The sequence below is a fragment of the Euleptes europaea genome, chromosome 13, assembly GCF_029931775.1.
Source record: "Euleptes europaea isolate rEulEur1 chromosome 13, rEulEur1.hap1, whole genome shotgun sequence".
Lineage (NCBI taxonomy): Eukaryota > Metazoa > Chordata > Lepidosauria > Squamata > Sphaerodactylidae > Euleptes > Euleptes europaea.
This window is the reverse complement of record NC_079324.1, coordinates 47,582,336-47,726,514: the sequence shown is the minus strand read 5'-3', so window position 1 is coordinate 47,726,514 and position 144,179 is coordinate 47,582,336. Positions and strand designations below refer to the sequence as shown.

Here is a 144,179-nt window from a genome sequence, read left to right as displayed (position 1 = left end):
TAAGATTGTACATCGCATGTGTATAAGTTTGTATGTGTATATTGAATGTGAAAGTTTTGCCTATGTTAGAGGCTTTGTGTTTTTAACTTGACTGTGCACCTTATTAAAATTTATATATTTGTAATTTTAGTATTTCTCAGCTCAACTTCTTCAGTTTGGAATCAGCATTTGGTTGAGCTCCATTTGGTGTTTCCCCCCCTTTTTTGTTGTTTTTCCTTAGTCTGATCTAGCATGGCTATTCTTATGTTCTTATTTCCTAAAACCTTACTGTAAAGAATGACATTCTTTACTTTTATAGACATTTTTTTTTTACTTTACTGTTTACTACATATTGTTCTACTGAGCATTTAGTGCTAAGAGTACCAAGAACAGGAACTGGAAATAAATGCTATCACCGGAATTTGAATGGATCCATCTGCACATTGATTGACTGCACAGGCAGGTACAACAAACACGAGCGCAGTGGCACATCTGCACAATGGCTGAATTGTCTGTACGGTGCAAACTCGAGGAAGAAGGGAACATGCATGCTCTCCCTGTCTGCGATCAGCCGTGCTGCTTTCCAAACATTGTTGATCACAGGGAGAGAGCACACACCTGGGCCTTTCCCCTGTGCAGATGACTGGTCAATTGCATGGAGGTGTGGGGGGGATGGGGGACCAGCATGTTCATGCCTGCTCTCTCTCCCCATATGGTCAGTCAATGTGTTCATGGGTTCATTTGAACTATGCTCAGAACTTAACAGTGCAGTGTGACCAGTGGCTACAATGAAGCTGCACAACCCCTTCTCATGAAGATTTGCCAAATTTTGAATGTCCTTACTGTATGTACCCCAATCTTCTTTGAGAAACCTCCGGCGTGGCGTAGTGGTTAAGAGCAGTGGTTTGGAGCGGTGGAATCTGATCTGGAGAACCGGGTTTGATCGACACAGGCAGGATGGTGCTGCTGCACTCGTCTTGTTAGTGGCTTCCTAGAGGCACCTGGTTGGCCACTGTGTGGACAGACTGCTGGACTTGATGGGCCTTGGTCTGGTCCAGCAGGGCCTTTCTTATGTTCTTATGATTCCCCACTCCTACACATGAGCGGTGGAGGTTAATCTGGTGAACTGGACTTGTTTCCCCCACTCCTCCACACGAAGCCAGCTGGGTGACCTTGGGCAAGTTACAGCTATGTTAGAGCTCTCTCAGCCCGTCCTACCTCGCAGGGTGTTTGTTGTGGGGAGGAGAAGGGAAGGTGATTGAGTCTCCCTTAAGTGGTAGAGAAAGTCGGCATATAAAAACCAACTCTTCTTCTAGATCAGGGATGGGGAACCTTTTTTCTGCCAAGGTCCATTTGGATATTTAGAACATCATTCACGGGCCATACAAAATTATCAACTTAAAAAGTAGCCTGCTATATTTGGTCAAACATTTAGCCAAAAGGCACAACTGGAAATGGCTCTGAGTGTCTGCCACATAGAGCGACTCGCTTTTGAGCTCTGCTGGGCCCAAGAGATTCAGGCAGGGCAGCATCCTTCTGAGCTAGAGATTTGCCAGGACCCATGAAGGGCCATACCAAATGATTTCGCAGGCCTTATACGGCCCCCGGGCCTGACGTTCCCCACCCCTGTTCTAGATCATCCATGGGTTTTTAGGCATCCTTAGCTCTAGAACATGCCTCCAGACCATTATTTCAGCCCTTCACAGTGGGGTTGCCCGCACTTGGGGAAGCCCGTGGTGGGTCTGAGCGAGGATCTGCTGCCGTTTTGTGTACGAGGAGGACCCCTAGTGTTAGCAAGTAGGAAGCGCATGTGGTGGAAATAGCCTTGTGTTTCAAGCTGGAAGCCTCTCCGCAAGCAGCAATGTGCGAAATCTTGTAGGTCTCTACCACAGCGACTAAGTTTCCTAGAGGGCAATTCTGAGAAGTGGGAGAGAGGAATTTGCCCAACACCCCAGCATCTTTCCCCCCAAGGCCAAGCTGACTGAGGTCCTAAACATGTCCCAGGGCTATACCACTTAGGGTTGCCAAACTGCTGGAGGGCCCTGGAGTTCTCCCACAGTTACAACTAGGGTTGCCAGATCCAAGCTAAGAAATACCTGGAGATTTGGGAGGGGGGGTTGAGCCTGAGGAGGGCGGGGTTTGGGGAGGGGAGGGACTACATTGGGTATAATGTCACAATGTACTCCTTCCAAAGCAGCCATTTTCTCCAGGTGAACTGATTTCTGTCGCCTGGAGATCAGTTGTGATAGTGGGAGATCTCCAGCCACCACCTATAGGTTTGGAAATTAGCACGGGTAAAAGGTACACAAATGCACAGAGCCAAGTAGCAAAAATGCAAATGTTAATAAGTGCAAAACATCAAAGACAGCAGTGTGAGACAAATAGACCTAACAGCAGTGACTACACAATGTACACTAACAGCAGTGACTACACAATGTACAATATATACATGGATTATAGAACAACCAGGCAAAAAAGTCCTCTTCTTAAGTCTATCAAAGTTGGTTGGTTCCAATTGTATAATATGTTCATCTGGTATGAATCCAGTGAATATAAATCCAAAGATGGGGGACGGCTGTTTCACCTTGGTTTCTTCAGCCCCATATTATCTCATCCATGTAATGGTAATTCCAGAATATAACAAAGTCCACAAAGGTACACTATTAAGCCACAGCAATGTCCACAGGTTCCCAAGTGGGATACTAGCTTAGTAAAAACCTTCTTTTTACTAAGCTAGTATCCCACTTGGGAACCTGTGGACATTGCTGTGGCTTAATAGTGTACCTTTGTGGACTTTAATCAAAATAAAAAAGAAGAAGAAGCTGTTTTTTATATGCCGACTTTCTCTACCACTTAAGTAAGAATCAAACCAGCTTACAATCGCCTTCCCTCCCCACAACAGACACCCTGTGAGGTAGGTGGGGCTGAGAGAGCTCTAAGAGAGCTGTGACTAGCCCAAGGTCACCCAGCTGGCTTTGTGTGTAGGCGTGGGGAAACAAATCCAGTTCATCAGATTAGCCTCCGCCACTCATGTGGAGGAGTGGGGAATGAAACCCGGTTCTCCAGATCAGAGTCCACTGCTCCAAACCACCGCTCTTAACCACTATACCAAGTGGTGGAGCACACCAGAATCTGGAGGGCTTAAAAGATCCCAGTTCTGGTTAATTGAGGTTGCATACAGATGTCCTTTTAAACAGGACTTATTGGCCTTTTATACAGGGATTTTCCTCCATGGTCACTCCCACCGACTGCTTTGGGGCTTCCTTTTCATTATGCAAGCCTTTTCCATCTGTCAGAGGTCGCCTCGCTCTCCCCACACATTTTGTCTGCATTTTCCAGATTCTGGCTAAAGCAGCAACCAGAAAACATGGGCAAAACATGCGGCAAGGACGAGGTGATTTCTGACAGGTAGAAAAGGCTTGCATAATCAAAAGGAAGCCCCGAAGCAGTTGGCGGGGGTGACCACGGGGAAACGTCCCTGCATAAAAGGCTTTTTTTTCCAGGGTTTTTTTTTTTTTCCAGCCATGGAGTGAGCCGGGCTCCTTTCACTATGCACTCAACAGATATACCCAATGGAAATTTGAAGACTGATCTCACTGTTCTGTCTTGCCCCTGCGCTAATCTTTTGGGTGGGTCAAACGTTTTAAAAAATTAAAAGGAGCATTCATTTGGACGTTTTGTTATAATAAAATAATAGAATCATAGAGTTGGAAGGAGCCTCTAAGGCCATCTAGTCCAACCTCCCTGCACAATGCAAGAAATTCACAACTACCTCCCCTCCACACCCCCAATGACCCATGTGTGGGGTAGCGGTTAAGAGTGGTGGTTTGGAGTGGTGGACTCTGATCTGGAGAACCGGGTTTGATTCCCCACTCCTCCACATGAGCGGTGGAGGCTAATATGGTGAACTGGATTTCCCCCCCCCCCATTCCTCCACATGAAGCCAGCTGGGTGACCTTGGGCTAGTCACACACTCTCAGCCCCACCTACCTCACAGGGTGTCTGTTGTGGGGAGGGGAAGGGAAGGGGATTGTAAGCCAGTTTTATGCTTCCTTATGTGATAGAGAAAATTGGCATATAAAACCCAACTCTTCTTCTCCAGGCCCAGAAGATGGCAAAGAAACCTCCAGGATCCCTGGCCAAACTGGCCTAGAGGAAAATTGCTTCCATCATGACTCCAAAGTGGAGATTAGCATTTCCCTGGGCATGTAAGAAGTGGCCATGAGAGCCACGCATTCTGCCCCCATGACTATGTTTATTTGCTAAAAGGGGAATCTGTTTAAAAGAGCCACAAAAGTGCTTTGAGAATGGTGTGGAGCTAGGTTTGTGCAGCAGAAATGGACTTTGGAGCCAACCCTGACGATATGCGGAGTGTTACCAAGTAACCACAACTAGTCTCCATATATCTGGGATCAAAGGTAGGAGCTTCCAGGCCAAAGAAAACTGCAAAGACGCTTCTGGCACCTTATGAACAAACACATTTATTGTGAGAAAAGATTTTGGGACCCCCAAGGCTACTTCATGCCGCCATCTTCTAGAAATTAACCACTGGGGCGTTACCAAGGTGGGGGGGGTATATGAGCTCGCTGTATTCTCAGTCTGTACCAAAGTTTGGCTGCCAACTTGTGAAATAACTTTAGAATGACAGCAAAACTATTTACCAGGCACAAACTGCTCTCCAGATGCCAAAACTCTCTCCCCACGCACACACCAAAGTTTCTAGGACTAACAGGGAAAGTTGCTGCTTTCCCGCCATTCTCGGGAGGGGGGGAAGAGAGGGTGATGGGCAAATGTTCTCTTGGCACCTTCCCAGACTCATCCCAAGCATCATATGAAAACAAACCACCTAACTAAGTTCAATAATGGCACGTTTGCCTCCTTGAATGAGAGCCAACTCATCACTGTCGAGTCGACACAACCACCTTCTCCTCTATGAACCTACACACTGTCTGAGGTTATCTTGGAGAGCTCTGCTCCACATGGCTGGATTTAGGGGCAGGCAACCCAGGTGACCACCTGGGACTCTGGCCTGGTATTCCCCCCACCCCATCATGAGCTAGCAACTGAACCAGCCACTCAACAGATGATACAAATAGTGAAAACTGCCTTCACTGGTGAGACCCCCTGGAACTCTGGTCCACACAATGCTGGTGCACAGCTCCATTTCTAGTTGTTGTTGGCCCCAATCACCATCTCTTAAAGTTCAGAAGGAGACTTTAAGCAGGAAGCAGGAAGAAACTTGCCTGTGGTCCTTTATGTATGGGTACTTTCACTCATGTTTGCCCCCGGTCTGTCTCGGTTGTTCCTTGGAGTTATGCAGTCGTCTCGTTGGTGGGCTTCCTAGAGGCACCTGGTTGGCCACTGTGTGAACAGACTGCTGGACTTGATGGGCCTTAGTCTGATCCAGCATGACCTTTCTCATGTTCTTCTGAGGTGGGTTTCAACCAGAGACATCTTGTTCAGTGTTGGACCTCACCGGTGGAATGCTTGCCTGGCACCTGTTTCCTACTCTCTTTTATGCCCCAAGCCAAGACATTTCTTTTTACTTAGGTAAGGGATTGATCTTTGAAAATGGTTTTTCGGGCTGCTTCTAGCCTAAGACTCTTTAAAAGCTGCTGTATGCTGTTTTTAAGTCCTTTCTTGGTTTTTAACACAGGGGCTTTGTTAATAACTTTTATTTTTTTATGTTTCACTTTGTAAGCCATCGTGACTACACTATCTAGAGAGGCAGCATAGAAATATTCTAAGTATATAAATAAAAGAGTTCCTAAAGGTAGAAAGACCAGAGCCGTGTGGCGCAGAGTGGTAAGCTGCAGTACTGCAGTCAAAAGCTCTGCTGACGATATGTGTTCGAACCCCACAGAAGTCGGTTTCAGGTAGCCGGCTCAAGGTTGACTCAGCCTTCCATCCTTTCGAGGTTGGTAAAATGAGCTTGCTGGGGTTAAAGTGAAGATGACTGGGGAAGGCACTGGCAAACCACCCCGTAAACATAGTCTGCCTAGAAAACGTCGGGATGTGACGTCACCCCATGGGTCAGGAATGACCCGGTGCTTGCACAGAGGACTACCTTTACCTTTAAAGGTAGAAAGCTAAGAAAACCAGTGCTGTAGTCTGGGTCTTACAAAATCACAACTTTTGGAAGAAATCCTCCCTTGGCTGTAGCGTCCCCCGGGATGTGGAAGGCCCCCAAAGTTGTTTGCCTGGCCCCTTCTCTATTAAGCATTAGGTGCCAGGTGAAGACCTTTGGATCGGTACAAGCAACTGGTTCCTTTCTGTGTCCTCACTTTCTGGTGGAGGTGCAAGGTGCTGTCGAGTCGCAGCTGACTTACAGAAACCCCAAGGCCAGAGATGTTCAGAGGTGGCTTGCGATTGCCTGCCTCTGTATATTGATCCTGGCCTTTCTTGGTGGTCTCCCAAGCAGTAGAAGAAGAAGAGTTGGTTTTTATATGCCAGTTTTCTCTACCTTTTAAGGAGAATCAAACTAGCTTACAATCTCCTTCTCTTTCTCTCCCCACAACAGACACCTTGTGAGGTAGATGAGGCTGAAGGAGCTCGAAGAGAACTGGGACTAGCCCAAGGTCATCCAGCTGGCTAAGGGCTGCCAGGATTTTGGGGCGGAGCCTGAGGAGGATGGGGTTTGGGGAGGGGAGGAACTTCAATGCCATAGAGTCCAATTGCCAAAGCGGCCATTTTCTCCAGGTGAACTGATCTCTATCGGAGGGAGATCAGTTGTAATAGCAGGAGATCTCCAGCTACTACCTGGAGGTTGGCAACCCTTAGCTGGCTTCATGTGTAGGAGTAGGGAAACCAACCCGGTTCACCAGATTAGAATCTGCCACTCATGTGGAGGAGTAGGGAATCAAATCCAGTTCTTCAGATTAGAGTCCACCGCTCTTAACCACTACACCACACTGGCTGACCCTGCTTAGCTTCCAGGATCTGATGAGAACAGGCTAGCCGGGCCATCTAGGCCAGGACTTTGTAGCTATGTTTCTAAAAAGTAATTTGCATCTTACTGAACTTTTTAAAAACCACAACTTAATTTTTGCACTTTTGTTTATGCTGCTTCAGATTTTATTCTACTGTTTTAGATTTTAGTGATGTAACGCAGATTTATGTTTTCATCCTCAGTTTGGTGAGCTGACCCAAACATCTGTTTTTGAGAATGCCACAAAAATATTCTAAACAACAAAGTAAATGCTCAGAAACAAACTACTCAAACTCTGTTCCTTTGGCTACAAATTCCTGCTTAAACTACAGCCTCCATCTGTCCTCCCATTGGTCCTATCCACTGGGTCTCTATAAAACCCAGCACTGATGTAATGGGATACGGAGCAAGGCATTGCATTTCTAACAGATTACGGCATGTGTCGCGAAGAATCCAGCCGAAGGCCCTAATCCAGTGAAAAGGCAAAGCCCCGTGGGTGTTTCATTACTCAGCTGAAGATTTACCAAGGAAAACAAATGAACCAAAAATTTTTTAAAAACAACGCTGGCTTCAGAAACTCACCTTTTTGTTACATAGGTGATGTCACTGAAAAACGACTGGAACTTCCAACCCTGCTATAAATGGCAAGCGCATGCTCAGATCACAAGCGTTAACAGAATCCAGGAAAACTAACCCTGCAAAACTACCGGCAATAGTAGTTTTGCAAGGCTCTCTTTGCACAGTGCAATTGCCGAGAACAGTTAAACTTAAGAGCCTAAATGGTATAGGTAGGGTTGCCAGGTCCCTCTTCACCACCAGCGGCAGGTTTTGGGGGCAGAGCATGAGGAGGGCAGGGTTTGAGGAGGGGAGGGATTTCAATGCCATAGAGTCCAATTGCCAAAGCGGCCATTTTCTCCAGGTGAACTGATCTCTATCGTTTGGAAATCAGTCGTATTAGCAGGAGATCTCCTGCTACTACCTGGAGGTTGGCAACCCTACCCGAATGGTATAAGAGTTAATGTCACACTACGATCTGGGAGATCCAGGCTCCTGTCCCCACTCTGCTGGGTGATCTCGGGTAAGTCACAATCAGCCTAACCGACTTCTCACTCAGGGAGAAATTCTATGTAGCTGTACTCAGAAGTAAGTTCCACAATTAAAAGCATGTGGGTAGGGGTCAATACATTTTTATCAAGTGCGTCGAGTATTTTTGTTGAAACCATCTGGCAACCCTAGTGTCAAGTACCTGGTAGAGACCAATCGTTGGCTAGCAAACTGTGGGCAGAAATGCATGGGAGGTTTTGCCTGGGATTTGCCACTCTCTAGATGCACATTTTCCCCATCTGAATTCTCAAAACTCTGCATGGGGGCTTAATTTTGAATTTTGAGAATTTGGCTGAGGGAAATGTGCATTTAGAGAGCAGCAAATCCAAGGAAAAACCTCCCATGCGTTTTCGCCCTGTGTTCGGTTTGGTGGCTCCCAAGTGATACATGTTTAGAAATGGGTCACTGTTCTGTCCGAACGTTTCCTGGGGTGCCCGTAACTTTTTTGCAACCCCACTCCAGCTCTAGATTCACATGCTTAGCTGGTCTTCTTCAAAGTGAAAGGAGGAAGGCATTAGCCTCTCTTAATGAGAAGTGACAGTGGCTCCAGCTTTTCAGAAGGGAATTAGCCCAGGAGGAGTCAGCCTGGAGCCTGTCTCTGCAGAATCTGAGCCACAGGCCCTCTGCCCAGGGTTGCTTCGGGGGTTAAAAGGCCTCATACCTGCTGCCAAACACACACTTCTCCAACCCCTTGCCCTCCTCCCTTTCTGCTCCTTCAACAAGAGGCTGGGGGGGGGGGGAGCAGGAACCTACGTAGTGCAAATATTTGTGGGTTTGTTGCATTTAAATCCCACATTTTCTCCGCCACAGGACTCTAGGTGATTTATATTGGGCTTCCAGAGATCTGCTCTCCAGGCACAGACCAGTTCCAGATCAGGGTAGCTGCAGCAAGGCTACTAGACCCCTTGTCGTCCAACCCCAGTTTTGAGTTGCAGGACATCATGGGCTCTGTAGTTTACTATTGACTATGTAGTTGAGTAGTTTACTATTGACTCTGTAGTTGAGTTGCAGTACATCATGGGCTCTGTAGTTTACTATTGACTCTATAGTTTGCGATCCATTATTTCATTACTTTTTTTACACCTGCTTTTATACCTGTTTATATTTTTGTCACTGGTTTTGCTTCTCCATGTCACATTACTGGATCTCGAGATTGGTTTGCACCCTATACATAAATCCTCCAACCAAAAGAGTCATGTGTGACCACTGTAGGCCTGCCTCTTTCTTCCCACCTCTGCTTGCCTTGTCTCTCCTCTGCCTCCCCTGTTTCTCCCAGATTCTCTAGTTACCTCTGCCTTCTGATGCCCTTTGGTCCTCTGAGGGGTTTTCTTTATGGTTTTAACTAGCTATTCACCAGTCCTACATTACTTCTGGTATACCGATGTTTACATCTGGATGCACGTTCAGAGGTGTAGAGCGCATCCCTGGGACCCTAAATTAGAAGAAGCCACAAATGGCATGTGAGAAAGCCACATTTGGCTTATGAGCCATCTAGTGATAGGGTTGCCAGGTCCCTCTTCGCCACTGGCAGGAGGTTTTGGGGCGGAGCCTGAGGAGGGCAGGGTTTAGGGAGGGGAGGGTCTTCAATGCCATAGAGTCCAATTACCAAAGCGGCCATTTTCTTCAGGTGAACTGATCTCTATTGGCTGGAGATCAGTTGTAATAGTGGGAGATCTAGCTGGAGGTTGGCAACCCTAAGTAAAACTCCCATGCATAAATGACCTATATCACCACCTTTCTCTCCAGTGGGGACCCAAACTGGCTTACGTTGTTCTCTTCTTCCTTTTACTCTCACCACAGCCCTATCTGGTAGATTAAGCTTGAGAGTATTTGACTGGCCCGAGGTCCCTTTAAATGCTTCCATAGCAGACATGGGATTCAGGCCTCCAAAATCCTTGTCCAACACTCTAACCACTATACAATACTGTTTCTCTCTCTGTGTGTGTATAAAGTGCTGTCAAGTTGCAGCAGACTTCTGGGGACCTCAGCAAGGGGCCTTCAAGGCAAGTGAGAAGCAGAGGTGGTTTGCCATTACCTTCCTCTCCTGTGCAGGGTCTTCCTTGGTGGTCTCCCTTCCAAGGTCTGACCTTGCTTAGCTTCTGAGGTGTGATGCGATCAGGCAGTGGTAGAATTTGGGCTTCAGATTGGGCTGAGAAGATGTTGGAGGCAGCCTTTAATATGGCAAACCTCCTCCTGACAAACATGTGCCATTTCAGCCAACCAAGAAGATGCTCTAAAGTAAACAGGCAAGGTAGCATTCTGCCTGCCCCCAGTTCTCTGTCTTACTGTGTGTTTATGTGTCTAGCATGAAAGCAAAGGAAGTGAACACCCCTTGGCAAGCAATCTCCATTGCACTCTAGCTGTAAATGCAAGCAATGGAAAAGGGTTCGTAGCCGGAAGAAAGCATTTCCATAACCCTAACCTTAGGCATTTTCCTGGAGGAAAAAAACACAGTGGGAAAGAAGAGCAAAAGTGACCCAACGTCCTCCCTGTCTAACTGATTTCCTGAGACAGGCTCCTGTTTTACCGTTTGCTGTGTCTTGAGTGTACCTGCTCCAGTGTGCTGGAGTGTTTCTGCTCCCAGGGGCTTTTGCTCCTTTCCCCTTCCAGACTTCAGCCGGGATGATGGACTTATTTGCTTCCATTCCCCCTGTCAACAGCCCCTGCCTCTGATGGAGATGGATTGGCAATAGAGCAGGCAATCAGGTACACTTCATTAATAGTGCCTTTTCTCCCCTGTTAGCAAGTGGCTGCATACAGAGGTGGGGGTTTGGCAGGAGGAACGACGGGCAGGCCAGACAATTCGCTCCACTGGTTTAGGGCTCAGTAATCTGGGGAGGGTGGCAGGGACTGGAAGGAGGTCTTGCACCTGTCAGGACTGAGCTCTCCTCTTCTCTGTGGCCATTTATGCTTGGTAACTAGCAGCAAGTTCCAGGCTGAATTGCCCCACATATTTTTTTGAGTTTTTCACGGTTAACCGTCGTTCAGGAAGTGACTGCGAAGCCGGCGCAGACCTGCTTCGCATTACTTAAGAGCCCCTTTAATGCGACCTTTTGTGTTTGCTCCGCCCCCGCCACGAAGAATCCCCTCAAGGAAACGTGCGAAATCACACCTGCGAGTTAGCTTTGCTAATGGCTATGCAAACAAGGAGCAGGCAAGTTGCAGTGTGTGTGTGTGGAATTTTTCCTTTTGCATTGGGGCTATGAATAGTCATTTTAAAGGTCGCATTTAAAAAAAAGAGCTTTGAGCGAGTTTCAATATTGACCCTGCATAAATGGCCTGTGCCTTCTAAGAATCTGCAGCTCCAAGAACAGAAATGAATTTTCAAGTCTTTCAGCCAGCATTGCTAGAAAACTGCAAATTTTGTATATCGGTCCACCCTTCCTCCGCAAATAACAGGGCTCTCCCTTCCTCCATTGTATCCTTGCAACAACCCTGTGAGGTAGGTTCAGGTGATAGAGAGAGTGACTGACCCAAGGATGTGTCATGGCAGATTACAGATTTGAATCCTTTTTCCAAAAAGCTTAGGGCAGCAGCACTGGCAACCAGTGGGAGTTTTTGGGATGGGGAGATGCTAAATCTAATGCTGCAACATCACTCTCAGCACAAACTCTGAAGCGATGTCATCACATTAGAGCCATGCTCTAGGATTCCCCAAAATTCTGTGGTTTCACCCAGTCATCGCCCTGGCCCAAGGACGTGTCTTCTGGGCTTGTGACGGAAGTGATGCTGTGGCTGATTTTTCCTGCCATTTGCCCCTTCTCACAGCAGCAGGGAACAGAGGCTGCTGGGCAGGAGATCTCCTGCTCTAGCTGGTTGCCCTCCCATCCTCCCTTTTACCCTTACAACGACCCTGTGAGATAGGTTAAGCTGAGAAAGAGGGTCTGGCCCGAGGTCACTTGGTGATGCTTCATCGCTGAAAGTAGGGTTGCCAGGTCCCTCTTCGCCACTGGCAGGAGGTTTTTGGGGTGGAGCCTGAGGAGGGCAGGGTTTGGGGAGGGGAGCAACTTCAATGCCATAGAATCCAATTGCCAAAGCGGCCATTTCCTCCAGGTGAACTGATCTCTGTCCACTGGAGATCAGTTGTAATAGCAGCTAGTACCTGGTGGTTGGCAACCCTAGCTGAAAAGGGAGTTTGAAGTAGGAGTTTCCCCATTCTTTAGTCTGATAATGTAAAGACTACACCCTGCTGGCATAGAGGAGCCAATGGTTTTCCTCCTTGCCTCAACAGCATGAAGGGGGAGGGGGCTAGCAACGTTATGTCAAGCATCATCCACAAGACAAACCAGCTGGCCCCGTCAAGCTGCAGGCAGAGGTGTGGGGAGCTCACTGGGGGATTAGGCCATTTTTACCATCCATCCTCACTTGTGAAAATACAACCTACTAGGGCTCGGGTAGATGATGCAGGGCCAAATGGCTTTTGTTTGCTTTTCCGCCAGGCTCTAAATCACTCTGTCAGTCCACCACCTTCTCCCCCCTTCCCTCCCCACCAAAATACTCCCCTGCATCTCCAGCTCAGCTTCCCAAATTATTCCTGGAGAGCCTGTGATATCTTTTCCAGTGTCTTTTATTTATAGGGTTTTACTTTCCTCCACCCGGGGAGCCTCATGGTGGAGGGAAGTGCAGATGTTAGGGCTCGGGAGAAAACCAGGCCATTGGAAACCAGTTTAATTGCCCCCAAAGAATCTCTCCCCCTCCACCCCCATTTCTCTCCTAGTGCTGATTGATATGCCAACCATAAAACAGCCTGGTAGGAGCAGAGATCCAAAATGTGCAAAATGAAAGTCAGATCAGATCCCTTATGCTGTCAACGGAGAAGAGATTGTGGGATGAACGAGTAGTTTCCAGCTAGACTGGCAGCAGCAGGCTGGCTTTGTCTAAGCCAGGTGTGGGGAACCTTTTTTCCGCCAAGGGCCATTTGAATATTTATAGCATCATTCGCGGGCCATACAAAATTATCAACTTAAAAATTAGCCGACCAAGCCCCAAGCAGGAAGCTGCCCCAGATGACCCCCTATGCGGGCAAGCAGGCAGGCATCCAACCAGTGGTGCACTCGCCCACCTGGTGGCACAGGATGGTCTGTTGCACTAGCCGGGTGTAGCTGTCCAGCCGCACACCAGAGTTGCACCTGCTCTGCATGGTTGGGGCCGGATTCTACAGCCGGCTTCTGCTACCTCCGCCTGCAGGGATGAAATGAGGACACACTGGCTAAGAACTCCCCCTCCCCCCTGCACATTCTGGCCCTGCCTCCTTTAACCCTTCCACTGTTGACACTACCGCCCACAGCCCTCTTTTAGTACAGAGGGAATACGTTTCTCCATGGCCCAGGTGGGAAAGGGTTAACATAGTTTCTTGGGCAGTCCTAGCAGCTCCATAGCTAATGACTCTTCTGCAAGGGGGGGAAAAGGTTCCTTTTCTCGGCAAAACAAACTCACATCTGCCTTGAATAGAGGCTATTCCTGTCCGCGGGAGGGGGCGGATCACCATTCTCAGATCCTTCTGAGCTAGAGATCTGCCAGGACCCACGAAGGGCCAGATCAAATGATTTTGTGGGCTTTAAAGCCCTCCCCAGGCCTGATGTTCCCCACCCCTGGTCTAAGCTGTCATTGGTGGTCGAGGGAAAGCTTTATTGGGAGGCCTATTAATCTTTATACTCCTCACAGATCCACAACTCCTGGCTGATTTGCTTTTAAAGAGAGCTATGGCCCCGCCCACATTGAGGAAGGCAGGGCAAGTGGGTGTGGCTATAGAGCTTATTACATCCCTGTTGGCTTCAGGTTCATCTGCAGCTCCCCTAAGGAGGAGGACATGGGGGCTACCCTCAAAAAAGGGGGGGAACTGTTAATAGTGCTGATTCCAGGTGTTGGGAGCACTATCCAGAGGGTTTCCCGTCTTTGTCCTCTTCCCATTATAAGGGTCAGAAGCAGGCCCTTTAGCACCTTGGCACCGTGCCAACCCCTATGAGGAAAAGCAAAAGAGCCTGGGGATTTTCTGTTTAGAAAGAAGATGACTAAAAGGGACACATGACAGAGGTTTATAAAATTTCAAGTGGGGTACCACCTGTGTGCGTGAGTTTTAAGTGCCGTTCAGTTGCTTTCAACTAGGGTTGTGCATATCAATATACCCAAACTGAAAATAAACCCGAAATCAGCTGTTTTGGCAATATTTAGGTTTTGGTTTTACCGAATACCAAAACCTGGGAATCTGCCTGGAGCCAAATAGGCGATTCCCGAAAAAGCTGAATAGGTAAGAGAGCCAGCGTGGTGTAGTTGTTAAGAGCAGTGGTTTGGAGCAGTGGAGTCTGATCTGGAGAACGGGGTTTGATTCCCCACTCCTCCACATGAGCAGCGGAGGCTAAGCTGGTGAACTGGATTTGTTTCCCCACTCCTACACATGAAGCCCTCTAGGTGACCTTGGGCTAGTCACTCTCTCTCAGCCTCACCTACCTCACAGGGTGTCTGTTGTGGGGAGGGGAAGGGAAGGTGATTGTAAGCTGGTTTGATTCTGCCTTAAGTGGTAGAGAAAGTCGGCATATAAAAACCAACTCTTCTTCTTCTTCTTCCCCGGGCTTTTCCCTAAGGGAATTTTTTTAATGAACTCTGGGGGAGGAATTTTTGGAGGCTGAGTTCCCAAATTTTCAGGGTAGCTTCAAGGGAGTCTCCTTGCACGAACCCCTAAGTTTGGTGAAGATTGGGTCGGGGTCCAATTTTATGGGGTCTGGAAGGGGTAACCCCCCTCCATAGAAATGCATGGTTACCAAGCATCTTGCAGGGCTGCTGGGTCTCAAGTAGTTGCTGATTTTGAGTTCCCATCTACTTTTCAACTGACTGATTCAGTTTAAACACATTTGTATTTTGCCTGAACCTCAACATGAAAGCACATTTCTGAGATATCAAGGGGAATGTAAGACCAATTATAGCTGAATAAATAATAGCGATTCCTCTTTCTTATACATACACACAGAGGGAGAGATCATCCCTGGAAGGGGAAATAGAAAAACACCATCTCTTTTCCTATCTTTTTTCTTTCCCAATTTAACAACAACATGTAGGGATTGGTTTTGGTCAATGAAACTATGCTTGGGGTAAAGGTTCGGCCCATTCTTTCTCCCCCCCCCACACACACACACAGCCACCCACTCTAATAGCTGATATTATCATTGAAAAATTCTTGCAAGATCAGCTGTGATGACATTGCATTGCATCTACTGTAGTCCTTACTTCGAAGTAAGCATGGAAAGGATCTCCGGGCCAGCTACAAAGGTCTCATGAGGTCACACATGATGCTTCTAGGCTGCCCATGATGTGACTTTCGGACTCAGTGTAAGACATGCAAAACTGAGCTGTGCTATATATTTGTGTAGTCCAGAGCATTTAACTCAGAACAACCCTCATCCATCCCCCCCACCCCTGGCCATAGGCTTTCTCTTGTCAAGACAACAGCTGCTGGCCATGTTTTGCCCACCCCAGGAAGAAAAGACACATGTTCGCAATTGAGAAGGGCTTGATTTGTCCTTTCCTTTCTTCAACTGGCACACTGCAATATGGCTCACAGAACCAGCCTCCCCATCTCATGCACCCTCTGATGTGTCACACTGCTAGAGTTCAGGGCATGGTCTTTGCTGTCTCTGGCTGATGTGAGCAGGTGTCAGACGGGACTCATTGGGTACTGGTTCTATGCGCTAGCACAGAAGGGGACTGCCAGTATGGGAAAACTGGTGCAACAGGCAAGGACCTTTCTGGTCCAGGGGATTTAAGAGGGGTGCCACAGTTCAGCAACAGAGCATGTGCAGAAGGCTCCTTCCCACTGAACCAAAACCTGAATATTGCCGAAATAGCTAATTTGGGGTTTATTTTCAGGTTTACTAATATACACAACCCTACCGGTAACCCTAACCACAGCAGTTACCGTTTACCTTTTAAAAGCTTACCAAACTCCTCCAGTGGCATGGCAGGGAAAACGACAACATTAAGGATTGGACAGAAGGAAAATGGTTCTGATGTTGTAGTGGGATTTTGGAAAATGTACATCTTCCCATCCAGATGGAGTGATAATGCTCCTGGACTGGGCTGTCCCAAAAAAGACTGGAGAAGAGTAGACCATACCAAGGATTGGGGGGGGGGGTAACAATTAGAGCATGATGACAAGAGGACACCATGCAGATGCTCAAAAAAAAAGAGAGCACTCTGGTTTCAAAGTGAAAGTGGAGAAAAACCTCTCTATGGAAGGAACCTAAGCAGCCAACCTGCTCTTGCCTCCAGTGTACGAACTAATAAGAGCAATGGCATTGAATTGATTGACAGGCACTTTGCACATACATATTAATTTAGTTATATTTCTTCTTTGACAATATTTTGTTGACAGAATGCATACTGAAGTGGCTCTACAACTTTTAGGATGTTGTCATCTGCACATTAGTAAACCATGTCCCCTAAATACAGCACCAATTCAAACAGAATAAAATTGCCTCTGAAAAAACTATAGATTTTTGCCAAAAAAAAATTGTCTCAGCCAGTGTAATATATCAAGCAACCCAGGAAAGCAAGGAAGCAAAGTGTTAGAGTTGCTGGCAGGTTTATTTTTTTGTGTATTTACATTATTTGTATTCCACCTTTCTTACTGGGACTCAAGGTGGACTACAGTCAATATAATCAACAGAATGGGACATTCAATAAACAGTGCAATCAGATTAAGGAAGAAGAAGAAGAAGAAGAGTTGGTTTTTATACCCCAATTTTCTCTACCTTAAGGAGTCTCAAATCACAATTCCTTCCTCTCCCCACAACAGACACCTTGTGAGGCAGGTGGGACTGAGAGAGCTCTAAGAGAACTGTGACTAGCCCAAGGTCACCCAAAGGCTTCATGTGGAGGAGTGGGGAATCAAACTCAGTTCTCATGATTAGAGTCCACCACTCATAACCACTACAGCACACTGCCCCCAAACAGACAATTATATGCTAAGAGTAAAAAAAAAAAAAAAAAAACCACAAAATATCAGCAACATTAGTAATTAATAATGACAGATGCTTTCCTTCAATGTTTATGTTGGCTTCCTAATATCTTGGGCTCACAATGTTGGCATTGTGGGATACTTATTACAGTTGGAATTTGGAACCAGGCATGGAGTAAGGAATACATCCCAAATATAATTTTTGCCATTTTTGACACCTTTCTAAAAAGTGATTACATTTCCTTTAGAAGAAGAAGAAGAAGAAGAGTTGGTTTTTATATGCTGACTTTCTCTACCACTTAAAGAAGAATCAAACCGGCTTACAATCTCCTTCCCTTCCCCTCCCCACAACAGATACCCTGTGAGGTAGGTGGGGCTGAGAGAGCTCTAAGAAAACTGTGACTAGCCCAAGGTCACCCAGCTGGCTTCATATGTAGGAGTGGGGAAACCAACCCGGTTCACCAGATTAGTGTCCACCGCTCATGTGGAGGAGTGGGGAATCAAACCTGGTTCTCCAGATTAGAGTCCACTGCTCCAAACCACCGCTCCTAACCACTGCACCACACTGGCTCTCTTTCAAAGCCAATAAATATCTGCAGAAAAATGGAATGATATTCTTGCAAGTGGACCTATCGTTTCTCCATGTGTAAATTTTAAAGAGAACCACTATAAAACCTTACGGTATCTAACACTGGATAAGATTGCAGAGATTGCTAAACATCAAAGGGAAATTACTGGAGATGTAATTGTAGTGAAGCTAATTTTATACACATATGGTGGGAGTGTCCCAAAAATAAAACATTTATGAGGAAGAAAGCACGACATTAATCAAAGAAATAACTGGTTGTAATCTTTCATTAAATCTTGAAATAATACTGCATAGAAATATTAGACAATATGTACAAAAGGCCAATCAACACCTAATAAGAAACATGCTTTTAGCAGCAGGAATATTAATTGCAGCTAAATGGAAATCAGAGGGGGAAAACACGATTCTTCCCATGGCAGAACAACATAACAAATTATGGCACAGGATTGAATTAATTACAAATTTGTACAAAACGGATACAATCCCTCAAGAACAAAACGTGTCATTATTTGCTTGTTTAGATTATTTATTAGTGCCATTCTCCATAAAAAAAATATGCCTGAAGCAATGTACGGCAAGGTCACATCAAACATGAATACACCATAAAACCATTAAAGTAAACATTCTGCTCATAAAATCAGTGCAATCTATAAAACAGGAGAATACGATAGCAGCATAAAAGGCACAGTGAGGATCTTCAGAGTGGGGGCAAGTAGCAGTCACAATAAAAATGATACAGCAGGGGCAGTCCAAAAGGAGATACCAATAAGCACGGTATGGAGAGAGCTGACGTTCTGGTATCTCTCGTAATACCAGAACGTGGGGTCATCTGCTGAAGCTGGAGGGTGAAAGAGTCAAAACAGATAAAAGGAAGGAAGGATTTCTTCACACAACACATAGCTAAAATTGTGGAACTCCCTGCCCCAGGATGTGGTAATGGCTGCCAACTTGGAAGGCTTTAAGAGGGGAGTGGACATGTTCACGGAGGAGAGGGCTATTCATGGCTATTAGTAAAAATGGATGCTAGTCGTGATGCATACATGTTCTCTCCAGGATCAGAGGAGTATGCCTATTATATTAGGTGCATTGGAACACAGGCAGGATAATGCTGCTGCAGTCTTGCTTGTGGGTTTCCTACAGACGCTTGGCTGTCCACTGTGTGAACAAACTGCTGGACTTGATGGGCCTTGGTCTGATCCAGCATGGCCTTTCTTATGTTCTAACATTGGAATGGCTGCTGTGGCAGTGTAGTGTAGTTGTTGGAGGGGCAGTGGCAACTAGCAGAATGCCTACTTTATATACAGAAGGTGCAAGTTTCAGTCCCCAGCATCTCTTGTTCTGGATCTCAGTCAGCAGGAAGGAGCTGAGGAGGAACTTCCTTTTCAGGAAAACCACTGCCAGTCAGAGTAAGCGATCCTCTATGTTTCAGATATTGACATTGTACAATCACCCAGTTGCTTCCTGAACAAAAGGTATTCATCTTTCCTTCCAATTTTCTACACCAAAGTGGACTGGAAAAGCTTGACCTAGTGAAGGGAAGGGCCAGGAGGGCACCTGCCCGGGCCTTCCGCTGGTCAGGGATGGCTAGGCTGATGGCTGGGAGAAAAGTTGGCTTCCCTTCCAGCCACGTATGTTGACCTGCCTGGCCTTGCTGAACACATTAGACATTTTGTCTGATGAAAAGGCTGTAAATCAAGTGAAATCTCAGACAGAGGGGATGTCGGTATGTCTTATGATGGAATTAGAGTAATGAATGAGGAACTGGGTGTTTATGTTAGCTTTGGCTCTGGGGCTGAAGAGAAGGTTGCCTGCTGAACTTTGTGATAAACTGCCAGAAGGAGAAGGAGAAGGAGAAGAAGAAGGAGAAGGAGAAGAAGAAGAAGAAGAAGAAGAAGAAGAGTTGGTTTTTATATGCCAACTTTCCCACTTAAGGAAGAATCAAACTTACTTACAACCACCTCCCCTTCCCCTCCCCACAACAGACATCCTGTGAGGTAGGTGGGGCTGAGAGAGCTGTGACTAGTCCAAGGTCACCCAGCTGGCTTCATGTGTAGGAGTGGGGAAACTATCCAAGTTCACCAGATTAGCATCCGCCACTCATGTGGAGGAGTGGAGAATCAACCCCGGTACTCCAGATCAGCGTCCACCGCTCCAAACCACTGCTCTTAACCACTACACCACGCTGGCTCTCAAAAGGGGGCTTCATGCTACATTATGGCTGAATATTTCTCTCCAACCTCTTGGGAAGTGTCCCATCTCTGTTATTCTGGGGAGCTGCCACCACTCTAGATGGACCAACAGTACGACTCAATACAAGGCAACTTTATATGTTCAAAAAAGGAGAGCTGAAATTTCATGTTGCAGTGTGTTCATTATTGTGCTGTCACATGGGGCAAAAATGTCCACTAAAGCCAGATCATTCTTTTGTTTCTAAGATTAAAAAAGAGAGAGAGATCAACCACAAAGAAAGGGTGTCACACGACAAGAAGCTGAGCCTGCCACAAAGCCACTCCTGACTCTGGGCAGCCTCTTTGATGCTAGAGTTTCCTCTTCTTCCCCTCCTTTTTAGCATCTGAGCCCGGTCAAGCACAGTTCAAGTTTCATCCAAGGCTCCCTTCCCCAAGGGCGGCAGGAGTCACCTTTTGAGATGCCCTTCCAAGTCTCCGGAGCAAAGACTGCCGCCTGCTGGAATGGCTTTCTCTTGGCACAGCTGCCCTTCCTTTATCTCTTTGAAGATTAGGGGGCTTAAAGATGTCTTTAAAGTGAAGCCCCCCTCTTCGAATTTTATTCCCATAATTAATGACCAGCAACCCCCCTTGCTTTTCCTTTATCTTTTAAATATGTTTCTCTCCCCTTTAGAAATGCAATATTTCTTTTAACTGGGAATATGGATGAGTCTGTGCCTAGCAGGGCAGCCTGCGCGCCATCTGTCAACTTGATCGCGCAAAGCCTCTGTTTGCGGCTGGCATCCTGCACGGATTTCAAAGCTGTGAGTCACCCGCTCCGCCGGCAATTTCACAAGGGGCAAGGGATGGACCGAGAGAAAGAGAGAACACCGCTCTCCACTGCAGTATGCACCATGACTTACACTTTCCACTATACCTGTGAGGAAAAAGGAGGGAGGAATGTATATATATTCCAGGCATAATCCATCTGGAAATTCTGTTGTGCAAGCCCTACTGAACTGCATAGGATCCACAAAATACCATTTCTGGCATAGCACCGAATTGGGGAGTGTCTTGGAGCTAGCTACTTACTGCAGCCCCCCCAACCCTGGCCATTCTTGGCATGCAATAACCACCCTATGATCCTTATACTATGATAACCTTAGCATACAATTAAACACGCTGAGACAGTAGCTGGAATGAAAATATCATTCTTGTGCATGTTATCTGCACAATGTGGGAAAGTTTGAACACATGAAGCTGCCTTCTACTGAATCAAACCCTTGGTCCATCAAAGTAAGTATTGTCTACTCAGACCGGCAGCCGCTCTCCAGGGTCTCAGGCAGAGGTCTTAAACATCAGCTACTTGCCTAGTCCCTAACTGGAGATGCTGGGGGTTGAACCTGGGACCTTCTGCATGCCAAGCAGACGCTCTACTAACTGAGCCATAGCCCCTCCCAAGTTTGGATTACATAAAGCAGGAATCCCTTCACTAGGGTTGCCAGGTCCCTCTTCGCCACCGGCGGGAGATTTTGGGGGCGGAGCCTGAAGAGGGCAGGGTTTGGGGAGGGACTTCAATGCCATAGAGCTCAATTGCCAAAGCGGCCATTTTTCTCCAGGTGATCTGATCTCTTATCGGCTGGAGATCAGTTGAATTAGCAGGAGATCTCCTGCTACTACCTGGCAGTTGGCAACCCTACCCTTCACCCTGGAACATGCACTCACTGCATTGCTATCACATGTATGATCTTCTTTTGATTATTGAGCAGAAGGGAAATACGTTCTGCCGGTGTGAAGCAGGAGCTATGCGGAGTGGTGACTGGCTGGCCCACAGGGGCGTCACAAAGCACACCCTCCTCCCTCCCCCAGTAGTTTTTCTGCTTAAAAAACATTCTTTAAAATCAGGCGCTGTATGATTGCTTAAATGTGTGACCTCCTCTTGAGGACTGTGCTCGAGGGAAACCCATTCCACCAACGTGAAGAGGTGCTGTGCAGAGTGCTGATTGGCTGGGGTCCTTCCACGACAAAGCATCCTCGTCCCCCCCCCCCTTTTTTTTTTTGCTTTTTTTTACTGTAACCTACCAAGTTTTGTGGACTTTAGCCCTGAGCATTTATATAGTGCTTTCTATGTTCAAAATGCTACACATATTGTCAGCCCCATAACAGCCCAGTAAGGTAGGCCTCTGCTGTAACTAGCTAAAACAAATAAGAAGGAAAAGCCTCTCTTCTTTTGGGACAGAGATCCACAAACAGGCCAAGCTTCTCAAAACATTTCTGGGAATCATCGGCGTTCTCCTTTTCGCTTTTATCCCCAAACTGACTGATATTAATAGAGGCTTCATGGACCATGCATACATCTCTGGTATCATCCTGCATAAACACTGCTGAAGTCAGAGATCAAAAAGTCTTTTAGGACCAACCTGCCGGTGTGATGGAATGAACCTGTCATTTTGGGGATGGGAAATGCAGAGAAGCATAGACTGTCTGGAGACGTAGGAGCGTGTAGGATCTGGGGGGCCTCCGAGAGGGGGGAAAGTTCCCTAGTAGCAGGAAAAATAAATAATTCTGTTATCTCTGATGAATTTCTGCCTTTGATCTAGGTTTTTCTCCATCGTTCTGGCTCGGGACCTTTCCATCACCCTCCCAGTCCCCTTCCCCATTTCTACCCCAGCCCTCTTGCTATGCTTGTAATTGGATTTATCCACAGAGACAATCCCAAGTCCTCTGTTGTGCTATGGGCTGTCAGGGACTCAACCAGGGCCATAGTCATCCTCCTTCAGCAGAGTTGTCAAGTTTCCTGGAGGGGTTTACCTAAATGAAGAATCAGTCAAGGGGCCCCTCATAACCACTGGGAACGTCTATAACCTAGTCGCCAAGCATATGTGTCTATGTTCATTTTAGTGCCTGGACCTTTGCTTTTAAATTTACTTCATTTATACTCCACGTTTCCCTCCAACAAGGACCCAAAGTGGTACACAACTTTCTCCCCTTCCCCATTTTATCCTCACAACAACCCTGTGAGGTAGGTTAGGTTAAGAGGGTGTGACTAGTCCCCCAGCAAGCTTCTGTGGCAGAGCGGGGATTCTGTCCTGGGTCTCCTAATCCAAAACTCCAGCTACTTCATGGTGATGCTGAATTATTTACATCAGATGTATCAATTGCAGAAGATCGATGTTTTGCACTTTCCAAAATGTTTATGTATTTACAACGAACACTTTCTTTAAATAAGAAACTCCTTAACAGTGTGATTCTAAGAAAGGTTTCCTGAGAGTAAGCCCCCATTGAATAGACCAGAGTAGAAGCCTGAGTAGGCCTACTTAGGAGGGTCCTGTAATACTTCTTTGCTCCTCTAGCCCTAACAATGCTCACAATCTTAATAGGTTAAAGGAGGAATTGTATGGGATAATTTAAGTGTGATAACAATTAACATGCCCCCTCCAGGGGGCGGGAATATTGGATCTGAGCAAAATAAGTGGATGGAACGCTGCGGTTTTGGAGATCAGCCGTTTCCTAAATATCCTTTCTTAGCCAGAACGTTTCTTCCTCTGAAAACAAGCTCTCTTGATCTTTTAAATGCAGACACACACACGTTTTCAAAAGATTCCCAGGTGAGGTGGAGGTGATCGTGAACACTTCAGGACACAGTGGAGATTTGAACTCAGGTCTTTCCTTATTCCAACCACTACATCACACCGGCTCTTTCACTCCTGTTCTATTTAACTGCCTTGCCAACGCCACCTTCATTCCAGCAGCATGCCTCGATCTGACCCCTCCTTTCCCCCTCCTCTGAATTGTTGCCTCTTTTCTGGCTGATGGGTCTTGACTTCTCATCCCCCAGAGAAGTCTCCGGAATGGCATTCTTTCCTTCCAGGCTCTTTGTCCCAGCTTGAACTTCCACAGTTCCCAGCATGCTCCGGGATGGAGAAGTAGTAAATACCCATAGGGAGGCTTCATCTTCGTAATTCTGCCTGAACCGTTATATGAGCTTCGTGCTGCTTTCTCAGAGAGTGGCATTATCCCAGAAATTAGTCTCCAGCATTCTCCCCTCTCTTCTCTTGTATCTTTTACTTTTTCTTTTTTTTTTGGTCTCTGAATAACTTTTTTTTTGTACATTGACAAAATAAGGCTTTATATGTCATGGTGGTTTTTGCTGCAGGCTTGGGGAAAACGGTGAATCCCTCCGTTATAGCTGATTAACATATTGCCAGTTTACGATCCAGCCTGAAGGTGTAGCTTCCTTGTGTAAACAGCTCTAAGGATCAGAAAGGCATTCATTCCCAGTTCTGATTAATGGGACATAAAAAGGGGATGGGGGTGCCAATCAAAATGGGTGGGTGGGTGGGAGGGGGGAGAGGGATTTTCCTTTGAAGAAAGTGACCTTTCCGGATAGGACAACACTTACCCTTTTGCTGGCATATAGCTCTGAGGTTCAACTATTCTCTGCATCTTTTTAATTACAGAGGTGCATCACCTCTAGGATTGTGCAAAAAATAAAATTCGGTAAAGTTTGAGTTCAGGTTTATTAGGCCCAATTTTTTCCGGTAAACCCAGAATAAGCCGAATACCCATACTGGTAAATTTCTATTTCGGCTTTATTTCCAGGTTTACCGAAAAATTCGGGTCCATTACAGTCTATGGGTTTTTTCTGAAACACCTGTGGGGGAATTTTTGGTGACAGAGTCCTTATATTTGCAGCATAGCTGCAAGGGACTTTCCTTAGATGGACACCGAAGTTGGTGAACATTGGGACAGGTGGTCCAATTTTATGGGCCTGCAAAGGGGTCACCCCCATCTTCCAGGCATTTGCGAGCTGAGCTGTCCATAGGTTTTCAGGTTCAGAAGTTCAGTGTTGCCGAGGACTAGTGAAAAGAGCCAATTGGCAGGCTGGCACCTCAAAGTCTGGGGTTTGTATCTGGGGCACGTAGCATGATGTCCATGCAAATTAGCTTCCAAACTGAGGGAAAAGGCTTAAATGCAAGAAAAATAAGGCATGGAAAACATTTCTTTTGGCGGCAAATGATATCCTGTGAACAGTCCTTTATTGTTATCATCAAAAATCTGGTCACAGTGCGGGGAAACAAAATCTGTACTTGGTGCAACCTTCATTTTTAGAGCAGGTTTTCAGGGGTAGTGGTGGTGATATCGGAGCCAGCCGAAGTCATGACCAAGGCAGCACTAGTGTAGGAGATTGTTCATCCGCGCGGGTGAGGAGTCTTCTTCAAAAAGACAATGAGTAGCTGTGGAAGTGGTGGTTTTTTAGTTGGAGGGTATATACCTCCAGATGGGACTGGTGAGTCCCATCTTTTAAACATCCCTTATGCTTTATCCAAATTAACCCACTGTATGGTGGTGGTCAGATGGTTGTGTAGTTGAATGGTTGGTCAGACAAAGTTGGCTCTGATTACATGATCCCTACCTCAAATGGGCCCCACCTATGTGGGCCTAACAAAACCAGTCAAAGGTAGAAAAACTGGAGAAAATACAGAGCTGTGCTTCTGAGCAAAGGTGAATAGCCAAACCCAAAAAAAGCCAAATAATTATTTTTTGGGAATTGCCTATTCGGCTTCGGGCAGATCCCCATGTTTTGGCGTTCTGTAAACCCAAAACCCGAAAATTACTGAAATGGCTAATTTCAGGTTTATTTTTGGTTCGGGTATATCAATATGCACAATCCTAATCACCTCCCATTCAGAACTTCTATACAGTTTTGCAAACCAAAAGCAAGCTCCTCATACTTTTACAGCTTTCTGTACAGGTGGGCATCGTCTTCCCCTTAAAAGAAGAAGAGTTGGTTTTTATACCCCACTTTTCTCTACCTTTAAGGAGTCTCAAAGTGGATTACAATCACCTTTTTTTTCCCCACCACAGGCACCTTGTGAGGTTGGTGGGGCTGAGAGAATTTGGACAGAACTGTGACTAGCCCTAGGTCACCCAGCAGGCTTCATGTGGAGGAATGGGGAATCAAACCCAGTTCTCCAGATTAGAGTCTGCTGCTCTTAACCACTATACCATGCTGGCTCTCTGATCACAGCAAGCAGGGCAATTTCAATCAACAAAACCATGTGGGGATGGAAGAATTACACCTGCCCTCTCCTCTCCCATGATCTCTATGGCATTTCATTGGACTCCCAAATGAAGAGGAGGTGACGTGGAATTGGAAGGATTGGGTTTACCTTTAAGAAATGCAGGTATCCTGAGCTGACTACATTTGTATACATATTTAACTTTTAAAAGCCTATATTTAAAGAACCAAGAAATTCAGGGTGATGTACCTGTTTCTTTTTCGCAACAACCAACCCTAGAAGGAATGCTAGGCTGAGAACCGGTGGCCTAGGATCACCCAGTGTGCTCCTTAGCTAAATGAAAGTTTCACCCCAGCCTCACTGGTTCCATTTCAGCACCACACTGGCCCTTTGTAGGGTTGCCACCTGAATGGAGGGGGGGGGGACGACACCACTCTATACTTTTAATTGAGGAATGTCATTTATCTCCAGGCCATGAAAAACTTCTGCTGTCCTTTTATACACTTTAAAAGGGACAGGATCGTTTTCTCCAGGCCTGTTGTCATCCCCGGGTCCTTGAGTTCATCTTCACCACCACTGATTAGGGCACAGAATAGCATTTAATTCCTGATTAACTGACCGATCTAGCCGGGTATGCTGAATCGAGAATATTAGCAGTACTTGTTTATTAGAATGCCTTATTCCAAATGCGGCCAGCTTATTCTTGCAACAGTCGACAAAAAAGGTGGAAAAGAGAAATGGGACAACAGTGAGGCTACGTAATGCAGAATGATAGGAGGAGGGTGGACTCTATGGGATTATGCCGCAAGGAGGCCCCTTCTTGAAACTCCCCAGGTTCCACCCCAAATCTCCAGGAATTTCCCATCCTAGAGTTGACAATAGCATAGTTGGCATAGCATAGTTCTTCTATGCAGAACTGACACAAACCTGTGCTTAGAGCGTCTATAGACTGCCACTGTTTTTAATCATCATACCTATTGCTTTTTTAAACTGCTGGTTTGTTGATATTCTCACAGATATTTATGCTGCCTGAATGTTGTTTTTTAAAAAAAATAGTTTATATGTTGTTTTTATTGACATTGTCAACTGCCTGAGGAATGCTTAACTGGGAATGTGGGATATAACTTTTGAAAATTCATAAATGATATAACACAGCCTTATCTTTCCTACATGCACCAGAGGCCCCAACTATGCTCTTGTTGTAAGATAGCCTTCTACCTTCTCACTTTTAAAAAAGCGAGACCCACATTTGAAATAGTATCTCTGTCCGGAAAGTGGTCGCTTCATTTGACAAATGCCAGCGTTGATAGCTGGACAGTACTTTACAGACTCTGTTGCTAGCCTCCCCCAACCTTTTTCTCTCTTGGCTGCTGGACAGAATCCAGGCAGAAAGAGAGAAGAGATCACAGAAGTCTGGCTGGATTCATCTTCCTTATCAAGGAATGCCTGTGTTGTTCCCATCAACCCCCGAGGAGTGTGAAAAAGAGCATGCCCCCGCCCATCGCAAATGTGCAAATGTGTACCAAGCATGGAGTGTGCGTGCTGGCGCAAACTTTCATCTCCATGTCGATGCACATATTGTAATTTGTTAGTTTGCTTTTGTTGACTAGACCATGGCAAGCCTGCAAGAATAGACCCAATGTGGTGTAAAAGGTAAAGGGTCACTCATGGGGTTACATCACATCCCAACATTTACTAGGCAGACTATGTTTACGGGGTAGTTTGCCATTGCCTTCCCCAGTCATCTACACTTTACCCCTAGCAAGCTGGGTATTCATTTTACCGACCTTGGAAGGATGGAAGGCTGAGTCAACCTTGTCGGAGCTGGCTACCTGAAACCTATTTCCGTTGGCATCAAACTCAAGTTGTGAGCAGAGCTTGGACTGCCGTACTGCAGCTTATCACACAGTGTGGTGTAGTGGCCACCATATCAGACAAGGTCTGAGAAAACCTGGGCTCGAAGCCCCATTCAGCCCTGAATTCGAGTGGATGATCTTGCGCCATTCAGCCTAAGCAACACTGCATGGTTGTTATGAGGATTAAAAGGGGGGGGGATTGCCCTGAACGGGCTGGAAGAAGGATAGAACAAAATTCAAAATAGGTAAATAGAAGTGGAGCTAATGTTTTCAATGCTGCAGTTTTCACTGAATGGAATGGATGTGTGGCTTGCTCTGTTTGATGGACTCAGGACAGATACTTTACAGCAGGATACTTTACAGGATGGGAAGAAGATAGACAGGTGGACCACCTTGCACCTGCTGATTGCTAGGAAGCTTACATAGCCTGCTGGACCTTGGTCTTGCTCAGCAAGTCAGATTTTTTTTTCTTTAAGTATGGTCCTCAAGGGGATCACTTAAACATAAATTAGTTATACCTTAATGAGATGCTGAGTACACACACTTGTTTCATAAATCTAAAACACATCAGTAGACCACGTGGATTCTAATTTTTTTTAAAGCATGCAAGACTGAAATCAACCTCCCCATTCTTTACAGCCAATAAACATCATTTTTTTAAAAAAAAACTCTTTGGGCCTCTGAAGAATCATCACCTAACACAAATCCCCACCTGCTCTTTAACCATTTTCTGTTCTCATGTAGCCGGCTCCACTGTCCTGAAGATAAAGCTTCACAGTCAGCAGAATCAAATAGCACAACCTACTTGGGACTTTTGGAGATTGTGTGCATATTTGTATACTCTTCACATTAAAAAAGAAGGGGGGAAATCCTTTTCGTACATAGAAAATTAGAATGCCACGGAGAAGGGTTTTAGCCTAACCTTTCCCATGATATGCTAGTTTTCTGTAATCCAGGTCAGATGGATAAGCTCGTGTTGACCCCTGTATTTATTAACAATAACCATGTTTAATTCTTGATGATGGGTAGCCGTGTTAGTCTGTCTGTAGCAGCAGAAAAGAGAAAGAGTCCAGTAAGCACCTTTAAGACGGAACAAAATTTCTGGCAGGTTATGAGCTTTTGTGAGCCACAGCACACTTCTTCAGATACGATTTTTAACTCTGCTTTTGTGACTGATACAGTGTACAAGGTGCTTTTCAGAGTTCCATAATCAAAGCAGAGTTTCCAACCGTCAAAGAGCTTAAAATCAGAAATCAAGAGTGGAAGAAGCAACACAGAGGGAGATGTAAGGAAAGTGAGTAAATACATTGAGATCCAGTGTGGTGTTGTGGTTGCAGTGTTGGGCCAGGATCTGAAAGACCTGGGTTCAAATCCCCTCTCTGCCATGGAAGCTCACTGGATGAACTTGGGCCAGACGCTTTCTCTCAGCCTGACCTACTTCTTTGGTTTGTTGAGAGGAAAAACTGAGGAAGGGGGAACCTCTGAGCTGCTCCGAGCTGCGAGAAAGAAAGGTGGGATAACAATCACTTACTAGGTAGGTAGATGTATTTAAAAGAACCCCATACTCTGATAGATTCTTAAGTGTAAGGATGTGTCACTGGCAACCAAAATCAAGTTAATTCATTCCATAGTATTCCCTATTGCTACGTATGGGTGTGAAAACTGGACATTGAAGAAAGCTGATTGGAAGAAAGTAGATTCCTTTGAAATGTGGTGTTGGAGGAGAGTGTTGCGGATACCCTGGACTGCCCAAAAAACTCATCAGTGGGTTCTAGATCAAATCAAGCCTGAACTGACCCTAGAAGCTAAAATGACTAAACTGAGGCTGACGTACTTTGGTCACATTTATTTTTTATTTTATTTAGTGATTTATAACCCGCCCTCCCCGGCTGAAGCTGGCTCAGAGCAGGTAACGTCATATAAAAACATCACTACGCCAACAATAAGAATCTAAATTTAAAACATTAAAATCCCAATGAGATTCACCGGAAAAGACAATCAAACTAAGAAAAATTGAAGGCAGCAGGAAAAGAGGAAGACCCAACAAGAGATGGATTGACTCTATAAAGGAAGCCACTGCCCTCAATTTGCAAGCCCTGAGCAAGGCTGTCAAAGACAGGATGTTTTGGAGGACATAGGGTTGCCATGAGTCAGAAGCGACTTGACAGCACTTAACACACGCACATATTTTGATAGACTTTGTGACTGTGCTTCTGGACAGATAGAAACTTTGAAGCACTGCTTACTAGGATGCGATACCTTTTGCAGTATTAGAGCTTTGTGGATCACTCCTATTTTCTGTGATAGGGAGGGGCTGTTACCATCAGATAAGGTTAAGAGACTCTTGGCAGGTGTGGATTTAGGAGTTACATTAGCTGTAGCCTAATGTTTGGCTCATGTGATTAAATTTAAAGGACCTCAAGCACGGTAACTGGTTGGCTATTTAAATTACTTTTTTTTATTATCTAGTGTGACATTGTGCAAGGCCTATAGGCCAAATGAGCAGTATCATTAAAGTAAGGTAGATATATTTAGGGTTGCCTCAGCGGTTTGTACTCAGTGGGGCTGCAACATTTCCAGGTAGGGCCGGACCTTCCGCAGACAATTTGTGAAGGTGAGTGGCGGGAGGGGGGGGGGAGGAAGAGAACAGTGACACCATGATTGGAGTTGCACCATGGGTTGGCTAGAGAAAACCCAGCCTCCGAGCTGAAAGATGTTACCAATCCTTGTTTTAAATTACAACTTTCCCTCTTTAAGCAGCATGCTGAACTCACAGCTGCAGAAGCTCAAGAGGGATTTAAAAAAAGAAAGAAAGAAAGAAATGCTTCTGAAAACAAGCTCCCATTATTTGAATAGAAATGTCATATCATAAGTTGAAAACCTGTTTTTTTTAAAAAAAATCTTGGGGGAGGGGGGCAAAGCAGTGCTCCAAGCACAGGAGATGCCATCCTGAATATAGCCCTGTTAGGCTTGCCAGCTCTGGGTTGGGAAATATCTGGAGATTTTTGGGGCGGAGCCTGAGGAGGGCGGGGTTTGGGGAGGGGAGGGACTTCAACGCCATGGAGTCCAGTTGCCAAAGCAGCCATTTTCTCCAGGTAAACTGATCTGTATTGGCTGGAGATCAGTTGTAATAGCAGGAGATCTCCAGCTACTATCTGGAGGTTGAGGAGAAAATAGACACCACTGTACAATTATCCAAGGATTTAGAAGCTAGTACAGGAGCGAAACACTACATCAACAAAGTGCAAATAGATTTATAAATAGCTACGTGCAATTACATACAATATGAGACATTATATACACAAAAAGACCTACAAGAAGTCATTCATAAATATTCATATTTTTTAAATGTCCAAACATTCTTCTTCCACAAGCTAATCTCATGTAGTCCAATGGATGCCAATAGTATTGGAGGATACGGCCATTTCAAATTCTTGGCAATTTAACAATTCTTCTTCAGTCCTTCCTGCAAACAACGTCGGTAACCTGCCTTCCCATAAAGACATCCATTGCAAGAGAGAAACGGGTACTGGCGGCAATGCTCCCATTGGTAGGCACTCCCTGTGAAGCGGGTTCAACCATGAGGAGAAGCTGGGGCAGGCACTGTAGTTATTTCAGTAGTCCTTAGGAGCATAAATTCGGTAGCAAGTTGCTAATGAAAGGACCTTACTATGTACTAGTATCTAGCCAAGGCAAGGTATCTAGCTCCTGTACTATCTGGAGGTTGGCAGCTAGGGTTGCCAGGTGCCTCTTCACCATTGGTGGGAGGTTTTGGGGACGGAGCCTGAGGAGGGCAGGGTTTGGAGAGGGGAGGGACTTCAATGCCATAGAATCCAATTGCCAAAGCGGCCATTTTCTCCAGGCGAACTGATCTCTGTCGGCTGGAGATCAGTTGTAATAGCAGGAGATCACCAGCTAGTACCTGGAGGTTGACATCCCTATTGGCAACCCTAATCCAGAACTGTTAAATGAACTGGGCACTGTCTTGTGCACTACCAGCTGCTGCACTGGCTGTGAATAAAATGCCCTGTTTTTTCACCACTCCCCTTTGAGAGCAAGGTTGGGAACAATCCTAAACTGATCTAGGCCTTTTATGCATGGCTGTTTCCCTCGCTGTCACCCCTCCAATGACTTCGGGTCTTTGTTTTGATTCTGCATGCTGTTTCTGACCGTCAGAGGTCGCCCTCGCTCTCCCCCTTCCTTTCCCCGCATTTTGCCCGTGTTTTCAGAGACCTGTTTTACCTCAATTTTGAAAACACGGGCAAAACACGGGAAAACACAGGGGGAGAGCGAGGCGACCTCTGATGGTCAGAAGCGGCATGCAGAATCAACACAAAGGCCTTTAAGTTGTTGGAGGGGTGACCGTGAGGTAAACAGCCATGCATAAAAGGCCCTACTCAGAATTTAGTCTTACGTTATTCAGTGGGGCTTACTCCCAGGAAAGTGTTCTTAGAATTACAGCCTCTGTGATTTGCAGCTTGCAAAGGTTGGCAGGGATGTGGGGACTTTGAGCTAATGGAGGGATGAGCTAGTCTTTGGGTGGGGAAGTGAATTGGCCTCAGTGGTCTCTTTACCCCCCCCCCCAGGATCATTCTACAACAACCCCCCTTTCCATTTTAAACTGCTCTGCCTCAAGGACAAATTATGATGTGTAACTTGGACAGGCATGGGACACCCTGCTTAGCTCGAGCCTGGATTTCAATTTCCTGGATAATAAAAAAACACACGTTTCCTTTGGGCCCAGGGTTGCTCCAGGCCACACCAGTGAATCCCCCAGCAATTCTATGACACAGCTACAAGGTGGGTTTTCTTTTTTTTCTAAATAGCTCCATATGTCAGAGGCACATGGAAAAACTAACAAGAGAACTCCCCTGATGAAGGAGCAAAAAGCCACTCGGTTTACAGGGTGCCGAGAATGATGGGAGGCAACGTGAATGTTTTAAGACTGACCTGGCTGCCAATTTTGAGTGCATTGTTTTTAAAGCTGGAAAACAGGCCAAGGGGTAGTTGTTAATAGACTAATGATTTGCTTGCCTTCTGAACACAGGGCAGCCATGAACATTGGCTGCTCCTCCAAATACAGTCTGGGGCTTTAAAAAAAAAATCCAGCCAATAAAATAACCTCTACGATCAGTACTTGTAGAGTGATTCTCCTTCCAGGCAGGGGTTTTTACAAGACTGTAACCAGCCCGCGGAGAGGGCTGTTGTGCTAACAGAGGCTCACTCACTAACCTGCTACACTGCTGCTTTTTAAAAGACGTTGTGGGGGTCACAACGGAGCTGTATTCTAGAAGTCAGCCCATTACAATGTGTGATTTGAGCTGGACAACAAGAGGTTGGGGGGTGGAAGGAGATGGAAGAGCTGCAGGAGAAGGAAGACGGGAGCCATCGTGAAAGCGAGTGGGGGGGGCCCACAGAGGCAGGCCATTGTTTCAAATAAAGACGAAACCGGTTTAAGAGAGGTTTTTCGTAGGCTGCGGGGGATCGCCGATATTTCTCTATCCCACTGTCATGTTCTGGCCAAACGGATTTTTGAAACAGTGCAAAACCCTGCCAAATCTGTTTACCAGAGGCAAACATGGGACGAGGATAGACACAACACAAGCAGCACTGGCTCTTGCCCAACTTCCATTCATTTCCAATGGGGCAGATACAGGAGAACCTGCTGGAATGTGACCATTGTAAACAAGATTTGGAAGCCGAATCTTCTTTTCCGTGCCTGAGTTTTGAGGACAGAAGAGGACGAACAAAAGCCAGATGGGTAGGGTTGCCAAGTGCCCAGTGGTGGCAAGTAAAATCCCACCAATCCACCAAGCTACCCACCGGCCAGCTGATGGCCAGCAGGCACTGCGTGCATGCGTCACTGGCAATCTCAGATAAAATTCTATAAAACTACATAGAGTTTTGGCCGAGATCGCTAGAGTGACCGCGTCGCTTCCGGGTAAACCCGGAAGTGACGTAGGCATGTCGCGCGGGGTGCGCGCTCGCATTGCGCCAGGCACATGCATGCATTGTGCACCACAGCCACAGCCCCGGAAAGCTCCTGCCGGTGGAGCTACGGGGCCTGGCAAGCCTACAGATGAGGTTTCATAGCTCAACTATCCATTCCTTTGTCTGCGCAGAATCTTGCACTCATTTGAGAGGCTCATCGGTGCTGATAAATGTGTCAGGTCTGGCAACTCTGGAAGATCTGATGCCCACATAAATACCTTTCTCCCTGGTGTGCCTGTTTTCTATGTGCAAGGAATTTAGGGGGAGTGCAGTTTGGGAGAATCACTAGAAAAGTCAATAAAGCTGGGAAACGTTGAAGGCAGCAGGAAAGGAGGAAGACCCAACGTGAGATGGATTGACTCAACCAAGGAAACCACGGCCTTCAGTTGGCAAGACCTGAGCAAGGCTGGTAAGGATAGGATGTTTTGGAGGTCATTAATTCATGGGGTCACCATAAGTTGAAAGGGACAGCATATAACACACATGGAAGAGGCTACAGATCGACCACCTCAATAAGCAACTAACTACACATTAAACTGTTTCCAGGGCCACCGCAGGTCCTGTCAAACCTGATGTGTAGGGAGTTCCACAATGGGGAAACAGGGCTACACCTATGTTTTCCCAACAAGGCAATTAGCAGTCCCGTGGGGACATTTTGGGACAAAAAAAATGGAGCAGGGGGAAGGCTGAAAATTAAATTCCAGCACAGAATTCCCAGTAGGGCTGTTGAAAAAAAAATTCGGTAAAGTTCGGCTTCGGCAAAATTTGGCCCTTTTTAATTCGGGATGTGCCGAAGTCCGAACTCCCCCGCTTCGGATCTGCGAAATTCGGCGTGAGATCCGGAGTTCGGGGGGAAATTCGGCCGGGTCTTTGAAGTGCTGGGCACCGCCTGCCCAGGCGGTGCCCACTACTTCAAACCGAGAGTCGGGAAGGGGGCGGGGGTATTTAAAGCCCCCCCCGCATGCCTTCAGGGGGCTTCCATGAAGGCGTGTGGGGGGAAACAGATCTGCGCCTCCCAGCTGGAAGGCACAGATATGTTTAAAGCGCCCCCCGCGCGCCTTCAGGGAAGCCCCATGAAGGCGCGTGCGGGGGGGGGAACAGATGAGATCTGTTTAAAGCGCCCCCCGCCCGGCTTCAGGGAAGCCCCGTGAAGGTGCACGGGGAGGGGGAACAGATCTGCGCCTCCCAGCTGGAAGGCGCAGATCTGTTTAAAGTGCCTTGCTGGAAGGCAAGAGTCCCTGGAGCCTAAGTGGGGAGTTTAAAGACCCCCTCGCCCGGTTTCCCGGGAGTCCCGGGAAAGTGGGTGGTGGGTCTTTAAAGGCGGGAAAAGGCAGGTTCGGGAATGCCGAACCTGCCGAATTTATTCGGCGATCACCCCGAATTTGCTGAATTTGGGGCGTCCTTTTCCCGCCTTTTTTCAGTTCGGTTCCATCTGAACTGAAAACCCCCGAATTGCGGAAAATTCGGCTGTTTTTCCGGTTCGGACGAACCAAATCAACAGTCCTAATTCCCAGCACAGATCTGTTTTTACAGGATGTGGGGTGGACCCAGAAACATTGTAGGCCTTGAAAACGAGCCCTGAGATGTTTTCTCTAGCAAACACACACACACACACAAGTTCTCCAAGTATCTTCTCCACCGATCAGAAGTTTCCTTTGGATCTGCATCGTTCAGGCTCCCCAACATGTTCCCTTCACTGTCTCTGACATTATGAGTGACGGGGGATTATTTCCTTGGGCAAGCTGTATTGACTTTGTGGCTATGAGTGCCAAGGGTGTCCTTGATGGTGCGGTGTTAGGGCTTGAGGGAGACATGTCAAATCCTGGAGACTGTTCCTTCTTTTGTGTTTGTGACATGGGAGTCATCGAGGCCTGGACTCCATACAAACAAGGACAAAAATGGTAGTGGTGGGGGTAGTATATCATAGTTAATGTGGAGGGAAATGGTAGACTGGATTGCTGAAGCCTAGGTAGGGTTGCCAGTAGGGTTGCCAGGTCCTTCTTCGCCACCAGCGGGAGGTTTTGGGGCGAAGCCAGAGGAAAGTGAGGTTTGTAGAGGGGAGGGATTTCAATGCCATAGAGTCCAATTGCCAAAGCGGCCATTTTCTCCAGGTGAACTGATTTCTATCAATTGAAATAGTTGAAATAGCAGGTGATATCCAGCTAGTACCTGGAGGTTGGCAACCCTAGTTGCCAGGTTGCTTGGATTGGCAGGCAATTGCCTGCCAATCCATTGCCCAGCTCAGGAGCGGGGATCGTGTGTGCACGGGGCCACTCCAACGCAATCGCGTCACTTCCGGTTAACACCCGAAAGTACCACATTGCGACAGGCCTTTTACCACTCAAACTCCCAGGGTTTGTGTGGTAAAAGGCCTGTTGTGATGCGGCGCTTCCAGTTGTAAACCAGAAGTGACATGATCGCAGCCGCATGCACACACAATTCCTGCCCCAGCTCCACTCCAAAAACCTCCCACCGGAGGAGCAGAGGGACCTGGCAACCCTAAGCGTTGGGTTACCAGCTCCAGGTTGCAAAATACCTGGAGATTTTTGGGGCAGAATCTGAGGAGGATGGGGTATCAAAAATCTCCAGGTATTTGCCAACCTGGAGTTGGCAACCCTACAGCAGGTGAAAAGGTGGCAGCCTTGGTTGTACGCTCTTCACTCCTTTGTGCTTTTCATCTTTTGCAAAGTTCTTTCCTTCACCTTTTCCTACACCTTTCTTTTCATAGTTCCCTTCACTCTCTCCTCCTCTAGGCTGAGGCGAAGCAGACATGAAACTTTGTGGAACTCCTGACTATATCTGTCTTCTGCTCTTAGGGCCACCCCGTTTTGTTCCTGGCCTTGCTCCTGTGACCATTCCCTCACCACCACCCTCAGTGCCAGAATCTCAATGTCTGCATGGCAAGCCGCAGTGAAAGGTTGAGGAGCAGAGCCGGCGGGGAAAAGTTGGTAGTGCTCTCTTGCTTTCTGTTGGGATTCCTGGACAGATGTTGCCTCTTCCCGCAGATGATGCTTTTATCACAAGGAGTTAATCGGCTGAGAAAGCTTTGGATTTCCATCTAGTGAATCTAAAGGTTAATTCTGCCGAGGCTCAGTCACCATTTTTCTGGCTGGGTGAGCAGAAATCCTAAAATGGCACTTTGTAGGTCTGGAGGGAGGGAGGAAGGGAATGGAAAGCTTTTACTTCCAAAAATAACTCTGGAACAAAACAGGGAGGTCAGGAGAAAAGAAAGTACTTCACCCAGAGGCTCAGCTTCCAATACTATTTCTTGTCTCCGCGTACCTGGAGATCACCTCTCTTATACTGAATGACAGGCACGGATATACAAACGTGCCGTTTTTGTATGTATTCGCTGTGAGCACTTGCATCCCGCCTTTCTCTCCTATTTTTCTCACTTTGTTTGTTGCTTGAATGCTATTTTTGATGCCTTTTATTTATTACAGGATAATTTTTCATCATTTCTACATAGGAAACTGGCATCAGTTTTAATGGCAATTCCATTAAATTCCATGGTGCGCTATCTGAACAGAAGTCCAGTGGCACCTTTAAAACCAACACAATTTATTCCAGTAGAAGCTTTTGTGACTCAGAGCTCACTTCTTCATATGCTTTGGAGTGTACATCCATTAGGTGAATGGGGGATAGAACTGCGCCCTGTGGGACCCCACAAGATAGGTCCCACACCCATGACAACTGGTTTTCAATAACAATCCTATGGCCATTTTTGCATGGTCAATTTTGATGCTCGCGCACAGCCGTTTTTTTAAAATGCAACTTTAAAAATGCCTTTTCACGGTCCCGACGCAAAAGTAGTTCCACCCCCCCACTTGCCTCCTCCTTTGTTCCTGTTCGCATAGCCATTAGCATGCGCATAGCTAACACACCTCTGTTGTTTTGCATTGTTCCTTGAGAGGGATTCTTCGTGGCAAACACCAAAGATCGCGTTAAATGGGCTCTTAAGTAATGCGAAGCAGGTATGCGCCGGCTTCGCAGTCCCTTCCGGAATGATGGTTCTGCGTGCAAAATCCAAAAAAATATGTGGGGCAATTCAGCCTGGAACGCACTGCTAATGACCATGCAAAAATGGCCTTTAAGTCCGATCCATGAGGAATTACTGGAAACAGTTCAACACACGTCTCCCGGTACCTACTTCTGCCTCCAGGCGCCTCAACAAGATGGCCTGATCTACTGTATTGAGGGCTGAAGATAAATCTAATAAGAGCAAAAGAAAGGCCGGGCCTTTGTCTACACTCAGACAGAGGTCATCTACTAAAGCTAGCACAACTGTCTCTGTCCCATAGCCTGGCCTGAAGCCAGACTGAAAAGGGTCTAGGGCAGATGAGTTATCCAAGAAGACTTGAAGTTGGTTCACTACTGCTCTCTCAACACATTGCTCAGAAAGGGTAGGTTAGTGATCAGGCAATAATTGACCACAGGATTCACAGGTTTGATTCACAGAAGGCAGAAGTAAAATCAGAATATGGATTTATTTTGAGTTAAAACAACAGAGATGAGAAATATTAAACCATCTAGGCCAGAGGTCCCCATCCTTGTTGAGCTTGTGGATTTTTGAGTTGCAAACAGGTCAGGGATGCCACCTCAAAAAGGCTGCCACGGCAGCTGGGGTCAACCAATCACAAGTCCATGGGTGTCACATTGGGGATTACCAATTTTCTTGACCTCAGTGCCTGTACAAATGGGCATGCGTGAATAGGGCTGCCAGTCTGCAAGTGGTGGCTGGAGATCTCCCGCTATTACATTTCCAGGCAGGAGACAGAGATCAGTTCCCCTGGAGAAAATGGCTGCTTTGAAAGGTGGACGCTATGGCATTATACCCCACTGAAGTCCCTCCCCTCCTCAAAGCCCTCCTCCTCAGGCTGCTCCTCCAAAACCTTCAGGTATTTCCCAACCCGGAGCTGGCAACCCTATGCGTGAACACAAAGTCACCACACAGTTCACAGCTTTCAATGACGATCAGGCAGCCATCTTTGGCATGGGAATAGGGGACAGTCCAAGCACGGGAAAGAGTGCTTGGCGTTCCATGTGTGAAACGGTGGAAGGTATTTGAGACTAGACGTGCTTGCGCTTGTCAGCTGAGCACTCCAAGCTAAGACAGGATCCTTCCCACTGCTGCCAACCCAACTTTCCCTTTCTTCTTGGGAGACAGGAGGAAGAATTGCTTTGACAAAGTCAGGATTCCTGGGGATTCAAAAGACCCCCTCCCCGCAACTGAGCTAGGGCTGAGATCCTGCTGTAACCTTCGATCTCTAGGTCAGCCGGCAAAGCTGCCTGTGAACTGAGCTAGCTCTATGTGGGTGCCCCCCTGAGCCTCTGTCATGGCCAAGGTCAGAGCCTGCCTGTCTTCCTGAGCTGCCTTCAAGCTATGGAACAGGCTGGCATCTGCTGACAGGTGCTGCCAATTCCTTTCCTCTGCCACTCTTCCCTTTCTCAGGGTGACATCTTCAGACTGTTAGGGGTCGTCCTCCCGTGTCAGGCCTGTGTTCCTCCCCATCTCTCACGTCTTCTGGACACCCTGGCTTGGCTCCATGCTTATATCCCTAGATGACCAATGTTATGTCCTCTCACACATTTGGCCTTTGTCCTCCAGTGGAGAATAAATGCATAAATCAAAGAAAGGCCCTGCTGAATTGTAACAGTGGTCTATCAAGTCCAGCATCGCATTTCCTGCAGCAGCCAACCTGATGCCCCCACTAGTCTCATGATAACAAGGACACAGAGGCCAAAGCCTGGGCCCTGCCGCTGTTTCTGCCACCCAGCAAATGGTGTTCACATATTTACTGCATGGAGGTATTGTTTTGCCATCATGGGTATGAGTAGGGTTGCCAACCTCCAGGTACTAGCTGGAGATCTCCTGCTATTTACAACTGATCTCCAGCCAATAGAGATCAGTTCACCTGGAGAAAATGGTGAAGACATACCTATCTGGTAGGTGTTGCAAGACCTACCTATCTGGCTTTGCTTCTAAAGGTCAAACCAGCAAGATCCCAGATAGGGTTGCCAACCTCCAGGTACTAGCTGGAGATCTCCTGTTATTACAACTGATCTCCAGCCGATAGAGATCAGTTCCCCTGGAGAAAACGGCCGCTTTGGCAATTGGACTCTATGGCATTGAAGTCCCTCCCCTCCCCAAACCCCTCCCTCCTCAGGCTCCACCCCCAAAACCTCCCGCCGGTGGCGAAGAAGGACCTGGCAACCCTATTGGTGGAGGTACTGAAAATGGTAGTGCTGTATAAGATATTTCAGCAGGTGTGACCTCACATGACAAGCCAGAAAAAAAATTGTAATAAGGAGAGCTTTTTGTTTTGAGGTTTCTCTGCGAAAGCTTGTAAATTGTGAGCCAATTCTAAATTGAGTTGAGAGAAGAGATTCACCCATCGTTAGGGGGAATGCCCGATGCCCCACCCAGGCCTTCCAGATGAGGTTTCTTTAACCTGTCAATATAATAAAGTAACTAAAGACGTGAACTCATCTCCCGCAAACTGGCATAGTCAACCCACTCCTAGTCCGAATCACCCTTTTGCTGTGTTCCTTTCACTTGTTTGGCTGTCAAAGTATAACAAGATGCAAGAGCGGGAAGAGGACCTGAACAGGATGACTTATGCTATGAGTTGGCCAAGTTCAGTGGGCCATGAGGATGGGTAAAACCAAGTGGGGAAAGGGACCGCTTAAATGAGCCCGGGGTCTTGCAGATCTGCAAAAAGATGAGAGCCGAATCTCTCTCTGCACTCTCAGCAGCTATGGAATAAGCAGACCCCAAGGCAGCGAGGGAGGGGGTGGAGCCGGCTTGTATGAATCGGCCACCCCCAGCCCCCCTATTAACACAGAGCTCAGCTGTCAGAGGGGTCCCACCTTTGATCACTGCTCAGCATTCCTGCTGTGCTGGCTCTCCCAGATGTGGGGCTGATCAAAGGCAGCTGTTGCCCGGACCCTCCCCAGAGCCCATTTAGACACAAGCAGAGAAGGAAACCAGGAGGAGGAGAAGGAGATGATGGATGGAGAAGTGGTGGGACAATGGGAAGGGTCAGTGGGCATCCCCTTCCAAGCCCCTCCAGTAGAGAAACCGAAGCACACACACCATTCTGCCCAGATTTTCACCGTGTCACTCAAAAGTGCCGCGTACACAACCAGACACCTGCATATCTGAACACCACCTATTTTATTTGCATTTCTATTTGTGTTTAACTCAGGAGTAAGAAGAAGAAGGAGGATTAGTTTTTATATGCCGACTTTCTCTACCACTTAAGGAAGAATCAAACTGGCTTACAATCACCTTCCCTTCCCCTCCCCACAACAGGCACCCTGTGAGGTGGGGCTGAGAGAGCTCTAACAGAGTTGTGACTAGCCCAAGGTCACCCAGCTGGCTTCATGCGTAGGAGCGGGGAAACCAACTCGGTTCACCAGATTAGCATCCGCCGCTCATGTGGAGGAGTGGGGAATCAAACCCGGTTCTCCAGATTAGAGTCCACTGCTCCAAATCACTGCTCTTAACCACTACACCACGCTGGCTTTCAAGTCCACCTATCTTAAGTGGAGCTTGCTCATAACGAGACAGTCAATGGCAAACCACCTCAATGTTTCTTGCCTTGAAAACTCCACTAGGGGTTGCCATAAGTCAGATGTGACTTAACAGCAAAAAAAAAAAAAAAAAAGTATTGTAGACAACATTTCTTTGATTGTGAACAACCAAGTTGACTTCATACTGGACAAAGACAATCAGTCCATCTACCTGGATGCTTTTAGGTAAGGGGCATTCTCAGTCTGCTGCCTGAACTCCTTTTAGCAGGAGATGCCATGGAGTAAAGTAGGGTCCTTTGCATGCAAAGCATGTGATCTACCTCTGCACTATGACTCCTCCTCCTCAGACCGCAAAGATGAAGGTTTCCTACCATCCTGGATACTAGGAAGTCCCTCTAAGTGAGAGGCCACCAGAGGACTTCTGCCCTTGAATAAAGATCCCAGCGTCCCAATCATGCATAAAGATCCAGCGTCCCAACCTTGGGGGTGGGGATATGAAGGAGACCTTGACTGGAGATGTGAGGGATCCAGTTGAAGAAGAAGAGTAAGTTTTTATACCACTTTTCTCTACCTTAAGGAGCCTCAAAGTGGCTTACAATCACAATCAGTTCCTCTGCCCACAACAGGCACCTTGAGGTAGGTGGGGCTGAGAGAGTTCTGAGAGAACTGTGACTGGCCCAAGGTCACCCAGCAAGCTTCATGTGGAGGAGTGGGGAAATCAAACCCGGTTCTCCAGATCAGAGTCTGTCGCTCTTAACCACCACACCACGCTGGCTCTTGTTCTTATGAAGTTATATACAGTTGTTATGAAGGTTCCATCGACTTGAGACCCAGTGTGGAACAAAGCAGGGGAAGAACCAGAAAGTGGGCAATTAGTAGATGTGTCTGGATGCTCCAATACCCCTCACCTCCCCCCCCACCCGCAATCCTGCTCCAGTTCAGATGCTGAACCAGAGCACAACCTCCATGTGGAAGCAACCTTGCTCAGGTCCTCCAAACCCACTCCCCAGTGAGAGCAGGAAGAATCTCTGAACAGACTGCAGTTTTTGGTCAAGCGAGATGGACTCTCTCCAGCTATCTACTCATCCTGACTGATGTCCAGCCCCCTTCTTCTGCCTGTCTCCCCCTGCATGGCTGCTTGCCAAATGACAGGAGACAACCATCTGTCCTCTCTCCAATCCTCCCCCCCACCCAAGAAAATGTGGCTGACCCCTCTCACTCCTCCTCTGCTATTTGTCCCTATCCATCAAGACCCTGTGCTCTTGTCTGTGCTTTGGAGACTTCAGTCACAGGGCCGCAGGCATCCCATAATATTATTTCATAGCAAGGTGACCCCTGCTCCTTTGCGCTGTGCCATTCCATGTCCGGCTCCTTGGATGAGCTGGGCGCCTAATTCCTTGTGACAGGCTGACTTGGATGTATTGAAAGATCATCTTGTTAGCCACAGCATGCCTGCCTCCCCTCCCCCCTCCCAGTTCCATTACGGACAAATCTGCCACCTTTCCGGATGGGAAAGCCAAACACGGGGAACCAAGGAAGGGCAGCTCAGACTTCATGGGCCCGTAGAATCAAGAAGAGTGCAAGATTTTTATTTATTTATTTGACTTTTATGCCCCCCTTTCCCAACAAGTCAGGCTCGGAGCGGCTTACGACAACACAATTAAAATCCCAACAATTTACAATTTAAAACCACAATACCTCTTAGAAATTCCAAGGGCATCTTAACCCATATGACAATATAACAACAGCGGGAAACCAATCCAGAGGGGAAGAATACAACCAGAGGGGAAGGACAACCAATAAAACACTCTCAGTAAAGGACCTAAAGTACACAGGATATAGATAAATCCTAAAGTAGATAGGATATAGTAGTAGGATATAAATAAATAACAAAGTAGATGTGTGTGTTAAGTGCTGTCAAGTCGCTTCCAACTCATGGCGACCCTATGAATGAAAGTCCTCCAAAATGTCCTATCTTTGACAGCCTTACTCAGATCTTGCAAACTGAAGGCTGTGGCTTCCTTTATTGAGTCAATCCATCTCTTGTTGGGTCTTCCTCTTTTCCTGCTGCCCTCAACTTTTCCTAGCATGACTATCTTTTCTAGTGACTCTTGTCGTCTCATGATGTCACCAAATTACGATAGCTTCAGTTTAGTCATTTTAGCTTCTAGGGTCAGTTCAGGCTTGATTTGATCTAGAACCCACTAATTAGTTTTTTTGGCAGTCCACGGTATCCCTAACACTCTCCTCCATCACCACATTTCAAAGGAATCTATTTTCTTCCTATCAGCTTTCTTCACTGTCCAGCTTTCACACCCATACATAGTAATAGGGAATGATGGCATGAATTAATAAAGTAGATAGGATATAGATAAATAATAAAAGGGAAGGGAGAGGGGCCAGCATGATGGAGACCGCCACTGTCCTGACTTTTGAAACACGATCTTGAGGGATATGGAAAACAACAATATAAATCTTAACGTTTGAATTTTAGATCAAATTTGCTTAATTATTGCTGTGGGACGGTGAAGCAATCTTTGAAAGCACCCAGCTCAAATGTTACACCTACTACGAACTCACTAGCAGTGCAGACCTAAGCAGAGTTAGACCCATCTAAGTCCATTGCAGCCAGTGGGCTTAAATGGGTGTCACTCCGCTTAGGACTGCACTTTAGAAACCGTTCGGTCTCTCTCAGTTTAGCTGCAACAGTGGGGGAAATGATACTAGCCTACCTTTCAGGGTTGTTGTAAGGCTTATGAGAAGACCTCTGTATGTGAAGAGCTTGGAACCATTACAAGCTAAATATGGCTGGTTTTCTTCCCTTAAAACTTCCCCTCTAACTTCCTAAATTTAACTCTAATAATAAACATTTGAGGGAATCAAATTAACAAGATACCCAATGTAAAGACTGCAAGCAAATCTGAGCTAGGAACATTTAGGAGAGGGGCTGTGGCTCAGTGGTAGAGCCTCTGCTTGGCATGCAGAAGGTCCCAGGTTCAATCCCCAGCATCTCCAGTTAAAGGGTCTAGGCAAGCAGGTGATGTGAAAGACCTATGGAGAGCCACTGCCGGTCTGAGTAGACAATACTGACTTTGATGGACCAAGGGTCTGATTCAGTAGAAGGCAGCTTCATGTGTTCAACGTTTGCTTGAGTTCTTTTTCTGAAGATAATGTATTATTTGCCCCCCCCCCAAATTCTCAATGGCTCATCCTTTAAACTTGAGCTTGCAGTATCCAGTATGATGATTTGAGAGGCCTGTAATGCAATCCTAAGCAGAGATACTACCTTCTAAGTCCAGTTAAATGAATGGACTTACAAAGGTGCAACTCTGCTTAACATTGCAATGTTAAGCACCTATTGGTGGACAGCCAGGTGACTGTGGCTTAGTTTTCTATGAGGCAATCCATGTCTTCCTGTGCTGTCTCATTTCAGTTTTCAGGTTGAAGGATCACATGACTGAATGTTCATCTGTAGGGTTTTCAAGGCAAAAGACGTTCAGAGGTGGATTGCATGGGCTCAGAGAGTTCTGAGAGAACTGTGACTGGCCCAAGGTCATCCAGCAGGCTTCATGTGGAGGAGCGGGGAATCGAACCCGGTTCTCCAAATTAGAGTTCACCGCTCTTAACCACTACACCACGCTGGCTCTTGGGCTTCAGTAGTAGGGGACGTGAAAGATCTCTCTCTGAGACCCTGAATAGCCACTGCCGGTCACAGCAAACTTTGGTAGACTAACTCAACCTGGAGGTTGTGATAAATGACACAAACTCCCATTACCATCCTATGATTTAAAAAAAAAACTCTAGTATTTGTGCATTTCCCAGCCACAATGCTGCTTCTTTTCTTTTCTTTTTTAATGGGCTGGTGTGTGCTTTGGATCTAGTTTGTTTGATTTTCGGGATCCACGGATTTCTTTTGCACGGATAAGACATAATCAAGCCAAGCACTCCCCCTATTGACCACAAACAGAATTGTTCAACAAAGCTCTCAAGAGCTCGTTCTCCATCCTTCTAGTTTGGAAGCTGACTCAGGCGAAAGGGACTCCAAAAAAGCCACCAGGGCAGTAACTTGTGGCTGCATTTGAAAGAGTGATCCTTACACTCATCTATACCCCACTTCCTCACTGAAATATTCCCAGGGAGGCTCTACAACATTCGATTAACACAACATCGTAAAAAGACCAAGTACACTGAAGCAACAGTATATAGTCAAAGCATTTTAAGAAATGATCAAAGAGCAGATAAAAACCTAAACTTTTTTGTTAAAGTTAGCAGCATTCTACAGAAAATTATCAGTATGGGTACATCTTTATTCTGACCTTTGTACAATAAATTTAGGGTGGGGGTCAACAGCTTTCATAGCTTGAATTGTATCCTCACAACAACCCTGCAGGGTAGGTGTAAGATTCCATGATCACTGAGGAATATGCTGAGGGTCTTCTTAAATAAACAACATATAATTTTACTCAGGAGAAACAAAGAAAAGAACAAAAGTCCTCACAGCAACTTGCCCAGCAAATTTACCCTGAGCCCATAGTAAAACCTGGTATGAAAGTACTTGGGATTCTGGTACCCTGGAACTATAATAAAACATGACTTCTAACTATTTCAGTAGACAGAGCTAAGAGAGAGTGACTAGCCCAAGAGAGCCAGCCTGGTGTAGTGGTTAAGCCAGCTGGGTGACCTTGGGCTAGTCACAGTTCTCTTTGAACTCTCTCAGCTCCACCTGCCTGCCAAGGTGTCTGTTTTGGGGAGAGGAAGGGAAGGAGATTGTAAGCCGTTTTGATTCTCCTTAAAAGGTAGAGAAAATCGGCATATAAAAACCAACTCCTCTTCTTCAAAATCACCTAGTAACCTTCCTGGATGAGTGGGATTTGAACGGGGATCTCTCCAATCAAAGCTTAAAACTCATGACAACCACACAGTAGCATCCTGATAACAGACTGGGGATTTATGGCAATTTTGTCCCAGAATAACCCACGTGAACCTGCCCAGGCAGAAGCTTCGCCAAACAGCAGAAATTGTGTTAGAGAAGATCAGGAGCCTTCTTCTCCTTCCAGTATGCTACTCGCAGAGGTTAACGCATCCCTGACGCCAAAGGAATCCAGCTTCTATGTAGTTTTTGCATTATGCCCTAGGACTTGTACAGCGCTTGTGCCCACAGAAAACTTATCTATTCCACCTGCTCTCTTCCGCCATCTGCTGCCCACCCGCGGTATTTTTCTTTAGTTATCTGAGCACAGAGATGAGAAAATGACAAAGTTATGTGTAGCTCAACACTTCTGGTTTCCTCGTGAACAATCCCCACATGTGGGGGTAGAAGTGCTATGCTTTTCATCTTTAAAAAAAAAACCAAGGCTTAGAGAGAGGTCTGCTAGGAAAGGTGGAGGGCAGCAGGAAAAGAGGAAGACCCAACAAGAGATGGATTGACTCAATAAAGGAAGCCACAACCTTCAATTTGCAGGATCTGAGCAAGGCTGTCAAAGATAGGACATTTTGGAGGACTTTCATTCATAGGGTCGCCAAGAGTCAGAAGTGACTTGACGGCACTTACACACACACAGAGATCACTTCTCGCTCATAGAGAATTATGGCTAGTGTGTGTGTGTGTGTTAAGTGCCGTCAAGTCGCTTCCGACTCATGGCAACCCTATGAATGAATGTTAAATCTGTTGCAGATTTAAGAGTAGCAGTTCTCTTACAAAGGAATTTCAAAGGGAGATTGGAAAGAGAAACTGCTGAATTACAGTTGATATTCAAACTAAAATCAATGCATTTACCTGGGCTGAATAAAGACCTTGCACTCATGGCTCATTACCAATGCTGCTTTCTCCACACCCATCTCTCCCCTGGACATCACAGACTCTTCTGCATGCCACACCTAATCCCATCACGCCTGCTATTCACATTGACATACTGTTAACATTTACATGCTAATGCTTGTCTGAATTCACTCTCCTCTACTTAAAGACAGATGGATTCACATTCTAGCTGTATCTGAAGAAGTGAGCTGTGGCTCATGAAAGCTCATACCCTGCCAGAAAATATTTTGGTTAGTCTTTAAGGTGCTACTGGACTCTTGCCCTTTTCTACTACATATGAATGAATGAAAGTCCTCCAAAATGTCCTATCTTTGACAGCCTTGCTCAGATCTTGCAAATTGAAGGCTGTGGCTTCCTCTATTGAGTCAGTCCTTCCAGTCCTCCAAAATGTCCTGTCTTTGACAGCCTTGCTCAGATCTTGCAAATTGAAGGCTGTGGCTTCCTTTATTGAGTCAGTCCTTCCAGTCCTCCAAAATGTCCTGTCTTTGACAGCCTTGCTCAGATCTTGCAAATTGAAGGCTGTGGCCTCCTTTATTGGGTCAGTCCTTCCAGTCCTCCAAAATGTCCTGTCTTTGACAGCCTTGCTCAGATCCTGCAAATTGGCTGTGGCTTCCTTTATTGAGTCAGTCCTTCCAGTCCTCCAAAATGTCCTGTCTTTGACAGCCTTGCTCAGATCTTGCAAATTGAAGGCTGTGGCCTCCTTTATTGGGTCAGTCCTTCCAGTCCTCCAAAATGTCCTGTCTTTGACAGCCTTGCTCAGATCTTGCAAATTGAAGGCTGTGGCTTCCTTTATTGAGTCAGTCCTTCCAGTCCTCCAAAATGTTCTGTCTTTGACAGCCTTGCTCAGATCTTGCAAATTGAAGGCTGTGGCTTCCTTTATTGAGTCAGTCCTTCCAGTCCTCCAAAATGTCCTATCTTTGACAGCCTTGCTCAGATCCTGCAAATTGAAGGCTGTGGCTTCCTCTATTGAGTCAGTCCATCTCTTGTTGGGTCTTCCTCTTTTCCTATAGCCCTCCACTTTTCCTCGCATGACTGTCTTTTCCAGTGACCAACCCTACTCACACTCACTGTAACCCACCCCCACCCACCCGACTCAGAACTAATCCAGTGATGGCTACTAGCAGCTGTCAATGTACGCCCATGACTTCTGCCTGTCATTCAATTAAAATGGAAATTTAGGCGGAAAGCCAATGGAAATTACAATGTAAATACAGATCTATCTATCTATCTATCGATATATAGATAGATAGATAGATGTATATGTATATGTGTGTGTGTGTGTGTGTGTGTGTGTGTGTGTGTGTGTGTGTGTATATATATATATATATATATATATATATATATATATATATATACACACACACACATATAGATACACACACACACATATATATATATATTTCCTCCCAGTTTTATGAGAGCACATTTCCCCCCTTCTTTCCCCCTTCCCCCCTTCTCCCCCTTCTTTCCCCCATCGGTTGCCCCGCGCATGCGCTTGACGACCGGAAATGTGGAGCTCTTGGGTCTCTTTGAGAGGCGCCCAGCAGAGCCTCTTCATCCCATCCCGGACTCCTCGGCGGTGGGACTGACGTAGCCTGTAAGCGCGCATGCGCTCTGTCAACCGACCTCGCGCTGGGTCACGTGACTGCGCGGAGGCCGCAACATGGCGGCGCCCAGTGAGCAGCGTGACAGGCGGCGGAGTTTGGTTTGAAGCGCCTGGTTCGCTTTGGTTACAGCGAGCAGAGTGGCAGCATGTCGCGGCTCATTGTGAAAAACCTGCCCAGTGGGGTAAGAGGGTTTGAAGGGGGTGGTGGTGGGGTTTATATGGGGTACAGGCGGGGACGGCCAGCCGTTCAGTCACCGGGCTCCCGAGGCGATTCTCGAGAATCACAATCAAGTAGGAATATCAGTGTTCAGTACAAAGTATTGTCGAAGGCTTTCACGGTCAGAGTTCATTGGTTCTTGTAGGTTATCCGGGCTGTGTGACCGTGGTCTTGGTATTTTCTTCCTGATGTTTCGCCAGCAGCTGTGGTAGGCATCTTCAGAGGAGTAACACTGAAGGACAGTGTCTCTCAGTGTCAAGTGTGTAGGAAGAGATCTTCCTACACACTTGACACTGAGAAACAGTGTCCTTCAGTGTTACTCCTCTGAAGATGCCTGCCACAGCTGCTGGCGAAACGTCAGGAAAGAAAATACCAAGACCTTCAGTACAAACTGTTCCGTAGGAATGGATCCTTCTGTTGGAATTAGATGCAGCCACGATGGTAGGGTACCTAGTCTCTTTTTTTTCCATTTCTGGTTGACCCTTTCCTTAAGAGGAACTGGAGGAAGGAGGTTCCCTCCTTGCCGGTTGAGCTCTTAAGGTTATTCGTGTTAGAAGATTTATTACCCTTCAAAATGCTTATTGCAGTTTTAACATTGTCTGAATGAATCCACGTTTTCTGCCACTCCCAGATGAAAGAAGACCGCTTCCGGAATCTCTTTGCTGCTTTTGGAACACTGACGGATTGCAGTTTGAAATTTACAAAGGATGGCAAGTTCCGCAAATTTGGTTTTATTGGGTTCAGATCTGAAGATGAGGCCAAAGCAGCACTCACCCATTTCCATAAAAGCTTCATTGACACTGCCAGAGTCACGGTGAGATGCACTACAATATCTTTATATACGTTTGAGGAAAGTGGATGTTTTAGACTCCTTTGACAGGTGAAGGATTGATTAGTTCTGAGTCAGGTGGGTGGGTTACTGTGAGTATGAGTAGGGTTGCCAACTCTGGGGTGAGAAATTCCTGGTGATTTGGGGGTAGCTTTGGAGTGTGGGCAGGAGGTGGTGTTGAGGGGGGATTTTATGTTGAAGAGTCCACCCTCTAAAGCAGCCATTTCCTCCTGATTCTTCACAGGTTGAATTCTGTACGTCTTTTGGGGACCCACTGAAGCCTAGAGCTTGGAGCAAACACTCCCCAAAGTCTCCAGGGTTGAAAGAAACTCCCAAGAATCTCACAAAGACTTCAGGTCATACAGAAGCAAATCAAGTAAGTATAACATTGTTTTTCCTTCTGTGTATCAAGTACCCCCTCATGTTCTATTTTTTAAAGTTGCTCTTTCCCTTATTTTCTTGAGATCTCAATATGGTGTTAATCATCAATAATCTCACATCTTACAGCAAGTTTTTTTTCCCTTCCTTTTTTTAGGGTAAAAAGAAAAAGAAGACAACAGGACACCTAGAAGAGGCAAGTCTGGACCTTTTTCATGGAGGGTAAAAATTGTCCAAAAGAGGACAAGAGTGTCTGATTTGAAAGAGTGCAATGCCAAAGCGATGTACTCATTAGTATCCTTTGATTAGTATCCTTTGTAATGGTTCAACCAGGGATTTAGGATTATTGAAAATGTGTGACCTTCCTATGGTTCCCTTCTCTCTCATGTGAGTTTTCTGAATTGCTCCAAGGGGGAACATCCAGCGCTGTACTCACAGGGCCTTAAATATCCAAGAGAGGTTAGCTGGTTGCCTCCAGCTTGCTGACTCTCCCAAACTTGGCAAAGTGCATCAAAGACCTCCTTGGAAAATGTTTTCCCACTATGAAGATGAGAAATCATAGTCTGTGGCTTGAAAACCAATTCACTGATTGTGATTTGTTCATGGATAAGCAGCTTGCCTAGATTTGAATGCCAGTTACTTATTGAAACTAATGAGAGCCTCTGGACATGCTCAGAGCCGTTGAATAATGGCAACCAACCCCTAAATGTTGGGAAGAGGTTCTAGGTGGAGGGTATCCTTCAGGATCTTTCTCAGCCTTCTACCTGAGACCTTGTTTTGATTAGAAATGCCGAGGATTAAACATGAGTTTTTCTGCATGCAGAACATATGCTTTTCTAGTGAGCAGCCATTCAGATAAGTTTGTGATGTGTCTTGATGCTCTCTCTCTCCCCCTCTTTCCCTTATAGCTGGAAGGAGAAGAGGAATTTCAAGATTTTGTTGCAGTGCATCGGAAACGGACCCAGGTGGCCACTTGGTCCAATGACACAAAAAAGGAGGAGCCTAAGAAAGGCAAAGTGAAGCCGACGGATGATTATTTGAACTTTGATTCAGATGAGTCTGAAAGCCTTAGTGAAGAGGAAGCTGAATTTGGACAGGAGGAACAAGATGGTGAAGCTACCCAAAGTAAGTGGCATATTTCCTGATATGGCAAGTACTTTTATTGTTGGAGGAAAAAGGAAGATTAGTATCCCAATGGAGTGACCCGGAAAGGGGGGGATGTGTGTCTCTATTTGTGGTCTCTGCCCCAGGGACCTTACAAAAATAAAAATAACCTGTGCTGAAAGATAACGAAACGCAAATCAAATGACCAGCACTATGGCCAAAACAAATTAATATATTAGAAGCAATGTAATATGCAAACAAGCCAAATCAAAACAATAAGAACTTCAAGCCAATAGGAATTCTTGAGCACTTCAAGCCAATAGGAATTCTTGAGTTCCCCTGATGTTGCCTCCTTGCATGGGGATTCAGAGATTGACTGCCTTTGGATGTGGAGGTTCCCTTTAGTCACTATGGCTAGTAAGTAAATAAATATGTATTTGAAGGTAGCCAAAGGCCTTTACAAAGTAAATTAGTACAATTGGGGTTGTCCTCCCCCCGCTTCCTGTGAGAGCTGAAACCTTGTTTGGTTTCAAGTACGTTTTTGGGTTAGCTGCTAGCCCCAACGGAACTGGAGATTCTCCATTCTTTTCCCAACATGCAGAGAGAAGAAACTCCAGAGGAAACACAGCCGTTTGCAAAGAGCTCTCAGACATGGATTACCTGAAGTCTAAAGTGGTGAAGGATGAAGACACCGTGCCTTCATCTGGAGAGGAGAGTAAGACTGAGGACACAGATGGTGAGGAGCCTGCAGTGGGAAGGAAGCAGCAGGAGGAGGAGATACTTAGTCACAAGAAAGCTTCTGATTCTGGTCTTGCAGCAAAGGGTATCCTGGATGAAAAGCTCAAGGGCCAGGAAGTGGAGAAGAAAAAATTAAAACCCACAGCCCAGGTATGTTGCAACCTAAACCTGGACAGAGTCCCGCAGAGTCTAAGACTGGACACTTCTGGGGATTTTTGGTGACCAACTGCATCTTTCTGCAGGACAAAACCCCAGTCAGTGCAAACGGACCAACCACACCATACACGGTGAAGCTGCGGGGTGCCCCATTCAACGTCACGGAGGTAAGTGGCCTTAGAATAATAGAGTTGGAAGGGACCACCAGGGTCATCTAGTCCAACCCCCTGCAAAATGCAGGAATTTCACAACTACCTCCACCCCCAGTGACCCCTACTCCATGCCCAGAAGATGCCCAAGATGCCCTCCCTCTCGTGATCTGCCTAAGGCAGGGGTGGGGAACGTCAGGCCCGGGGGCCGTTTAAGGCCCGCGAAATCATTTGGTCTGGCTCTTCGTGGGTCCTGGCAGATCTCTAGCTCAGAAGGATCTAAGACTGGTGATCTGCCCCCTCCCACGGACAGGAATAGCCTCTATTCAAGGCGGATGTGAGTTTGTTTTGCCGAGAAACAGAACCTTTTTCCCCCTTGCAAAAGAGTCATTAGCTACGGAGCTGCTAGGACCACCCAAGAAACTGTGTTAACCCTTTCCCACCCGGGCCGTGGAGAAACTTATTGGTCGGCTAATTTTTAAGTTGATAATTTTGTATGGCCCGCGAATGATGTTATAAATATCCAGATGGCCCTTGGCGGAAAAAAGGTCCCTACCCCTGGCCTAAGGTCATAGAATCACAACAAAACAACAAGAAATACCTATGCTGAAAAATATTCACATTTAAACCAAATAATCAGCACAATGGCCAATCATGCTGGTTATTTGGTTTTAAGATCATAGAATCAGCATTGCTGACAAATGGCCATCTAGCCTCTGCTTAAAAACCTCCAGGGAAGGAGAGCTCACCACCTCCCAAGGAAGCCTATTCCACTGAGGAACTGCTCTGTTAGAAAGCTCCATTCTTTTGTCTGAGGAACCTCTGCCTTCTCAAAGCACTACGAATAGGGCAGATGGTGCACTAAATGCATTCCAAGGCCAGCAGCTCTACTAGAGAGGTGAAAATTGACTGGGAAAAGGTAGTCTCTGTGTGAAAGGGATTGGGTGAAGTTGGCTATGTTGTACCTGGAATTTTACTTTTTGCTTCTGTAATACCAGAAGACTGTATTGGGGTAGACCAGAAGATGGACTCTCTAACACCTCTCAGGGTAACCATCTTGATGTTCTGTTGTTCACAGCAAAACGTGAGGGAGTTTCTCTTGCCTCTTCGGCCGGTGGCGATTAGGATTGCGAGAAATGCCCACGGGAACAAGACAGGTAAATAGTGTTGCACTAGGAGAGGTGTTTAGATGCGCTCTGTTATTGGATGTCTGCTTCCTCAGAAGTCTTGGCTACTTAGTAGGGATTTTGGCCTGTATATAGCTGCATTCTGCCTTGGGTTGCCAGTAGGGTTGCCAGCCTCCAGGTGGTGTCTGGAGATCTCCCGCTATAACAACTGATCTCCAGGTGACAGTGATAAGTTCCCCTGGAGAAAATGGCCACTTTGGCAATTGAACTCTATGGGATTGAAGTCCCTCCCCAAACCCCACCCTCCTCAGGCTCCACCCCCAAAATCTCCAGGTATTTCCCAACCCGGAGCTCACAACACTAATTGCCAGCTATGGGTTGGGAAATTCCTGGAGATTTGAAGGTGGTCCCTGGAGATGGTGGCGTTTGGGGAGGGGAAGGGTCTTCAGCAGGTTATAACTGCATAGAGTAGACCCTCCATAGCAGCCATTTTCTCCTGGGAAACTGATCTCTGTAGTCTGGAGGCCAGTTCCAGGAGGTCTCCAGGCCCCACCTGGAGCTTGGCAATCCTAATTATGCCCCAGCACTTCCTGTTTTAATGCCTTGTCTTCACTGCAAAGTTGTCATGTTCCTACTTTGACTGAAAGGAATGGAGTGGTGGCAGGGGGAAAATGGCATGACACACTCCTGGATGCTTCTTGCAGAATCAGATTGGATTACAAGTTCATTTTGCCCAGTCTGCAGCTGTGAGGCAGGAATTCAAGACCCCCAACGGTGTGCAAATCATCCCACACATAGACAAGAGGAGGGGCAAAGGCTGGCCTACCTGAGATACTGAAGCAGGACACAGAGGCCGAAGCCTTCCCCTGTTATGACCTCCAGCAGACCACATTTAGAATCATAGGATTATAGACTCATAGAATCATAGAGTTGGAAGAGACCACCAGGGTCATCTAGTCCAACCCCCTGCACAATGCATAAAATTGACAACTACCTCCCCCCCACACCTCCAGTGACCCCTACTCCATGCCCAGAAGATGGCCAAGATGCCCTCCCTCTCATGATCTGCCTAAGGTCATAGAATCAGCATTCCTGGCAGCATGGCCATTTTACCTCTTCTTAAAAACCTCCAGGGAAGGAGAGCTCATCACCTCCCGAGGAAGCCTGTTCCATTGAGGAACTGTTCTAACTGTTAGAAAGTTCTTCCTAATGTCTACATGAATGTAGAGGTTTCATTTAGCCATCGTGGCTAATACTCCTGTGTGGACTCTCCTCTCTTCAATGCGAATATTCTTCTATGGTTTTGTCTTTTAAATTTATCCTGAATTTGTGGCCTTTGCTACATCTGGTGGCAGTGAGTTCCCCAAGACAAATTCTACATTGTAGAAAGATGCATTTTCTTATGCGTGTCCTGAATCTACTGCACATCCATTATAATACATTTTAGTATTATAGGGGGGATAAAGAAAAGTTCTGCCTCTCCACTTTCTCCAAAAGATCCATAATTTTGTAAACTTCTATTTCATACTCCCCTGCCCCTGGTCATCTTATTGACAAATCCCTTTATAAAGGTGCTCAGTATCAATAGAAATTGTTTCCATCATTAGGTTGTTCATAAATGTATGTCTTATTTGCTGTTTTGATGCCTGCCTGGATCTTAGTGTGGAGTTCCTCACTTTCTTTCAGGTTATGTCTTTGTTGACTTCAGCAGTGATGAAGAAGTACAGAAAGCCTTGAAGCGAAATCATGAATACATGGGTAAGTCTCTGTATTGAAAGGGGACAGCAGGAGAGTAAATCTTTGAAACTCTCCCTGCTTAATTGCTTTGGGGGAGGGATTGTTTATTTAAGATGTTCAGGTGCACACCTGACCATGTACATTATGAGTGAAGAAGAGTTGGTTTTTATACCCTGCTTTTCTCTACCAAAAGGATTCTCAAACAGATTACAATCACCTTCCCTCCCCCCCCAACAGGCACCTTGTGAAGTAGATGGGGCTGAGAGAGTTCTGAGAGAACTGACTAGCCCAAGGTCACCCAGCAGGCCGCATGTGGAGGAGCGGGGAATCAAACCCGGTTCTCCAGATTAGAGTCCACTGCCCAAGCGGAGGATCAGGGAATCAAATCCAGTTCTTCAGATTAGAGTCAGTCGCAGGAAATGCCTTGTAAACACGCATGCCATCCAGCGATGCCTCTCAGGAGTCTGGGATTGACTGCAGCTTCTTGCGGAGTGTGTGTTTAGGTAGTAGACCCAATTTCACTGCTGCATAATGTGTAAAACAGCTTTTTGATTCTTTCATGTTGCATTAACCCTTTCTTCCCTTTTTAATATGAGCACCCTTTCTTCCCTTTTTAATATGACTTTAAAATATGTAAACAGAGAATGTGGAACTCAGTCCTGGAAATGGCTGTTTTTAATTGAAAATTGGTTTTTAATTTGTTGTGGGTGTTTACATAGATCGAACTGGTATTTATATGGTCTTGTGAGAGTAAACAGACATTTTTAAAGATGCCTCTTGCCAGTTATTATTTTGGAATTTGCTTTTTGTGGGTTTTTTGTTTTGTTTTTTGTTTTGGCCAAAGAGAAACATTCCATCTGTCCTCTTGGGGAGGGTGAGGCCCCTCCTGTGACAAAGAATGGTAAGAATAGTGTGCTGTAGTGGTTAAGAACGTGGTGTAGTGGTGGTTTGGAGCGGTGGACTCTAATCTCTAGAACAGAGTTTGAGTCCCCACTTCTCCACATGAGCAGTGGATGCTAATCCGGTGAACTGGATTTGTTTCGCCACTCCTACACATGAATCCAGCTGGGTGACCTTGGGTAAGTCACAGCTCTCTCAGCCCCACCTACCTCATAGGGTGTCTATTGTGGGGAGGGAAAGAGAAGGTGATTGTAAGCCAGTTTGATTCTTCCTTAAGTGGTAGAGAAAGTCAGCATACAAAAACCAAATCTTTGACTTCTTCTATTTTGGAAATCACAATGGCATTTAACGTTTAGACATCCATAATGTGAGGGGGAATTGGTTTACTTTTCTCTTCTAAGTGGGCCTCTGAATTTGTGACTCAAGAGAGAGGATTGGGGTGGGGGTGCATGGTGGACATCACACTCATCCACCGCAGCTCAAGGTTTCGCCACTATTTGTGGCAAATGTTGAGCAGGTTTGAAAGGCCTAGCCTATGTGGTATAGTAGTTAGAGTGTTAAACTAGGACTGGAGAGACTTAGGGCCAGATCCCTCCTTAAATATGAAACTCCACAGGTGAGGTAGCTTTAAGACAGTTAGTCTCCTCCTCTGCATAATCCTACCTCACAAGCTTTATTTTTATTTTATTCCGTTTATATCCAGGCCGGGCTCAGAGCAACTAACAATCATTATTGGAACAGTCCATAAAATTCACTCCAACACAATACAACCATCCAACATAACCTGTTAAAACCTAGCTACACCAATTGGCGGACAATAATAGCCCTTTGATTTAACCCCTGGAAATAAATAACAGCAGACTGTTGGCGCTCTGTTTTCTTCCCTCTGCGCTCTCTCGGACAGGCGGACGGTACATTGAGGTGTTTCCTGAACAGAGTGGTACCAAGTTGAAAGTGTCCTCGAAGGGCCAGGGCCAAGTGTGGCAAAGGACAAAGAAGGACAACGAGGAGGAAGAGGATCTGTCCGAATCAGGAAGGCTGTTTGTGAGAAACCTTCCCTACACTAGCTCCGAGGAAGACTTGGAAGGAATATTTTCCAAATATGGTATGCCGTTGACCTAACTTTACTCTGTTTTCCTCCTGTGAAAGGGTTAATCATTTCTGCAGTGAAGTGGGTATGGATTCTGGGAGCAAAGAAGAGCTTTGGCCCTCATGGAAGCCCCCGGTGGGCCTCTGTGACAAGCGCAGGCAGCATAGTGGTGGGCTCCTGGCTTAGAAAAATCCTATGAACGCGCCCACCTTCCAACCTCCAGTTTGCGCATGTACACTCACTGACAGTTTCTGATATAAGATACTAAACGACCTTGAACGTGTGAGTGAAAGCCAGTTTTGGTTGCTTAGATTGGCAGTCATCTACATCATAATCCTATGAAGGAGAAGAGTTGGTTTTTATACCCTGCTTTTCTCTACCTTTAAGGAATATCAAAGCGGCTCACGATAGCCTTCCCTTCCTCTCCCCACAACAGGCACCTTGTGAGGTAGGTGGGGCTGAGAGAGTTTGGAAAGAACTGTGACTAGCCTGAGGTCACCCAGACGGCTTCATGTGGAGGAGTGGGGAATCAAACCCGGTTCTCCAGATTAGAGTCCACCGCTCTTAACCACTACCCTAGGCTGGCTCTCTATGACTTTTGTGATGTCAGTTTGGCATGTTTGTTCAACAAATTCATGGATATGGTGATCAGTTCGCCTCAGTAGATCAATGAAACCTCCATGGTCAGTGGCCGTTATACCAGTTAATATGAGATGCTAGGGAGAAACAGTGGGCTCTGGTGCTGCTGCTGTGGGCTTTTCAGGGGTATCTGACTTGCCACTGGATTGGCCCATGCAGGGCTGTTCTCAATGCATTTTCTCAGCCATAACCTTATAACCTTCTAGGCTGCCCTGTGTCTTTGTGTCCTGTACCTGCAGGCTTTTCCCATAAGATAAACATGTTTCTCTGCAGGGCCTCTCTCTGAGATCCACTTCCCCATCGATAGTCTGACCAAGAAGCCAAAAGGATTTGCCTTTGTCACCTACATGTTCCCCGAGCATGCTGTGAAAGCCTTTGCAGAAGTGGACGGACAGGTGTTCCAGGTAAAGCTGATCATCTAACATGTGAAAATTCATACTGTTGATAGGATGAAAAACAATCTGCAACACAACTTAGTCATGCAAACTGAGCAATTTGCATATTTTCTCTTCACATAATTCTGCATTTTCACTTTTTTCATACTTAATGGATTTTCTACTCGGCAGTAGGGGTGCAGAACTATACCCTGAAACTCCTTATCTTCTCTCCTAATCATTAGAAAGCTTAGTACCCCCTACCCCACTTTTGAAATTAATACAAACATCACTCAGATTTTCAGTAATGTCTTTCTCCATCAAATGGGCTAGAAACTTGTTCTTCTTTCCATTTTTTAAAAAAAGAAAAGAAAAAGGAGGAGGTCTTCGGAGTTAAAATAAGTCGAAGTAGGGGCTGAGTTCAAAGGATTAGTTGAGGGGCTAATATTAATTGCTATTTTAATCTTGCTTTTCAGACAAAATTTGGTCTACTAAAGCAGCTCCTGCCAAGCTAACATTCAAAACACTGTTATTGCACCAGGTGCTGTACTTAAATCAAAAGGACCCAGGCTCTGTCCTCAGGCTTATAAGGTAGAAGGCAAAAACAGACAATGAGAGGAGAGTGGGAAGGAAGGAGAAGGAAGGGAGATTAGTTTGACAAATTTGAGAAAAATGTGTTAGCAGGCATTTTTGTCCACATGAACACATGAAGCTGCCTTATACTGAATCAGACCCTTGGTCCATCAAAGTCAGTATTGTCTATTCAGACTGACAGCGGCTCTCCAGGGTCTTGGGCAGAGGTCTTTCATATCACTTACTTGCCTAGTCCCTTTAACCGGAGATGCCGGGGATTGAACCTGGGACCTTCTGCATGCCAAGCAGAGGCTCTACCACTGAGCCGCAGTCAGGATGATCTTTTCTTGCCTGGGTGAAAACCCTGCAACTTTTCAGTGGCTCCTGTGAATGGTGACAGGCTAGACTGCCTTTCCACTTGCCTCCTCGCTCATAAGGAAACAAGTATGCTCAAGCACAGTCTTCTACATTATTTTCCAGACCTATTTCCTTCAGTGGTGAATTTGTGGTTCTTCTCGTCTCTTAGGGCCGAATGTTGCATGTCTTGCCCTCTACAATTAAGAAGGATGAAGGGGACGCTCCCGATGCCGTAGGTTCCTCTTCATACAAGAAGCAAAAGGAGTCCAAAGACAAAGCCAACAGTTCCAGGTTTGTATAGGGAGAGTGGAAAGGTATTTATTGCCCTCTCCCCTTCCCCAGAAAAGCTGATATGCATTTAGAACGGTGTAGATCAGGAGCCCCGTGGCGCAGAGTGGTAAGCTGCAGTACTGCAGTCCAAGCTCTGCTCACCTGAGTTCGATCCCAGCAGAAGTCAGTTTCAGGTAGCCGGCTCAAGGCTGACTCAGCCTTCCATCCTTCTGAGGTTGAACAGAGACTGGAGAAAATTATGTTAATGTGTTTTGTTAAGTCTCTGTTTTCATTTTTTAAATGATTTTCTTATTTTTTCTCTCTTTAGTATTAATATTATATTATTATTGCTTATTGAAATGTATTAAATAAGGGGAAAGTATAATATTAAAATAATAACTTATAAGGATTAGAAAATATAAATACAAAGGAGATACCAGATATTTGTAGGGAGGGAGGAAGTCGGTGGGGAAGTCAATTATAATTAATTATATTTAATACTGAAGACATACACCTAATAATTTTTTAATTTTTTATCGACTCAAAGATTGGTATATAGGATTGTCAAATGAGTATGTATTGCAATTATAGAAAAATAATAAAAAAATATATTAAACGCATCCTTCCAAGGTCGGTAAAATGAGTACCCAGCTTGCTGGGGGTAAAGTGTATGCGACTGGGGAATGGAAAACCACCCCATAAATATAGTCTGCCTAGGAAATGTCGGGATGTGACATCACCCATGGGTCAGTAATGACTCGGGGCTTGCACAGGGGACTACCTTGACCTTTAGATCAAGAACACTCTCGGAATTGTTTTGTTTTTTCCCCTTGGGGTTCCCTGAGTAACCAGTAGAAAAATTTTTGAACCATTATTCCAGGCTTATGATTCAGAACCAGGCAGAAGGAAAACGTGCTGCCCCCCCACCACCAGGTTTCAGATTCCCAGGTAGATGTGTAGACTGTAGGTAGCAACTGTGAGATTTCCCCTATGAACTTGATGGTTAACTTCCATGAGATACTGCAAATGTGCAGTTGTTCCTTGTTTGCATCATAAGCAAGACCCCGCTGCATCAGCTCAAGGGTTCATCTGGTTTCCCACAGTGGCTAGCTACATATTCTGAACAGTCCACTGCAGGGGCACAGAAAGCAAACCTCTGTTGTCTTCCCTCCTTTCCCATCAATTGGTGTTCAGAAGGAGAGCAGTTCTGAACATGAAAGATAGAATCACATTTTAGCAGTATCTGAAGAAGTCATGGAAGCTCATACCCTGCCAGAAATTCATTAGTCTTTTAAGATGCTACTGGACTGTTGCTCTTTTCTAGTTCTGAACATGGAACTTCTATATCATTTGTCTAGAGCAGGGGTCCCCAACTATTTTGTGCCTGTGGCACCTTTGGAATTCTGACAAAGGGCGGTGGGCAGAATCACAAGGAGGTGGGGCCAATCATGAAATTGAGATTCTATACAACTCTAATAGTAACTCTTCGACATTTCAGGCAGAAGCTCTGTTTAACAAGATACTTTTTAATCTGCACAGCCAATCAGAAGCCCTGCTGGGAAAAAGTCCCACCTAGCCCTGCCCTCTTTCTAAAAGTACTTGGTGGGTGCCAAGAAATGTGTCGGTGGGTGCCATGATGCCCACAGGCATCATGTTGGGGACCCCTAGTCTAGGGTTTCATTTGGCAGATGTTGAAAAAAATCTGAGGGGTGGGGAGAGAGAATTACAGGAGGAGGCATTTCCAGCTATATTCCTTGCAGTGCCTGTCTAAGTCGAGATAAAGCACAGTACATAATGTTCTAATGTCTTTTGGGGAACAATTTATTTATTAAGATGACCTCCCTAGGGAGATGTAAACAGCTGCTTGGGATTGGAAGATGCAGGGGAGACAAACCTTTTCCTGAATCCTTTGTGAGAGGGAGGTTTGATGGGACCAAACACAAAAGTGCCAGATTGCCCCCTCCCAATTAGCAGTTGAATTCTGACTTTTGAAGTGATTAAGGTTAATGTGGATCATGGTGATAATGGTAACTTGTGATTTATGTCGCTTTTTAAAAAAAAACAGAGCGACTCTGTAATGCAGGTCAGTGTTATTAACCCCTTTGTTGTGGATTGAATGCTGTGTCTGAGCTTTATTAGTTTGCCTGCAGCTATCTAGCCAGAGTAGGGCAGAGGTGAGATTTGAACTGGGGACTTTCCATCTCTCATGATACTCCCAGGTCAATGGAGATTTTTTTTTCACCTCCTCCTCCCTAGTTCTCACAATTGGAACACGCTCTTCATGGGGACGAATGCTGTGGCAGATGCTGTTGCAACAAAATACAACTCCACCAAGAGCCAAGTATTGGATCACGTGAGTTGGTGTGAAGTTTTACAACACTTTTAGAAATGGAAAGGCTGCTCCTCCTTCATGGGATGTAAAGATTTTTACAATGGGGGAATAGACAAATGGGAGGGGCCAGGGATTTGCTGTTCTCCTCCAGGACACTATGGTAGGCTGCTTAGAGCTACAGGCCTTCAGTTGGCCAGCTATAATGCCATTCTTCCATTGGCTATCTGTAGTTCCTCCCATCCTTTTAACTCTTTACTTGCCAGACTAATTCCATAGGCCTTATTTTTCCTGTGATGAAAGGGTTTTCCTAACCACAGGAAACCCAAGGCTATCCCCCCCCCCCGCCCCGATGCCCAACACTTTGGTGGTTCAAGGTTAAGGTGTCAGTCCCTGCTGAGACATGCCACGGTATGTTTCCTTGGCGGCCTGGTAAAGTTTGGCATCACGTGTCTCTCTTCTTTGCCCTAGGGTGGTAGAACTTGTTCAGCCAAGTAAAGTTCTCAACTGGGGCCATGTACCTGCAGTGCCAAAACCCTAAGCTCTGCTGTTTGCAAAACTGGGAAGTTGAAGCCAGTTAACTGTTTACTTACTTATTTTACTTATGGCTTATGCAAAGTAAGGCCACAGGTCCATCTAGCTCAGTTTTGAATGCCTTAGAAGAAATAATAATAAAAGATTTAGGCAGAAAAAACTCTTTCCCAGCTCTGCTAAGATCTTTTCAACTGGAGATGCTGGGCACCTAACCGGGGAACTTGTGCATGCAAACTTTTTGAGGCCATGGCCCTCCAAGTTCAGATGTTTCATTTCCCCAGCATCCAACTGGACTTCAGGTACTAGGAAGCACAGAACAACTGGAGTAGCTCTTAATTATCTCTTCTTCTCCCCTAACAGGAGGGCAAGGGCAGCGTGGCGGTGAGGGTGGCTCTAGGAGAAACAGAGCTGGTCCGGAACGTCCGCCTGTTCCTGCTAGACAATGGAGTCAGTCTGGACTCTTTCAGTCAGGTGAGTTTGAGTTTCGTTGCTGTCCGTACAGCTGAGGCTGCACTTTGATCAAGGCGAAGCTGTAGGGAAAGACAAGGAAGTTGGATGTTAGCACACATTTTGTTTCTGCTAAACTTCTTTTGGGGTAAGTTAGGGACAATGCATAGAACATTTTGGGGGTGTTACAGCCTTTGTGGATGGGGTGGAGTTCAACAGGAGACTTCCAACAAGGAGTTATTAAGCCTTCTCTCTTGTTAATAATAACTGGATTTCAGTTTTGGAAGCAAGAACAGACCAGCACATAACTGTGTAAAGCTAAGGGTGATATAGCCCCTGCATTGATGGCTTTACCATATCACATCTGATAAAGCACATATGATGATTCATCTTCTAATGAATACATTTTATTTGTTCATAATTTGAGTGATAGTTTCAGGATGGATTCTCCTCAACCATGCCAGATTGGTTAGTGCAGGATTGGGTTTCAGTCTTGTGTGGTCTGTTTTGTTTCGGTTTCCCTGCGTTTCATCAATGTGTCCAAAAGTTCTTTTTTTTCCTTTTTTTAATCTGTATGTTACTAATCAAAAAAGCTTTAGTCGATTGACTGGTCAAATAATGTTAACTACTGAATAAGTCTATTTTAAAACATAAACTTTGTTATAATAACAGGCTACACTTCATTAATCAACAGTTTTGATCCTAGTGTTAATTACAAAAACAAATCAATTAACTGTTGCTGTGAAAGAATTCATTTTTAAAACATGCAATGTGTTATATCGCCGCATTATACGGTGAGAGCCATCATGGTGTAGTGGTTAAGAGCTGGGGTTTGGAGCGGTGGATTCTGATCTGGTGAACTGGATTTATTTCCCCGCTCCTACACACGAAGCCAGCTGGATGACCTTGGCCAAGTCACAGTTCTCTTAGAGCTCTCTCAGCCCCACCTACCTCACAGGGTGTCTGTTGTGGGGAGGGGGAAGGGAAGGTGATTGTAAGCTGGTTTGAGTCTCCCTTAAGTGGTAGAGAAGTCGACATATAAAAACCAACTCTTCTTAAGAATTTTATAAATGTAATTCACTGAGTGGTTCTAGTCTTAGAATGCAGGGGCAGCCTACATTTTTGGTAAACCAATCAAACATTTCTGTCCTAAGCCTCAGGAACCTTAGTGTGACCCACACAAAAATTCTCAGACCACGTCTAAATATTTTCTTTCTCTTTTCCCCACCCCATTCTGTTAGGCTGCTGGTGAACGCAGTAAAACCGTGATTCTGGTGAAGAACCTGCCTGCTGGAACAAAGGAGGCGGAATTAGAGGAGTCCTTTGGGGCTTACGGGAGCCTTGGACGGGTGCTGCTCCCTAAAGGAGGGGTGACTGCCATAGTGGAATTCCTGGAGCCCACGGAAGCCAAGCGGGCTTTCACAAAGCTGGCCTATTCCAAGGTAAAGATAGTGACCGTGTTGTTGAGCAGATGGACCAAGCAAGCAAGGACCTGTGGCTATTTCTCAAGCACCGGTTGTGTATTCAGAAGCCCCGAAGTTCAGTCCCTAGCATATCCAGTTGAAAAGATGTTAAGAAAGAAGAAAAGAAGGAGAGCTGGTTTTTATACTCTGCTTTTCTTTACTTTTAAGAAGTCTCAAAGTGGCTTACAATCTGCTTCCCTTCCCCACAACAGAGCTCCAAAACAACAGCAGCCAATTATATAAAATCGCCTTTGGTGATAGAAAGTCACCGCTGCCTTATGGCAACTACAGCTGCCTTATGGCAACCTGGTAGGGTTTTCAAGGCAAGAGATGTCCGGAGGTGGTTTGCCATTGCCTGCCTCCACATGGGCTGAGAGAGTTCTGAGCGAACTGTGACTGGCTGAAGGTCACCCAGCAGGCTTCATGTGGAGGAGTGGGGAATGGAACCCAGTTCTCCAGATTAGAGTCTGCCACTCTTAACCGCTACACCATACTGGCTTTTAGATTGCCTTTAGTCATGCTGATTCTTTGCCACTGTTGCACTGCAGTGAAACTCTCCCTGTTTCAGTTCCGGCATGTTCCCCTCTACCTGGAATGGGCACCTATGGGAGTATTTTCTGGTCCTGGGAAGAACCAACCTGAGACTTCAGGAGGCAAGAAGGAAGGCGAAACACAGCTGGGAACTGGTATGCATCTGAAATTCGAGTTACATGCGGTACATCTACGACTCTCATTCATTTTGTTGATTCAGGCAGTCTATGTGCCATCTCTCTCTGCTCAAAGAGCCCTCGAGCTGGCTTACAGTAAAAATAGGTACTGAAATACAGCAAAACAATTGAAAACACATAAATATTAACAGCAGTACACATGTAATAAAAAAATGCTCAAAAGCAGTTGAGTAAAATGCTCTGAAAAGCTGTGCACAGTAAAATAACTGGCACAGCAGTCAGCTGAAGCCACTGTTTTTCCAGCCACCTGAACCCTTGTACCAAATAAAACAAATAACCTTCCTGTGATTCCAGTGCATGCATCAGTTATTTTCACTGGCCCATTGGAAAATAATAACAATATTATAATAATATTTTATTTACATGCTGCCCTCCCCCAGCCAAGCAGGGCTCAGGGCAGTTTACGACTAGGTAAAAACATAGTTTTTATCAGGGGGCTGTGGCTCAGTGGTAGAGCATCTGCTTGGCATGCAGAAGGTCCCAGGTTCAATCCCCGGCATCTCCAATGAAAGAAAACAGGCAAGTAGGTGATGTGAAAGACCTCTGCCTGAGACCCTGGAGAACTGCTGCCGGTCTGAGTGGACAATACTGACTTTGATGGACTGAGTGTCTGATTCAGTATAAGGCAGCTTCATGTGTTCAATATAAAGCATAAGACACAAACATTAATATATTAAAATAAAATTAAAATTTACAACATTTAGAATGTGGCACTCACTAAACAGTCACCTCCTGGGGGAGAAGGGGGGGAGAGAAGAGTAACCATGCACTTCCAAAGACAAGAAATTTCATGACCCAGGGTCCGCTGGTCAAAAGGCCACATCACACTCGTCTCACTTCTGACAACGCAGGCTGCCATAGCAGGACACCACTGACATGCGACCAGAGGTGTATCTTTGGGCCAAAACCATTGATACCTCTTTGTAGCAAACAGACCATTGTCCACCCTGGGGAACTCTGAGAGACTGGCAAAGATGGGCATCTTCCCTGGCTTTCCCCAAAGAATACAAGGTTATTTTTAAAAGTCTTTGCTGATGTCCCAGGATAGTGAATGCCCTTGACCAAAACATGAAGGGAAGCTAGCATGTTTCCTGACCTTCCTGTTTGGTTTCTGGAAACTGGTTGTGAGCTTGGAGAGATTAAAACTGGTTGAGTCTGTGGTTTGATGAGTTCAAGGCTTGGAAGGGGTGGGGCTAGAGTGGGGATGTAAGAGGGCAGTGGGGCTTAGCTTCATGAAAAGGTGAAGTGGAAGAACCTTGCTTTTTTGAGAGAGACAGTGGCTCAGTGGCAGAGCATCTTTTTTGCACGCATAAGGTTCAGTTAGACAGAGTAGCATGTGAAGTGAAAGACTTCTGCCCAATCCCCGGTCGGATTATTGACTTGATAGACCAATCATCTGACTTGGTAAAAGGTATCTTCATGCGAGTTCTCCTTCGGAACTCATTGCCATGTGATTTTGCAAGAAGCTAACTAGATTTCCATATTCATGGAAAAGAATTGAGGGGGGCAGCTCAGTGGCTCATAGTGCAGGGACAGAGCTTTGTACAGCAGAAGTCCCAAAGCTCAATTATGTTCCTCTTCTGTTCAAAGGAATCTCAGGTACCAGGGCTTAGAAAGACCTCTGCCTGGGCACTTGTTGGCCAGCTGTGTGTGTGTTGATGTGTCTGTCTTTTAATGTCAAGTCGGACTGCTGATTCCCACAGCTCTTGTTTTAGTGATGTGACCTTCTTTGTTTTGTGTTCTCACCTTGGGTTTTTCTTTCCTTTTCAAAAATAAATCTCCTGTCCATTTGGCTCCTGAAGGAAAGCGGGAGGGGGAGAGAGAAGGGAAGGGACGAGCAAATGAACTCGGCAATCCTTTCCACATGCTGTTGCCAGCGAGCAATTTTCTTTTTCCTGCACCCCGGACCTTCACCTCCAGATAAAGGGCTTTAAGCGCTACAGTGCCTAGAAATCTGCTTGCGGCCGATAAGGGTCTCTGCTGCCAGCCTCCAGCACCCAGGGGAAGCAGCAGTAAATTCTTATGTCTGATTACAAAAGAGCTCCATGCAGCTGACTTTTATTGTGCAAACTGCAGGTGGAGGGGGGAGGGCACCCTTTCCTGTTCCTTCCCTTTCCTGTTGCTCTGATCTGTTTTTTTTATACCCCTTCTTGAGACTCAACGGAGTCTTGTGAATATAGTGCTAATTTTTTCTTGCTGTGAAACTTTTTGTGCCACTCCTGAAGTGTAGTTTTGTAGAAAGTAATAGTCTATAATATCAAATGTATCCTGGTTAAAGAGAAACACATAATTGCAGACCAAAATTTGTGCTATTCACAGCTCAGATCCCCAATCGTGGTCTGAGATTCCAAATATACAGGCAAACCCATTTAAATCTGTATGTCTTCTTTCATTTTCTTTCTCTTCATTCTACCCCCACCCCCGTCCCATGGCTCAGTTACCTTCTGAGACAAAGCCACCACTGCAAATGTTGTTTATCTGCTTAAATGTTTCATCAAAGCTATAGTTAGCACAGACCGTGGTTTGCAGCCGCACTTCAAACCAAATTTTCTGGTTTCAGATCTCTGCTTTGCTAAGCCAATTGCAAACTAGGGTTTGCTGATGTGGACATCATGCTAAACCATTCTTATACTTCCTTGACCATGGTCTGATTCACTGTCAGGAATGAACCAGAGAGACACTATGTAGTAGGAAAATGACCACATGCTGTAAATTTTCTAACAGAGCTGTTCCTCGGTGGAACAGGCTTCCTCGGGAGGTGGTAAGCACTCCTTCCCTGGAGGTTTTTAAGCAGAGGTTAGATGGCCATCTGTCAGCAATGCTGATTCTATGACCTTAGGCAGATGATGAGAGGGAGGGCATCTTGGCCATCTTCTGGGCATGGAGTAGGGGTCTCTGGGGAGGAGGTAGTTGTGAATTTCCTGCATTGTGCAGGGAGTTGGACTAGATGACCCTGGTGGTCCCTTCCAACTCTATGATTCTATTAACCCTTAACTATCTAACCTTGGGCTACTGTGACGTCTGCTTTCCAAACCGGAAGCATGGTTTATCAGATGCATGAAGTGGGTTGAAAAAAATTATGTGCTCCATGTGTGCATCTTTTACCCACCTCATGTGTCCAAAATGGCAGAAAACATGCCATCCTACACATGTGAGAGTTATTGTTCCACTTGCATTCTCTCTCTTTCTCTCTCTCTCAATAGCTATAGTTAGCAGTTGAGGTGAAAGGGCAACTTGGAGAGAGATGTGAAGATTTTCCATCCCTTTGTGAGGGGAAAATAGCAAGAGAGAGAGAGAGACGTTCCGCTAAAAGGACAAGATTATCACTGTTTCCGTTTTTACCAGAGCATTAAAGGGCTGTTAACGATGGAGCCCTTGAAGACTTAATTGGAAGGCTTGATAGATTTTATTTGGGCCGCACGGAAGATGGGGAAGATTTGTGTAACTGAAAATGGGAAGGGAGGGGGATTAGAACTCAGTGGTGGAGCACATGCGTTGCGTACGGAAGGTCCCAAGTTCAGTACCCGATCCTTTCAGTTTAAGGATTTCATATATCAGGAAAGACCCTTCTCTGTCTAAAATTTTGGAGAGCCGCTGTTAGAGTAAACAGTACTGAGATAGTTGGGCGGAGGGTTCCTTTCACTGCTGCTGTTGACAGTCTGAAATTTTACCTCTAGAATTTTATTTGGTCGACTTCAGCTGGTGCCTCCTGCCTCTCCTCCATTTTGAGGCCCTGTGGAGGTGCTCTTTGCATTGGTGCTCTTGGCAGATTCCCTGGAGGGCCCCCTTATCCAACCCCTTCTGAGGGACTGGTTGTGTGTTTCTCCCTTGCTTTGCAGACAACCATGAAGATGAAGAAACTGAAACGAAGGCAGAGGAAATCGGAATGGTGGAAGAAGAAGATGACAACGAGGATGAAGAAGAAAGCATTCCCGGCTGTACTCTCTTCATAAAGAACCTCAACTTCAGCACCACGGAAGAAACCCTAAAGGAGGTGTGTCGGGATTTCCTGTGGTCACTTGGCTGCTTCCCTTCTCATTGGCCAGCAACAGTCTTAGTGATTCTGGGGCTTTGGACAAAAGAATCAGTGCCATCCCTCCATCGTGGCACAAGGGATGGCATACCCCCATCCAAATTGGGGTGATGAGTGCCGCTGCTGTCACACCATCAGAGGCCAAAGCGCTGGTGTGAGTGGGCCCATGCATAGGGTTGCCACCTCTGGATTGAGAAATACCTGGATATTTGGAGGGGGGGTGGAGCCTGAGGAGGGCGGGGTTTGGGGAGGGACTTCAATGCCATAGAGTCCAATTGCCAAAGCGGCCACTTTCTCCAGGGGAACTGATCTCTATTGGCTGGAGATCAGTTGTAATAGCAAGAGAACCCCAACTAGTACCTGGAGGTTGGCAACCCTACATGCAGCAGATGCCAAATTGTTGGCTGCTGCCCAAGCCCCAGAGGGAGCATTCATAGTACACCCACCTTCTCCAGCTTAAAATGATCTCAAGCATCAGAACTGAGAAAGAGAGGTTCACCAGACTGGGTTGGAGAATACCATTCCAAAGACTAGCATGTGATTTTTTTTTCTTTTCAGGTTTTTTCTAAAGCTGGAGCTGTGAAGAGCTGCACTATCTCAAAGAAGAAAGATAAAGCTGGTATCTATCTCTGTTTCAATATTCTGTCACACTTTCAAGAGACAAAGAGATAGAATTCAAAAGGGGCTGGGGTAGGCAAAAAGGAGCAAGCTTGATTTTTAATGGCTGAAGGCACCAGGAGCTAGATACACATTTAGCCCCTGCCCTAATATTGCCCTGGAGTGCATCTGTTTACTTTCTCTTACATAAGATTGAATAGTTGCCATTCATCCCTATGGAGCAGAGTAAAGCACAACACTTAAGAGGTGAAGAGTGAAAGAATGCTAGGATGGTGGAGGAAATTGGGGAGATGTTGGAGAGTAAGGGGTGGAAAGGAGGAGCCAGTGGGAGAGACAGAGACAAATAAAAGGGGAATATTGGGGGCACAGAAAAGAAGAACTAGAGGATATTTCCAAGAGAGGGGGGATGACAGAGCTGGAATGGTGGATTGAAGGAATGGATGGGGTGGTACAAGAGGCCAGAGCCTTCTTTCCCCTCTAGTCTTGCCCATGCCATATTCATTGTGTTCCCTACTCCTGGAAGAAGAAGAGTTGTTTTTTATATTCCAACTTTCTCTACCACTTAAGGAAGAATCAAACCGGCTTACAATCACCTTCCCTTCCCCTCCCTACAACAGACCCCCAGTGAGGTAGGTGGAGCTGAGAGAGCTCTAACAGAGCTGTGACTGGCTCAAGGTCACACAGCTGGCTTCATGTGGAGGAACGGGGAAACCAACCCGGGTTCACCAGATTAGCCTCTGCCACTCATGTGGAGGAGTGGGGAATCAAACCCAGTTCTCCAGATCAGAGTCCACCACTCCAAAGACCTGCTTTTAACCACTACACCACGCTGGCTCCCAGTTGGAAGTTGCTAGGCATCCCCCTAAGATGGCATTTGTTCAAGCAATGCCCTGAAAGCAACATGTTCAAACTTCCCCCCACTTTCCAAGCTTAGCTTGCTAAGATTCTGCTTATGAGAGTTACTGAGTAGGCTGCGACAGGAGAATCTTGCTGCCCTTGGTGCATTCAGATCTGGTCTCGGTATCATCTGTGATTGCAGTTTTCCTCCAGTGCTTCTTACTGAAGTGGTTTCCATGTCTCTGGAAATATTTTCTAGGCGTGCTGCTTTCCATGGGGTTTGGGTTTGTGGAGTACAAGAAACCAGAACATGCTCAGAAGGCCCTCAAGCAATTGCAGGTAACAGTGAATACCTTTCTGCATGCTGGTATATATTTAATGTCTGTCTTCATTTATATCTTTCATCATGGTTGGACAGGGCAGCTAAAAGCGGTAGGATGCAGGTCTGGTGCCCTAAAAAATTTCTCCTAGGGAATGGTTTCTTCGTGCCTTCTCTTCCTTCCATTCTACTCCCTCAAAGCTTCAGCTCATCTTGGTTTTTAGGCGTATACCCATAATTATTTTTGTTTTCAGTCTACACTTCTAAAAAGTAATGTGTGAATGAGACAATTGGGTGTATTGAAAATGCATGTATCACACGGCTGTATTTTTCAGAGAGTTGGCTATCGAGTTGTAGAGTACAAATCAGGAACACCTGAGTTTGCAGTATATGTGTGGAAAAGTCTGAATTTATTACTTTTTTTTCGCTGTCAAGTCACATCTGACTTACAGCGAACCCGTAGGGTTTTAAAGGCAAGAGACATTCAAAGGTGGTTTGCCATTGCCTGCCTCCATGTTATGACCCCAGTATTCCTTGGAGGTCTCTCATCCAAATACTCGCCAGGATTAGGGCTGAGAGTGTGTGACTGGCCCAAGGTCACCCAGCAAGCTTCCATGGCACGAGTGGGGATTCAAACCTGAGTTTCCCAGGTCCTAGTCCGACACCTTAACTACTGCACCACACTGGCTCTGATTGCATGTCATTGCAAAACATTTATCTTGGAAGTAATAGGCAAATACAAGCTTATGCAGATGAAGCTGCCATAGCAGATGATGTCATTGGTCCATTTAGCTCAGTACTGTCTGCTCTGGCTAGCAGTAGTTCTCTAGCATCTCGGGCAGGGAAAGGCCTTTCCCCATGCTTGCTGCCTGAAATCCTTCAATTTGAGATATTGGGGGCTGAATCTGGACACTGTACAGTGGTGTAGTGGTTAAGAGTGGTTGTTTGGAGCGGACTCTGATCTGGAGAACCAGGTTTGATTCCCCACTCCTCCACATGAGCGGCGGAGGCTAATCTGGTGAACTGGATTTGTTTTCCCACTCCTCTACATGAAGTCAGCAGGGTGACCTTGGGCTAGTCACAGTTCTCTCCGAACTCTTCCACTTACCTCACAGGGTGTCTGTTGTGGGGAGGGGAAGAGGATTGTAAGCCGGTTTGATTCTGCCTTAAGTGGGAGAGAAAGCCGGCATATAAAAACCAACTCTTCTTCTACGTGCAAAGTGTGTCTTTTGTCGGTGAGCCATGGTCCTTCCCACTACTAAATCCCCAGCTATATCCTTGTTCAGGTTTCTGTACAACTATAAACTAATTAATCCATTACAAAAATGTTGCAGAGTTATATTCATCTATAGACAAATGTAACTTTTCTCTCAAAAAAATCATAGAACAGCTTCCTGCGTTCAGAAAAATAAGCCCAATTTGGTCATCCCTCCCTAAGCCAAACAAAGTCAGTCACTTTCAGTAATCTTGCTATTTCCCATACTTTGTTTATCCAAGATTCACATGTTTTGTACTCTTCCAGCTGTGTGCAACTTACATTCTTGAAGCAACAAAGGAATCCAGTGCCTACATCAATGAACTTTACGAATATGTTTTGTTTTGCTTTGCTTTCCAGGGTTGCTCCGTGGATGACCATCAGCTGGAAGTGAAGATCTCTGAAAGGGCCATCGAGTAAGGGTCTCCGCTACCTGTTTTCTTCCCAGCTGAAATTGGAACAGCAACTGTTCCTATCTTGCTTGCTCTGCAGTCCTGTTTTGATAGGCATGTGGAGTGGGGTAATTCTTGCTGACTCAAGCGGGAAAGATTGCTGTTCTGCCTGGAGCAATCTTGCTCTGAGCAAACACATATCCCTGTGCCTGGAATAAAAAATTAGTAGTGCAAAAACGCTGATGGACATTTCTGCTAACTGGGGAGCCGATGGATCGCAAGGGGTAAAAGAGCCCAGGGTATGGCCTGAAGAAACGTGACTGGAGCATCCCCTTACTAGGCAGTCTTTGTTTACGGGGTGGTTTGCCAGTGCCTTCCCCAGTCGTCTTCCCTTTACCCCCAGCAAGCTGGGTACTCATTTTCGGGCCTTGGAAGGATGGAAGGCTGAGTCAACCTTGAGCTGGCTACCTGAAACCAGCTTCCATCGGGATTGAACTCAGGTTGTGAGCAGAGCTTGGAGTGCAGTACTGCAGCTTACCACTATGCGCCCCCCATTATTACCACCCATTTTTTTCAGATATATCCAGCTTTGCCATGACTCTCCCAAATAGCGGCCTTGTTTGTGAAATGTAATATTTTCCCGATTGCATAAAGTGATGTTTTGTGATGGGGATGAAAGAGAGGAAAATGCATCCATGGTGAACTACAGACGCCCCCTCATGGTCCATCCAGCTCCATGGCAGATGGGATTCTCCTAAAGCAAAAAAGACTGAATGCAAATTTATCTTGGAAGGCACCTATACCCTTTGATCAGTTTAGCTGCTGTGTTTCTCTGTGGCCAAGTTCACCTGTCTTTCTGTTGTGTGTGTGTCTTTAAAACAGGTCAGGAGTGACTTCCACCCGCAAGAAGCAAACCAGCAAGAAGCAAAGGAGTTCCAAGATCTTAGTGCGCAACATTCCCTTCCAGGCGACTGTGAGAGAGATCCGAGAGCTTTTCAGGTAAGAAAAGGACCTTCTTTTGTCTGCGTTTAGCTTTCCCAGGATTTGCTCATGATCTCAAGCCAACCAAGGCAATGCTGGGAGTGTGGATTGGCTAATAGTGGGATGGGAGGGAGGTTTGCTTTGCATGGTTTGTGCTTCTTTTCTGGCAACGCTAACGGCAGGTGAATCGGGATGGAAAGCATTTATGCGGTTGCCTTTCTATCTTGGAGGGCTTTGCACGAGACTCTGTATAGTTGGGGCTGAAAATATTGGGTTCTTAAGAGTAAATTTTGCCATCAGTAAATGTTCTGCACATTAAGCAAATGTGTATGTGTCTCATTGCAAAACATACTCTGTTTATGATTGGGTTAGACAGAGACAAGGACCTGTGTAGAGTGCAGAAGCCCTTCCTAATTGCCACTGCATAATCCTAGTGAGCCACTCTCTGTTTCTGGAGCTCTTAGCAGTCATTGCCTGCAGATTATCTTCATTGTCATAGGGACTAGAAACTTGCTTTTTAAGAAATGTGATTTGTAAAAGCTCACATTCCCAGGATGCTTTGTTGGCCAGTGTCACATTTTGTGTGTTGATGCATGTACGTGGAATGAATTGTGGCGTGACACTGAGTTATAATGAATCTTGGGTAGCTTTGGTCTATATCCTTCCCAGAAAAGCTACATAAAAGGACCACCAAAATGATGCAGGGGGTCAGTGTACTTCCCATGGGAGGAAAGTAGATATCTTAGTGGAGAAGAGAATATGAACAAATTATAAATGATAGGGGGAAAACATTTCTCTCCTTTTCGTAACACCAGAACTCGGGGTCGCCAGTGATGTTGACTGGCGGCAGGCCTAGGAAAGACAAAAGACAGCCCTTCTCCACACAGTGCATCATAAGAATATGGAATTGGTTGCCAAAAGATATGGTGATAGCCCCTAGATTAGACTGGCTTTAGACAAAGGTCCTTGTCCCCAGGGCCTGCTTGTGGGCTTCCCATAGGTTGAACTGTGTTGGAAACAGGATACTAGACTAGACAGACCCTTGGCAGGTCGACCTTTCATTCTTATTTGATGGCCCATCCACCTGAATCTCTGCTTGGTTCTAACAAAGTGCAGCTTTCAATCTGGCAATGACGCCCCTTAGTGTGTTTTCCAAAGTGTTGAGATGGGATTTCCATTAAGATCTCTCCAGAAGGGTTCAAGTCATTATCGCCTCTGTGAACAAAGTTAGCACGACTGTGAAATATATAGTTGTAAAACTTGTGATGTGATTCCATGAATGCACTGTGTTTCTCTTGTGCTGTATGTTCTAGGAAATATTTTTTACTGCTCTTGGATTGAGTGCATATTTAAAAAAAGAAAAAAGCCTTGAGGTATAGATTGTGAATCTTTAGAGCTCAGTGCAGACATAACACTGTCCCAACTGTGGATCTTGGGCTCCTGATCCTGTCTCACAAGGGCACGTCCTCCTCGCTTTTTGGAACTAACTGTGAACACAGCATCTGCCTTATACCAGTGAAATGATTGGCCCATTTTGCATCTTTAACTGTTACTTGGAACATAATATTGTTGTACTATAAAACACAATATTTTGCAGAATTGTGTGTGTGGCTGTTTAAAAGTCTTCTGTATTTGATGATTTGCAGTTAAGACCTTTTGGATTTATTTATTTTTTAGTAGTGGAACAAGTGTGTTAGTACTCCACTCAAAACTAACACACCTCCACTCCAGAGAGCCAGCGTGATGTAGTGGATAAGAGCGGTGGTAGGGGATGGTGGTCTCTAATCTGGAGAACCATGTTTGATTCCCCAGACCTCCACATGAGCGACCAGGTTAGAAACGGTGACAGGAGGCAGGGCCAAAGTCCTGAATCTAGCATGCTTCAAAAATGTGTTGATTCTGCAAAGTTCGGGGCGGGGGGCGGTACAGCGGGAAGCCTTCTGAATTGGTTTCCCATCTGGTAAACTGCAAACCCATCAATGCATTTTCTGTATTTGATTTTGGAGAGAACAATCAGGTGTTCTAAGGATATAGCCATAAAGCAACTGTGTCCAGGGAGGCAAACATTGAAGACAAGAGCGGTTTCAAAGTTTATAGAGTGCTTTTTCTTAAGAGCAACTTTGTGGATATAGAAGTGAACATTACTTGAGAGTAGGCAGCCTCTCTTGATTTTAGGGTTGCCGCTTTGCTACTGGCGGGAGGTTTGGGGGCGGAGCCTGAGGAGGGTTGGGTTTGGGGAGGGACTTCAATGCTATAGAGTCCAATTGACGAAGCGGTCATTTTCTCCGGGTGAACTGATCTTTGTCAGCTGGAGATCAATTTGTAATAGCAGGAGATCTCCAGCTAGTACCTGGAAGTTGGCAACCCTGCTTGATTTCCAAGTCCTGATAGCTTTGTAGCAGTCTCATGGATGCTGATACAAGTGTTGCTTGGGTTGCTTGCTCTTCTTCAGTCAGGCCTGCAGGGGGCAGTGTTAGCCTTCGCTGGAGACGGGAGCCAAGCGGGAGTTGCTGCTGAACCAGCTTCCTAGAATGTCTTTGCTTGGCATTGGTTCCTGGGCTGCCCATAGAGGTTATAAGGCTGGTTTGGGGTGGGAAGCAGAGTTGGTGGAACTCTGTTGATTCATGCCATCCGAAGCCACTTCTGAGAAACTCGGTTTCTGTTGCCTTAACCTGGTTCCTCAGAAATTACTGCCTGTCTGGGTCAGCAAAGCACATGTTCTGTACAGAGAGATGGTCCTACACACACACATTTCTCTCTTTTATTTTTGGCTAAGGAAATGCACTTTTCATTATCAGCAATGCACGCTTGAAATTTAGGAGAAGAGGTTGAGACAGCAGAAAACACAAAGCATATAGGAATTTTCTTCTGGGTTCAAAGGAAAGGGCTTGCATCCTTGTCTCTGGGGGGGAAATACAAAGGCCAGGAGCACAGCTGAAAGCCATTGCCGTGGACAGAACAGTTCATGTGCTGTATTCCCCCCACCCCTAGCAAAATCCCCTGAATTCTTCTGTGCTGATAGGCTGATGACTTTTTCCTTTTAAGGATGATTGATTCTTTATTAGGGCTGCAACAGTCTGTCTTAAAAAAAAATGGTTAGATTAATCAGTTAAATTGTTTCACTAAAAAAGGTGCATTGCCTGAAGAGAATTCCCGGCTTCTCTGAGAAATAGGAGGGAATACCTCTTCTAAGATCATAATCTGTGCAATGCACTTATGCATTGTATAAAAGCAAGGTATGGGGTGTTGTTGTTTTTTTGATTTGTTTTTTTGCTTCTTGAGTTACTTTTTAACCAGCCTCAATAGCAGCCCTGTTGTTTGTTAAGCCGTTTAGAGCTCTAGCCGATGCCCAAAGGAAACAAAGGCCTTGCCTGAGGATCTGCTGGATGTGAAACCTAAGGGGAAAGGCGAGAGGGAGAATGAGATTGCAGAACTGCTTCAATATCTTTCTCAGATCCTCTGGGTGGCAGCTCACTTTTCATCAAAGGGCACATGTTGAGGTGGGCTGGCAGCTTGGCTCCTCCCTAGGGTTGCCAGGTCCCCCTTCGCCACCGGCGGGAGGTATTTGGGGTGGGGCCTGAGGAGGGCGGGGTTTGGGGAGGGGCTTCAATGCCATCGAGTCCAATAGCCAAAGTGGCCGTTTTCTCCAGGTGAACTGATCTCTATTGGCTGGAGATCCGTTGTAATAGCAGGCGGTCTCCAGCTAGTACCTGGAGGTTGGTAACCCTACTCCACCCGTAGATTCACTTGAGAAAAGCCGTGAGGTAGCCAAAGGGCTCTTTTAACCCTGTACAGTCCAGTGTGGAGAGTGAGGCCTTGGGCAGAGGTCTGCCCCTTGCAATAGAGTCGAGACAGCTGCAGTGCATAATGAGATCGTTTTGTCGAAAGCCTGGGGTTACCGCACTTGTATTCCCAGCGATGTATTAAGAGTTTGAAAACGTTATAAAAAATACTGTTTGCACTTTGTTTGGCCCCTTTAGCTGTGAAGACGTCTTCCAACCATTTACAAGCGGTGGTATCCAAAAACCCTTTTAAAGCGATGTTTTTTGTAACATTTTCAAACTCTTAATACATCGCTGGGAATACAAAATGCGGTAAGCCCTCCTCATTCTTCACACAGGGGAGCAAAATTTTATTGAGTCCTTTGGCTTTTTCCCCTCTCAGTGGAATCCTGTGCAGTTACCTCAGTCTTAAGCCCATTGATTTGAATGGGCTTGAAATCGATGGACTGGATCCACCCTGTGTAGAATTGCGCTGGAAGCTACATGGGGGGTCCCAGTTTAGAAACTGTGCGTGGGAGGGGGGCAAATTCCAGCTTGCCTGGGCACCTGCATTTGGATATTGCCTTTGGATATTGCACAGTTTCTCACTCTTGCTTCACAGCAATTAGCTGTCACCATGGGAGGTAAGGAAGCATCCCATGCCAGGGCACAGGATGAATGGTCATGCATGTTACTGGGGGAGAACTTGCCGTGTTTCCGCTTTCAGTGGCAGCCCCCTGTCTTCTGTGACGACAGCCAGTGTGGTGCAATGGTTGGAGTTTTGGACTAGGATCAGGGAGACCGAATCTCCTCTCTGCCATGACAACTTACTTGGTAGCCTTGGGCCCATTTCTCTCTCAGCTTGCAGGGTGGTTGTTGTGAGTACAAAATGGAGGAAGAGAGAACAAGGTGGTAAGCTTCTTTGTGTCCCCAATGGGGAGAAAAGTGGGGGGGGAAATAAATATCGGAGTTGTTTTGCCTCTGAAAACAGCGCAAAATCAGATCCCTGTTTCTGTGTGGAACCCCCAACCCTGGTCAGTATTTTTTTTTTTGTCCTGCTCTGTTCTGTTCCTTCTTCATGAGTCCTTAGTTATGCCTGTTGTCTGGCTACTTCCCATGTCTGTCTGTCTGTTGGTTGTTGTTGGGGTTTTTTTATATGCCGACTTTATCACTTAAAGCAAAATCAAGCCGGCTTACAATCACTTTCCTTTCCCCTCCCCACAACAGACAACCTGTGAGGTAGGTGGGGCTGAGAGAGCTCTAAGAGCTGTGACTAGCCCAAGATCACCCAACTGGCTTCATGCCTAGGAGTGAGGAAACTAATCCAGTTCACCAGATTAGCATCTGCTGCTAGCGTTGCCAACCACCAGGTAGTAGCTGGAGATCTCCTGCTATTACAACTGATCTCCAGCCGATAGAGATCAGTTCCCCTGGAGAAAATAGCCGCTTTGGCAATTAGCCTCTATGGCATTGAAGTCCCTCCCCAAACCCCGCCTTCCACAGGCTCCGCCCCCAAAACCCCTGCCAGTTACGAAGAGGGACCTGGCAACCCTATCTGCCGCTCATATGGAGGAGGGGGGAATCAAACCAGGTTCTCCAGATCAGATTCCACCGCTCCAAGCCACTGCTGTTAACCACTACACCACTCTGGCTGTCTTCTTCATCTCTTCCTTGTCCCTAGCTCTGCTTCCACCTCTCTGCTTTAAGGAATGTGCTGGAGAAACCAGGTTCTAAATACAGTCACGACTGTGCCGCTTTCCCGCTGACCTGGCATGTCAAACAGGCCAGCCGAGGAAAGTCTGAGTCACCCAAACAAGAGGTTCAGGTTGCAACCCAGGCTTCTTCCGCCTAAAGCCTGAGAAGCGTCATTGTGCAAAATCTCCCTTAAAAGTAGAGGGGAGCCAGCATGTCACAGATCAGTATAACACGGCCTCATTCCAGAGAACAAGGATGCATGCTAAACGTATTTTGTGCTGTCTAGCTGTTTCACTCTAGGCTAGAGCAAAAAAGATTTTTTTTTTTTTTGAAGTGCATCTGAACTGATCTCGGTGGTTGGTTTCTTATGAAATGAACACTTGGAAGTAGGGGTATTTTTTTTCCTCCTGCAGCGATAGCAATCGAAATGGCAGCGGGCAAAGGATTCACCTAGCTGGCTGGTGAATTGAAACGCCCCCAGGTAGTTCTGCTGCCCGTAGACAAGGTCCAAAGGCAGGTGGGGGCAGGTGGAGTTCTTTCATATATATATGAAACAGCTGCTGCTTGCGGAGCAGCAGACAAACAGAATGACAGAGGCAGGGCCCTTGGGGTAGACAAACCGTGGAGAGACTGGGGCCCTGCTCCTGTGGATTTCCTATCCAAAAGCAGAGAGGAAAGCCCAAAGTTATAAACCTGAGCATGTTAGCTCTGTGAATCTGAGATTAGGAGAAGGTGCTTCTAGGGCAGGGGTCTCAAAACTGCGGCTCCAGAGCCGCATGCGGCTCTTTGGCTCATTGAGTGCGGCTCTCCGAACTTGGTTCGGAGCCCCTGCTCTTGCGCCCGCTCACACTGGCAGCCGGGCTGCGGAGCCAGCACGCCTGAGAGTGAGAGCGGGCGAGCGGGTGCGCTGTCTTCCCCCCCTCACCATGGAGAATGGCCGGGTCCCCCTTCCCCTTGCCCTCAATGGTTGGGAGGCTAAAGCCTCCCCTCTAGCTGCGCGATTGCTGGGCGGGCGGCTCGGCGGTTCCTGCCCCCCCCCGCCTATCAGCTGTTGGGCAGGGCGGGCTTCCTTTGGTAGACCTGGCCTCTGGCTGTCCCATTGGGAGGCCATGTCTACCCACTGGCTTTCTTGGCAGTAGACCTGGACTCCGAGGAGGGGGAAAAGTCCCCCTTCAGAGGCCAGGTCTACCAATTGGCTTCTATGGGCCTCCGGAGGCCAGGTCTACTGCCAAGAAAGCCAATGGGTAGACCTGGCCTCCCAATGGGACTCAGCCGGAGGCCAGGTCTACCAATAGGCTTTTATGGTGGTAGGCCTCCAGACGAGGACTACGGACGGGGAGGGGGAAATGGCAGGGACTTACAATTTAATTTTTATCAATAAATAAGATCACTATTAAGTATGATATCAAGTTTTATTCAGTGTACCTATAGTTTAATTAAGACTTAAAACTTCAATTAAAGTTTATTAAGTTAATAAACAGTGTACCTACTATATAGTTTAAGTTTAAGAAATTTGGCTCTCAAAAGAAATCTCAATCGTTGTACTGTTGATATTTGGCTCTTTTGACTAATGAGTTTGCCGACCCCTGTTCTAGGGCAAAGCCTGTCGCTTCCGGGCAGCACCTCTCGCCCCATATATTTATGAAAGTGGCCCATTTTTGTTGCTACATATTGTGCACAATTGTATTTAAAAACACATGGGCTAAAATACAGGCTTCCTAAAATGCACAAACATAGTTACAAATATTACTAACACTTAACAGTTGATGTTAGTACATACAGTGACCAAAATCTGACCAGACTCATTTCGGCCTTTTACAGGCCTTCTTTAGTGGTCATACTGAAAGCCGGCGTGGTGTAGTGGTTAAGAGCGGTAGTTTGGAGTGGTGGACTCTGATCAGGAGAACTGGGTTTGATTCCCCACTCCTCCACATTAGCGGCGGAGGCTAATCTGGTGAACTGGATTCATTCCCCCACTCCTACACATGAAGCCAGCTGGGTGACCTTGGGCTAGTCACAGCTCTCTTAGAGCTCTCTCAGCCCCACCAACCTCACAGGGTGTCTGTTGTGGGGAGGGGAAGGGAAGGTGATTGTAAGCTGGTTTGATTCTTCCTTAAGTGGTAGAGAAAGTCGGCATATAAAAACCAACTCTTCTTCTTCATACATACACAATATTACCGTACAACGTTTGTGTATATGTCAGGATGTGTATTGTACAACGTTTGTGTATATGTCAGGATGTGTATTGTAAAATTGTGTATGTATGACCACTGAGGAAGGCCTGTAAAAGACCAAAACACATCTGGTCAGATTTTGGTCATTTTATGTACTAACATCAACTGTTACATGTTGGTAATATTTGTAACTATGTTTGTGCGTTTTAGGAAGCCTGTATTTTAGGCCCTGTGTTTTGAAATACAGTTGTGCAAATTATATAATGAAAATATAACCAAAAAAATTGGTTATTGTATTAGTTAGTGTTTAGCTCAGCCCTTTGGTTTTCCCTGACTTTTAGGCTAAGTTTCTTGTTCCCTTTTTTCTTCAGTTGCCTTTATGTTGCACCAGAGATCCCTATTCGTGGCGCCATTGGGGGAGCACTGCCCAAGTGTGCGCACCAGCAGGGCAAGTGGAGGCATGGGATCTGTTGTGGGTGAGCAGGGCTAAGCAGCCCCTAAACCTCAGCCAGCGGCAGATGTTGCCTGATGCTGCTCATGTGTACCCTTTCTACCCAACAGCTACAAGTTGAGTATCCCTTATCCGGACTTCCAATATCCGGACTGACCTGCAAACCAGTTTTTGAGCCGGCATGCAGGCATTACTCACAGGCCCTCAGCAGCACGCCAATTTGCTTTCTGATGGTTCAGTGTACACAAAATTATTAAAAATATATTGTTTAAAATTGCATTCAGGCTATGTGTCTAAAGTGTAAAAAGGTAAAGGTAGTCAGTCTGTGCAATCACCAGGTCGTTACCCATGGGGTGATGTCACATCCCGACATTTACTAGGCCGACTATGTTTACAGGGTGCCATTGCCTTCCCCAGTCATCTACAGTTTACCCCCAGCAAGCTAGGTACTTGTTTTACCGACCTTGGAAGGATGGAAGTATAAAGTGTACATAAAACATGAATGATTTTTTTTTTTTAGACTCGGTCCCATCCCCAAGATATTTCATTATGTATATACAAGTATTCCAAAATACAGATAGATCCGAAATACGGACCACTTCTGGTCCCAAGCTGTCCGGATAAGGCATATTCAACCTGTAATAATACTGTCGAAGGCTTTCATGGTCAGAGTTCATTGATTCTTGTAGGTTATCCAGGCTGTATGACCGTGGTCTTGGTATTTTCTTTCCTGACATTTCGCCAGCAGCTGTGGCAGGCATCTTCAGAGGAGTAACACCACTGTCCTTCAGTGTTACTCCTCTGAAGATGCCTGCCACAGCTGCTGGCGAAACTTCAGGAAAGAAAATACCAAGACCACGGTCACACAGCCCGGATAACCTACAAGAACCGATGTAATAATACTGTCCAAGTTTCTCCATCTCCAACATAACCATGGCAGAATAAAGCATCTTGAGCATTTGAGAGTGGCATGAGGCGAAAGCAGAGTTAGGAGGAAGGCAAAGGTGGTCCGGAAGAGCCAAGTCCACAGTGGGCAAGCCTTGGAGCCCTTTACAGAAATGTCAAGGAGTGTTATGTTGCCCGCTCTGGCCTAGCAGTGAAAGAAGGCTTCAGTGGACAATACCCCTGTGGGAGGGGCCGTGGCTCAATGGTAGAGCCTCTGCTTGGCATGCAGGAGGTCCCAGGTTCAATCCCCGGCATCTCCAGTTAAAGGGACTAGACAAGTAGGTGATGTGAAAGACCTCTGCCTGAGTCCCTGGAGAGCCGCTGCCAGTCTGAGCAGCCAATACTGACTTTGATGGACCCAGGGTCTGATTCAGTAGAAGGCAGCTTCATGTGTTCATGTGAGAATGAGGGTCATGTCTTCATGCACACAGTGTTGTTGGGTCATTTCTTTAATGTGACCTAGGATAGCTGTTTCGCAGCTGGCTGCCTCCAGGAAAGGCCTCTTCTGACTGAAGAGCAGCTTGGTCAGTTGGTCTAGGATAACTTTGCACCCCCCACTCCACCCCATCCGTTGCTCCCCACCCTCCACGTTACCTGAACCGACACTGTTAATGCCCTGGCTCCTGCCAGACAGCTGCAGCAGCAAAAGGGTTAAAAAGGCAACCAAAAGAAACAAGGTATTTCAGACTCTCATTATTCACTGCCAGCTTTCCCCAAAATGGTATTAATTTCATGCTGTCACACAGGACTGCACTGTGTCTCTTCCACCGGAGCCTAGCAAGGGATGGGCGGGGAAGGTACGCGGCCTCAGCACCAAAAAGGATAGCATTTTGAAGGAGCTTTTTGCCTTCCGTTGGAGCACTTTTCTGGGAAGGGAAGGGAAGGTTTGCTTCTACATGTTCTCTACCAACCCCTTCTGCACTGGCTGTTAACTGCCCAAACTGATTATCCCAAAGTTTCGTGGAGTTCTAAGTAAGGTTACCCAACCTCCAGTTGCCTGGAGTTCTCCTGGGATTATAACTGATCTTCAGACAACAGGGATCAGTTCCCCTGGAGAAAGTGGCCACTTTGGATGGCAACTGCTATGGCATCCCACCTAGGGTTGCCAGGTCACTTAGACCCAGTGCCCGGCTTGGGAGCGGGGATCGCAAGCATGCATGGCCAAGCCTACTCGATCATATAACTTTAAGGTTGCCAACCTCCTGGTGGTGGCTGGAGATCTGCTAAAACAACTGATCTTCAGCCGATATAGATCAGTTCCCCTGGAAAAAGTGGCTGCCTTGGCTATTGGATTCTATGGCATTGAAGTCCCACCCCTTCCTAAACCCCTCCCTCCTCAGGCTCCACCCCAAAAATCTCCCGCTGGTGGAGAAGAGGGACCTGGCAACCCTACTGGGGAGATAATTTTATAGCGTGGATGCAATGTATGAGAAGGCCATTTCTCAGGTTGCTGCCCATCTAGTCTCAGAAGATGACCTTAGCATAGGTTTATATGGGAGTAGGTGGTCCTTCAGGTAGGCTGGTCCCAAGCTGTATAGGGCATAACCACAATCTAACATATGTAAGGTGCTTTGTGCATCGATGAAAGAAACACTGTGCAAGCTTCCCATTGCATTGAACTTTGCAGGGAAGGTGGGTTTATTTCATTTGTATATTTATATTTGGACTTCTAGCCCACCCTCCATCCCCAGCCATGGTCAGGCTCAGAGTGGGTTACATCAATTACAACAATAGTGTGTGCAATAAAATCACAAAAATTCAGTCCTATTAACATTAATTCAAAAATGTGTACTTGTAAGGGATTTCACACGTGCGGCGGTGAATCTACCTCTGTGATTAATTGAAGTCCTTGCCTGTTCGGGGCTAGTTGCTATGCCTCAACCTCAGTTTCTTACTTGGGAATCATAGCGACTTGCTTTGCAGGGTTGTTTGCAGATGCTGCCGTGCTGCCATACTTTTTTTTTTAAGGTTTGTAATGTTGGATTGTTTATGTGCATCTTAAATCCCAGCGTTTGGTTAATTCTTTTTTTTTTCCCCCTTCCAAAGCAAATATCATTACCTGGAGAGAGAGGAACAGCTACATTCCCACACCTCCCCCAGTACCCTCTCGTTTTGTATCTCATTTTCGCATTATCATCAAAAAAAAACCCACCCCCTGTTTGCAAGGCTATTTTGACAGCTTCTGTCAGCAAAGTGCAGCTGCCTGCCATCACCTCTTATTGGCTGCAGACACCTCTGGCATCGTGCTGAATATGATTAGAATCTGATTAGCGGCAGAGGGTTGGTAGGGAACTTGGTCCCCCAACGCATGGCCCAATGCCAGCATTTTCAACATTCAGTAATATTGCCGGCATGGTGTAGTGGTTAAGAGCCATGGTTTGGAGCAGTGGAGTCTGATCTGGAGAACCGGGTTTGATTCCCCACTCCTCCACATGAGCTGTAGACTCTAATCTGGTGAATTGGGTTTGATTCCACACTCCAACACATGAAGCCAGCTGGGTGGCCTTGGGCTAGTCACAGCTCTCTCAGCCCCACCTACCTCACAGGGTGTCTGTTGTGGGGAGGGGAAGGGAAGGTGATTGTAAGCCGGTTTGATTCTTCCTTAAGTGGTAGAGAAAGTCAGCATATAAAAACTAACTCTTCTTCTAAATTGTCTTGCAGGCCTGAGTAGACAATACTGACTTCAATGGACCAAGGGGCTGGTTCAGTATAAGGCAGGTTCATGTGTACCTTTTAAAGGTTTTGATCAAACTGGGTTCCAATCTCCTTCCCTTCCTCTCCCCAGAACAGATACCTTGTGAGGTAGGTGAGGCTGAGAGAGCTCTAAGAGAGCTGTGACACCCAGCTGGCTTCATATGTAGGAGTGGGGAATCGAACCTGGTTCTTCAGATTAGAGTCCACCGCTCTTAACCACTACACCACGCTGGCCAGAGAACCTCATGGCAGGATGGGGATTTGAACCTAGTCCTCCCTGATGCTAGTCAGACACTTTAAAGCTCACACCATATCAGTTCATTTCACCATCAGTAGCTGCTGATAAACCTCCCCCGACCTTGAATGAATAAGAGAATTAGGTAGAGCTAAGAAATGGCAGGCATTGGAGGGCTTCAGACTCTTCCAGTTGTGCAGACACAGCAATGGCCTACCTGCCCACGTGTTTGTCATTGGTGACACGTCGTCAGAAAGAACCCAGTTGTCTTTAAGTGTTCATACACCTACGCCTGATCACCTGCGAGCAGCTCTTAATTACCAAAGGTGACCAGGCAGGTATTCAGATTCGTTCACATGCATCTTCCCCTTACCTCCCAAATTAAAAGTTTCTGGTCTCTGGTTTATTCCAAGGGATTAAAATCATCCCCACAGGTGATCCTTTCAGTATAGAGCAAGGTAATCGCACACGCGGGAGCAGAAGCTGCGAAGACGGCAGTCTGTCAGAGCCCCTCAATGGAGTCTGTGAAAAGCAAGAGTGGAACCAGGGAAGCAGGACTTGGTTGCTCTTCCAGCGCAGCCTGCGTGAATTACTGAGCCAGCTTTAGAGCTAGGGGGTTTGTACTGTCAGCAGGGCAAAGGGCAGCTGTAAATACTGGGTGCTCGCCTGTGAAGCTGCCTTATAACGTATCAGCTCAGCGTTGTCCCCTCTCACTGGAGGGGAGGGGCCGTGACTCAGTGGTAGAGCATCTGCTTGACATGTAGAAGGTCCCAGATTCAATCCCTGACATCTCCAGTTAAAGGCAAGTAGGTGATGGGAAAGACCTCTGCCTGAGATCCTGGAGAGCCGCTGCCGGTCCGAGTAGATGGTATTGACTTTGATGGACCAAGTGTCTGATTCAGTAGAAGGCAGCTTCATGTGTGTTCATGTGTGGCAGAGGCCCTCCAAGATCTCGGCCAGAGAAAAGCTTTCCCCAGACGTGAGCCCCTTTTGACTGCAGACACCAAGGTATTAAAAAAAAAATTATTAGCCACTCCGTTGAGTGTTAAAGACGGCTTCCAAAATCAATTAAAAGCATCAATCATTAAAAAACATAAGGATCAACCATTAAAGCAATAGCATATCAAGAGACAAACAGCTACAAAACAGTGGAACTGTACAACATCTGAAAGAACAGCTGATAAGAAAGAGTAGGCGGGCATACAAATGTACAATCAAATATCTGGGGGAAAGAATTAAAATTCATTTTGTTTGGCCCAACTGGTTAAGCTTTAGATGTTGTTTGCTATGGGGAAGACGATCCAACACTAAGGTACCAACACAGAGAGCAGCCTCTCATTGGTTGCCACACCATCATCTCAGAAGATGGGAGACAAGGCAAGACATTTGAGGAGGTCTTAGAGGGAAAAAAATTTTCAGAAGGCCTTTGGTGACTCAGCAGCCATGAGTGGAGCTGGCAGACCGATTTGGGGAGGAAAGACTTGTGGCATGGTGACACATTTGTGTTAGATCAGTGGTTCCCAAAGTGGGCAGTACCACCCCCTGGGGGGCGGTGGGATTACCTAGGGGGGCACCAAGAGGCAAGGGGGATGCAGGGGGCCCCTAGAGGTGTGCCCCTACAACTGCATTGTTCACTAATTTAAAATAGATCAAGCTATGTCACCATGCTGGCAAATTTGGTGGAAACGATCAGCATTTTCCCCCAGACTTTGAAGAGCTGGTACCACTGGATCAAGTTCATCAGCTTTGTAGAATAAATTTCAACTACGGTAAAAAGTTTTAGTTTGATTTTGAATAGATGTGCAATTAATTGTTACTGTTTTGAAATGTTATTGTTATTCTCTTCTTTAGCGCATCACACGAACTCCTATTTTGAATAATGCTTTTTATAGGATAGGGTAGAGGGCACTGGGGTTGAATTTGTGGAACCAAGGGGGCGGTGGCCAAAAAGGTTTGGGAACCACTGTGTTAGACAGTGAGGCGTTTTTTCAAAAATAAATGGTTCTGTTACTACGTCTCTCCCTTGCTCTCCTATCATATCTGAAACCTTTCCCAGTGGAAGATTTGGGATGATTCATTTCGATACCTCTTGGATGGAGAGTTTGGCCCTGTAGCCCACTGGTGTCCTTGATTTTACAGTGTTTAAAGGACATTATTGTGAGCAGCAGATGTTAGATTTCCTTGTGGCTTCAATGGTGTTACTTGCAAGCAAACAGCAAAACTGTATCACTTTGCTTTCCAATTCCTGGCACACTTTAAAAAACGGGTTGCAAAGATAATAGCCAGGTGGATAAAATGACAAGCTGTGATGCGTATGCATGAGAAAAGGCAAAAATACTGTAGAAGGTTTGCTTTTTTTACACAGCATTATAACAGAAATATTCAAAAGTGCATGCTAAATAAAAGCACTTTGATGGGTTGTTCTAATCATAAAGCAAACATAGCAATATCAAAATTATATTTGTTCCGTTACTACAAAGGAGTTATAATCTATTACACTTGTGGACGTAAGTCAGAATTCAGGGTGTTTTTTAAAGGTGGTTGTCTGGATAGTAGATGAGCTAAAAGAAAAGTTTCTTTCTCCCTCCCTCCCCATATGTTTTGCTAGACCTTTGGCTCATCTTTGTCCTGCCTAGCTCCTGGTTTTGAAGCCCTGGAGGGATAAGAGAGCTTCCCCCCCCCCCTTTTGGAGACTTATTTTACATCCCAACATCTCGCCATTTCTTTAATGGAAACGCTTAATGAGAATCCCCCAAACCTTCGTGGATTTGCATTTATTTGATCTTCTGCACACATTTTCCTTATTCTCCTCATTAAAATAATTAATCTAGCTAAAGTCATTTTCTGGAATTATAGAAAGTAAAGTTCTCTTCAAAGTCTCCAGCCATTTTTTTTAAACAAAAATGCCTCTTTCGAAATGATCTCTGTCCATATTGGTTCCCTTTACATGTTTCAACCGAAAAATATTAGCACCCAGCTTCTGTGGGCATCCAATTTCAATGTTTGAACAAGTAACACAAAAATTCCACCGTCCTCACCTCAATAAGGTGCTGTGATCTAATTTCTGGTGGTGGATTCTGGGCATGTCCAGAGCAGTAATTCCTAACCTGTGTGTTCTGGGGTACATTGATAAATTAAAGGTCCCTGTGGGGCCAGAAGTATCTATACCCACAGAGGAGGCACCCTGTCGTGTGTCTGCATGATGTGCTGTCTTCTTTCCAATCAGCCTCCGCTTTGCCATTCTGCTGGGCTTCTGCATCAGACGTTATCTAGATTTAAGTGCTTCTGATGCCATGATACAACAAAACGATGTCCTGAGAGGAAGCTGCCTATTGCCGTTCTACTCGAATTGCCTCTCTTGGCTTGCCACTTCCCGTTCAGGAAAGCTCCGTTAAGAGTAACTCTCATGGAAACACCAAGGGTGATTAGTTGCATACTCTAAAAAGCTGCCAAGAGCCAAGTGGTGGGGGGACCCACTTCACTCGAACCCCTCCGTGTAAGTCAAACGCGCACAGGGATCTACAGCGGCGTGAAAACACCGAAGCACAGGAAAAAATCGAGTGTTGGCAGAGGGATCTCTTTTCATGGAACCCGACCAGGCTGAGGAGTGTATCTGGTTGCCCTTTCATTATGGTGTGGATAATGTCGCTGTCTCCTGACCGGCCAGCATGGAGCCTCTCAAATGTGTGTGGGATGGGGACCGTCCCGCTGCCAAAACAAACGAGATCCCTCGGGCAAAGCCATCCAGCATTTGTCCCCCCCCCCTCCCATCCACTTGCCCACCACTCCTGGTTAAATTATTCTGCGGGTGCCAGCTCTGGAGTGCTAAATTACTGTGACAGTTGTAGCGTGGCAACCGTACCTGTCTGTGCCTGTCATTCTCTTCTCCAGCGGCAGCTGAGGAGCTGTCAAGAAGTAATAATTCAGGGAAGGTGGGGTGTTGTAGCCAAGACTAAGACAATGGGATTCAGTTTGACTTCCGTGGGTGCCGATTTAGGAGAATCAGCCTAGGCCGTTGGTCTGTATCTGGCAGGTTGTGTTACGTAACTGGGTTGCGCCCCAGCCAAGGGTAGGTTGCGCTAAATGCAAGACTGCCATATATTTTTCTTGTTTTGGTTTGAAGTCGTTTTAAGGGAGAACAGAAGAGGGGGATGTGCAGAGAAGATGTATATGATAAAAAATAAACAGATCTCGTGTTTTCTTTTCTAACCACTTTAACATACATTTTAATTATGGTTAAATTAAAATTGGCTGTGATGTTGCAGTTGGGATCCTGGATTTGGAAAGGTTGAAGACTTAAGCTTTGTTCGTGTAAGCATTACAGTCCTACCTTTGAATGAGGACCTGTTCACAAGTCTGTATCCTCACTTGATGGTCCTCTGTTTCTGTACCAACGCAGGTTGGGAGGGGCTGTGGCTCAGTGGTAGAGCATCTGCTTGGCCTGCAGGAGGTCCCAGGTTCAATCCCCAGCATCTCCATTTAAAGGGACTAGGCAAGTAGGTGATGCGAAAGACCTCTGCCTGAGACCCTGGAGAGCTACTGCAGGTCTGAGTAGACAATACTGACTTTGATGGACCAAGGCTATCCCATTTTGCTTTCACTTCTTCCCGTACCTCCACTTCTTCCCGTACCCTTCCCCTCTATTACTCATTTAGGCTCTTAATTTTGCTGTTTCTTTGCATCTCTTTCTCCCGCGCCTCCCTCCCAGGTCTACTGTTCTTTCCTGAGTTCAGCTGCAACAATGCTCAAGGCTCTCCCTCTCCTGTCAATTTGTGTGGGGAGGGTGTCTGAGATGCAGGAAGGATACAACAGGCTGGGAACCCCCCACCTACCCACCCACGTGCCTCTGAATCCAGGGAAAGGGAGATCAATTTAGATGAAGTGATCCAGGCATTTGCCTGCCTCTGCTTTTGATGGACTTTGGGTGGGTCTGAGCTAGCTCTGGGTTGTGAAATACCTGGAGATTTTTGGGGTGGAGCCTGAGGAGGGCGGGGTTTAGAAAGGGGAAGAGGCTTCAATGCCATAGAGTCCAGTTGCCAAAGCGGCCATTTTCTCCAGGGGAACTGATCTCTGTCGCCTGGAGAGCAGTTGTAATAATGGGAGATCTCCAGCCACCACCTGGAGCTTGGCAACCCTAGTCTGAGCATCCGTTTTTGTGCCACAGCATTGGCTTGGGGGTGGGGGCACCACACAGCCATTTCCTCCTGGACTGCTAGGACTGGAGGAGCCCATGCTGAAGATCCTAATAGCACTTGCCTTCCTTTGCCTGGAAAGTAGGGCCGTGCTGGTGTAGGCCTTTTCCACTGGGCCTTGGACTCCTTGGGTTATGCTGGAGGGATAGGATGGAGCTCTACTGCAGTAGCGTCTGTGCTTACAGGGTAACAAAGAAGGGGGACCTCAGACGTCTTGAGAAAGAGGTGCTAAGAGCTGTGTACGGTGGGCATTAGGAGTTTCCCTAGGGGAGCCACAAATATGTAGGAGGCTGCAGTCTATGCCCTTTGGTTTGGGCTGTGTCTACACATACTGACGAATGACTCGCTAAAGTCCTGAAGTGGTAGATTGGAGGATACCCCTTCAGGCTGTAAGAAACACTGAGCATGCAGAAAGTCATAGTTTTGAATACTTTTTTTCCCCCAAAAGGAAACTCACTTCAAGTAGAAAACTAGCAGAGCAGGGACTGGAGATATTCTGGATAGGGATGGAACTGCTTTAGAACTCTGTTTCACGCTTTCATGCCTCATGGAACACCCGCCTTGGAGAGTTTTCTGCTTGAATGGAACATGCCCTGGACCATTAATCTGGGTAGGATCAATTAGGATTTTAGGGCCAGGTAATCTATAAACTCTCTGTGTGTAAGAGAATTGTGGGTAGGTTAGAGAGCCCCATGGCGCAGTGTGGCAAGCTGCAGTACTGCAGTCCAAGCTCTGCTCACGACCTGAGTTCGATCCCGACGGAAGTCGGTTTCAGGTAGCCGGCTCAAGGTTGATTCAGCCTTCCGTCCTTCCGAGGTCAGTAAAATGAGTACCCAGCTTGCTGGGGGTAAAGGGAGAATGACTGGGGAAGGCACTGGCAAACCACCCCATAAACAAAGTCTGCCTAGTAAACGTTGGGATGTGATGTTACCCCATGGGTCAGGAATGATCCAATGCTTGCACAGTGGACCTTTACCTTTTTTAGAGAGGGCAATTCTGTTGCTTTCATAGGACTCTTTTAATAGGCTGTAATTGGCATTCTTGGTTTTGTTCTGGGAATCTGAACACCAGAGAACCGTTTGAAGAACAGTAAGTTATGAGCAGGGCCTAGAGTTGGCATAAGCAGGGATGGCATTATGGATTGACAGAACACATAAAGGAAAGCAAAACAGGTTACAGGGAAATCCAATACCTTCACATTCTCCTGGTAGTTAAGTTCTGTGCTTATTTTCTAAAATGAAACTAATATATACTAGGATTGCCAACTCTGGAAACCAATTCTGTCACTGAACTGGGAATCTTTATTCCTAATCACATTTGTTTGTAGGCTGCTTGCAATTAGTTGGTGGTGAGTTGACTCTGAATTGTACTCTGCCCATGCTCAGAGGCAACTTTTTTACTTTGCATGAAATATGTTTCTATAATCTGTCCGAAGTGGCTTAATCACAGTAACAACACAGGAAAACCCAGTAGCAAATGCACCCAGTCAACAACTAACTAAAGCAATACTGAACGGAATAAACAGTGGAATCCACCAATAATGGGTGAAAATAAATAGGTTTTGGCTTGGTGGCTAAAGGTGCTAGGCAGACCTCTTGAGGGAGCAAATTTCAGTGGCATGGGGCTACCACAGAGAAGGCCTGGTCTTTAGTCACCATCTGCCTTGCTTCCAAAGGCAGGAGATCCAGAGAAGGGCCCAGGATAACACTGTGAAGTAAAGGGGGAGAGGGGAAACACAGTGGATTTGGTATTGATGGAGTTCGATTACAGGAATTGTCATGACCAAACTACAGGCAAGATAAATGATCAGATCCTATGTAGCTTGAGAAGAAGGTTATCAATCAATCTTTATTAAAAAACAGTCATAGACCAGCACAGCTCTTCACAGTGTACTACTAAAACCCTTAGTATTAAGCTCTACCCACAAGTTTATTCAAATAGTTTAAAAAGTTGTTTGCACTCTTTGCAAACTATATATACTACCCTTTAAAATTATTGACCTATCAATGTTCTCAGCAGCGTCTGACGGATTCTACAGGCTGCTGCACAAAACTTAGCCATTCCTACTGTAACCTGTGGGTTTTCGTCTATAAGCAACATTTTAGCGTACTCCTGACCTGTATGGCTGGAATGCCGACTAAGCCGGGGGGAGATAAACAAACCTCTTGATATAGTGGGCAGCACAGTAGAACGTGCTCCGTTCTTTCAATTTCCTTTAGAGCACAGGGACATACCCTCTCCTCCAGGAGAACCTTTCCGTATCTCATCCACAACTGCCGAGGGAAGAGCTTGGTGAAAAGAAGGTTAGGGAACAGCTGTGCACAACGATCTGAAAAGGGAGGAACTGCAGTCCAGTCCTTCTACATCGTCACCTGCATTTTCAGCAACACTTCTTAAAACTTGCTGACGAAGTGTCATTCTTGCCACCACTGGAAACTGGTCCCATTAACGAATCCAACTGATTGTTCATATTCCTGGTGAGTTGAAAAAGAGACCCAAATCTACACTTCATTTGCAAGACCCTCTGCTGTGCGCGTTGCTAATGACCGTTCTAATTATGAGATCTCACGGCTGCTTTACTCAGAGGCTGCCTGATCCGGGTTGTCTTGTGACATCTCACCAATTCTGGGATATTTTGCGAGATGAATGAAAAGTGGGTCGAAGCAGGTGGGGGAAGCAGTAGGTTCTGGTGAGGGGATTTTTACTCGTTCAGTGTTCACAGTGAATGCATATGCTGTCTCACACGCACCGCCTTTTCACAGTAGGAACATCGGGTGGCTGTGATATCTTCGAAGGGATGCTGTGGTTTATGTTCCTCTTGCAAGCGGAATAGGAGAAGGAAAGGTTCTGTGCATAGAGCAGAGCTGGAAGAAGGTATTGAGAGAAGAATCTGAAATGATGAGGGCTTAGGGTGAATCATTATGAAATTAGGATATTTTTAAGAAGAAGAGTTGGTTTTTATATGCCAACTTTCTCTACCACTTAAGGGAGACTCAAACCAGCTTATAATCACCTTCCCTTCCCCTCCCCACAACAGACACCCTGTGAGATAGGTGGGGCTGAGAGAGCTCTAAGAGAGCTGTAACTTGCCCAAGGTCACCCAGCTGGCTTTGTGTGTAGGAGTGGGGAAACCAATCCAGTTCAGATTAGCCTCCGCCTCTCATGTGGAGAAGTGGGGAATCAAACCCGGTTCTCCAGATTAGAGTCCACCACTCCAAACCACCGCTTTTAACCACTACACCACACTGGGGGGGTTGTTTGAAAGCAAGGATGTCTGAAAGATTCTTAAAATCACAAGCATTGTAGGTGGGAGGATCTTTTTGAAATAATCTTCAAAATGGGTATGTAGGCAAAGAAAAGGCAGTGCTACTTGACCCCAATACAAATCCAGCTGATGGAACTTTATGTCACTTGGTGTCCTGATGGCCACCAAATTTCAAGAGGCTTTTAACGAGGGTTGTAGATAACTACATGTAGAGTGGATGCTGAATGATAACCAAAAAGACAACCTCCTGTATGAAATTCTTGCCCAGATGCAATTCAAGATAGCATAGTTATATCCTTTTGAACCATCCTCAGGCAGGTGGTAATAGATTGCTGAGCTAGATGATCATGATTCTGTCCCACAACGTCACTTCTCTCTTTTTTGCATTCTCTCTCCTCCCCCCCTTATAGACTGTTGCTTTGTGGTACAGTTCTTATATTACGCATGTCAGCAGAAAGGCTCATAGTTCTTCTGGAGAGTAGATGATAATGATAAAGGTGGGCGACGCTTCAGAAAGCTGCACAATACACCCCTGCCCTTCTTTCTCCAGCAGGCTTTGCAAAAACTGATGTTTAATTTGTTTTATGAGACTGAGACCCCTAGGGGAAGAGCCGTAGCTCAGTGGTAGAGCATCTGCTTGGCATGCAGAAGGTCCCGGGTCCAGTCCTCGGCATCGCCAGTTAAAGGGACTGGGCAAGTAGGTGATGTGAAAGACCTCTGCCTGAGACCCTGGAGAGCCGCTGCCGGTCTGAGTAGACAATACTGACTGTGATGGACCAAAGGTCTGATTCAGTATAAGGCAGTTTCATGTGTTCAAGTTCTGTGCTGTTGGAAGCCTTTTGTTCAGCCTTTCCAAGGGGAATTTCCATGGGGTATAAGTTTGCATCACCTAGTATGTCTCTCTTCTGGTAGTCCTAATATCTCAAAGGAAGGGGAGAGGGGCCTTTCTGGACTCTTAACAGGGTCCAGTTCGAGACACCAGCACAACAGATGTGTATAGGTTGTTTGAAACCAGCGAGGTCCCATGCTCCTCCCTTTTACCATGGTTTTTCCAGAATGTCTGCATTCTCTCTTTTGGGGTTTGTCGTCCTGTAGACTTCTCCAGTCAGACCCAGTCATTGGCTCTGGTTGTTCCCATATGGCACCTCCAGCAGAGGTGGCACCTTCTGAATCTTTCCAGGCAAAAAGGGGAGTGGCCGTGGCTCAGTGGTAGAGCATCTGCTTGGCATGCAGAAGGTCCCAGGTTCAATCCCCAGCATCTCTAGTTAAAGAGACTAGGCAAGTAGGTGATGTGAAAGACCTCCCCCTGAGACCCTGGAGAGCTGCTGCCGGTCTGAGTAGACAATACTGACTTTGATGGACCAAGGGTCTGGTTCAGTATAAGGCAGTGTCATGTGATCATGTGTTCAAAAGTGCATCCATGCATTAAATATATATTTTTGCTCAGCAGCGCTTTCACCCAAACAAACTATAGCAGTAATCAAAAATTCCGTATCCTTTTGCAATGGTTCTTTTAAACCCATTTTTTGGAGGGGCTAAGGATGATGGACTCAGAAAGCCCACCTGTCGTGTTTCTCTGCTCTTCTTCCTCCTCTTCTTCCCCTGCCGGCATAAAATAGACTCACTGTAGCATGTCGGAAGGTGTATTCTATCCCTGCCCTTTTCCCTGCATGTTCATTCATTAATTTTCTGAGGTTACCAAGGAGACGTTATTGATGATGGCTATAATAGTAATAGGAAAAGAGATGTGGCAGACGATTTCCTGAACTCGCTAACCGGATTTGAGCCTAACAAGAGAGGAGGGTTCTCTTTCTATCCTTCCCCACAGATATTTCCTGTGCGGAGGATAACGCCAAGCAAAGAGTGTTAAATTAGCTCTCAATGTCCACCTCTGGCTGTCCGCATTCTTGTAATGATTTCATTAGCTTGAATTATCCACGTTATTTTCTTGTAATGGGATTAGCCGTACTGGAGTCATCTGAAGGGGGTGGGGGAAACGAAGGAAGGGGGAGAAAAACGGCTTGCTACGTGTTTCATTAATGCTGTCCTACAGGGGCGGAACTGACCACAGCTTGCCCTTGGGGGCAAAACCATTTGGCAGAGCCCCCCTTCGTTCAGAGAAAAGGGAAAGGATGAAAAAGAGGCCATTATTCCTCCCTAATCGGCAAATCAGCGCAGGGCAGAGATGGTCAGGGATAGTTTGAGGGAAATGCTGTTTTGGGGTGGTTAGAGAGAGAGAGAGAAATGATTGCATAGCAATGGTTGCATTTTGCTGAGATAGAGACCATCATCTTGGTACCAGGCAAGCAGGCTGCAAGATTACGAGGCATATCTTGTCAAAGCCCAGGAACTCTTGACCAGCCATAGAGTCTGAACGTGCCGTAGACTTACGATCCTATCTTTTTGTTTAAAATAAGAGCTGGGGTGGGGGGAAGTATCATAAGGATTCAGTTCTCACAATTGCTGCCACATAGTTTTCCCTTTTTAAAACAGCAGTCCATTTTTTCTAAACCCTCTTATCTCACATAGGCATTAAATTGATGCAGATAATCAGGTTTTGAGAAGTTCTCCGTGGGGCTGTTTCAAACATTATGTGGGAATAAGGCCACGTTCGCCACCAAGGATATACTTCCTTGACAAAGAGTCTTGCAGCCTTTCTTGGCTTCCCAACAAGTCTGCTTGTATAGTAGGGTTGCCAGGTTCGTCTTCGCCACCGGCAGGAGGTTTTTGAGGAGGAGCCTGAGGAAGGTCGGGGTTTGTGGAGGGGAGAGACTTCAATGACATAGAGTCTAATTGCCAAAGCGGCCATTTTCTCCAGATGAACTGATCTGTATCGGCTGGAGATCAGTTGTAATAGCGGGAGATCTCCAGCTAGTACCTGGAGGCTGGCAACCCTATTGTATGGTAAGTGTACATCTACTAGGGTTGCCAACTTCAGGTTGGGACATTCCTAGAGATTTGGGGGTGAAGACTGGGGAGGGTGGGGTTCGAGAAGGGGATGGATCTCAGCACGGTATTATGCCATAGAGTCCACGCTCCAAAGCAGCCATTTTCTCCAGGAGGACTGAACGCTGTCATCTGAAAATCAGTTGTAATTTTGGGATACCTCCAGCCCCCACCATCAACCCTAGCAAGTAAATATATATTGGCCACATGGACATATTGAATTTTTGCAGTTTTTCCAAAGGCTTACATTAGTGGGATCAGAATCTAGATTTGTTGGCTTGGGGGGATGTGTAAGCAGTATTTATAAACTGCCAGTGTCACAAAGCAGTATGGGTAATCATAAGAAATACACAAGGCAAAACCAGTAAAGCACAGAGTTTCTTTACAACCTTCTGTCAATTCAGTTTAATGCAAAGGTTATCTTCCCTTCTTGAATCGGCCGACCAGGCCATGCTAATCCAGACTTTTGACTTTCTAGGCTGGATTGCTGTAATGCACTTTATATTGGAATGCCACCGAAAACAACTCATAAGCTTCAGTTAATTCAGCACTTGGCCAGGCCACCCATCTTTTGGCTGAGGCAAGCTACACTTGTTCTGAAACAACTTCCTCAGTTGACTCTTGGCTTCTGGGCTCAGTTCAAGATGCTGGTTCTTATCATTTGCAGCCCTTCAACCCCGGTTGCTCACATATTTGAACGGCCACCTCCCCGTGTACAAACCTGCTTGCCATCTGCCAGTGAAACCAGTTTTTGCTTGTTATCCAATGGTTCCCCAAGACAGTGGTGCTAAAGCTCATAGTATTAACGTAATTGCAGGTGGACTCAGCAAAGCAAGGCATGGAAATCAAAGAACAGTAGAAGAACTATTAAAAAATCAGAGCTTCACCTGATCCACAGAGAATATCTCAGTAATAGTAACAGCTGTCCTATAAGGCAGACTGGTATTATCCTTACATTGCAGGTGTAGGGGGGACCATGAAGACTGTACTGAAACAAGGGTTGAACTCAGGTCTCTGCTGCTCACAACTCCGGCCTTGCATTGCATGATCTCTTATATGGGTGGAGGTCAGAAAATCAGAGCTGAAACGGAATGGTCCAGCGCTGTGCTTGTTCACCAAGGGCCTGTTATCCACTAGACCAGTGATGGCGAACCTTTTAGAGACCGAGTGCCCAAACTGCAACCCAAAACCCATTTATTTATCGCAAAGTGCCAACACGGCAATTTAACCTGAATACGGTTGCTAACTCCAGGCCGGGAAATTCCTGGAGATCTGGGGGACAGTGGAGTTTGGGGAGGGAACTGATCTGTGTAGAGCAGCGGTCGGTTGTAATCCTGGGAGATTCTGAGGCCCCAACTGGAGATTGGCAATTGTGTGCGTGTGTGTATATGTGTGTTAAGTGCCTATGAATCAAAGTCCTCCAAAAAGTCTTATATTTGGCAATCATACCAGGGAGGAATCCCTGCGACGGTGGGAAAGCAAGGCAACGTCACCGTGTTACCTCAGGATCGGCCACTTACTGCAGCCTCAGGGAAGTTGGCCAGGCCGCGCAAGCAGCAGCAGTTTTGGGTGAGAAGCGAGGGCAGAGGTTGCCCCGGCGGGACTCCTCCTCCGAGAGCAGGGCCGGGGCCAGTGCAGGCAGCCGGAGCCAGCTCCAGTCTCTCCGCCGCTCATGCCGTGCGGGATAGACGCTGGCGGCTCAAAGCAGGAGCGGCAGCTCCTGCTCGAGGAGAGCCCGGACACGCCGCCAGCCATCCCGGCCGGTCCCGGCGCCTGGGGGGTGGCCGCAGCAAGGTCACCTTCACCGCCAAGGGGGAGAGAGAGGGAAGCTCGCAGGCACCCCGGCAACGGCAAGAGGACCCGGGGAGCTCAACTTTCTCCCCCCCACCCCTCCCCTCGTGGCTGCTAAAAGAAGGAGAGGAGAGAGGCTGCCCGGTACAAGAGCTGGGGCTGCGGGTAGGGGTCGCCACCATGAGGCAGCTCGGGGGATCCCCCAGCCGCCTCTCCTGCTGCTGGTGGCTTCTTTTCTATGCTGGGGCGATGGTGCGCGTGCCCACAGAGAGGGTTCTGTGTGCCCCCTCTGGCACGCGTGCCATAGGTTCACCACCACTGCACTAGACACACCAGGTGCTCTCATCCTAGGCAAATCCAGACCCTAAAGTTCCATTGAAAGAGCCAAGGTGTCATGTAGGAAGTTAAACATAAGTACGTAAGAAAGGCCCTGCTGGATCAGACCAAGGCCCATCAAGTCCAGCAGTCTGTTCACGCAGCGGCCAACCAGGGGCCTCTAGGAAGCCCACAAACAAGACGACTGCAGCAGCATCCTGCCTGTGTTCCATAGCACCTAATGTAATTGGCTTGCTGCTCTGATACTAGAGAGAATAGGTATACATCATGACTAGTATCCACTTTGACTAGTAGCCATGGATTGCCCTATTCTCTGTGAACATGTCCACTCCCCTCTTAAAGCCTTCCAAGTTGGCAGCCATCCACCACATCCTGAGACAGGGAGTTCCACAATTTAACTATGCATTGTGTGAAGAAATGCTACCTTTTATCTGTTTTGAATCTCTCGCCCTCCAGCTTCAGCAGATGACCCCACATCCTGGTATTATAAGAGAGGGAGAACTTGCCGAGCAGATATTTTGAGGCTGCTTGTGGGAGTTTGTCAAGCAGCACTTGGCAGGGGTGAGTCAGTCATAAAATTAGTAGTTTAATCATGTTTGGGTGTATTTGGGTATCCTTCTCTGCTATCACATGCAGTAATCATTCAGAATCAAAAGGGAGTGCAGCCCATCCGCTAAGTTGTCAAAAAAGGAGATTCTCTTGGGTTCAGTTGAGACAGATTTTTTAGAAAAGGAAGGGGGGGTCCAAAGGGAGCAATTGCCTCAGGTAGTCTAAGGCAGATTTTTGGCAGCATGAGATAGACGGAACGGAGCCTAAAATGGCAGGAGTTGGACGCCGTCCCAGCTGTGCAGCGCAGAAAAGATAAAAGGGGTCAGTGGTGATGTCCGGGTGATAACGACGGCAGCATTCACAGCCAAGGGACTTGAGCGAGATGTTGTGTTTGGAGGAGGAGTGTGCCGGGGCATTTCTTGAACGTTTTTAACACGCACGACTAACAAACCAGTGTTCCTTGCTGTAAGCATAACGACTCTTTGTTTTGCCCTGTACCCCAACCGAAGCAACATCCATTCATCAGTGAAGTAGTTAGCCAGCAGCGGAGTCCATCACATATTCATACCCATATTCAATCTGTCGCCAGATCCTGCTGCTTCGCCATGCAACATACCCCTTCTTTCCTGCCTCCCCCCAAGTAAAAAATTTGGTTCATGTTCCCATAATCTTCCACCTGGGCTTCTGCAATCCCTTCTCTAGCATTTCCTTGCCTCTGCCCAAAAATAGTGCTTCCAAAATCATCCATTTCTCTCCTTGCTCAGATTCATCGCGCCCCTTCTTGCTGGGCCCTCATGCATGTTCACATCCAGCTTAAATCCTTTTATCCCTCTCATTAAAAGTGATTCAAAATCTGCCCTTATTCCCCATCCCTGCCTTTGCATCTTCAATTCTGCCGTCCTCAAGTGCCCTGAAGTCTCTTGTCTTTTAAATGACTCTCCCTGTTTTTCCAGGTTGCCTATTAAACATTAGATTACCTCGCGACACTCCAGTAGGGATACCGCCACTGTCTAAACTATTCCTCAAAACTCACCTTTTCCTTGAAATCATTGGCTTCACCAACAACAACCAAATCCCAAGTCTAATGTGACTTTGCTTGCTTCATTTTATTGCTTGCTTCCGTGGAATAGTGAGGAAAATTAGCGGCTTGTTGGTCTGTGTCGAGATGGAGGAAAATGCTTTCACAAATAATCAGATTTGTTAATAAAAGGGATTTCTGGAGGGATCACTCAACGTCGTGGGAATTTTTGTTTTTGTTTTACTTGCAAGCCCAGGAGCTGCTGCATACATGTCAATTGTGAGCGCAAATGTGTCAGAGTGGCAGGAGCGAGGGGGGGGGAGAGTTCGGAATCGCTGAACAAATCTGTTCCAATGGCTCATTTGCCATCTGTACTTCTGGATTGCCTTTTAAATCCTCCAGAGCTGGCTGAAAATTGTTCTGCAACCGTCCCGTTATTTTTGGTTTGTTTGGGAAGATGCAGATTTGGAAAGGAGAGACTTTGAAGAGCACCTATAATCTTGTGTGCCGGAGCGTGTCTTTGGTGCAGACGAGTGCTGATGGGGGCAAGGAGAGGGGGGGCTGTCTTCTAGTGAATCATTGCCTGGTTCTAGGTATGATTACTCAGAAGTAAGTTCTCTTAGTTTCAATGAGACCAGGTCAAGCTGCACATTCTGCAGGCGACCTTGGACAAGATCTCCCAATTTCAAAAAACAAAACAACTGAAATGCATACTTTGGCGCAATGGTGAAGGGGAAGGTTATTCTCTTTGCCCCCTCTCCAGTCATTTCCTTGGCACAAGTTGAACCCTCCAGGCTCCTGTTATATATCTTGTCTCACAAGGTTATGGAAGCCTCATGAGTTCATACTTGGTATGAGCCCTTATCTCAATACTATGAGCTCTGATTGGCAGTGATTCTCCAGGATCTCAGACAGAGGATGGTCTTTCCCAGCACCTGGTATCAAGTTCCTTTAACTGCAGATGCCAGAGATTGAACTTAAGGCCTTCGGTATATGTAGCATGTGCTGTGCCGGTTTTATGTTTACATTTTCCTGATAAAATGCTAGGGAGAGAAGCCATGTTTGCATCATTGAGCTCCTTGGAGGAAGGTTGATGATGATGGTAGAAAATGATATAAAAGCAGTTAAACCAGATCCTTGGTTGGAGTCATCAATACTTTTAGAGTTTAGCTTGCTCTTTATTTGTGTAAGGTTCCTTCTTTATCCACATAGCACCATCCTGTCTGAGTTCTTTTGGTCAAGCTAGAGTGTTCTCTTCCCCTTTCTTTTTCCTTTAACTGATTCTCAGCTGCTTTCAGCATTCCATGCCTCCAGGAGATTTATATAGTCCTGGTTAGTTTTTTAAGGGTCTTTTTTCTCTGTTTCTTTTGGTTAGTTTGCAAAGTCATATTTTTGTTCTGCGTTGATGTTTGTGTATGTCCTTGTTGTGCAGTTTTAGTCATCCGCGTTACTATTAGGTAATATGGCAAGGTAGCCCCATTTCCTGTAGTTGCATTGCTCAAGCTGAGTTCTTCTCAGGATAAATGTTGAACAGAATGCTGTGTGTGTGTGTGTGTGTGCATAAAGTGCCCTCAAGTCATAGCCGATTTATGACAACCCCTTATGGGGTTTTCAAGGCAAGAGACTAACAAGGTAGTTTTCCAGTGCCTTCCTCTGCATAGCAACCCTGGTATTCCTTGGCGGCCTCCCATCCAAATTCTAACCAGGGCTGACCCTGCTTAGCTTCCAAGATCTGATCAGATTGGGTTATACCATACTGCTTTCCCTGAACAGAATACTGTTGGATACAATAAATGCTTGATTGAAAGGACCAACCCTGTACCCAAGAAAGACTGTTGGGTGTTTTTTCAGTTCTGTATAAATGGATCATAAATATCACTTTGAAGGTGGTGGTTGTTTATCTTTAATGCACAGGAAAACTCATGGCTGGTAGTTTTCGACAACATGCTGTCCAGTTTTGCAATGTAACCTTTCCCTTTTCATCCATGAAGGGACCCCCTCCTTATCCAATTCACTCTAGCATCTGCATACAAAGGGCACTTGTACACATTGTAGCTGCCATTCCCTCAAGAAAAGCTATAATTATTCTTGGGCTCCATCAAAGCACTCTCCCCTCCCTCCCGCCCTGCACACATGTACATATAGACCCACACCATCCCGTGCCACAACACAAATTAGAAATGTGAGAACTCCTCTTGTTGATCAAAACATAAATTATTCTTCACAGACAGGGTGCATTGTGCTCTGGAAGAGGGTAATTGGTGCCTCCTCCCACTCCTCAAAAGGTGAACATCATAATTGGAAAAGAGAGGTGTTAGCGACTCGCTTGGGCTCGGAGGGGGGAGCATTAAAGCCTTCCCCCCCCTTCCATCATTTTCGCAGCTTCAGGGATGTCAATGGCCGTGTTATGGATTCTAATTATCAACACAGTGGGGAGGAGGGGGGGTTCTGCCCCTCCTCTTCCCTCTCTCTGGTCAAGGAGTCCTTGGTTACCCCATTGTTCTTCCTAGCGTGGTGCTGAGATACTCAAGGGGGAAGCCCACAGGAATTCTCCTTCTCGGCTCCTCGATGCCACTCTTTAGAGGTTCTCTAAAAAGAAGTGGAATTCCTCAATCTGGCCCCTTTCTCCCTAAACTGAAACACTTCATGGGTTGCCCACCTAAGCAAGAACCAGGCCACAGCTATAACCTGAACCTGGGCTGTACCACTGCAGGTTGGGGACTTGCACGGCTGAACGCATCTCCGGACAAAAAAAATTCCGTCCTCCTAGGAAGCGTGCAGGTTAAGCCAGCGTGGTGTAGTGGTTAAGAGCCGTGGTTTGGAGTGGTGGACTCTAATCTGGAGAACCAGGTGGAGGGTATACTCACCAATGGTATAGTAATTAGAGTGTCAAGCGTGGGCCATGGTGACCCGGATTCAAATCTCCATACAGCTACAAAGCTCCGTGGGTCAGTGTAATAGCCACAGGATAACCGTGGATAGCCCCTATTGTGCAATATTTATCTGTAATGCTGTCTGCATCCAATCTGTCAGCACTGTTGTGGGGGAAATATGGCATAACTGCTCTGAGGGATGCAAATGTAATTATTAATAAGCCACTAAGCTACAAATCAGGCAGTGCCCCAGTTCAAATCTCATTTCTGTCACCAGGCAAGCCACTCCCTATTAGCCTCAGTGCTAGTTGGAGGGTAAATAATACCGGCATGCAAGGCTCCTTCCACTGGCCTACCTGGCCTTGCTGTTGCCCGGCTTCTCCCTCTGACTATCAACAGCCATCCTGCAGAAGGAGAGGGAGATAAAGCGTAACGCTTCTGTGAGCCTGCTTTGGCTCATCTGAGCATAATATTAATCGTTAGCTGCCCAGGATTTTTGTTTTTGACAAAACTGTACGACAACCTTGTGAGTTATGGAAAATACATATGAAGCTGCCTTTACTAGGTCAGGCCTCCTCAGCATATTCTCTGGCTGGCAGTGGCTCTCCCAGGGCATAGGCACAAAATGGCCTTTCTAGTATCTGCTCCCTGGCCTCCTTTTAGCTGGAGCTACCAGGGACCTTCTGTATGCAAAATGCATGCCCTACCACTGAGCCACAACACCTCCCCATAAATGTTGCTATTGTTACACCTGCAAAAACCCACTGCCTCCCCTTTGTAAATCCTGTCAAGGATTATTGCCGGAAGTAATCCATGATAATCCTATCGTGCTGCCTTTTAGTCATTTGACTCCCTTGAATCACATTTCTGTAAAAAAATGTTTGCAACTAACACTATTTGATGTCCATGGTATTGGTTGCAAAAATTTTAAGTCAAAGTGGGTACAGAGAAGCGCACAATCTTTTTTTGACCCTTTCAGCTGCCGGGAATGAACCCCATCAAAGATTCAGACTTTAAATTGGTCAGTGCTTCTAAGTTTCTGTGAATTATGGTAGAGTTGTAATGTACAAAAACGGATTGTAGCTGTGGTGTCTCATAGCAAGAAAAAAAAACCCAAATGTGGTAGTAGTGTAATACGTTTTGTCAGGGCCAAGGAAATCGTAGCAAACAACTTTTTGAGTTGCCAGAATGAGAGCCAGCATGGTGTAGTGGTTAAGAGCGGTGGATTGGAGCAGTGTCACCTCTCTTCCTTCAAATCTCATCGTTTTTGCAATGCCTTTTAGGTCAGCCTTCAATCCTCACTCCAAACTGAAAAAAAGGCCAGCGTGGTGTAGTGGTTAAGAGCGGTGGTTTGGAGCGGTGGACTCTAATCTGGAGAACCAAGTTTGATTCCCCACTCCTGCACACGAAGCCAGCTGGGTGGCCTTGGGCTAGTCACATTCTCTCAGCCCCACCTACCTCACAGGGTGTCTGTTGTGGGGAGGGGGAGGGAAGGTGATTGAAAGCCGGTTTGATTCTCCCTTAAGTGGTAGAGAAAGTCGGCATATAAAAACCAACTCTTCTTCTTCACCAGACTGGATGTTCAGAATAAATCACAAAGGGCACAGTAGAAAATCTCCTTCTACAGTTTATGCGCACGCACACCGTCAAGCCACAGCTGACTTATTATGACTCTGTAGGGTTTTCAAGGCAAGAGATGTTCAGAGGTAGTTAGCCATTGCCTGCCTCCGTGTGGGCTGAGAGAGTTCTGAGAGCACAGGGACCAGCCCAAGGTCATCCAGCAGACTTCATGTGGAGGAGTGGGGAATTGAACACAGTTCTCCAGATTAGAGTCCTCTGCTCTTAACCACTACACCATGCTGACTGTGGTTTATAGCAATCTTAAAATGGCATACAGCAACTGTTGCAAACCTAATTAAATTAGATGATGCTGGATATAAAAGAGGTTTCAAGTTACACCAAAGGACTCTGGTTCCAGGAAGCACAAAAAAACTACTCTCCTTTTGCAAACCTTCTCCAGAAGCAATTCAAACTATCATCAGTACTAATTGGAATGTAAAAGTCTGTTGTAATACAGAAGCAAAGAATAACACAGTAGTCCTCATATGAGCCAAATAGGAAATTAGTTTTATGTGATTTCCTAGACAAAGATTTTATAGAAGCCAAATTATGTAGCAGTATCTAGCGGTTGGAGGGCATAAAACCTCCATAAAGTGAAGGAACATCCTCTCCCTTCTATATTTAGAATCCCTGTCTCCAAACTGATATGAAATTTTAGGAAATTTTGGGCCGCAACAAGTGTCCAAACATCGAAATCTGAATTGTGACGGTGAAATTCATCTCCCAGTTTGAATCTCTGGATCAAAATTTTACGACAACTCACTGGTTTCGATTGAATGATTACAGAATTCTCTCCGTTCTGTTGTAAGCCAGCTGTCAAATACTGATTGCTGCTGCTTGTCTGCTGTCAAACATTGGCTGTGGTTGCAAAAAAATCTTTGGCTGTCAAATGCAGAGGCTGAAGGTCAAATAGTTTCTTAGCATTGGTGCACTTGAAAATTTGCCATCCAAATTCCCAGAGACAGATTTAGAAAGAGCCAGGCCTTGTGAAAGAGCTATTAGATACCAGCTCTATAGGAATTTGTTAAGGTAAAATAATTTCTTATTGACTTAAGTTTACCTAAATAATATTATACATGAAGAATTGATTTCACATATAATACATTTATTAGGATTACTGAGTACTCACTGAAGAAGTCACTGTACGAAACAAGTGTAGACCCGGGAACTTGTTTGAATTTGTTCAAAGGAAGACTATATGTGGCTATGACAACCTACTTAAGCTCACCATTTAGTATTGGTTAAATTTTGAAGACTGGACATTTAAATTTATTGCGCAAAGACTGTATATTATATTTGGAATTTATTTTGGAATATATTATTTGACTTGTGATTTGAGGATGTACAACACAGAACAATATATGTAACACAGAACACTACCTGTTAGATTAGCTTACTGTATATATGTTTGGGACTATCACTGTCTTAACTCTGATGTGTCACTTGTAAGTTTTCTGCTTCAATTATAAATGTGAAACAACTGAAGGTGAAGTTGTATCTAAGTTGGGACTGTCCCTGGTGAATTAGCAACCTGGATATGGGTAATTTCATTTAAAGAGATTTGTTATACATTATCAACAAGCTATACTCCTAGACAAAAGGTACTACTTGACATAGGTTAGTTTTTTTGTTTGAAGGACAACATGGAATGAGGTGGGGAAAGATTGCAGAGGTCACCACAACTGGCAGCTTGTTCTGTGTTTCCAGGTGCTTTTTTTTGCCCACATCCTGTTCAATAGCTGAGCTGTTTTTCCAGGTGTGCTTTGGACACTGCCGTTTCCCTTCACAGAAAACACTTTAGTGTAGACACATAATGTCAAAGGAGCAGTTATGTGAAAAGAGCAGGTAATCACCTGTGACAATTATGCATTTATCTTTCTCCCTGCATCTGATGCCAGGGTGTTCATATCAGTTACAGATGTCCAGCCATTGTGGGGGAAAAGATGCATTTACAGTCTGAATGCAACTTTCATGCGTTTTCCTACACTAGAGGCCTTCCTAGTGACTAAACTGAGTGATACTAAACTGACGATACTAAACTGAGGCTATCTTACTTTGGTCACATTATGAGAAGACACTGGAAAAGACAATCATGCTAGGAAAAGTTGAGGGCAGCAGGAAAAGAGGAAGACCCAACAAGAGATGGATTGACTCTATAAAGGAAGCCACAGCCCTCAATTTGCAAGATCTGAGTGAGGCTGTCAAAGATAGGACATTTTGGAGGACACTGATTCATAGGGTCGCCATGAGTCAGAAGTGACTTGATGGCACTTAACACACACACACAGGCTTTCCAAGTAGGCGAGATCCATAAGCAGGGTTTAAAAAAATCTTTATAGCTATCTTGATGCTGTAAGGCATGGAGCTGGGGGAAGGAATGCCCAGGGCAGAGGGTAGGGAAGGGATGTGCCGTTGTCGTGGTGCAGGCGAGGAGCGAGGGCTGTAAGTTGTAAGCGTAGTCTGGGGAACAGTCCAAGGTCATTCACAGTGAAGGCAGAGTCCGAGATATCAATACAGGCAAGGGAAGTCCAAGGTGTTAGTCAGAGCCAGTCCAAGAAGTCAGGGTACCAGGAATCCAAAGGATAGCAGGGAAACAAGGCCGGTACACCAGGAGGTTGGTGACAAGTTGCTTGCACAACAGCCAAGCCTAACTGATGGCTTAAATCCCTTCCCCTACTGCTGTAGCAGAGCCAGCTGATGCTGATGAGGCTGAGTTTACAGGTAGTGCTTCAGCCCTGCTCTTCCTCATCACTGCTACTGGGGAGGTTCCTGTGTAAAGCCTTCAGCCTAGCACTCTGCCGTTTCTGCTGCATTGCCAGACGAACCTGTTTTCTTTTCTGCTCCAGTGGCCTTGGTGAGGCCTCTGGAGACACTGCATGTTGCAAGGTGTCAGGTCCAACTGGAGTCCTTGAGCTGGCAGGCTGCAGGCATGGCGAGTCATCTCCTGACTTTGGCTGATCCTCTATTCTGGCCTCTACTTCCTCTTCGTCAGAGGAGGTCTCTGCAGGCTGACTCTCTGCAGGCTGACTCATGACAGCCGTTCATGCATGCACTGGAGTCAGGCACTGGTGGCCAGAGGTTGCCACAATGCTGCCACATGCTCACCCGCCCCCTCGCACGCAGCAGCCTGAAGGAAGGCATGATATAAATCTATATATCGAATTGTGATGTGTGACTCCCATCTAAAAGGTAAAGGTCCCCTGTGCAAGCACCAGGTCATTCCTGACCCATGGGGTGACATCACATCCCGACATTTTCTAGGCAGACTTTGTTTACGGGGTGGTTTGCCTTCCCCAGTCATCTTCCGCAAATACCTAAATCCACGCATCGGAGGTTGGTTTCAGGTAGCTGGATCAAGGTTGACTCAGCCTTCCATCCTTCCAAGGTCAGTAAAATGAGTACCCAGCTTGCTGGGGGTAAAGGGAAGGCAATGACAAACCGCCCCGTAAAACATAGTCTGCCTAGTAAATGTTGGGATGTGACGTCACCTCATGGGTCAGGAATGACCTTCTGAATGTACCCTAAGATTTCCTGATCTTTCTTCCCCTTTTGCTCCCATGTCTGACAATTAAGATTCCAGTTCGCGCATAAAACTGCTGGCATCCCAATGCTGGGAACATATAAGGCTCGCCTGTAAATACACCAACTTAATGGGGTCATGTGATAAGTGGCTCTACAAAATTATATGCGGAAGATAATGAGAACTTTTGCTCTCTCTTCCATAATACTGGGAGATGGGATCATCCAATGAAATGGATTGGCAGTGGTGTCATGGCAGACAAAAGAAAGTACTTCTTCACATGACTTAACTCCTGGAATTAATTACCACCAGTTGTAGAGGTGGCTGTTCGCTTAGATGTCTTTAGAAGGGGCGAGGAAAAAATCATGGAGGAAATTCTCTCGACGACTTCAACCACTCGAGGCATGAAACAAAACCTCCTTTTTCAAAGGCAGTCACCCTCTTCAGACAACATATTCAGGAAGAAAATAACACGCGTAGAAGGGGAGTGAAACCAAGTGCACCGACCTACCTCCTGCCTACATGGGATTATCTGAATATAAGTATGACATATACGTACATAGGCTGTGTCCCTATGATCATGGGGAGAGGAAGCCTGTGAGAAGGCCATGTATAAACTGCATGCACATATTCCAGCAGTTGTCGAGTGTGGGACCAGCATGTTCATTCTTGTATCTCATTTGTGAATGTTATTTTTTACCCTGGATACGTCATCTGCAGAAGCCGAATATAACTGCATATCAGTTGTTGGTGAAAGGGATAGTTTCGGGAGGATAGCTATGTTGTTCTGAAGCTGAAGAGCAAGATTTGAGCGCATTAGAGACCGACAAGATTTTTCAGATCTCAGGAAGTAAGCTTTGACTGTCGAAAGCTTTTACCCCCAAAATCTTGTTGGGCTTTATGGGGCCACTGGACTCGAATCTAGCACTGGTAACTAGGGTTGCCAGGTCTAGGTTGGAAAATAACCTGGAGATTTTGGGGGTGGAGCCTGAGGGGGTGGGTTTTGGAAAGGGAGGGGCTTCAATGGGATATAATGCCATAGAGTCCACCTTCCAAAGCGGCCATTTTCTCCAGAGGAACTGATCTCTGTCACCTTACTGTTGTAATAGCGGGAGATCTCCAGCCACCACCTGGAGGATGGCAACCTTACTGGTAACTGGGAAGGGCTGTTGCCTTCATCCTGAAATGGGCTTTCTGGAAACATGAACACATGAAGCTGCCTTATACTGAATCAGACCGTTGATCCATCAAAGTCAGTATTGTCTACTCAGACCGGCAGCGGCTCTCCAGGGTCTCAGGCAGAGGTCTTTCACATCACCTACTTGCCTGGTCCCTTTAACTGGAGAGGCCGGGTACTGAACCTGGGACCTTCTGCATGCTCTACCACTGAGCCACGATCATGTGGTGGGGAGGAGATGGTAGTGATGTTGGACAACATGAACACGTTTCTCTGTTTCAGTCATCCAGACAACGTTCTTTTTTTCTTTTTGAAACCATGGCTATTGTGGGAATTGGGGCGGTTTTGTGTTGCTGGCGGTTCGCGAGTGTTAATGGTGCATGTGGTACTTCAAGCAATCGTGAGCTGGATGTGACACCCTAGATGAAATTTGGCTGCGCATGTGAACAATGTCACTTCTGTAAAGAAGGGAGGGGAGAAGCTCTTGGTGCTAACAGGAAGGTTAAACGATAACCATCACAACTGGACGCAGAATCTTGATTGAGCCCTCGAGCAGCTAATGGGGTAGAAATCGCGCTAACAAAAGACCTCGTTGCGTTCTTGTTTACTCCCTCTCCCACCTCCTTGAAGATTACGCATAACGTGCAACATTCCTGCTGGGTTTAGGCTCCGGTGGTCCAAGGCTGCATTGTCTCCCTTGTTTTAGTTTGTTTGTGTGTGTGTGTTTTTTTTATTGTTCCTGTTTCCCCGTTTCAAAGAAAGGAGAGATGGAGGCAGCGAGGAGGAGGAGGAGCGGCAGTGGGGAGGGGGCTCCGAGGAGGGAGACGTGCAGATTCATTTTGAGGCTTCATAATGCTCCACTTACACACGGCACAGCCCGAGGAAATTCACCAGATGGATGCCTGGTCATGCCGGCGGTGCAGCGGGTTAACTCCCTGGATTTGGCTTCTATCATTTCACGAGAGCGTTTACGGCACTTTACCGTGTTTATTCCCAGTCGCTCTCTGGCCCGTTGGCTTCCCCCGGCCCGCGCGCCTGTGTGTAGATTGTCAGATAAAATAGCACACCTAGTCAGCCGGAGCCCGCATTAAATATTCATTGTCTCCAATTTGTGCGTAGGTGTTGATAAATGGACCCGAAGCCAGGGAAAGGCAGCTGACTCTTTGGCAGCAGGAAAAGGCGCTTCTTTGTTGTGGGATTTCCTTATGGTTGGGGGTAAGGATGTCCCGTGGGATAGGTTGGCTAGTGCCCTCCATTCCACCCTCTCTCACACTTGCATGCACACACTCATAAAATTCCCATGCAAGATGTGCGGTTCTTGTAGCACAGTCCTTTGCATATTTGCTCATGGCTTACTCTCTGGCTAGCATTTTTATGCAGCCTTATTTTGTGTCTAAGTTATCCAAACTGTAGGGGTTGCAAAACATTACAAAAAGACCAGCAACGTTACACTGCAAACCAAAAGGTATTCTTAATTCTGTTTCCAGTACCCAGCCACCCAACTGCTCCTTTGACTGATCCACAGGATTTGGGCAACTCTGGGGGAAGAACAGTCAACAGTTTGTTGGTTGCTAGATTCTTTATTTACTAAGTTATTACATTTTTTTTTCTTACCTGCATTAAACTGGAGTAATCTACTACCCAGGGAGGCAGTGTGGTGTAGTGGTTAAGAGTGGTGGGACTCTAATCTGGAGAACTGAGTTTGATTCCCCACTTGTCCACATGAAGCCTGCTGGGTGACCTTGGGCCAGTCACAGTTCTCTTAGAACTCTCTTGGCCCACGCGAAGGCAGGCAGGCAGGCAGGCAGGCAATGGTAAACTACTTCCAAACATCTCTTGTCTTGAAATCCCTAAAGGGTCACCATAAGTCGGCTGCGGCTTGACGGTACTTAACACCCACACAATCTACCACCCATGATTCTGTGTTCATAATCTGTAACACACACTGGAACCACTGCATTATCTTTAAGAATCAGGATCAAAATATCTGCATGTGGAAAGTTAGTATGTCAAAGACAAGCCTAGAATTCTTCGTCCTGACTTGATACCTTTTCGCATCCTTCTCCTGCATTCTAAAGGGCTGGCAGATGGGTACTGTCTTGTTTTCCTGAATGTTTGAATTTGCTTGAGTGCATATGCATTGAAAGAGGGGCTAAAATCTCTCCTTTTACTACTCCAAATAGGTATGATGTTATTTTAGAAATATAACATGTGACCAATAGCTCCCACAATACTTTCAGGGTGAATGACCAGCATTCAAGTTTATTTATGGTCAAAGACCAGCAACTGTTGACATGGGGGGTTACCGCACTTGAATTCCCAGCAATGTATTAAGAGTTTGAAAATGTTATAAAAAATACTGTTCGCACTTTCTATGTATTCCCACTTATGCATTAAGAGTTTGAAAATGTTATAAAAAATACTGTTCGCACTTTGTTTGGCCCCTTTAGCTGTGAAGACGTTTTCCAACCATTTATAAGCCGTGGTATCCAAAAACCCTTTTAAAGTGATGTTTTTTACAACAGTTTCAAACTCTTAATACATCGCTGGGAATACAAAGTGCAGTAACCCCCATAGTTCCAGCCATATTAAAATTATCGGATATCACCATTGCAATAATACAGCATATCTCTGATCCAAGGTGATAAATCCTTAGTCTAAATACATGACTATTGTACTCTACTCCAATTTACGGGCAAGAACATGTCCTCATCATACACACCTGCACACAATTTGTTAATATATAACATTAGCAAAAAGTACATTTCAGACACCTATATATCTATACATTAATTATAATTAACAAGAGTGTTTAAAATTTAAGCTACCCTCTTCTGTCTTATTGAGCATGCCAGTGCACAAAATTTTTGCCACCTTAAGGGTGGTTTCATTGGAACAGTCAACAAGGAGGAAGAATGACCAACATAAAATGCAAGCAATCTAGCTACGTGGCAAAGTGGTGACGTTGTTTGTATGTGCATGTGCATTCCAGTAATTGTCCTAATGGATGGAGTAATCTGGGGGGCATCGTTCTTGGCAGGAACTTTATGTGCAATGTGGGAAGGGAATATGGCCCAGCCAGCAAGCGCCTGGAGGGCTCTGAAGAGAGGACAGGTTCTCCACGGGCTGAGAAAAGAAATTGTGGTGGAGTCTGAAGGCTGTCAACATCTTGTTTGGCAGCATGCCCTGGGTTTGCCACTGAGGTTGTTGTCATCAGGGAGCTGCATCCAGTTTGGACACCTTGAGGAAGATTCATGTGGGTAGCGCATGCCTCCCAGAAAGAAGGAGGGCATGATCACCCATGTGTGGTGTGGTGTGGTGGTTAAGAGCGGTGGACTCTAATCTGGAGAACCGGGTTGGATTTCCCACTCCTCCACATGAGCGGCGGACTCTAATCTGGTGAACCGGGTTGGTTTCCCTACTCCTGCACATGAAGCCAGCTGGGTGACCTTGGGCTAGTCACAGTTCTCTCTGAACTCTCTTAGCTCCACCTACCAGCCAGCGTGATGTAGTGGTTAAGAGCGGTGGTTTGGAGCGGCAGAGGCTAATCTGGAGAATTGGATTTGTTTCCCCACTCCTACACACGAATCCAGCTGGGTGACCTTGGGCTAGTCACTCTCTCTCAGCCTCACCTACCTCACAGGGTATCTGTTGTAGAAAGGGAAGGTCGGTTTAAATTTCCCTTAAGTGGTAGAGAAAGTCAGCATATAATAACCAACTCTTCTTCTTCTACCTCACAAGGTGTCTGTTGTGGGGAGAGGAAGGGAAGGAGATTGTAAACCAGTTTAATTCTTTTTTAAAAAAAGTAGCGAAAGTTGGCATATAAAAACCAACTCCTCCTTCTTGTACTTCGCCTTGGGAGGTTACCCTGCTGACCCCCTCCCTGTTTCCCCAACAGCAGACCCCACACAAGCCTGTGATTAGAGGCCCACCACACCAGGGCCCATATTGCATGTATTCCTCCTTCCAGTGGAAATAGCTGTAACCTTTAGCATTTGAGGAGAGACTCGCTCTCATTTTTCCACAGATTCTCACAGAGTGGAGTTTTGGACAAGGGATATTTGTAATGCAGATTTTTGCAGTTCTGGGAGAAGTTTGTTAAAAGGGTTCAGCCATGATTCTTGAGTACAGGGAAGAACATAAGAAAATCCATGCTGGATCAGACCGTCCATCAAGCCCAGCAGCCTGTTCACACAGTGGCCAACCAGGTGCCTCTAGGAAGCCCACAAACAAGACGACTGCAGCAGCATTGTCCTGCCAGTGTTCCACAGCACCTAATATAATAGGCCTGCTCCTCTGATACTAGAGAGAATAGGTTTGCATCATGACTAATATTCATTTTGACTACGGTAGTAGCCATGGATAGCACTCGCCTCCATGAACATGTCCCCTCCCTTCTTAAAGCCTTCCAAATTGGCAGCCATCCCCATACCCCGGGGCAGGGAGTTCCACAATTTAACTACCAACTTTTCTTCCCTCAGCACCTTTGGAGAGCTGAAGACTGTTCGCCTACCGAAGAAAATGGTCGGGACAGGAAGTCATCGTGGCTTTGGGTTTGTGGACTTCCTCACGAAGCAGGATGCTAAGGTAAAAACAATCCCTTCCATTCTAGTCCTTGTCATTCAGTCTGAGTGCAAGGCATTGCCAGAGGATAGTGAAAGCACCTGCGCATTTCTACTGGCTCCGGAGGTGGGGAATGTCCTGAGATGTTGCAGAAGTGACCAAACTGCCCTAGTCAGAGCACTCTCACCTTGATGTAGCTTGGCAACTTTATTTATGTATTTTAGAGCATGTATGTGCTGCCTCTCCAGAGACTTGCTTGAGTCAGCTCTCAATATATTATAATAATAATAATATCCAGTTGTAGCCCTGACCTGGATAGCCCAGGCTAGCCTGACGTCAGATCTCGGAAGCTAAGCAGGGTTGACCCTGGCAAGTAGAAGAAGAAGCAACAGAGTTGGTTTTTATAAGCCGACTTTCTCTACCACTTAAGGAAGAATCAAACCAGCTTACAATCACCTTCCTTTCCCCTCCACACAGCAGACATCCTGTGAGGTAGGTGGGGCTGAGAGAGTGTGACTAGCCCATGGTCACCCAACTTGCTTCATGTGTAGGAGTGGGAAACAAACCCGGTTCACCAGATTAGCTTCCGCCGCTCATGTGGAGGAGTGGGGAATCAAACCCGGTTCTCCAGATCAGAGTCCACCGCTCCAAGTACTTGGATGGGAGACTTCCAAGGAATACCAGGGTGACATGCAGGCAGGCAATGGCAAACCACCCTTGAAAGTCTCTTGCCTTGAAAACCCCACCAGGGGTCCCCATAAGTCAGATGTAACTTGATGGCAAAAGAATTTAAAAAAACACCCCATTCTAACCAGGGCTCCATGTGCAAGTTATTTTTAAAAAAGAAAAGAAAACGTTTGGGCGCTCTACACAGAGCTCCCTACGTCACCGGAGTTTTGGACCCACAATGTATACCTGGAGGGCTGACAGGTAACATCAGATGGAAAGGCATGACACTTGGGAAAGGGAGGACCTGTGATTCCCAAAGAAGAATGGGGATAGATGGGAGAGTGAAGAAGGGAGTAAAATCAGACTGGTGGGGGTTCAGGAAAGGCAGAAACCCAGGTCCCTGTATTCCATCCTCTTCTGCCAACATTTCGTCATCCTTGAGAGCAACCAACAGTGCTGTCCTAACAAGAGTTACACTCTTTTAAGCCAAAGGATTTAGAGTGATGTAACTCTCTTTAGGATTATGCTGCAAGGGACAGAACCCAGAGCTGAAGTGGGTTTCATGTAGATAGGAACATTAATATTAGCAGGCGTCAGAGGTGTATGTGCTCATGTGTGTGTGAGCAAGATATAACCCAGAAAGTGTCTCCAATATTCCTCTTTACTTTCTTCCAAGAGACTGGCTGGAATTTGTCTTATAGAGGAAGAATAAAGAAATGCACTTTGGGGAGGGTGGGAGGCAGAGAATGAGAGCAATGAATATTTGGAAGGAGCGATGGGAGAGAGAACTAGTGCCGGAAGGGTGTTGGAAGGGAGAGAAAGAGAATACCCCAGAGCATTGCAATAGAAAACCATGGAAATGAAGCTGGAATGGAGGGTATGCAAAGGGCTAAGGATCTTCCTGCTCCTTGCCCACCTATAGAGGTCCCCTTGCTGGTTAAGGAGAGATCTGAAAGAAGATGCCCAAGACACATATTTATTTAAAAATTTCTTGCTCATCCTTCTGCTAATAAAACACTATTCTAGACAGCTCACAACAAAGTTAAAAGCACAAAAACTGCCTCCGCCTTGATTTAATTTTCCCTTGAGATCCAGTGCAGCATAAAATTTAAATTAAAAGGTAGTTAATGCAGCATCAAAAAGCAGTAAGCAACCCAAAGCCAATAAAAGTGTGAAAACATATATTTAAAAAAAAACAACACTTGTAACAACAGTTAAAACTGAAATTAAACCAACAGACTGCAGAGAAGTTTTAAAAAATACAAAAAACAGGGCACAGTTCATTCCAATCACCCCAGAAGTCCTCTGAGAAAGTATAATCTTCACTAATCTCCAAAAGACCAGTAGCCGGGAGGAAGAAGAGTTGGTTTTTATATGCTGACTTTCTTTACCACTTAAGGGAGACTCAAACCGGCTTACAATCACCTTCCCTTCTCCTCCCCACAGCAGACACCCCATGAGGTAGGTGGGGCTGAGAGAGCTCTAACAGAACTGTGACTTGCCCAAGGTCATCCAGCTGACTTTGTGTGTAGGAGTGGGGAAACAAATCCAGTTCACCAGATTAGCGTCTGCCACGCATGTGGAGGAGTGGGGAATCAAACCCGATTCTCCAGATCAGACTCCACCGCTCCAAACCACCGCTCTTAACCACTACACCACGCTGGCTTCCCAAGGCAGAACCTCAAGGTCAGACAGTGGCCTATTCCAGACAACGTCTTATCCTTCCCCTTCCTCCAAGAACTTCAGCCTGCTAGCCCAGCAGAAAGCACAAAGGCGAGAGTGGGCAGGGGGTTGCATTTGCAGAGTTATAATTCTGGAGCCAACCATGGCTACTACTTCTCTTCCCTCTCATGTGATGGGTATCATTAGACAAAGTGGGGGAAAAACACCACAATGTGGGGACTGGAGAAGTAAATGAAGAGGCACTATTCAGGTTGATCAGTACCAGTGTGGAATCCTGGGAAATGTAACAAGGGCCTTCACTTTTGGTCCCGAGAGAAACTCTCCCAACAAAATATTTCATGGGGTGCACTCTGTACCGTTCATGATTTTATCATTTCCCCCAACCTGCTGAAGTCCATGTCCCACAGTTTCCCCCACCCCCTTTCTTACAGTTGTGGATTCTTTGGTTTTCTTTTTCTCCTGGCGAGGCAAGCAGCACAGTCCCCGAGCTATTTTAATTTTGTTTGCACAGATATGCTCATGATTACCACATGAAATAGGGTAGCTGACCGGTTTCCCGTGGAGCAGTGATCTGTGCAGCTGTTGGAAACTGGACTGCGACGTGTGGATCCTCTGCAATATTTAATCTACTCTTAACTGTTGTGTTCCAGTATTCGCGGCAGAGATCTTTGTACATATAGGGTGCGTGTGTTATCAGTGGTATTGTTGACAGAACCTCAGCTAGTGTTTGCAGGACATTTATTAGTTATAATCATATCCCTCCTTGATTTCATTTTCCCTTGAGTTCCAGTGGCACATAGTAGTAGTTAGGGTACCAAACTGAGACCCAGCTTCAAGTCCCCACTCATGAAGCTCAGTGGGAGATCTTGGGCCTGTTATTTTCTCTCAGTGTAACTAACCTTACAGGGTTGTTGGGAGGATAAAATGGAGGAGGGGGGAATCATATATGCTGAACTGAACTCCTTAGAGCAGGGGTGTCGAACTCAATTGTTACGAGGGCCAGATATGACACAAATGTCACTCGATTGAGCGGGGCTAGGCTTGCCAGGCCCTGCAGCTCCACCGGCGGGAGCTTCGCGGGGCCGTGGCGTTAGCGTGCAATGTGCGCGCGCCTGACTCGCCGCGCTCACGTGCGATGCGCCTATGTCACTTCCAGCTTAACCCGGAAGTGGCGGGGGCGCTCTAGCGATCCCGGCCAAAACTCTATAGAGTTTTAGCCAAGGGTGCTAGAGTGTCCGCGTCACTTTCAGGTTAAACCGGAAGTGACTCTTGCGCTGCGTCTGCACGCGCATGCACATTCCCGCAGCGCCTGCTGGTTCTCAGCTGGCCGGCAGGCAGCCCGGTGGATGGGGGGTAGTTTACCCGCCACCACCGGGCAATTGGCAACCCTAGGCGGGCCATGCCTCGCTAACTCAAATCAAGAGTGGGGGGCTGCTGTCTCGGCTGGCCCACAGGCTGGATAAGAGCTCTCAAGGGGCCAGATCCAGCCCACGGGCCTTATGTTTCACACCTCTGCCTTAAAGGAAGGGCTGTTTAAAAACACAATCATAACTATTCTGGCTTCTGTTGCTTTTATTGTCCATTAGGGGGTGCTGTTCTTCTTGTTTTTCCCCCCTGCAAAACTGGTAGTACTTTTTCCCCATCTCCTTTTGATCACCCCCCTTATTTACTATCAGCTCCAGTTGTCTTTTTCCACCAGGTTTCTACTTTGTTCCCAAGATCTCTGCCCTGCTTAATTACAGACACAGAAAGACGTTTTAAGCATGCACCCGCCTCTTCAAGGGACTGTGGCTTCAGTGTGCGACTGTGCACATGTGTTACGTATATGAAGGAGGGTTTTGCTTCAGTTCCCCCCCACTCCAAGTTGCCTTTCTTTACATTGACACTAACTCATTGGTGTGAACCCCCCAAAGCAGTTGATGCGGTATCGTACGGCATTAAAAACTCAGCTGGTCTCAAAAACGAGAAATCACCCATGCGGCCCTCTTACGAGAGCACAGCTGGCGCTATGGAGAATATCCTCGGCCGGGAGCTGTGATAGGTCTTTGTTTTTAGGAAGGATGGGAAATCTATCAACAGCCTAATGTTGTCGGCCTTTTGTATCCCGCTAATGGTTTTGCCTGTGGGCTGTTTGGGCCGAGTATTTAATAGGGCAACAGGGAACGAAGAGGCAGAGTGGCCCTGTCCCCCAAATTAAGAGCATTTAGATCTGCTGATCTGTAGGTCTCCTGGGAGGTGATCCCAGTGGCCTGCTTTTTTGATCTATGGCGTCCACCACTCTGGAACCCAGACGGCTGGCGCTCTCTCTCTCTCTCTCTCTCTCACACACACACACACACACACGCACACTCACGCACACACACACACACACACACACACACACTCCCCTTGCACCTGAGAGCTCACAAGGATGTGCACAGCTAGAAAGACTCCTGGGGGTGTGGAATTGTTAAGTCCCAGGTATATGGCTATTGTGGGCTTGCTGCACATGTGGGGTTTGTCTGCACATCTGCATTTAAGGCCCCCTCATGCATTCTGTTATTTTATTGGGTATGCACACATACCCAAGCCAGGGACTTGCACAGGGAGCAGCCTAAATCCCTACCCCCACCCCATATACACAGAACAGGGAAAGAAAATTTAACGATATCCCATGAGCCATAATGGTACAGTGATTAGGATATCAGCCTCAGCTCTTAACTACTAAACCACATTGGTGGTGGGGAGGCTACAAATGTATCAGAGAATCCCCCCCCCCCAGCGACCGGTACTTGGAAGTATGCTGTTTCTGATAATGCAGCTCTTTAGCCATTTCACTCAATCAGACAGCGAATAGCTCCTGACAGACCTACGCTCCACAAATGTGTGTAATCCTTTTTAAAGGCATTTCAGCCACTGGCCATCCTCCTATCTTACATAAGTAAATTTCCCAAAGTTAATTATGCACTGGATGCATGTAATTTGCTCCAGGCATCCCACCTCTCTCAGGAAGTGGGCCATGTCATTAGCTGGAGCTTTCCGTCACCTTGGGGGGAGCCAAGTCACTCGCAGCCATTCCGGATGTCGCAAACATCCGAATTCCCTCTGCACCTTTCCCACTCAGTCAGCCCTATCACGAGTGGGGGCCTGTATGTTGTGGGTTTCTCCACCTCAGCTAGGAGACACCACTGACATAGAGCACAGGCAGGGAAACTCACCTGGTGAGCTTTTCTAAACATTACCACCAGTGATTAAGAGTGGTGGTTTGGAGCTGTGGAATCTGATCTGGAGAACCGGGTTTGATTCCCCCACTCCTCTACATGAGCAGCAGAGGCTAATCCGGTGAACTGGATTTGTTTCCCCACTCCTGCACACGAAGCCAGCTGGGAGACTTTGGGCTAGTCACACTCTCTCAGCCCCACCTACCTCACAGGGTGTCTGTTGTGGGGAGGGGAAGGGAAGGTGATTCTAAGCCGGTTTGAGTCTCCCTTAAGTGCTAGAGAAAGTTGGCCTTTAAAAACCAACTCTCCTTCTTCTTCCTCAGGACAACCTCAGGAGAGTCTGAGTGCCATCTGTCAAGGTCTTCACCCTACCCATGATTGTTGTCATCTTCTTCTTCCTCTTCCTCTTCTTCCTCCTCCTCCTCCTGCTCATCTTCTTCTTCCTCCTCCTCCACCTGTGAGTTTGCATGTGTGTGAGAGAAACATGTACGTGCCACAGGGACACCAATCTCTCTAGCGAGTATAAAGCGCAGACCGGCGCTCAGACAACAGCCTTGTGATCTATCCTTGGGGCAACAGAAGCATGAGTGACAGCTGCACGTTTTGAATCTGACACAACGCTCTGCTTGGGTGAGACCTCAAGAATCTGGTGGCGCCCAGCTGTTGTGGCGCATGCACATGCAGACGGGCACATGCAACTCATTCTCCCGTATATTCTCTCTCTCTCTCTCTCTCTCTCTCTCTCTCTCTCTCTCTCTCTCTCTCTCTCTCTCCCCCCCCCCCACTTCTCTCTCCCCCCTCCCCCCCATATGATGCTGGGAAGTGAGAAATTAAAAAGTACAAATTAGCAAATGAGAACCTGCAATTAGAGCCGCAGTTGCTTGCCAGGGCTGGAATTGCTATTTCTGCCAACATAAACAGCTATCACAACTCCCTGCAGCTGACTCCTCCTTTCTCCTCTTCTCCTCCTCTCCTCCCCTCCCAGCAGTGTTTATTTAAGCCAACACGTTGCTCTGCTAATTGGTTAACATTTAATGTGAAAATAGGCCTTTTTTAAAAAAAGAAAGAAAGAAACAGCAGCAGCAAGTGGAAGCAAAATATAACCAGCCGGAGCTGCAGGAGTCACAATCTTTAGGAGAAGCAAACATAACACAACAGAATATTTCCTCCTGTTCTTTGAGGGGACAGGATTGAGAAAGAAGAAGGCACAAAAGAGGGTGGACTCCTGAGGCTTCTTTCCAATAGCAAGGAAGAATGCAAATTGGGGGGTCTTCTCATTTGCATAAGGAAGGAGAGAAAACCTGCTCATTTGGGAGGGGAAAGGTTGAACAGCAGACAAATTAGTTTCAGAGTATATTGTCTTTGGGAAGTTATAGCACAATCCTAGGCATGTATACTCAGATACGAGTCCCACTCTGTTTTATGGGGCTTCCTCCCAGGTAAGTGTGTGCAGGTTTGCAGTCTTTGTTTTGCTTGAGAGGGTTGAGAAATGGATGGTGCCTGCTGGTGATGCAGTTTCATTTTGGGGAGTATGAACCAAGAGTACTCAACCTAAGAGAGCCCCTTATACCTTCTCTGAAACATCAGAATATGGCCTTTTGGGAAGATAATTGTTTATCATCTTTTAATCCATTTTTGGCTAATATTTTTAGTTTATTGACAAGGTCTCCTATCCTGCCCTCCATTCCTAGTGTGGAACCCCAGAGTGTGTTACAATAGCTTTAAAAACAGTATAAACAAACAATTGTACAACTTACTTACATAGGCTGCATTCACATATGTTGGATAATGCGCTTTCAATGCACTTAGGAATCATTTGCAAATAGGGAAATCCAGTTGCAAACGATTGCTAAAGTGCATTGGAAGTGCATTATCCAACAGGTGTGAAAGCAGCCTTAGTATAATAAAAAAAATGACAACCCAGTTCAAATAGTAAGAAGGGTAAAGGATAAAAGAGAAGCCAACAAGTCTAAATGCAATAAAATCAGCACGAATGCCAGTAAAAGCAGCATTATTTTTAGCCAGATTCAAGGCATAAACAGTGTTTACAGAACATGCTGTGAAAGGCCAAAACTGATGGGGCCAGGCAGGCTTCTCTTGGGAGGGCATTCCAGAGCTGTATCTCTTCTACTGAGATCATTCCTTTCCCCCCCATGGCTGTCTACTGTGTTTTCTACAGTAGAAGAACATGCAACAGGACTTCTGTAGATGTCCTCAGTGTCTGAGCTGGACTGTATGTGAGTAGATGATCTTTGAGGTACCATGGCTGAAACACCGTGTTCCAATCCCAGAGTGTGCTGTAGGGTTATTAGATTGTCCTGGAGAAACTGACATCCCTTGGGCTCCATTTCTTATCTGTAATAGGTTTAGAACAATACCTCATACAAGTACAATCATGATTATAGCAGCTCAGCTCATTGAAACCACTATCCAAATCAGTAGAAATGGCAATAGTAGATACCGTCTTGTTGCCTAGAAGATGGCTCCCCAGAACGACTTGTTCACTGGACATCAGAGTGCCTGTGGGGTGACAGTTCACCCAAACCAGACGGCTTTCTGACCTGGTTCTCATTCGTCTTGCGTGGGTGAGGATTCTGTCATGTGAGCCACAGACAGACTCAGGTTGACCACACATGGAAGAGAGCTAGGCCTCAGTTTATGCTTGGAAATGCTGCAGACGCTGATGTCTCGGCACAATGCATAATCCAAACTGTGCTCTGTCCAACTTTCAGTTCCGAGTTCTTCTTTCCTTCTTCACCCCCTGCATTACAAGTTTGAATGCTGCAAGGCTGTCCGTGGAAGAAGAATCTGTCACCAAGGATAAGGCTTGTAGAGCAGGAGAGCCTCAGCTTTGCTGAGCCTGTGGACACCTTTGGAGTTGAGAGAGAGGACAGTGGGCACTACCATCAGCTGGACAGCAGCAGGCTGGACCCACTGCCCAGTTGATTGGCGATAGGGTGAGGTAGGAGGAACTTTTCCTGGACAGGGCCAGTTAGGAACAGGCCCCACACACCTTCCTCAAACACATGGGTGAGTGCCAGAAGAAGCTCCCATGGGCACCAGGTTGGCAATCGCTGTTGTAGAGGCCTGCCGCATGGCTCCAACCAGTGGTGGATGCAGTCTCTTCAGGCCAAAGCTGCCCAGGAGCCTGTGGTCGTGGATTTAGATGCTCTGCGAGTCACAGAAGGGGTTGATTGACCTGTGTATTTGAGGCAGAAGATGGGTTGTGGAATGACCAAGGCTTTCAAACAAGGCAGGCATGTTGACTGTACACTCAGTGTTTTTCTCCATCTCTCCACAGAAAGCTTTCAATGCCCTGTGCCACAGTACCCATTTGTATGGCAGGAGGCTGGTTTTGGAATGGGCTGACACCGAGGAAACTGTGGAGGCTCTGAGACGGAAAACTGCTGAGCATTTTCATGGTAACGTAGCTTATGCCAGTGACCATGTGTTGTCCTGTTATTTAGATATATACTCCCCTCACCCACCCACCCACCCACCCACCATAGTCTTAGGATCGCCCGAGGTTCCATTTGGCTTTTGTTGAGAAGTCTGTGATTCAAATCTCATCTCTGTTACAAATTTGCGAGGTAGTCTTGGGGGCAAGCAAAATACTTCTCAGCCTCAGGGGATGGTATTACCACTGACCTAACTTTCAGGGTTGTTGTAAGGATTGCAGAGGTCATCTGTGTTGAAGGGCCTGATTGCTCAAAACACACTTGATAAATGCTAAGTGTTACAAAATAGCTCAACTAAAATGACCCGGTTTCTGCTTAACACTGGCCCTTTTAAAACTGTTCCAAAAAAGGTTTGCGGCATTTTCAGACATGATATACTCTTAAGTTTTGCTGAGCCTCCCTGAGTAGTTGTAGTTTTATCGAGCAAAGATGAATAAGTGATCTGTATAATTCGTTCCAGCGCTTGATCCTATAAGCAACAAAGAATTGATTGTCTGGGCCATGCTGGAGGAGTGGAAAACTAACAAAACAAAAACTTTGGGGTGGATTTTTTCCCAACCTGCTGCCCATGGCTGGAATTGGGAATAGATTTAGTGGTTGAATTGAAGGCAAAACTTCAGCAGGGTGAGAAGGCCAGACTACTGGCATATACACCAGTAGCCATTCCTCAGACAATCTTTCTGCTACCCACTTATAGGAGCCAATGCTGTTCCTACTCCTTGTTGCTCTGCAATAAGACCCAACTTCCTGTGCATTTCCTCAGTTCAGGGAATTCCTGGCAGTAGAATGCAATAGTAGACTTGTTTTAGACATGATTCCAAACCCAGGTACTGAAAGGATCACTGGAAAATGATGTTTTGTAAACACCAGGGTTGTATTCAGATATCATGATAAACCATGGTTTGATGAAACCAAGGTTTGTTGTGGTGTCAGAATGCAAGATGGTCTGACAAACTAGGGTTTGTTGTTCAGCATCAAACTGGATGTTTGTAGCCGGTTTGTATTAACTGAGGTTTGTTGTGACATCTGAATTCACAAACCATGGTTTATTGAATGCTGCTTCCCCTCGTGGCTGCCTGAACGTAGATCCAATCTTCCGTGTAGGCTAGGAGAAGAGACTACACCTGCCCACATCCCATACACATATTTACACATGTGGTCCCTTGGGTCGATCATTTTTTAATGGTATCATCAATGTGTGGGGCACAGGCAAGCAGTTACTCCTGTCTAAGCGTATTGGCTCCAATGAACTTAGACTGGCAGTAACTCTGCACCAGGAAAGTGATGGAATCCTGCCCTGAGGAACTTGCATTCTAATCACTAACAGTAGGGGGATGCAACAGAGAGAGGAGAGGGAAGGCTAACTAGGGATGATGTGCAGTTGGCATAGGTAGGATTAGGCCATTTATGCAGGGCTGTTTCCCTCGTGGTCGCCCTCGCTGACTGCTCCGGTGCTTCATTTTGATTGTGCATGCCTTTCCCAACCTTCAGAGGTCGCCTCGCTCTCCCTGCGTGTTTCCGTGCATTTTACCCGTGTTTTCCAGATGCTGTTTTAGCGAGAATCCGGAAAACGCAGGCAAAGCACACACAAACATGCAGGGAGAGCAAGGTGACCTCTGACAGTTGGGAAAGGCATGCATAATCAAAAAGAAGCACTGGAGCAGTCAGTGGGGGTGACCATGGGGAAACAGCCCTGCATAAGAAGAAGAAGAGCTGATTTTTATATGCCAACTTTCTCTCCCACTTAAGGAAGAATCAAACCGGCTTACAATCTCTTTCCCTTCCCCTCCCCACAACAGACACCCTGTGAGATAGTTGGGGCTGAGAGAGTACTAAGAGAGCTGTGACTAGCCCAAGGTCACCTGGCTGGCTTCATGTGTAGGAGTGGGGAAACTAACCCGGTTCACCAAATTAGCGTCCGCCGCTCATGTGGAGGAGTGGGGAATCAAACCCGGTTCTCCAGATCAGAGTCCACTGCTTCAAACCACCGCTCTTAACCACTACACCACTCTGGCCTTCTTTTCAGTTTGGAGTGAGGATTGAAGGCTGACCTAAAAGGCATCGCAAAAAAGATGAGATCTGAAGGAAGAGAGGTGACACTGTGTTCAGGGAAAGGGTGCTTCCAAGCTGAAGGGAACGCTCCCTTATTATCTCCCTTGTAGCCTGGCAAGCCGGTGAGAAAGCACAGTTGGGTCACTGCAAAAGATACAGGAGGAGAGAGCAAGATAGCAACTGTAAAAGTGTCTGATCAGTTGGGTGGATATGTGGTAAGGATCTCGGGCACCTTGAACAATCTTTGGGCCGGGAACAGATATGTGTTTTATCTAGTGAAAGTGGAAGAGCTCCTCTGAGGAGCAGTGCATTGAGAATGAGACAATCTCTTTGGATCAGAGCCCCAGCGTTGACATATCCGAAGATGAAAACTGCTGTTTCTTGCAGCTATTGACAAGCTCGAATGTACTGGTCGGCAAATGTTAGTGTAAGGTTCGCCCCAAGCTTCCTTCAGAGAGTAAGAGACAGATCAATGTGCTTCCTTTGGCTCATCTCTCCCTCCTGCTAGGCAACTTAAGGAAAAAGGACAATAAAAAGTCCCATGTAGACGGCACGCTAACCATGTGTCTAGGTCAGGTTTCACGTGGGGAGCGTGTTTGTTAATGTCTGTGGTGTGCATTTGGTGTGTTAGATCTGCTGCTCTCCAACTCAGGGATCTGCCTGCCAAATCCCAGGATAATTTGGCGAGGTTAAATTGTCCCCGTGGCGTTTGGCAGACTTGCGTTGTGTTTGCGCTGAAGGCAGCTTTGTGTGGCTTCATGTGTCTACCCAAACAATCGGTGCGAATGGAAGAGTGTCTGTAGACTATCTAGCGTTCATTTTTTTTCCATGGCTGTGCTTGACAGCACTGGTGTGAAGAAATCTCTCAGGAAGTTTTTGTGCTTCAGGTAGCTAATGCTGTATGGGCTGTCAGACATTGCCTTAAGATTCCTATATATATATATATTTTCCCTCTACACTATTTAATTGTATTCACACAAGGAATGCACATCAAAAACAATTGCTTCCATTTATGCCTCGATCCAGCTCTAGTCATGCGCGAATATGGTATTTATGTACAATTAGTTATTCCAAATGTGCATAGGAATGTGCATTCAAAGAGCAATGAAATACTCATCCGTTGAAAGCAATACATGCAAACTGCACATACACAACTGACCATCGTTCCAGCTCCAGCAAGAGATATAGATCTCTCTCTGGCCTGTGCGCAATGATACGCTGGCCTATATGCAATTAGTGTATCTTACATTTTAAAGCCAAAATGAACAAAAATCAGAATATGTACATCCTATTACATTATGATCATAGCACAAATCCATTGCCCAAAAACAATTTTTAAAAAAGAAAACACACCAAAGTGTGTGCTAAAGAGTGGCTTAAATTTGTGAAGAGGGGAAAAAAAAACCTAGCCACCCTGGTGTAGAAAGCAGGACTTTTCTACTATAACATTAGGTAAAGGTAGTCCCCTGTGCAAGCACCAGGTCATTCCTGGCCCATGAGGTGACGTCACATCCTGACGTTTACTAGGCAGACTTTGTTTACAGGGTGGTTTGCCAGTGCCTTCCCCAGTCATCTTCCCTTTACCCCCAACAAGCTGGGTACTCATTTTACCGATCTTGGAAGGATGGAAGGCTGAGTCAACCTTGAGCCGGCTACCTGAAACTGACTTCCGTTGGGATCAAACTCAGGTCGTGAGCAGAGCTTGGACTGCAGTACTGCAGTTTACCACTCTGCGCCACGGGGCTCTTCTACTATAACATTAGAGATGCCATATTGGATAAGGGCAAAAACATTGGAAACAGCTTCAGCAACTCCCTTTATGATGCTACTAAGATCACATGGGATATGATTCCTAGAAGGTGCTGAGAGGAAAATCCTTCCTCAGCATCGCTGCAGGACACTTTCAGTTCATCTGTTGCATGGGAGTGACTGTACTCACAACAGTGTATCATTCCAATATTAATGTTTCAAAATAATGCAATACATGTATAAACCATACTGGACGTGAGAAGGCATCAAATGGATTTTGTGGTTTTTAAATGTGTGGGATGTAAACGCTGCATGCGTGCGCACACCCCTCGGTTCCTTGGGTTGAAGCAAGGATGCAGTTCTTGTCTCGAGAGTAAAGCCCAAAGACCAGCTGTAGTGTGCATACTTTGCATGCTGCTGGTCCCGGGTTCAGTACCTGACACCTCCATTTAAAAAGGATTTCAGACGGTAGAGCTGGGAAAGATCTTGGCGAGTCCCTGCTGAGCTTAGACAATCCAATAGTCTGATTCTTTCTGTATCAGGCAAGTGCGTATATTCAATTCTTCATTGTCGACGCTGGAGTGAAGCCACATGCAGACTCCCTGAATATATCATGCTGTACATCACCCTCAGCCATCTACACCAACTGAAATTAAATCAAAAGAGTTTCCGTCTAGACATCAGGAAGAATTTTCTAACAGTTAGAGCAGTTCCTCAGTGGAACAGGCTTTCTCTGGAGGTGAGCTCTCCTTCCCTGGAGGTTTTTAAGCAGAGGCTAGATGGCCATCTGTCAGCAATGCTGATTCTATAACCTTAGGCAGATAATGAGAGGGAGGGCATCTTGGCCATGGAGTAGGGATCACTGGGGGTGTGGGGGGGAGGTAATTGTGAATTTCCTGCATTGTGCCTTCCAACTCTATGATTCTATGACCGAAGAGTAAAGCAACAAGGGTTTAGTTTGGTAGAGCAAATATTAAGCACAATGCTTTCCACTCTCAGCATTTCCTTCTGGGGGTAACACAAATGCCACCTGACACCGCCACCCCTAGCCTTTGCAGTGAACTAGAACTGTTATTGCAGTTAGCTGCATGTGAGAAAGGAGCTCATGGCCCTGTGAACGTTCTCACTCTCTCTTTTTAATGTACACATGCCTGAAGCTTATCAGTGAATCCAGCGCCGGTATATGTGACAGTCATAGGCTGACTGCTCATTCACCGCCCCTTCCTCCTCCTCCAGTTGGAGAAAAAGTGTCCTGCAGCTAGTTGTCTGAGACAGGAGGAAGTTGTGTCTCCCATATCAGGTACTCAGGAGATGTTTTCCAAGCAGAAGCAAGAGGGCAAGGAAAGAACACCCCCCCTGCTACTGCCACTACTACCTCTTTCTCCTCCTCCTCCTTCCAGCGTGGTAGCCAGTGTGGTGTAGTGGTTAAGAGCAGTGGACTCTAATCTGGAGGACCGGATTTGATTCCCCATTCCTTCACATGAGTGGCGAACTCTAATTTGGAGAACCAGGTTTGATTACCCGCTCCTCCACATGAGTGGCAGACTCTAATCTGGAGAAGTGAGTTCAATTCCCCACTCCTCCACATGAAGCCTGCTGGGGGACCTTGGGCTAGTCCCAGTTCTCTCCGAACTCTCTCAGCCTCACCTACCTCACAAGGGGCCCGTTGTGGGGAGAGGAACAGATTGTGATTGTAAGCCACTTCGAGACTCCTTACAGTAGAGAAAAGCGGGGTATAAGAACCAGCCCTTCATCTCCTGTTACTGCTGGGAACATAGACACTTCACAACTGAGAGGGTGGAATCAGCCCATCTCAAGGCAATTGACTGCAGGACACCTTGTCCCCCAACTGGACTACAAGAGCTGCTCAATCAGAGCCATAGCCCCTCTAGTCCTGTCTCTTGTTTCCCACTGTAGCCAATCAGATGCCTCCACCAAGGCGACAAGTGAGAAGATCAGGGCAGCATGTGTAGTCTTCCACCATTTTTAATCTCACAGCAGCCCTATGAGTGAGGTTGTGCAGAGAGAGGATGGCTGAAGAGAAGAAGAGAGAGAAGAAGAGCTGGTTTTTTATATGCCACTTTACCATGTAAGGGAGACTCAAACCAGCTTGCAGTCACCTTCCCTTCCCCTCCCTACAACAAACACCCTATGAGGTAGGTGGGGCTGAGAGGGTGTGACTAGCCCAAGGTCACCCAGCTGGCTTCGTGTGTAGGAGTGAGGAAACAAATCCAGTTCACCAGATTAGCCTCTGCCGCTCATGTGGAGGAGTAGGGAATCAAACCTGGTTCTCCAGATCAGAATCCACTGCTCTTAACCACTACACCACGCTGGCTGGCCCAGGGTTACTGAGTAACCTCATCCAGGAAGCTCACTGGATGACCTTGGGGCAGCCATGCACTATTAACCAAACCTATTTTTACCAGGGTGTTATTAGGAAAAGCAAACTTGGGTAAAACTCAGTATGTCTCCCTCAACTCTTTGGAGGAAAGGAGAGTTGAAAAGGCAATAGGAAGCAGAGAAATCCATCCTCTTTACTCATTTTGGAGTTTTTTGCACGTTTGACAATGATGTGTTTGTATCCCCTTTTCTACTTGTTTTCTCCCCCCCCCCCTTTCTTCTTCCCACCCAAAATCTGGAGTATATTTGATTTTTGGCCAAGCAAATAAAAGAGAACATTCTTCCAGGGATGTATTTGAGAGGGAAGAGAGCAGGCAGAAAAGCCGAGGGGAAGAGAGTAAGTCGCTGGCTGCGTGCTATTTATCCAGAGGGCATTTCAAACAGCAGGCCCGCAGCAGAGAGAGGCTTTCAGTCCAGTTTCCCGGCTGCGGAGCCTGGGAATTCATTGGAAAGAGCACAATGATGCCAGAGGTATCTGCTCTAAAAATCTTTGTTTGCTGTGCTCTCGGCTAGGAGGAAATGGGTTTATATTTGGCTACATGTTCAGCTTTGCCTTTATCGTCCCCTCTCTGTTCCTTTGTTGCTAGCCGGCCGCGACACGCGGAGGATTCGTGCACTTATCCGCTCACCTTGGAACGTTGCGCTCGGCTGCAGCCTCCTCTGCTAGCAACCTGCCACCATCCCCCAAGGCTGCGACTTGGCTGGTTCTGAGAAGCTTGCCTCGGTCTTCAAGCTGCCCTTCTAGGGCAGGTGCTAGCAGCATGCTGGGGGTTGGGAACTCATGCCTCTTCCTCAAGGCTAATAAAGACCAAACCAAGTTCTTGAACTAGGCTGCAATAGAATGGGACCAGCACTTTTCATTTCTGTACCCATGGGAATGGATCTGGCAAGTGAGCAGTGAGGAGAAGACACATTACCAGCTAAAACTACATTCAGACAGCCCTGATCTGGGGAATTTAGAGCTTCGGCATTTCTGGTTTCCCATAAGGCAGACGTGGAAGATGTTTCAAACCCACACTGGTACCTACTGATCTGTGCGGCTAATGTGAAACAGAAGGTGAACAGCATGGTCTGTGTGGACAAAAGGGGAAAGCAGGTGGGAGAACACCCAAAATAGAAAGTTGAGGTCTCCCTTTTGTTTTCCAGGATCTTTAACTCTGCTCATGAACTGAGTTCGATCCTGATGGAAGTCGGTTTCAGGTAGCCAGCTCAAGGTTGACTCAGCCTTCCAGCCTTCCCAGGTCGATAAAATGAGTACCCCGTAAACCAAGTCTGCCTAGTAAATGTCGGGATGTGACATCACCCCATGGGTCAGGAATGACCCGGTGCTTGCTCTGCTTTAAAAGGCCCTACATATACAGAAAACCTGTCTCTTGTATAGATAGCTATCCTTGGGGAAACTTGCCTGCTTCATCGCCACCCTTTTTTGCAATTCTTGATGATTGATGTCATATGGACTCTAACCTGGAATAGTGTTCCTTGTTCCCATTGTCCAGAAGGTCATGGGTTCATGGCATTGCTGTGCTCTACCTGATTGCAGCACATACTTCACTTGCCTGCGTGCAGCCAGCCCCACCCATAATCTTCCCTACTTGGGCAGCCAAATGGTGACACTGTGCTAAGAGAGCCAGTGTGGTGTAGTGGTTAAGAGCAGTGGTTTGGAGTGGTGGACTCTGATCTGGAGAACCAGGTTTGATTCCTCCTCCACATGAGTGGCAGACACTAATCTGGTGAACTGGGTTGGTTTCCTCACTCCTACACATGAAGCCAGCTGGGTGACCTTGGGCTAGTCACAGCTCTCTTAGAGCTCTCTAAGCCCCACCTACCTCACAGGGTGTCTGTTGTGGCGAGGGGGGAGGAAGGGAAGATGATTGTAAGCCAGTTTGATTCTTCCTTAAGTGGTAGAGAAAGTCAGCGTATAAAATCCAACTCTTCATCTTCTTCTAAGTTATCATTACCAGCTAAAACCTCCAGATTTGGGCTCTAATTAGTCTTGTACTTTACAGATACAGTTTGCCACGTGCATGGATTTTGAGGATGTTTGTTTGGAGGATAATCCTCTGCCACCGTCACCTTTATTGCAGTTTGGAAGATTTGGGAATGGGTGAATATGTGTAATACACAGTGCCTATATGTTATTATTATTTTTAATGTTTTTTATTCATAATCTTTTAGAATGAACATTAGAACAATAACAATCGTCCCCTTTGTACTTACAGCACTGTGTATTGTTGGATGTATTTTTTAAAAGGCTGTAGGAACACAGTTGCACACAAAGTAGAGGGAAAGAGGAACAAAAGTAAAGATTTGGCCAGGTAGAGCACACTATCCCAACCGTGTGGAAACAAGCTGCCATCTATCCATTGTGAGAATTTTGCCTTTTTAAAAAAAGTGCGATAAGTTGTACACTCTGTTATAGAAATTACCAGAAATGAAAAGTTATACTCCACTAAAAGCACTGGGTTTTATTATGCTCAGGGAGAGTTGCCCACTTCCAGGTGGGGGCTGGAGTTCTCCTAGAATTACAAATGATCTCCAGCCTACAGAAATCAGTTCGGCTGGAACAAATGGCAACATGAGAAGGCAGAATCTATGATATTGTGTGTGCGTGTAAAGTGCCGTCAAGTCGCAGCCAACTGATGGCGACCCCCTTATGGGGTTCTCAAGGCAAGAGACTAGCAGAGGTGGTTTGCCATTCCCTGCCCCTGCGCAGTGACCCAAGGATCCCAGTGTGGTGTAGTGGTTAGGAGTGGTGGACTCTACTCTGGAGAACCAAGTTGGTTTCCCCACTTCTACACATGAAGCCTGCTGGGTGGCCTTGGGCTAGTCACAGTTCTCTTCGAGCTCTCTGAGCCCCACCTACCTCACAAGGTAGGTTTGTTGTGGGGAGAGGAAGGGAAGGAGATTGTAAACTGGTTTGATTCTCCTTTTTAAAAAAGGTAGAGAAAGTCGGCATATAAAAACCAACTCTTCTTCTCCCATCCAAATACTAGCTTAGCTTCTGAGATCTGACAGCCTAGCCTGGGCCATCCAGGTCAGGGCTTAGATATTACAACCCTGCTAAGCCCCTTCTCCAAACTCCATCCTCTCTAGGCTCCGCCCCCAAACCACTTAGTATTCCGATAATTAATTTTCAGCTGAACTTGGAGGGGTATTCTGCTCCCAGGTCCCTTATTTGAACTACCTGGAGTTAAAAAATAAATAAGGTAAAGGTCCCCTGTGCAAGCACCGGGTCATTCCTGACCCATGGGGTGACATCACATCCCGATGTTTCCTAGGCAGACTTTGTTTACGGGGTGGTTTGCCAGAGCCTTCCTCAGTCATCTCCCCTTTACCCCCAGCAAGCTGGGTACTCATTTTATCGACCTCGGAAGGATGGAAGACTGAGTCACCCTTGAGCCGGCTACCTGAACCCAACTTCCATTGGGATCGAAAGGTCGTGAGCAGAGCTTGGACTGCAGAACTGCAGCTTACCACTCTGCGCCACGGGACTCTTTTAACCTGGAGTTACTTGATGTTAATTTATCTTCTACCATAGCTCAGACATAGTATTGCACATTCTTTGCATGGAGATGGCCACAGGTTCAATCCTGCATATTGCCAATAAAAACAAGAATCTTAGGGTAGGCAGTACTGAGGCAGGAGGACCAATGGTTTGATTTGGGAGAATCAGATACACATGCTCTCTGCTCTGCTGTGGATAGCTTCGGTTGGGCTCAAACACATACAAGACCAGAAGCAACGGGTTGAAATTAAATCAAAAGAGTTTCCGTCTAGACATCAGGAAGAATTTTCTAACAGTTAAAGCGGTTCCTCAATGGAAAAGGCTTCCTCGGGAGGTGGTAAGCGCTCCTTCCCTGGAGGTTTTTAAGCCGAGGCTAGATGGCCATCTATCAGCAATGCTGATTCTATGACCTTAGGCAGATGTTGAGAGGGAGGGCATCTTGGCCATCTTCTGGCCATGGAGTAGGGGTCACTGGGGAGGGGGGTGCGAGTAGGTAGTTGTGAATTTCTTGCATTGTGCAAGGGGTTGGACTAGACGACCCCGGTGGTCCCTTCCAACTCTATGATTCTATGATTCTAAGTCTGCACGGGGAGAACTGGGGTTCCCTCTTCCATGCCGGCCTCAAGCACGGACTCAAACCCAGGTTCCATTCAGCTGCTTTTTTCAGAGCTTGAGCTGCGGGTGTTTTGTGTTGCTGCCAAGCTGAGCAATTGCATCCTCCTCCCCTGCCATGCCTGGCCCAAGCCCGCTTTCCGTGCACTCGCAAGCTACGTGCTGGGTCGCCGCCTGCGAGACATTTAGTGCGAACCTGCCGTTGCATTGCAGTCTTCACCTTGCAAGGCGCTCGCTGTCCTCCCCCACCCCTTCCCCCTTCTCGGAGGGTTGTTTTGGAAATATTTCCGAGTGAGTCAGTAATATCCCATGCACACCTCCTCCTCTCCCGGGAGCTGCAATTCGTGCAGAGGAGGTACTTGCTCCCAATCCCGCTAAATTACTATTGACTTGTGTTCTGTGCGCTCCACAAACATTTCACTCAGCCGTCGCCAGCAGGGCCGGCGATCTCCTGCCAGGGGTAACTTGGGAGGCCAGCTGCGCAGGGCCGCGTTTCCTGCTCTTCCCCATCGATCAAGGAATTAAACTGACAGAAGGGAAATTTCAGCCCAAGCGGAGGCTCGGATTGGGGAAGCGAGCGCGCCTCGGACAGAGGGGGACGCGTCGCAAATGGAAAGCTTGCGAGGTTGGAGGGGGGCCGTGGCGGGGTACCTGTTTTGATGTGCCGGCGCCGGAAAGATGCGAGCGAAATTGGCCAGCGGTGCTTTGTGCCCTCCCTTCCCCCGTGCAAACAAAAAAGTGAAGCGAAGGTAATTAAGCATTTTGTGACCCTTCAAAAACACAAGATTTCTAACCAGTCCTGGCCAAGTGTAAAACAGAATGCAAAGAATCCACCAGAATACAGTCCCCACAAGAGAGAATGTGCGCTGTCAAATCACAGTGGGCCTAGGGTTGCCAAGTTCCAGGCACTAGCAGGAGATCTCCTGCTATTACAACTGACCTCCAGCCGATAGAGATCAGTTCACCTGGAGAAACTGGCCGCTTTGGCAATTGGACTCTGTGGCATTGAAGCCCCTCCCCAAACCCCGCCCTCCTCAGGCTCCGCCCCCCAAATCTCCAGGTATTTCCTAACCCAGAGCTGGCAACCCTAAGTTGGCCTCATGCCCTCTTTTGAGGATTCTTGGGCCAATTTAGCATCCAAACCTTGCAAAGGCAGGTTTTGCAGCACTTCCCAAAAGTTTGGGTTGGGTTTTGTTCAATATCCAGGAGGGAGGACGTTCTGTAATTTGGGAGGGAGCTTCCAAGAACACCTTATTGAGCATCTTCACTGGCTGAATCTACCATAGGGTTGCCTGCTTTGGGTTGGGAAACACCTGGGGATTTGGGGGATGGAGCCTGGGGAGGGAGGTATACCTCTATGGGGTATAATGTCGTGGAGTCCACCCTCCAAAGCAGCCTTTTTTCCCCAGGGGAACTGATCTCTGTCACCTGGACATCAGTTCTAATTCCGAGCAATCTCCAGGCCCCAGTTGGAGTCAGGCAACCCTACATATTTAAGATTCTCATGTGCAGCCTCTCGTGATGTTGGGAGTCACAAGCATGAAGGGGATGTAACATAAGTAGATTTTAAAAAAAACTGGGTCTGCTACAATTCATGTAAAAAGTGAGAGGTGGCAAAGTCTGAAGGTTTGTTTGTTTTTTAGAAAAAGGCGGCATGCAAGGGAGGAGAAGTGAACGCTCCCTGCAACTTGCCACTGACCTCCCCATATCCACTTCTCCAGATATGTTTCTCCCAGCTTGGCTTGCTTCTGATCTTCATGCGTAGGGTTGCCAACCTCCAGGTACTAGCTGGAGATCTCCTGCTATTACAGCTGATCTCCAACCAATACAGATCAGTTCACCTGGAGAAAATGGCCACTTTGGCCATTGGACTCTATGGTACTGAAGTCCCTTCCCTCCCCAAACCCCGCCCTCTTTAGGCTCCGCCCCAAAAAGCTCCCACAGGTGGGGAAGAGGAACCTGGCAACCCTATTCATGCGCAATTAGGGGGAAATGACCCTGGAAAACAGGGTGCAGGGAAATGACAGTAAAGTTTAGAGCGGGGGTGTCGAACTCATTTGTTAGGAGGGACATAAATGTCATTTGGCCGGGCCGGACCATGTGTGTCATAAAATTTAATGTCAGTGTCTGTAGATACAAACTTTATAGAAGACACAGGCAAAGCCAATTGATGGTTTTTTTAAACTTAAAATAGAAACATGCTTAAAACAATAATGCTCTTACAGTATTTTCTTTTATTTAACAGTGTTTGATAATGGACATCTCGAGACTGGGGGGAGGTGGTTGCCTCAGCTGGTTCATGGGCCGGATAAGAGCCCTCAAGGGGGCGGATCCAGCCCCCTGGCCTTATGTTTGACACCCCTGGCTTAGAGGGCAGGGTTCGGCACTCTCCACCCGTATGCTCTAAAAATGAACCCGTCTCAGCTTCCTTCCCTTTTTGCGTCTTTCTGACAGTTTCTGGTTTACAGATTGATCAACTCTTCCAGCCATTTGCCATTCAAACCTCCGGCTAGGGCTTCAGAACTTCCTTGTGACCCCTTTGGGTTCCTTGGAGAGTAATCTGTGGCTCTTTGGAGGAAATGCCTGATTTCCTTGAAAGACAGCTTGCCAGCCCTCGGTGATTTTCTTCTTTAGTGCTGCAGCCACGTGGGAGAGCTGGGGATGGTTTTCACCTACTGGGTCAGGACTCGCAAATGGATTACAGCCAGAATTAAGTTGGATTTTACCAGGTGCAGCATAACAGTTACTTTTTTTTTTTTTAAAGAAAGAGTTAATTTGAAAAAGTGGGGGAGAAGGATAAAGAAAGCATGTAGGTTAATGCTGTACCAGTTCTGTACTAATTTAACTATCATGGTGTTCCCCACCCAAAAAAAAACAATTTTGGGAACTGTAATTTAGTGTGGGCGCTAAGAATTCTGCTAGAGATTACCTACACACCTCTGAATATCCCATGTTTCTTAAGGTAGAAGCAGTCTGTTGAAGCTGTGATAGATGCGCTGTAATTCTGCTCTAAGACAAGGAGGGAGAACACACAAAGACATGAAACTGAATCAGGCCATTGGTCCATCACAGTCAGTATTGTCAATTCATAGTGGCAGCAGCTGTCCCAGATCTCAGGTAGAGGTCTTTCATACCACATACCACCTCCCCAAGGACGTTTTGGGAGTGGGGAGGGTGACATTGCATTATCGCTTCCAGTCATGTACCTAGACGTGACTTTATGTTGTTGTGTCCATGCTGTAGGATTTTCCAAAATCTCTATGGTAAAAACCATTGAGATCTGGGAAATTCTTTAGAGTGTCAACGCAATGCCGTGATGTCATTTCCATAGGCTTGCCAGGCCCCACCCGGGAGCAGGGGATGCCCCACTCCTGTGCCCCCCCAGTGCTGATCCACTGGCTGGCAGGGGACTTACAGGCAGCAAAAGGAGACCTAGGAGTGCCTCGCCAGCAACACGGCGGCATCACCTCAGCACCAGCAATGCAGGGACACGCTGGTATTTGGGGTCGCTCTAGCACATTCCTCCAAAAATCTATTGTTTCCCACATCCTCATATTGTAAATGTGATAAGGAGGTTGAGAGTGAGTTCATGGTAGAGGTTAGATTCAAACAGGCACCTGCCTGTTCTGCAGCTTAGCTCTCTTTAGTACAATCCTAAACAGAGTTGTGCCCTTTTGAGCTCGTTCAAAGGGAGTCACTCTGTTTAGAATTGCAGTATAAAGCTTCCAAACTGCCATTAAGGAAAGCCCCACCTGAATGCATAAATCGCCAGAGCCCCATATGGGCCAGTTTCTGACCACCAAACACCCTTGTCCCAGTTGGGTGTTGTTAGGTCAACTAACTTTATCAAAGGGTTTCTTTTTTTCTTTTTTCTTTTTTTCCTCCACCCCCCCCCCTTCTCTCTCTCTTTTTGCTGGTTGTACATTATTGGATTCTTTAGATCTTTGCTTCTGGAGTCTTATAATTACATGACTTTTTTCCCTTTTTTCCCGTCAGCTTTTTTCCCCTTTCTTGGTCCCCTACCGCCACCCCTTCTTTTAATGCCTGTTTGTTTCCATCTCTCTTGACTTTTACAAGAAAAGAGCACATTTAAAATGCACAGCAAAACATTATGTTGCTAAGGAAAAGTTGATAAAAGACGTGTGAATTCCTTTTTCTATGTGGTAGACTGGGATATGTACAAAGATACCCTTGCTCTGCCTGATTTCTAGGGTTTCGGGGTAGAATCAGATTTATTAATACGGCAAAGCCATTAAAATATTCATATCAATTACAAAGTAGAATGAAAAGATACAGTATCTAAAAGTATGGTTTCCAGCTCTAGGTTGGGAAATACCTGGATATTTTGGGGGTGGAGCCTGAGGTGGGCAGGGTATATTATAATGGAGTATAATGCCATAGAGTCCACCTTCCAAAGCGGCCATTTTGTCCAGGTGAACTGATCTCTTGTCACCTGGAGATCAATTGTAATAGCAGGCAGTTAGACTCTATGGCATTGAAGTCCCTCCCCTCCCAAACTCTATCCTCCTCAGGCTCCACCCCCAAAACCTCCCACCAGCGGTGAAGAGGGACCTGGCAACCCAACTCATGAGTTGTTTTCTTTCAGGATGGTTCCTAGAAAATCAAGAAGGAAGGAAGGCCTTTTCCTCTTCCATCACGCTGCTTACTGAATAGACACTTTTTGCACTGGGTCCCCTGCTGGACCTGCCAGAAGCCTCTTGGCCCCTCCTGGAGATCTACCAGAACTGCTTGGCTCCACTATTGGAGGGGCCGTGGCTCAGTGGTAGAGCCTCTGCTTGGCGTGCAGAAGGTCCCAGGTTCAGTCCCCGGCCTCTCCAGTTAAAGGGGCTAGGTAAGTAGGTGACGTGAAAGACCCCAGCCTGAGACCCTGGAGAGACGCTGCCGGTCCGAGTAGACCACACTGACTTTGATGGACCCAGGGTCTGATTCAGTATCAAGCAGCTTCATGTGAGATCCACTAGAAACTATTTGGCTCTGCCCCGCAGGCCCTGACCAGGTGCCAGAATGTTTTATTTCAAGAACTGGCAACCCAAGGGAAGGAGGCACGCAGTTGCATATCACTTTTGGTTTGCTTTTAAACGACCGAATACAATAAATCTGTGTCCTCACCTCATTGTTGAAATGTGCGCAGCCCGGCTGTCTCCTAATGACACATTTCCCTTCTGTCCAAGGTTCTGATTCTCGGTTGAAGCCACGTCAAGAAAAACATTTCCTGTCACTTCCCCCCCCCCCTCTCCTGTACTCCCCCCGACTGCCTTTCTGCCTCTCTCTCGACATTCATAAAATACAGGAGCGGAAGTGAGACTAGTCCTGGCGTTCTGTCAAGGAATTAATTGAAAAATAAAATCATTAGATGGGGACTCCAGAAATGCAAAATTGTTTGGTCGTGAATGGGGGGGGAGGGAGGAGGGGGGAGCTCGGCTTTTGTCAGGTTAATTTCTCCCGTATTGATGTTTTGTGACATTTACTTGTTGTTTATCTTTGGAAGCAGCTGTAATGCTGAAAGAAAATGCACAGCTTGTCCTATGTATTTATTTTACACCTTCTCTCTGAGTCCTGCAAGTACATTTGTTTGTTTGTTCGAGATGGCGTTTGATGTCTGAGATCGGGCTTTGAACAGCTGTTCTCCGCATGGAGGGCTGCGTTCGGAAACGATGGGAAAATGCAGGAGGGGAGTTTCAACGTTTTCCAAATATTTCAGGGCCAGGGGTGTTCTCTGTGGGATTCCTTAATGTCTTTGGGCCTTCTTGGGCCCGGTAATTAGATAAGATGCCGATGTAAAAACGAGGGCCGCAGAGTTTAATTGTCCAGATTACTCTATTAAGACCTTTTGACCAACTAGAACGGTGTCCCGGTTAATCGGGTAGCGGTTGGTTGGTTTTTAACATTGCCGATTACCATTAAGATAAGAACTTACCAATGATAGATGGTGGGCATCTTTTTATAAGAGGCATTTTTTTTTAAGAGACAACTTGTTAGTGGTCCCCGACCCAAAGAGTGTGCAGCTGTCCTTGCAAGGGCCAGGGCTTTCTCGTCGCTGGCCCCGGCCTGGTGGAGTTCCCCGGATCACATCGCCCCTCTTAGTAAGGCTGTCTTAGTAAGACGTGGTGCCTGAGGCAGAGAATGTGATAGTCCCCCTTACTAATAAATAGGGAGCACTGCCCGTCCAGATATTCTCCTATGTGAGCAGGAAGGAAGGGACAGAATATTAGTGTGCCCCTTCTTTGTTTTTAGAAACAGCATGGTGTAGTGGTTATGAGCAGTAGACTCTAATCCAGAGAACCGGGTTGGATTCCCCACTCCTCCACGTGAAGCCAGCTGGGTGACCTTGGCCTAGTCACAGTTCTCTCTGGACTCTCTCAGCCCCACCTACCTCCCAAGGTGCCCATTGTAGGGAGAGGAAGGGATTGTGATTGTAAGCTACTTTGAGACTCCTTTCGATAGAGAAAATGGGCATATAAAAACCAACTCTTCTTCATCTTCTTCAGGTCTGCTTAGTTTATGGCCAAGGCTGAAATTTGAATCAGGAAGCTAAACTAGATTTGACCAAAAGTCTATCTAGGCAGCATCCCGTTTCTAGTACTAGCTGTCCAGATGTTCTCTTATTGACCCACAAGCAAAGCATAAAGGGGATGGCCTTCTCTTATTTGTCTGTCCCCAACACCTGGTATTCAGAGGTACATTGTCTCTTTCTGTGAAGGTTCCATCCAGTTACTCTAGCTAAAAGCCATTGAGAGGGTCTTATTTTGTCTTATCCCTTTTAAATGTGTATGTATTGGCCATCATTACCTCTTGCGGCAGCCAGTTCCTTAAGTCTTTTTTTGAGAGAGTCAGCATGGTGTAGTGGTTGAGAGCGGTGGACTCTAATCTGGAGAACCGGGTTTGATTCCCCACTCCTCCACATGAGTGGCGGATGCTAATCTGGTGGACCAAGTTAATTTCCCCATTCCTACACATGAAGCCAGCTGGGTGACCTTGGGCTAGTCACCTCTCTTAGAGCTCTCTCAGCCCCACCTACCTCCCATGGTGTCTGTTGTGGGGAGGAGAAAGGAAGGTGATTGTAAGCTGGTTTGATTCTTCTTTAAATGGTAGAGAAAGTCGGCATATAAAAACCAACTATTATTATTACGTGCTGTTGATAAAATAGATTATTTTCCCAGACTGAAATCTGCTGTCTATCAACTTCATTACACGACAGTGGTAAAAAAATTACTCTCTCTCCACAATAGTCGTAATTTTTTGCCTCTGTGTCTCCCACCCTTTTGTACATTTTTTCCTCTAAACGGTGCCTCTTCCATCTCTAAGATATCTTTTTTTAAGGTGAAGCAACAGCATTGTTGATTTATCTAAAGGTATCTCCTATACAGGCCATTTGCTTTTCAATCCCTTGAAAATAAAACAGCCAGTATCATAATGCCTTTATATACGCTACACTCCCCCTACAGGAGAAATATGAGTTCCTGAGTCACCTACCTCAAGCTGTGAGAACTTTAAAAATTTGTCTTAAACCAGGTTAGAATGGTTTGATCCCCGAATCATTCCAGGGAGTTCTTGAATACTGCCTGGGGAAGCTGTTCCAGAACTTTGTATCTCTAATAGTTAAAAGCTGCTCTTTCTCTTCTGAGACAAGCCAGCATGGTGTAGTGGTTAAGAGCGGTGGACTCTGATCTGGAGAACCGGGTTTGATTCCATACTCTTCCACATGAGCGGCGGAGGCTAATCTAGTGAACTGGATTTGTTTCCCCACTCCTACACATGAAGCCAGCTGGGTGACCTTGGGCTAGTCACACTCCCTCAGCCTCACCTACCTTGTTAAAGACAGCAAGGTGCATGCTGTAAAGGGCATCCTGAGCTCCCACAAGATTACTTCCTTTCAGAAGAGAATTTCATTTTTTTTTTAAAGGTCTAGTCCTCCTTATGACTTGGAAAAGATCCTTGAAAGTATATGGGCAATGCCTATTGAAAGAATCCGGAAAGGTGGCTGAGTAAGATTTCTAGCGGTGGCTCAGTTCCATACTGTCAACAGCCTTCATACAGTTATGATGGAATTGTAGCCAAACATGTCTTCTATGTGTTTGAGAGAAGGGTGCCTTTGCACCCTAGTAAAGGTAAAGGTCCCCTGTGCAAGCCCGGGTCACTCCTGACCCGTGGGGTGACGTCACATCCCGACGTTTACTAGGCAGACTTTGTTTACAGGGTGGTTTGCCAGTGCCTTCCCCAGTCATCTTCCCTTTACCCCCAGCATGCTGGGTTCTCATTTTACCGACCTCGGAAGGATGGAAGGCTGAGTCAACCTTGAGCTGGCTACCTGAAACCGACTTCAGTCGGAATCAAACTCAGGTCATGAGCAGAGCTTGGACTGCAGTACTGCAGCTTACCACTCTAGGTGCTCGTAAATACCCAGAATGCTGCATGCAGTTCTTAGCATCACAATTCCATGCTGGATCTTGACATCCTGGATCAGATTCAGGGAACCATACCTGTGCAAACCACCATTGAAAGGGTGTCTCGTTGCTGATTGGCTGGGGCAGCGTACACATGACAAAAAAACTTTTTCTTCTCTCTCCCTGACCTTTGTCACTTGCACCCACACAGACTCCCCGGCAAAGAAGAAGAAGAAGCGGTCAGCTGTTTTAGAAGAAATCTTGGAGAAACTAGAGGAAGAAGGGGGTGACGAGGGAGGCTTCTAGGACCACTGACACCCTCTCCCTACCAATCTGCAAGGTATGTGGAAGAATCTATGTTTATTTGGCAGTGGGGAAGTGTGTGCAAAAGAGAGCATGAGGAAAAAAAAACCCATTCAATTGTTGCTATTTTTACTGTCCTTGTCCCACCAAGGAAACTTGCCTCCGTTTCCCTTCTGCTTTCTGCTATCGGAGCCAGTGTGGTATAGTGATTAGGAGCAGTGGACTCTGTTCGGGAGAACCAGGTTTGATTCCCCACTCCTACACATGAAGCCAGCTGGGTGACCTTGGGCTAGTCACAGCTCTCTCGGAACTCTCTCAGCCTCACCTACATCAAAGGGTGACTGTTGTGGGGAGGGGTAGGGAAGGTGATTATAAGCTGGTTTGATTCTCCCTTAAGTGGTACAGAAAGTCAGCATATAAAAACCAACTCTTCTTCTTTCATCCACCACATTCCTTGGGTACACCCTTTAGACCTTCCCCCTTGTTTCTTTTCTTCCTCATTCTTTTTTATCCCCCTGCAAAATTCCTAGTACATACCCTTTGATCCTTGTGGTTGCCCCCCATTATTATTAAATTAGCATGCCCACCTGCAAAATCCTTGGTTATTTCTGCAGCCCCTGCTTGGGCCACTCTATGGTTTACCCAGCTCACTGCAGGCAAAAAGGTTGCTGAACCCTTCTTTAGGGCATAGCGTTGGCTTTGTGCATCTTTCTGCTGTAGTGATGCAACCCCTTGTGACACTTTGCCCTGAAACCCCACTCCCCCAGACTTGCAAACAATGAAATTCCACGTCTGCCTCAAAGGGTAGACTGCTCTGCCCTTGGCCCCACAGAAACACAAGGGAAGAGAAATGAGAGGGAACTTCCAGGAGAATCAACTACCCTTCCATTTCCCTCCCCTACGTGCACCTCTCAGGGAAGAAGTGCCTATAGTTATGGTGTGTGTGTGTTAAGTGCTGTCAAGTCCGCTTCCGACTCATGGTGACCCTATGAATCAAAGTCCTCCAAAATGTCCTATCTTTGACGGCCTTGCTCAGATCCTGTGGCTTCCTTTATTGAGTCAATCCATCTCTTGTTGGGTCTTCCTCTTTTCCTGCTGCCCTCCACTTTTCCTAGCATGACTGTCTTTTCCAGTGACTCCTGTCTTCTCATAATGTGACCAAAATACGACAGCCTCAGTTTAGTCATTTTAGCTTCTACGGTCAGTTCAGGCTTGATTTGATCTATAGCCCACTGATTTGTTTTTGTCTTTTTGGCAGTCCACTGTATCCGTAACACTCTCCTCCAACACCACATTTCAAAGGAATCTACTTTCTTCCTATGGTAGGAAGGGGGAAATGGTGACTTTCCTTGCTGGGAAACACCCTTGGATCAAGGTTTTCCTGGAACTTATCCTGGTGACCATCTGCCACCACTCAGGACCTCGTGAGAACATCTAGACTAACCCTCTTAGATGGTAGTCTTCCAGCTCTGTACTAGACCAATAACAAATTAACTTATAACCAACCTGGTAGCAGTCGCAAGGGAATACAGAGGTGGGCAATTGGAAGGGTAGGGTAGAGGTGGGGGTTTGATGAAGGACTCCTGCCCAGGAACCCACAAAAACTTGGGGCTGTCCCTTTCATCCCTGCACCCACCTGTTTTGTGATCCTGATAAACCTTTGTCTGGCCTGTACCGCTTTGGACTACTGGTAGATGCCCCCACAACTGAAAACGTACTTAGAAAAGTGTAATTCTGTTCAGGGCATGGTTAGTCCCACAATTCCCCCCCCCCCCATCTGCACTCTGAAGTAGTTCTGCTCCAACACAAGATTTACCTACCTCAGCAAAAACTAGGCCTGTGGCGCATCTTTCTAGGGCATCTTTCAAAGTACAAAAGGAACATTGTTCTGCAAACCCAGAGGCAGAAATTGGCACAGTTTTTTTAAAAAAAATCCAAAAGACAAGATCCCTCCCCAAAATTGACAGAACAGACCATTTGTTCTGGGTGAAGGGGAAGAGGAAGCTTTATAGACTGTGAACAAGATTTGTCAGGCATGGCACGCGCTCACCTGGCTGCACCAAGACAGCGAGGAAGCAAGTAATGTCCTCAAGAAACAGAAGGTTAAAGACGGTCATCTATGTCAGTGTGGAAACAGCCTGAAACTGGGCCTTTAGGGCAGGGATGCGCTGCCTGTTTCTTGTGGCCGCCCGGCCGCCCCCTTCTGCATTTATCTGGCT

At 46.4% G+C, this 144,179-nt stretch overlaps 1 protein-coding gene across 1 annotated transcript; it reads left to right on the top strand.

Annotated features, from left to right (window-relative positions):
• The first annotated feature begins 48,665 nt into the window (after positions 1-48,665).
• Positions 48,666-141,963, top strand: RBM19 (RNA binding motif protein 19). The gene is made up of 24 exons (XM_056859057.1): positions 48,666-48,727; positions 49,394-49,576; positions 49,836-49,967; positions 50,136-50,165; positions 50,878-51,094; positions 51,675-51,961; positions 52,054-52,134; positions 53,195-53,273; positions 54,930-55,001; positions 56,785-56,985; positions 57,883-58,013; positions 59,083-59,204; positions 61,440-61,536; positions 62,407-62,517; positions 63,735-63,935; positions 64,525-64,642; positions 68,524-68,678; positions 69,276-69,336; positions 70,432-70,511; positions 72,107-72,162; positions 73,021-73,137; positions 113,843-113,948; positions 122,778-122,898; positions 141,869-141,963. Exons 1-24 carry the CDS (start codon positions 48,692-48,694, stop codon positions 141,961-141,963), a joined length of 2,889 nt encoding a protein of 962 aa, XP_056715035.1. The 5' UTR covers positions 48,666-48,691.
• Positions 141,964-144,179: the final 2,216 nt, after the last annotated feature.

Coding starts and splice junctions, on each gene's coding strand:
- RBM19 (XM_056859057.1), top strand. CDS start 48,692: ATGTCGCGGCTCATTGTGAAAAACCTGCCCAGTGGG. Junction 51,962..52,053: donor AATTAAAACCCACAGCCCAG/GTATGTTGCAAC, acceptor ATCTTTCTGCAG/GACAAAACCCCAGTCAGTGC. Junction 53,274..54,929: donor TGCCCACGGGAACAAGACAG/GTAAATAGTGTT, acceptor ACTTTCTTTCAG/GTTATGTCTTTGTTGACTTC.